Source organism: Pempheris klunzingeri, chromosome 2 (assembly GCF_042242105.1).
Source record: "Pempheris klunzingeri isolate RE-2024b chromosome 2, fPemKlu1.hap1, whole genome shotgun sequence".
NCBI lineage: Eukaryota > Metazoa > Chordata > Actinopteri > Acropomatiformes > Pempheridae > Pempheris > Pempheris klunzingeri.
The window spans coordinates 13,728,342-13,835,879 of record NC_092013.1 but is presented as its reverse complement, the minus strand read 5'-3'; the positions used below and the strand labels follow the sequence as shown (position 1 = coordinate 13,835,879).

The 107,538-nt window shown below is 40.8% G+C and overlaps 5 protein-coding genes across 6 annotated transcripts; 3 read left to right on the top strand and 2 right to left on the bottom strand.

The window, feature by feature from the left end:
* The first annotated feature begins 3,872 nt into the window (after positions 1-3,872).
* LOC139215674 (tumor necrosis factor receptor superfamily member 4) lies at positions 3,873-7,474 on the top strand. The gene is made up of 7 exons (XM_070846709.1): positions 3,873-4,253; positions 4,416-4,526; positions 4,777-4,911; positions 5,000-5,066; positions 5,176-5,441; positions 5,530-5,634; positions 6,094-7,474. Exons 1-7 carry the CDS (start codon positions 4,178-4,180, stop codon positions 6,198-6,200), a joined length of 867 nt encoding a protein of 288 aa, XP_070702810.1. The 5' UTR covers positions 3,873-4,177; the 3' UTR covers positions 6,201-7,474.
* Positions 7,475-14,420: 6,946 nt separating this feature from the next.
* arl8ba (ADP-ribosylation factor-like 8Ba) lies at positions 14,421-19,488 on the top strand. Its single transcript, XM_070843422.1, has 7 exons — positions 14,421-14,609; positions 16,584-16,664; positions 16,790-16,863; positions 17,004-17,097; positions 17,189-17,256; positions 17,640-17,710; positions 18,523-19,488. Exons 1-7 carry the CDS (start codon positions 14,487-14,489, stop codon positions 18,570-18,572), a joined length of 561 nt encoding a protein of 186 aa, XP_070699523.1. The 5' UTR covers positions 14,421-14,486; the 3' UTR covers positions 18,573-19,488.
* A 1,265-nt stretch (positions 19,489-20,753) lies between these two features.
* edem1 (ER degradation enhancer, mannosidase alpha-like 1) lies at positions 20,754-29,641 on the top strand. 2 transcript variants are annotated; one of them, XM_070849462.1, is made up of 12 exons: positions 20,754-21,346; positions 23,498-23,570; positions 24,191-24,294; positions 24,721-24,892; positions 25,100-25,283; positions 25,503-25,653; positions 26,020-26,140; positions 26,242-26,412; positions 26,498-26,571; positions 26,659-26,755; positions 27,221-27,406; positions 27,521-29,641. In XM_070849462.1, the coding sequence occupies exons 1-12, from the start codon at positions 20,877-20,879 to the stop codon at positions 27,608-27,610; spliced, it is 1,893 nt and encodes a 630-aa protein (XP_070705563.1). In that variant the 5' UTR covers positions 20,754-20,876; the 3' UTR covers positions 27,611-29,641. The 2 variants fall into 2 exon arrangements, with proteins under 2 accessions (XP_070705563.1, XP_070705555.1); XM_070849454.1 differs by having other exon boundaries at positions 25,479-25,653.
* Positions 29,642-31,291: 1,650 nt separating this feature from the next.
* On the bottom strand, positions 31,292-34,010 carry gnat1 (guanine nucleotide binding protein (G protein), alpha transducing activity polypeptide 1). The gene is made up of 8 exons (XM_070850236.1): positions 33,905-34,010; positions 32,801-32,843; positions 32,570-32,711; positions 32,298-32,455; positions 32,082-32,210; positions 31,843-31,972; positions 31,584-31,737; positions 31,292-31,482 (listed from the first exon to the last, which is right to left on the bottom strand). Exons 1-8 carry the CDS (start codon positions 34,008-34,010, stop codon positions 31,292-31,294), a joined length of 1,053 nt encoding a protein of 350 aa, XP_070706337.1.
* A 3,580-nt stretch (positions 34,011-37,590) lies between these two features.
* Positions 37,591-85,372, bottom strand: sema3fa (sema domain, immunoglobulin domain (Ig), short basic domain, secreted, (semaphorin) 3Fa). The gene is made up of 18 exons (XM_070837700.1): positions 85,261-85,372; positions 56,625-56,785; positions 56,476-56,538; positions 53,899-54,018; positions 52,329-52,418; positions 50,299-50,392; positions 48,786-48,905; positions 46,792-46,931; positions 45,292-45,406; positions 41,127-41,196; positions 40,177-40,321; positions 39,828-40,050; positions 39,505-39,593; positions 39,311-39,352; positions 38,661-38,818; positions 38,455-38,522; positions 38,184-38,317; positions 37,591-38,019 (listed from the first exon to the last, which is right to left on the bottom strand). Exons 1-18 carry the CDS (start codon positions 85,370-85,372, stop codon positions 37,591-37,593), a joined length of 2,373 nt encoding a protein of 790 aa, XP_070693801.1.
* Between the last annotated feature and the right edge of the window lie 22,166 nt (positions 85,373-107,538).

Here is a 107,538-nt window from a genome sequence, read left to right as displayed (position 1 = left end):
CACCCAGGCCTGATTACTGCCAGAGCTGTAGAATCAAGAAATCACTTAAATAGACAACATGAAGTAGGCTGAAAGATCTCAAAATGCAACACATCATGCCCCGATCTAAAGCAATTCAAGAACAGACAAGAAACAAAGTTATTGACATCTATCAGTCTGGAAAGGGTTACAAAGCCATTTCTAAGGCTTTGGGACTCCAGCGAACAACAGTGAGAGCCATTATCCCCGAACGGAGAAAACACGGAGCAGTGGTGAACCTTCCCAGGACTACCGGCCTACCAAAATGACTCCAAGAGTGCATCAACGTCTCATGCAGGAGGTCACAAAAGAACCCCAAACAACATCTAAAGCACTGCAGGCCTCACTTGCCTCAGTTAAGGTCAGTGTCCATGATTCAACAATAAGAAAGACACTGGGCAAAAATGGCCTCCATGGGAGAGTTCCAAGGTGAAAACCACTGCTGACCAAAAAGAACACAAAGGCACATCTCACACTTGCTAAAAAACATCTTGATGATCCCCCACACTTTTGGGAAAATATTCTGTGGACTGACGGGACAAAAGTGGAACTTTTTGGAGCATTTGGGAAAAAGAACATCATACCGACAGTCAAACATGGTGGTGGTAGTGTGATGGTCTGGGGCTGCTTTGCTGCTTCAGGACCTGGACAACTTGCCGTAATTGATGGAACCATGAATTCTGCTCTCTACCAGAAAATCCTGAAGGAGAATGTCCAGCCATCAGTTCGTGACCTTAAGCTCAAGCGCACTTGGGTTATGCAGCAGGACAATGATCCGAAGCACACCAGCAAGTCCACCTCTGAATAGCTAAAAAAAAACAAAATGAGGGTTTTGGAGTGACCTAGTCCAAGTCCAGACTTAAATCCGATTGAGATGCTGTAGCATGACCTTAAACAGGCTGTTCATGCTCGAAAACCCTCCAATGTGGCTGAATTAATTCTGCAAAGAAGAGTGGGCCAAAATTCCCCCACAGCGATATGAAAGACTCATCGCCAGTTATTGCAAACGCTTGACTGCAGTTGTTGCCGCCAAGGGTGGCACAACCAGTTATTAGGTTCAGGGGGCAATTACTTTTTCACATAGGGCCAGGTTGGTTTGGAAAGCTTTTGTCCCTTAATAAATGAAATCATCATTTAAAAACTGCTTTTTGTATTTACTCAGGTTATCTTTGTGTGATATTAAAATTTGTTTGATGATCTGAAACATGTAAATGTGACAAAAAAGCAGAAGAAATCTGTAAGGGGGCAAATACTTTTTCACACCACTGTATAGTGAAAATAATAATGGACCAAGGCAACTCCCCCATGCAACACAAAAATAGGTGGCATGCCCTTTTGATCCTTATTTTGAACCAGTTTAATGCACAGTCAGGAAGACCAACCAACTTTTCAGGATGACTGATCAGGATATCACGGGCCATCGTCACAAACACTGCATTTAATGTACGTCTAAGAGGACAAGAATTGAGATTTTACTGTTGTCAGAGTTTTGTCTGAGGTTGCTGATTATTTTAGTAAGAGCAGTTGTCACTGATGTGGTATGTTCTAAAGCATGAAATGAATTCCACCAGGATGTTAGTTTATTGCCTTTTCAAGTATCTTACTAATGAATGGACGGTTAGATACTAGCCCATAGCTGCCAGTACATTACATGTATAATGTATAAATAGTCTGCGTCTCCCTTTGTCCTGTGCCAGATCGTCTTGTCTTGTGTTCATGTGGTCCATCTAACCAAGGAAAGTATTGCTACACCTTTTGTCTTGTATTCAGAAAGTATTGTGAAATCTTGTGTCTCATTAAAACCTGTGAAACTGACTAAAAGCTTCCTGGTGTCCGGCTTTTGAGTCCTCCTTGTTCTTGAGCCTCTGGTTGTAATAAATCATTTCATGAGAAGAGGTAAAGAAACATTTTATTCCAACTTTATGGGCAACAGTGTAAATAACTATATAATATTAATAGCAGTTTAAAAATGTATTGCAAATGTTGCCATGTTGGTTGTAGTTTGATATTGCAATATGATTATATAGAACTTAAACTGAGATTGAAAAACCAGAAACATTGAGGACGTTTATATAAAGCTCACTGTATAAATTAGTGTGGCTATCACTGGTGTGCAGGTCAGATATGTAGTTTACATTCAGATATGCAGTATTTCCATCTATTTTTGGATATGAATTACATTACCAATCCTGATAGGTAACCATTTCAACACCAGTTGTCTATCAGAGGGGTTTTAGCTCTACATTTACATCTACATTTTACTCATAAAGCTGAAACAGAAAATGTTCAGTTTTCATGTCTGTGTTAATTGAGCCCGGGTGCAGTCCCATCACTTTCTGAGTTGGCAGGCAGGGACTCTCGTGTAGAATCTCAATCATCATCTTGTATGCCTGTGCCCACAGGGACAGCACTTGCTCCACATGTGCTTTGTCTTAGCACAAAATGAGAATGCAAAAGTGTGTGTCCTACAGCAGCATGAACTCTATGGTTAAACCCCACAACACACTGATAGCTCACTGACAGGTATTTGAGCAGATGTTGACTGATAAGCCCTCCTCTAAAGGTTGTGTGGGCGTGTACCCACCGTGACTGTTGTTTGACATCTCGAGTTCTACTGCCCTGACATCCTGTGAAACTCGTCTTAGAGTTTGAATGCTTTTGAAGCTTTGTCTTGGGAGCTCATACATGACAACAAAGCCTCCTGCAAACCAGAGGAACAGCAGCCTGACTAAAATCTTCTGTGATGTTGGAAGGAGACACACAGACTGCTTCTCCACAGATAAACATCTCAGCACATGTAGAAATTCACTTGAATTTCATTTCAGTGTAGTGATGATCGCTTGCCAGATTGATGTATGTTAATTTAGTCACTTAACTTTGTTCTTATGATATCCAGCTAAAAGCTGAGCGGAGGTGTGTTTGCAACATCCGTTTGTAAGATGTAGTAGCTGCTGTAGTGTTTGTGTCGTTGTAGTATCTTGCATATTTCCATGTGCTTTCTGAGTCCATATGCAAAGGTGCCATGACATGTCCTTACTTGCAAAACAATATAAGGTCACATTGTTTCCGAAAAAACATGTCAAAAATAGCTCTAAAGCTGAATGTTATTACAGATGATAAGATTCTAGGCCGCTCCTCGAAATTATATGGATTAAAGATCAAATTTATCAATTTCGATGTCTGTTGCTGTAATGAATAAGATGCAACTTAATGTATGTACATATGTCTAAAATATAGACGAGTTATTTTATTTAAGTCAAATGAACTAAAATGTCCAAGAGTGTGAAAGTTAAAGGCTTTTTGAAGAACTGAATTACCGAATGACTAATTATTACAGTATTTTACTGGTGCCTGTGAGAAAGTACAAATTGTACTTCTTCATCATGGCAGGAAAGTAGAATGATAATACACGTTTAGAAAACCTTAGATGTTTTTTCTTTTCCTTTTCTGTGAAAGGCTTGTTACTCAAATCTAATACATATGTCTGTCACATAAGTTTTTTTAGAATTTTAATTTCAAGATGATTTTTATAAAGACTAACCCAGCTTTGTGATTTATTTTTTTAACATATATGGTTAAAATCATTTTGAAACAGAAAACATTATTTTAAACATACTACAACATGACAAATAAGAATAATTAAAATGCTGAGTGTTAAAAGTGCATCTCTAGCCAACAAACAATATCTTAAAACAGGCATCAGTAGCTAGTTTTTTGGGGTGATTATATTCCATGAGCTGTAGAAAACTGATGTGAAATTTTCAGATGATTAAAAAAACCCAACCTAAATCCTAAAACACAGTCAGGATAATATGCAAATGGAAACTTATGATAATCTTTATTATCTTCCTTATATTTATACTTTTTAAATCCTCATTGCAAAGTGTTACAAACAAGATGTCATGACACATTATGAAAGTCTGAGCTTTTAACTTATTAGTGGAAAAACTCTTATCAATCACATCAAATGTCCCCAGAAAAATGGGTAGTGGTTTAATGAATGCGTGGTAAATGAATCATACCGTCTGACACGTGGGCTTTTCACGTCAGACCTTTTAACGGTGGCATATCCCACTCTGGTGTATTCATTTGTCTTTCTCTCTGTGGTGTATTACACAGGAAACACTCAGTGGCAGCTAACAGTGCTGAAGTATTGAATATGGTTCTGCTCAAACTGCTCATATTCACTTTGACTTTTTATGATCTCATTGTAAATTTGGATGCTTGCCCAAAAGGTAAAGTATGACTTTCTTGTGGGACAATATTTTCTCCTCATTCTGCATAATGCCATAGAATATACTACGAGTTTTTGCTTTACAACTTCCTCTTATTCCTCATGTGCTTTGGTACTATGATCAAAACGTGTTGTTTCTGTTGACATTGTGAAATAAATCAAGGTACAAAAGTATCTCTTCGCGGTACTGGTTGTGAAAGCTGCCCTGATGGATATTTTCAGCCTGAAGAGAATCATTCCCAAAAGTGCAAAGTATGTACAAGGTGTGATGAAAGTAAGTGTTGACGCTTTAGTATGATGCATGTTACAAAAATGGAAAAAAAAATATATATGTGAGCTATAGCTGATCAACCTTGGCTACATGTTATTTCACACACTTAAATCTGATAATACAGCTCAAACCATAAAAATGTAATTTACTTTGTCTGCGCTGAATGAAAAAGCTTCTCTTTTTCTGTCTAAATGTCAGTTTCAAAATCAGTTGTTTTGAAGTCTACCTGCCTTTAACTGTGTTTTTGTTGTAGGCTGGGGAAGTTTTGTCAAAGAGGAGTGCACGAAAGAGAAAGACACAAAATGTCAGTGCCGTAGAAACTTTCTTCCCATTGAGAAAGACTCTTGTACATGCAAATGTGCCACTGGATTTGGAATAAAAGATGGAGGTACAGAGAATGATCACACAAGACTGCATGCTATGTATTATAGGAATATTCTTCAATAATAATTATTCTTTTTTTTTTTCCTGGCCAGAATGTTCAAAATGTGAAAGTGGATATTTCAGCACACGTATCAACTCACCCTGTCAAAAATGGAAAGAGTAAGTACACTGGAGTTTTAAAATGCTGTGTATATGCATTGTATGCAATATGCAATGTCTATAGTGGTAACCTGTTGTTTACAGCTGTATCTTTTACCCTTAATTCTAGATGTAAATCAACGGGAGTGAATATTAGTGGAAACGCAACCTCAGATGCCATTTGTAATGAGAAGAAGCTCACCACTTATATCACTACAGTACCCACATCAAACAAAACTGTTTCCTTGATCACACATCTGAAAACCCACCCTAAACATGAGGGTACTGAAACTCAGAAGATACGTACCACCACCACATCTGCTCCAGGACATGTGCACACCCCAGTGGACAAAATGCAGCCTCTCCACCCTTCAACCACAGGCAATCACACACTTGGTAAAACATTTGCTGCCATCTTTTCATGACACAGCCCTTAGATTAGAAAGTAATGTTGACCAAATTGTTGCTTGCTTGTATTGCTCAGGTATGGCCCTCCTCATATTTGGGATTGTTGGACTTCTTGTACTGACCGCTGTCACCTGCAAGCTGTATACTACGGCCTGTGTGCTGAGAAAACCATCAATGAAAAGTATGTTGCAGGTTTTTAAAGTGAAGCGATTCTGAATAATACAACATTTTGGGAACTACTTCTTGAGAAGACTGAAACTGCTCTCATGTCTGTGTGCTAAATATGAAGCTACAGCTGGTTAGACCAGAAGTAACAAAATCCACCTATTGCATCAGCACACTTCTAAAGCTCACTAATTCTTACTGAACTTTAAAAACTCCATTGCTAAGAGGTTTAGATGCGGGACTGTTATGCATATGAATGTTTTTTGCTGTTGGATTTTCTATTTCTTTTTTTTCAGTGGTTCACATGAAATTGCCCACCAGAGCTCTTGTCCTCTTGGCTCTGTGCCTTTTACTAAATGTGCCCAATATCGTTTAAAACAGCCAAAAGTAAAGGAATGTGGATGTTAATTGTGGATATACAGGGAACTGTAAATAAGAACGTCTTTATTTATCACGTTTTATTGTTTGTTTGCAGCACATGATTCATTGTGTCGGAGGCCAGTTGAGGAAAGCGGCAACAGCAGTCTGTCCCCTCTCAAACTGAATTCGGGGGAGCCACAAGGTGAATGTTTAAATGTGTAAACTGAGACTGTGAATTTTAAGATCAGATAATCATTATAGAAATATTTTCAAGCTGATTACGTCATTAGTTTTACATTAGACAAATACATCAGAAAAACTACTGTATCTGTATTATAGCAGGTGTATTTGCAATCTGCAGCTTGGTCAATATTTGACTTTAGTTTGTTCTGATGTAACAGAATGTTGGTTGAATTAGAGGCAGATTTGATGCCTCACTTTTTGTCATTTAAGTTGAATAGTAAAATGTAGCTTTTACTACTTAAGCTTTTATACCTAATGTTAATTAAAAAAATCCCTTTCATTTTCATTATGAATATGGATATGCAGACTTTTGTACAGTGACCTCAGAGATCATGTCATTAAACACCATATAGTATTTCTGATACAACCCCTATTACTGCTGCTAAAATGCACATATATACATATTTTTGCTGCTTCTTTAAAGCCTCATGAAGTTATGTAATGTGATGTGTTTTAATGGGGCAGCTGACTTACTTCTGAGACATATGTAAATGATGTGATATGTGATATATATAACAATCAATGCTATTGGTCCAAACCATTATGAACTGCTGGAGAGCGGATTTCTGCAGTCTTTCTGTCTCTATTTTTGTCATGTTTTGTTTTGCAGCTCAGTGCCTCCAGTAGGAGGTCTGTGGAGAATAGAAATGGTAAAAAACATACTTTCGGTGTGGGGTTGGGGGAGCTCCCATTGCGGCATTAAATGTTCTCTTTCTCCCACTGATAGATACTTCCTCTCACGGTTTTGTTTCTGTTGGAAAGGATGATGTAAATGTGAGGACTTTGATGTTGCTTCTACATCACTGGAGACTTTCCCCAGATCAGTACAGTCAGAGCAGTTATGAAAACATGTCCTATTTACATATATTCATACTTTACTGAAATCAGATACACAAGCCTTTAAATTGCAGGTGGCTTTGTCTGCATCTGACTGGCTTTGGGCTGCGAGTAGGATCTACTTGAGCTGTAGTTTAGTTTCAAATCAATGAGCGCCCTCTGTTGGAAAACTTCAGGAAAAAGAAATGAAGGGACATATCTTACTCGAAGAGTAACAGTGGTGGGCAAAATATTAAGACCGTAAAAATACTCAATTACAAGATCTGCAATCAATCTGAAAAGTAATCAATATGTATTTCAGTATGTATTTATGTCTATCAAATACATACTCATACTTGACTTCATTGTATTACATTGTCAAATATATTGTCTGTTATATTTGTTCTCTGTTTTCAAATTGCACTGTGAGTGTGTGAACAAACATCTTTTTAAATAAACTTTTTGTACAACTAAACTAACTAAGTGAGTAGGAGCATTTGTTACAGAGAGCACATGCACATACACTGGAAACAGCTCCTGCGGATAGTTTCAGTAAATGTCACTGATCCAGGAAGTAGGCGTGTGGTTTCAAAGAAATATAGAACCAAAAACTTTCTGTATGGTTTTGTGGAAGTAACTGCCTTGCAAAATGCACAGCAACTTTTCTCATGGAATAACACAAATCAATGCTACCAACTAATGATTATACACATGCAATGCACTGTTTATACCTTCATAATTTCAAACAGTGTTTTCATTCTAGAGATATTGACATTAAATGTCTTTTTCTGTTAGTAATTCTCGAAAAAAGCCACATTCAATTACTTTCAGTCTCTGTCAGTTAATGAAAAAGGATAATGACTGATGCAATTGAGTTAATTTTTATTCCATGCATTCTTCTTCTTTAATGTATAAAATCAGTGGAGTTCCACTTTGAGACAGTAACACATGAGAGCTCCCAAAGGGGGCAAATAGTTTTTGCCAGCACTGTCTTTTCCATAAAGCTCTGTTGGTTGTCAAATTTCAAAGTAGAGAAAGAGCTTTAGTGTTGGGTGATGCCTTCTGTATTTCTGTATCCATTGCCCTTAAATGTCATACGGTAACCTTCAGGAAACTTTTATATTATCATAATGAAGGCGCAGCTACAACAGGTACGACAAGCACAGGTCTTTCCACCCACCCTCACCACAATGCCCACAAGTGGGTGGCACTGATTCACACGAACTACTGTCTAGAGCTGCAATTCATGTACGTCTATGGTTACGTCACATTCTGAAGTAGGTTCCAGACATGTCAGCATGTGGTTGTGATTGTGAGTGTGAGTGAGTGACACAGAGAGAAGTAAATGTATTTGATCATGTTGGTACGTGATGACGTTCTAAAAGGTGTGAAATCAGCTGAGGGATGTCGCTAAAACATTTACCAAAACACATGATTTGGCGTTACTACACATTGTGGTATAATTTCAAGGTGGTCACTCACATTCTGTGGCAGAATCAAATGCAATACACAGAATCCATGCAAATGTGGACCACAGCAAGTATCAGGCTGTACAGTCAAAATTTTATTGGATCACAAGTCCTGCATTAATATTGATCACTTACCAATGCACGCTTTCGGAATTAGTCACTGTAGACACATTATCACAGCAATAGATTCACTGACACCTAGATGAGGCTCAACAGATGACCATTTATAGTATGGATCACTCTGTTGATTTTTTTTTTTATTAGTTGAGCGTGGTATATAAAATGTCAGAGAATGCTAAATACTGTTGGATTACAGGCGTCCTGAGTAATGCCATGTCATGTGATTGCTTGTTTTGTAGCAAACCCAAAGATACTCAATTTACAACAATATCACCGTAAACAAAAAAAAACAAACCCTGAAATCTGACAAGTTAAAACCAGCAAATGTTTGCCATTTTTCCTTGATGACTGACTTACATTCAACTTATATTCAATTTATTTACCAATCATTACTGCACTACTCAAACACGTTACATTGGGTAGGAAATTCCCTCCCCCCAGCACCAAATGTCAACAAACCCAGTCACACTAACTCCATAGTAAGCTGAGTAATTCTTTACATATGTCATAATGCATTTCTATGTGCTCATGCATTGTGTAAGCTACATAATCACATACTTACCTATTGTTACAAACCAACCAAAAAACCCAGTCCAAGTGTATTATATTAGTTAGGGGTAGAATTTACAGGAGGAGTTTGTTTTAGAATAAATCATATATACATGCGTTTCTTTTATTGTGCCTTCCGCACCTTAAAAGCTGCGGGTTTTCCAGACCCCAAACTGAGTCATATTCAGAATAATGTAATTGCTTGTGTTTCAGTTTATTAGGCTTCTTATTGTCATGTTCGCTATGCCATTTACACTGTGTCATTTCAAAATCTTTTTGTCCTAATGCTAAACCTGAGGACAGCAATCAGTGAAAAGGCACTTTATTCCCAGTTTCCCTATGGGACTACTTCAAGGTCCAGTCATAGGCTTCCAAGATATAGTCTTCACCACCACAACCAGTTCCAACACAGGTGCAGAAATACAAATGCAGATGTAAATCACTTATTATACCACATGACACCTCACTACTACAGAGTCTCTCAATACCTCAGCAAATATGTCTATCTGAAAGACATGCTTCAAGTATAAAATGTGAGCTTTTTAAAAATGATTTATGTGAAGTAACAAGATCCACTACAATTGCAGCCTTGTCTAATTTAAACAATATATTTCTGCCTCTCTGTAAGAGTTTTGGTTGATTGATCACATTCAGTATTTGTTACTGAACCCAGAGAAAATGGATAAGATATTCAATAAACATTTGTTAGACTTAGCCCTCAAAAAATCTAGCCTTTTTATGAGCTTGGAGACTGATCATAAAATGAAATGAAATAGAAATCCAATGCAGTCACCTTCAACGTAAACTCCAGACAGCTTCTTCTTGCCAAGTGTCTCAATCAGAAAGCTACAGTAGTTTGCATCATTTACCCTGTTTAGTCCATTAAATTAATCTTCTGAGATATTTTCAGGAGTGAAGCTAGATAAAATCAAAACCTCCAGGTTCATGTAATGGATTTCTGGTCTTACAGTCATGTAGAACCAGTACTTTTGTTGGCTATCTAGAAAAGGAGCCTTCATGGATACAAAATAGCCAACACTGGGAATTATGGATGAGTGATTGAATATGTGAGCAATACTAAAAACTGTGGACTTATTCAATCTAAAAAACACAAAAAGGGACAAAGGGGATACCTGTATTCTAATCATGTGTATGATCATACAAACAGCCACTAATCATGGTTTTAAGAGTGTGGTGATGTTTCTATAGTAGTACACCTTCAGGGTGCAAACGGTGGTTAAACTTTATCTGCTCTATCCATCCCTCATCTGCTGAGGTGTTGGTTAGCATTTATGAGAATACCTGAAACAACACCTCCAACATGACACATGCTTTAAAGGAAATGCCCTAGATGCTGGTCTATCTGTGTGTCACATACAGACATTTTCTATACTGCATATGAACAAACACCAGGCTCCCCTCCTAAAACCAAGCTAAATAGCCCTGCTTTAGATATAAAGAATGAAATGTAACAATAAGGTAAATCACAAGGGACATCTAGTAAATTTGCGGGTAAAAACAAAACAAAAAAGAAAACCTAATAAATAGACTATTCACTTTTGTCGCTCATATCATGCATAATCATCAACTGTATTCAACAGTAACAAGTGGTCTGTCACTTCCTGAATGACCTGTGCGTCTCACACGATGTCTCTCTGCAAGCTAACCACGCTCACATCTCACATCTGACACTGACGTCAGCAAACTAAACTACATAAAACCCTGAAGACAGGAGCTGAGCCCTGGTCATAATGATTCCTCAAAGGCTTTGCCTGGCAGTAACAGTATGTGTACTGAATATTTGGACTATACAATATGCTGCAGGTTGTAGTGATAGACAGACTGAGGTAAATGAACTATGCTGTGACCTGTGTCCACCAGGTAAAACACATATTTCATCTCGAAACTAATTAGCTTAAATGTGTTTTATAGAAATCTGTTATTTTTTCATGTAATCATTACATCTTCTGTATTATATAAGATGAGATGCCATCCATGTACTTGAGACGTACTAATTTTTATTGTTTTTTATTGTGAAGGTGAATATATGAAGGAGTTCTGCTCAGAGAACCAGAAGACTGTCTGTAGCCCCTGTGAGAAGGGCACCTACTCAAAAGACTATAACTTCTTTGACAGATGTGAGGAATGCCCGTCATGCCAACAAGGTAAGATGAATGATGATATAAGAAATAATATAATGAAACACCTGCCTGTAGTGCTGATAAGGTGTTTAACAGAGTGGAGAAAAGACAAAAAAGAGTGAAGTGCTGGCAGTCCTGTGGTTTGCATTATTTTCTGTCTTCAGAATATGCAGAGAAATGTATGCTGACCACAAATGCAAAGTGTTCGTGACACTCAGGTTTCCTGTGTTCCAACAATGTCTGTTCAAACTTTGAGGAAAACAAATGCGTCATTGTGGTTGGATTAAGTCTAATTCAAGAACATATTAGTTATAATTATAATTAATACAAACAAAAAATATGTTTGAGGACACATGCTCATCAATTTGTAATGTCCTGATTTCTCAGTTCATACAGCCATACTTGGTGAGGTTTTCTCAAATTGTTGTCTGATATGTCACGCTAAGACGTGGTCAAGTGGTCCTTTATGACCATCAGTGTGCTGCTTTAAGTGGGTAAAAACAGCTGTTCATAACAAAATCACAAACGCTAAGTATCAAACTGTTTGGCTTGTCTGTGTAATCTGTGTAGTGTAGTCTTAGGAAATGCAAGGGACACTGACTGGCATGTGTTTCCGTTATATTTCTGATTTCTGATTCTGAGTGAATCTCATCAGTGTGGTTCAATAGAACTAACTTGACTATGATTTGATGTTTCACCAGAGACGCACAGAAGTGGCGTAGACATTCGTGTGATCCTTGGCATCGGCTTTGTTTTGCTTTCTCTCACCCTTGTTGTGTTCCTATATTGCGTCTGTATAAAGAACCTAAGGAAGCTCAAAGAACGTAAGTGGGCCTTTATTGAAATACATGTAATGATGGGCATATATATATGCATCATATATGTTGATTTATTTTATGCCATGATGTCATGTTTCAGTTGGTCATTAATCAGTAACAGAAACTATGCAATGTGGCTGAAACCGAATACTAAGGCTACTTATCATAACAATCCTTTATGCATCTTTTATTGATTCCCACACAACAATACAAGGATTTTTTGATAAGGATGAGATCTGTAAATAAAAATAAAATGTTCTTCTCTTGTACAGAGCCTTTAAAAAGTATTCCCCCTCTTGGAAGTTTTCACGTTTTATTGTTTTACAATATTAAAAATAAAAGAAGATTTAATGTGACATGGTTGCATGGGAGTTGTGAGTGAACAGCACTTTTCATGTCCAGCCACAAAATCCCACCTGAATTGAGATCTGGACCAACTCAGCCGCTTTGGCTGTTGTTCTCTTTCTCTGTTGATCGGTGCATTAATTAATAGTTGCACTAATTCTGCTTTGATTCAATGTTTTAAGACAAGAGAGCGGAAACGTCCAGGGGAAGAAGAATACACTTTCTAATGCAAGAAGTTGCTGCTCAGCACAGTGCCAGTAAATGACACCAGTTTGTCAGATCAGATAAATATGCTTCCTGCTGATACCAAGTGAGGAGAAACATGGTGCACAACAAGCTGGTTACTATGCCCCAGAGTCTCTGGAGGCAATTCTTAAAAATTCAAGAAATCCAGTTTCTGGGACCTTTCTTTGTAGAGTTTGCACGTTCTTTTGTGTAGGCTCTGCCTGCTTAAACTCACAGTCTAAAGACATGCAGGTTAGGTTGATTGGTGACTTTAAATTGCCCATAGGCATGAATGTGAGCGTGAATGGTTGTCTCTTTGTGAATCGACTCTTTAATTGACTGGTGTCCAGACCAGGGTGCACCCCGCCTCTCACCCACTGTCAGGTGAGATTGACCCTTAAGGATAAGTGGTATAGATAATGGATGGATGGATGGATACATAACAGTTAAAATGAACACATCATATATCCATTCACACATAACATTAACACATTTTTAGGTGTCCATCAACAGAGAACATTAACTTCACTGTCAAGATGAAATTGGGCATTTGTAGACCAAAACTGAGAGCGGAGTGCAAAAATCATGAGCATGACATAAGTGCAGTGAGTATTTGTTGATGCCACTGATTTCACACTATTTTGTTTGCATTCTCTCTGCTGCAGGTAATAATCCCATCGACATCGTAGCAGTCTCTACCAACACCAGTGCGTTTCCCCTGTCAAAGGAGGAGAGTGGGGTTCAGCTCATCATCCAGGATGAATCCAAGAACAGCGACAGTTTTGGCCAACAGCATCTAGAAAAAGTCACTGCTTTTTGATAACATGTCTAAGAAGTGATGATCAGTCAGCAGTATAAAAATACTGATGTAATCTCGATCAGTACCAGCACACATTTGGATATTGAGAAACATGTCAAAGTTAGGGATGCCGCCTTGTGAATAAAACAACCCTGGTTTGATCTCCAGCAGGACAGATGTAAGCAGTTTTCCAGCATGTGACCAAATCTGCTCCAGGGAATTTACTGGTCAACACATTTCATGTGTACCTGAGACTTTAAAAACCAATGTGAAAAGGCTCAACAATTTCAGTGTCCACTGTGCACGTCTTTAAAATCCTCAAAGGAGGGCTGGGGTGTGACTGCAACTTCCATTTTTTTTACATCCTCTAAAGTCCGTGAATAAATAAAACGTTTCACATCATAACTATCTTTTTTGTTGTCTGCTTGCTTAAGAAAAAGTATCCTTTTTCCCCCACTAGTGAATGTGGACAAAAACACAGACTAAATGAATGTAATGTAATCTGGAGGTAAATGAGTAGTCAATCCAGATTATAATACTTAACACAGTCCTGAGTGCAGTCTGAGTGACCCACGCATTACAGTCCTCATTATAAAGTTCCATAATGGTATTTCAGATGGAATCAATGCATTTTTTGAAGGGTACCAACGTTATAAAGAAATGAGGCAAATTTGGGTTGTTCATTTTGTATCCAAGAAAAATGGTAATTGGATTTCTTTGAGATTTTTTTTTTTTTTTGAAATATGCACATTATTGGTCAGAAATTGTTCATTTGAATTTTGAACTTTTCATTTCACTGTTTCTAGATGAAACTGGATGTGATTCCCTCTCGTGCCTGTGGGGGCGCTGTCGGACGCGTGTACACAGACCGATCATATGACAGCTGGCTGCGTCCCACTTCCCTTCGCCGCTGGAAAACGCCACATCTGACAGGGAGGGAGACACAGGCACAACCACAGGGGAGTTTGAACGCCGACCTCAAGATGCTGGCACTAATAAACCGGCTTTTGGACTGGTTCAGGTCCCTGTTTTGGAAGGAGGAGATGGAGCTGACGCTGGTCGGCCTCCAGTACTCGGGAAAAACAACATTTGTAAACGTGATCGCTGTAAGTCTTCAGCTGCTAGCCACCTTGCTAGGGCAGCGCTAATACCATTAGCGCTAATAATGGGATAACAGCTACCAGGGTAGTCAGGTTTGTGCCACACTGTCTGGTGTCCGGGTGCTAAGACCATGTCATGTTTCTGTGTTTGGGGCCGCAGCATCCGTGAAAACACACCTGAGACTGAGTCAGGTTGTTGGACCTGAGTCAACAAAGTCAGCTGAGCTAACTAGTTGCTGCTGGCGGGTCCTTATCGGCTAGTTTCTCACTGTTGTTATTGTCTAGCGTGCTAAATCCACACTGCTTTGTCATGACTCAGATTTTAACCTGTACAGAGCGTGGAGCTCTGCCAAGTGTTCATTAAATTAAAAACATGTTGACCACTACAACAACTGATTTGTAGCCAAAGGGTCACACTACAGTGCGGTGTGTCACTTTAGTACACGTCCCTATGAAGAGGTAAAACAGGAGCTACTTCACTGACAGTGATTTCTTTATTTCGTCTCTGTTTTTTTCCACATAAAGTAGAAAAATACCTGTTTCTCAGCTGTTGTTGGTGTTGACACCTGAATGCAGGTGGCTAGTGGCATAAAGGAAGTGACAGATTCTTTAAACACACCAATAAAAGTGAATAAACAGCATCTAAAGATTAAGTGTAGTACACACAGAACTTAATTCAGAGAAGTTAACACTGTCTGAGATGCCTCATAATTCAAACTCTGTTAAAGGTTATTGTATGCTTTGCTTGGATCTCCTGTGAGAGCATCTGCTTTTTTTTTTTTTTGCCAAGCCGTTTCTCTTGTATAATTTGCAGGGGTTTCTTAAAAATGGTGTTTGTGGTGGGGAAGTACAGCGTTGGCTAATTGCGTGACAGCATCTGAGCAGCAAATTGTGAAAAGTTATTTCCTTGAATCATTGTCACTTGGCAGGTCTGATGGCTCTCGCAATATTTTGCTCCACCAGTACTATTTCTCATTTAACTGAAAATAATTGCTAAAGAAAAAAGAATTCTAGTGTAAATTTCAGCAGCACAATCTACTGAGAAACTTTTACCAGGAGAGTTCAACCCAGCAGTCCATGCTGTTATGCCTTCAAGCTTAAAAGAAGACAATGGGTTTACAGTTCACAGCTTTTCACTGTGCTCTGGGCATCAGATAACAGGGTTTTCGGATGAGGAAGTAGGTTTGAGGTTGCAACGTAACCCTGATCCTTTGGAGATGGGGGGGGTCAGCCAGTGGCAACAGTGAGTGAGAGGTTGTAGTCGAGGAGGCTCCTCCTCCTCCAGTCATAAGACCACTGCACTCATTTCCACTTGGCTTCATCAGGTGACTCTGACAAGTCATGTGCTGGGAAATGTGTGTACAACAGACAGTGCGTGCACTCAGGTTTACAAAGGAGGGCAGGGAGAAGGAATCCAAACAGCTCGTGAGTTTTGATGTTAAAGGGGAATGCCACTGATTCTGTGTGCTGACGTGGATTTTTCTCTTCACCTCAGTTTGCAACAATGAGGAATCACAAGAGACAGAACATGTGGTGATACAGTAATGGGCTTGTTTGCCATTTTGGTCGAAAATAATTTATTCTGTGTTTATTTTGGATTTTTAAAAACACAAGTACCTGCCTTTTCACAGGTTTGGACATTGTCACACAGAAACTAGAGTTTTCCAGCAACATATTAAAACATGTTGTCTACACATTTTACATTTATCTTTTATAAACACATTTGTCACCAATCTGTACATTACAAGCTACTGCACAGCCACTTCATTTGTTCAAGGCCAAACTGTAAAAGCATGTCAGGTTTTTTAAGGTGTGTGTGTGTGTGTGTGTGTGAGTGAGGTTTGGCTATATGCTACTTGATTATACTGTGGTTGATATATACCAACCCTGCTTGATATATTGTGTATATTTGCATATTTACCTGTCCCACCACACACATGCTTTATAAGAAATGACTAATAATTATGTATTTTCTTTCAGTCTGGGCATTTCAGTGAAGACATGATCCCTACAGTCGGGTTCAACATGAGGAAGGTCACCAAAGGAAACGTCACCATCAAGGTATTTTAACATTTCTGATGTTATCACTGTCAGTTACTGTCATTAGTGAAGTGAAACCAGCACAGTTTGTACAAGAAAGCTAATTGCATGAAAAGGATCGTGATGACGTTGCCTTAATTCTTTAGATCTGGGATATAGGAGGGCAGCCAAGGTTCAGGAGCATGTGGGAGCGCTACTGTCGGGGAGTTAATGCAATTGTGTGAGTATCCCAGTTTCAATTTTCAAGTTTTCTGAAAGACGAGTTAGCGGAAATTTACCAAGCGCTTGTTAAACTGGATTTCCTGTGAAAGTAGGTAAAACACACACGATACTAACTGTTTCGACGTCTCTCTTTTTTAGGTACATGGTTGATGCAGCAGATCGAGAAAAGGTGGAGGCTTCCAGAAATGAGCTTCATAACTTATTAGACAAACCTCAGTTGCAAGGAATTCCTGTAAGTGCTCTGTTGAAACCAGACAGATGTGGTATATGGTATGGGTGGGTTCTGTCAACAATCACAGATTTCAAGAGTAATGTGTTTTTAGGTTTTGGTACTCGGCAACAAAAGGGATCTTCCCAGCGCTCTAGATGAAAAGCAGCTCATTGAGAAAATGTAAGTATGAAAATGGTGCAAATACCTTAATGTATTTTATCTGATTACAGCTGAATGCTCAGTTTTTTGTTTTTTTTTTAACGTAGAACAATACACTACATATTATTTCTGTCATGACAATAGAATGTTATTTTAAAATCTGTCTTTCTCTCATTGTTTTTTCTTATACTTCTTATATTTGGCTTTATTTTTTAAGCACAACTGATGTTGAAACACCCTTATGCTTATGACAGGTGAAAAAGGAGGGACTGTGTGTTTTCTGTAAGGATCTGGCTCCCTCTGCTGTCAAGTCACAAACATGCTGACAGTGACTAGACTGACAGTCTGAATGCATACGTCTCATATTTATTTATTCACAAATGCTTTTTTTTTCCCCTTCAAAGGAATCTGGCAGCTATTCAGGACAGAGAGATATGCTGCTACTCGATTTCCTGCAAAGAGAAAGACAACATTGGTGAGTTGCAGCAAATCACTGCGGCGTTATCTCGCGTTTACTCAAAGGACGAATTTCCACAGTTTTAGTTTCACTCACTGAAATCAGTATCCTCTTAACGTCCAGACCCAAACATTCAGATGAGAGCAGACAAGAGCTAATAAAATTTGATATGTCCATCTTGAATTGCCTTCAGTTAGCACTCACAACAATAAGCTGAAAGCACTGTTTTACACATGAAGTTCAGTTTACTCACCATGAAGAGTACCACTCACTCAGTTGTATAATGTCATCTGTGGATCAGGAGGAGCTTACCAAAGTCTGAAAAAATATCCCAGGGGATGTAATGGAAGCTGCTGTTGAATTGAATTATGGGAATTGTAGGATTCTGCCTTATTTGAGCATCATCCATACGAGAGACCAAAAGTCAGGATGCTTTGATTATGACCATTCTTTGTAAATCTGTCTTCTGTGAGTCACCCAATGTTATGGAAGAGCAATACCAAATCACTAAAGTGGCAAACACTAGGTATGATTTTAATAGTGTTTTAATGTGGTTCTGTGTAGCAAAATCGGTACTAAAATTGAGCTCCATCATATTGATTGAAAGATTAAGATGGCGCCGCGGATGGCCGCCTCAGTTTTTTCTTATTCTTATTGTTGTGGTTTTATTTCTTACTTTTTTACTGTACATAGAGAGACAAGTTTCACCGGAGTCAAATTCCTTGTTTGCTTGTACAAACTTGGCCAAATAAAGTTGATTCAGTTTATCGTGCATTGTTAGTGGGTTAAACCGACTCTCGCACTGACCCCACTTGTTTCTTTGATTCCAGATATCACACTTCAGTGGCTCATCCAGCACTCGAAGTCCAGGAGGAGCTGAAAACGGGAGGGAGTTGTAATCCAGCTGTGTTTGCCATGTTACTGTCATGCCACACCCCATCACTGCGATGATGTACAGTCTTCAACTCACACGCTGCACTGTACTGCTCGTGTCACACTATCCCCCCCCCCTTTTCACCTTGTGATCCTAAGAATGCACTACTGAACATGTGATCTTAATACCAAATTTAAATTCAATTGGCATTATACGGCCTGTAAAGCTGTACTATCGTTTTACTCCGTAAGAACCTAATTTTCAGATCTACTTTTTATCATTCAGGCATTACCTGGTTGATCATACCAAGTGGTCTATAACACTATAACAATAATTTCTGGTATGCAACCAGTCCCCTCTTGAACGAGGGTTGATTCTGTCGGTCAGGCCTCATAGAAAGAAAAGATGTTCTTCACGCAGTCCGTTACGATGCCAGGATATTGGCCAGTGTGGACATGCAGGTTTTCCCACTTCTGTCGAGCTCTACTCTGTGATTTATCTTTGACTGTCACCTCTCGCTTGATCAGGTTTTCTTCCTTCAAGGACATGCCTATTGTTTTAGAAAATGTGCATTTAAGCAAGTCAATTGAAGCAGGTCTGTACAAATATCAAGGTAGTATGATTTTTACTGATGTGAGATGTGCGTGTATGAATATATGATTCTATTTAAAGTCTGAATGTACTAAAAGGTAAAGCTGTACGGGACTGTGTGGTTCATATTGGCCTCTGTTTGTAAGTAGCCTCTGTGGGATGATGTCCTTTGTGCTGCCTCGAGGCTGAGAGAGTGGCAGAATTAAAAGTGCCTTGTGCAATTTCGCTCACCTCCGAAGCAAAGCGGCGTGCAAGGTGTGCCTGCCTGGGTAGAGTGTGGAAACAAAACACCACTTCAATATATTAAATAAAAGGCATGCTTTTTAATTTAGACATTGTCCTGTTGTATGTACACCATCTTTCAAACAATATCACCGCTAAAGGATTAGCACGGTACCGAGAAGGTATTTCTATCTTGTAGCAGGACTTCACATTGTAAGTATGTTTTTATGCTGAAATGAACTGGTCTCCCTGTGGTCAGTTTTACGCAGTAAGTGTTGGAATACCACTAGTGGCTCTAGTAGAAAATGAAAATAGGGACCTCTGCTCAGCTGACTCCCCTGACTTCATGTACTAATGACGTGCAACAAAATTTACAAGGGAGTCAATCCAGTATAGGACAGGAAATCCTTTGCAAGTGAACCATGGGTCTTTTAAATATCCCATTAAAAATACTTATGCAATACAAAAGTAAAGCCTTTTAATACCTAAGTACACTTGCTGCAAAAATTAAAGTAATTACTCTGTGGGAAGGCCCGGTTTAGAGTGTTGTGTGTGTGTGCATGAGGTAATCGCACAAGTAGTTTTTTAATGTAGGCGGTCCAGATCAAAATAGGCATTTTCAATTGGCCTGATTAGACCTCTTGTCAGGACCCTGTGGGTCTACTGACTGTACGTGATTGACTTCCTGCAAGTTACCTGAGGTTTTATGGCCTCGTGTGAAAGGCCTTTTCTTCTCAGCAGCATGTTTGCGCAATGTGTGCGCTCTCTGGGAAATCCTAATTTCTATTTCTGTTTCTGCAGTTTGTAATCCATTGTAAATGTCTCCCTCAATCAAAAATGTGCTTCTCTTGTTAATTCACTTAAATGTCACATTTGACCTTTGATATTAAGAAGCTGTTTTGACATTCCTCTGCTGAAGAGGGAAAAGTTTCACCTAAAGCTTTACTAAATTATTTATTAAATCCAACACTTAAACTCTTGAGATCTTATTAATAACATAAGTACTACCAATATGTCTTTCTATGCAGACTTAATATATATATATATATACTCAGTTTGCCTCCATTTTCTTTGCATTTGCGTTTAGCCGGCAGCCACTCCACCTTTGTGTCTTGGGACCTTACCCTAAATAAAGTAAGTATCAGTTTTACACCTTTGTGTCCCTGAACGTCTCACTCTTGTGGCTGTTTTCTATTGGCGCAGAAGTTCAGTTAAGACACGTCAAGAATGCCACGAAACGCTAACAGGAGATTGACAGCTCAGCGACCAATCACAGGCCGAGTCTGCGTCTTTTCCTTCAATGACGATACACAGGAAGAGCCAATCACATCTCAGCACCTGAGAGGGGCTGGTCTGTTGACAGGAAGTGTGTGAGGCGGACTCCTTACAGCCTCACTGTGCTCGTAGTTTAGCCTGATGAACAGGTTTTCAGATTCGTTCACCAATGGGAAGTGTGTGGACTTAAATTATGCGTTTTAAGATCGACCCGGATCAAAGATGCAATGGAGGTCAATAGTAGTTGGTCTGGTCGTGCTGAGACTCTCCCTCAGCTGTGTGCTGTGGCTAGCCTTCGGACTGGGACACAACGTCAGCTGGGGGTTCAACTTCCATCTCAGTTTCAGTTTGCACAAATTAGACTTGTTATTCAGGGAGGAAAAAGGGACAGACTCTCGGGGCACTTCGTGGTCTCAACGAATACAAGGCCAGAGATATGAAGAGACGGCGAGCACCTATGCAAAGGTTGAAGAGGAGTCGCCCAAGAGATCCTACCTGAGCCTCTTCGATGGCAACAGGGACGAGTACGTCCGGAGGTACAGCTCCTTCCCGGACACGCTGAAGGCGAAAATGAAGGACATGGCCAAAGAAATGTTTTATTTCGGATATGATAATTACATGAAATACGCCTTTCCCGAGGACGAGCTGAATCCCATTGACTGTGAAGGGAGGGGACCAGACGTGCTAAACCCGTGAGTCATTCAAAGCTGTCCTGAGTGTCCTGTGGCAGGTACCTGCTGACAGTCATTTACATCCTAACTGTCCTCTGCAGGTGGTGCTATTTGCATGTAGTTTGTAATCATTTAAGCCAGTAGTGTAATCCTGCTGCTCTCAGTGCTGCCCGCTGCTGCTCGGACACGATCAGGGTGTGTTTGAGACACAAGTACAGCAAGATCCAGTGAGGTGTCTCTTTAGGGGTCTTGATAGGGTTTCAGGGGGTTTCAGTGTGTTCAATCTCTTCATCACTTATGGGAATATGTGATCTAATGATGGTAAAGAAAAGAAACATTAAAGCAGCAGCCAGCGATTGTTTTGTTATCAATTAATCAGCTGATTATTTGATCTGTTCATTGTTTGGCAGTTAGATGCCAAAAAATGAAGACATTTTCCTAGAGCCCTAGTGACCTCTTCAGTTTGTATGTTTGGTGCCATGAAACCTAAAGTTGATCCGTTTATAAATTGATTAATTGACTGATTCTATGTTGATCAACTATTTGGATAGTCGATTAATCATTAATCAAATCATACTCAACCAGAGAATAAAAGGGAGAAGGAATGCGTTTACTGAAATCAATCAGGGCACTTTTGTAAAAAGTCTTTCAGTGTATATTTTCCCACACAGGGGAGAAACATGCAGACATGTGGCTCTGCCCCTTTTTCAGTGTGTGTAGCTGCAACACCTGTGCACTTTATTCCCCAGTGCTTAACAATGAAACCTAAAACTAGACCACCTCTACAGCTGCTAAGTAATCACATGTTTCACTCTCCACACCATTATGTTCCGGGGCCACCTGTTGTGCAGCTTGTATAGAAAGTGGTAGTAATTTAATGCACCCACAGTATGTGTATAATAGACAAGACAATTGAGTTTAAGATATGTTAAATAGGCCAAAGTTGTTAAAGAAACAAATGTGACATTCCGTATAAAAGCAGTCTGTATATTTTTAGAGGTCAGTTCAACCAAATTACAGAAAAAAACCTTTTCTGCTCAGATATGGTGCCATCTAGCCATGTAGGTAATTATTATTTTTTTTTTGTGCCAATGATCTCAGCCTGCCACCCAAATACAATAGAGCCGCCTGGATTTCCTTTGTGGTGCTGAAAGCGTTGAAACATGACACTGGAAGAATGCTCTGTTCAGGGAAGAGACACCACAAGATGATAAATGCCGTTCCTACTTCAGCCAGGTTATTTTAAAGACTTAGCAGCCTGGTGACAAGATGCCTGTGTCCAGTCATATCTGACAAGAAAACTCCTCTTTAGATGCAGCAGAGAAGGGAGTGTTTGGGTCTCAAATTATTCTCAGACTTGATCTTAACAAATAAGTCAACAATGTTTTGTTATACATCAATCTTCTTTCAGTCTCCCATTAGAACTTTTTAAACGAGTAACAGGTTTTGTCTTCAGTCAACATGAACTATTTTCATGATTCAATTACAGTTGAACAAAATTGCCAAACATGCCCTGGTCCCAGCCTCTTAATTGTAAGGATTTTCAGCTTTTCTATGTCATATTTAGTAACTGTTTGCGGTGTGGTATCAGTCTGACAGCTCGAGAAGGAAAACTGACTCGGCTTATTTCTTTCCTTATTAATCTGTACAGTCTAAGCATGTCGTTGACGCGTGCCTTAATAAAACTGATAAAATTTAACAGTTTACTGAAAATGTTCTCCTTTAAGCTCAAAATGAAATTGGTAATAAAACACTGAAAACATACTTCACAAGCATGAGCATGTGCAGCAAACGGTCTAAGTCTATTGTGCTGTCAAGGCTCCATAGCTTCAACTAAACTATCCAACAAGAACATGCAGCATTTACTTTTTTAACCAATCAGAAACTAGGGATGACTGAAGTCATTATTGGTCCTGACTAAGCACAGTACAATGAAACTAGGACATTACTTAACCTCAGCAAGTCTAAGACTATCATTAAGAGGAAGTTGTTTTTAATGTGGTGTTTCTTTTACGTCCATGCTAAGATAAGATTTTTCATTCACATTGATTGATTACTTGAATACTTGATTTTGTTGTTGGATGTAAAGTATGCTCTCTGTTTTGTAATCTGTTGATTCACCCTTCCTGTTTTGCGTGACACCACTGGGTCTCTTCTCTTCCTTTGTTTCAGGTTAAACATCAACATAAATGACGTTTTGGGGAACTACTCTCTTACCCTGATTGACACCTTGGACACCTTACTGGTAAAATTGACTTTATGTTACACAATGTTATTTTGCCTTCTGATTAATATTTATATTTGGCAGTAATTTTTTTTAAATCTGAAATTTGTAAGCAGCGGAATCATTTTTCTTGATACATGGTGTTAACATCGCGTGTTTTGCAAAAAGCAGGGTCTTGTCCTACATTCAGTTGCACCATGGTTTGCACTTCCTCTGTTGCACTTCCTCTGTTGTGTGTTTTCTGCCACACTCAAAACTTTCCCCATCATGGAGTCAGGTGGAGCAGAGTTTCTGAACTCTGACTGTTCCTATGACACTTCCCTGAAATGAACAGTCCAGTGTGCCTTGTGCTCAGCTCCACCATCCACAATCTTAAACAAAACTCTGAATCAGAAAAATGAAGACACCGAAACAATTTACGTACAAAAGCATGTGACAGTTATTTATGACATTAGACTCTTTAAAGAGTGTGTAACTGGATGTCTGAAATTCTTAATCAGAGTTTCTTTTCAATAGTTGCCATCTGTAACGATAAAAACAGAAGTTGAGGGAAATACTCAGAAGCCACTCAGTTGTTATGTGACCAAATAAGGTTGTTGGTACTGCATACAGTGGTTATATAATGTGGTCTTTCTCTGCAGGTGCTTGGCAATGTGACAGAGTTCCAGAGAGCCGTCAAGCTGGTTATAGATACTGTATCTTTTGACAAGGACTCGACTGTGCAAGTTTTTGAGGCAAACATCAGGTACAAATGTTGCTACTAACTCTTGCTAGAGAGAAAAGAGATCGTTAAAGAAACTGTCCAGGTGACTGTAGATGCAGCGACTGTTCAGGCTAAATCCTGAAGTTCAAAGTGTATCAACATGGTTTAGATGAATGATATTTCCTTTGTAGGGGTTTGATTTGCATTTCAGTAGACAGCAATCTCTCAATTCTTAGATGTATAATAGGGTTCAAGACATAAATATTGTAAAATACACACATTGGGTCCAGAGAACTGCTTCAGCAAGACGGTCATCTGTCTTTTATCCACCCCTCACTGATTTTGACCATACATGTCAAATGTCATGACACAATATGATACCAGAAAAAGCTTATTGTAATGATTTTTCTCCCCAAATTTTCCAAATCTATTTCTGTGTGGAATCCCATATTTCTCTTTTCTTCAAAGGATCTTGGGAAGCCTTATCTCATCTCACATCCTCCTGACTGACCCAAAACATCCATTTGGCGAGGTGGGCTTTGAAGGTTACGACAATGAGCTGCTTCACTTGGCTCATGACTTGGCCGTCCGCTTACTGCCGGCCTTTGAGAACACCAGCACAGGCATCCCTTACCCCAGGGTGAGTGAGACTGTTGCGGCCACAAATCACAGGTGCATCGTACAAGGTGCCTGCTAATATAATACGCGCACAAGGTATTCAAACAGGCAAAGCAATATCAAAGTAGCTATCTTTAGTGAAATTGCATGACTTTGTTCAAACTGTACTGTAAAGTGTCAAGACTGAAACGTCACTCGGCATGTTTATGAATTTGTATCTTAAATGCAGGTGAACCTGAAGACGGGAGTTCCTGCTGATAGCATCAATGAAACTTGTACTGCAGGAGCCGGGTCCCTGCTGGTGGAGTTTGGGATTTTGAGCCGCTTGATTGGAGATTCCACATTTGAGTGGGTCGCCAGACGAGCTGTCAGAGCTCTGTGGAGTCTGAGGAGCAATGAAACCGGTTTGTTAGGTAATTACAGCTTGTTAGTTACATCACAAGCCTTTTCCTAGATTGTTTTTCCTTTCTTTCTTGTCTCATTCAAATGTAATTTCATTTTATTTAATCTTACACTCAACATTTTAAGTCTACAACATGTAAATATGATGCCTGCAATCATCAAAAAATTGAAGCAACTTTCTGTGATTTCTGTGTGGAATTATTTAGGGAATGTAGTTAATATCCAAACAGGCCAGTGGGTTGGGAAGCAGAGTGGACTGGGAGCCGGTATGGACTCCTTCTATGAGTATTTGCTGAAATCTTACATCCTTTTTGGTGAAAAAGAGGACTACAAGATGTTCCAAGCTGCTTATGAGAGCATTCAGAATCACATGAGGAGAGGGTGAGTTCAACACTGAACACTGGGTGAATGTGACTGGGCATGTTGGCAACATTTGGGAGCTTCACACAAGGTGGCACCAGAAACCTGAAATGATCACATCTATTTAAATGAATCTCTGTCCAGGATGCTGTATTTCTAGTATTATTTGTTTCTTTCTGAAAGACGTGGAAAGCTAAATTCGGAGACTTGAGACTGTCGCAAGATGTCTGAAGGGAAATGTGCATTCATTCAGAGTCGCATAGATACATCCTCTTCCTCCTCGGCACTTCAGCAAGGGACATAACGTCCGCTGTCCTAGTTTAGCTGGTCAGAATGAACAGTTTGACAGATTGTGAGACCCCTCTTCGTCTGCTGTGTTTTTTCCAGGAGAGAATCATGTAATGAAGGAGAGGGTGACCCGCCTCTCTACGTTAATGTGAACATGTTCAGTGGTGAGATAATGAACACCTGGATCGACTCCCTTCAGGCCTTCTTTCCTGGGCTGCAGGTAGGATTATGCTCTTTCTGCGGTGACAGATCGTATATGTACGTGTAAAATAAGTGCTCTGGTGCTCAACTAAAGGCAGGTGTTACCACTCTGTGTTCTAGGTGCTGAATGGTGATGTAGATAATGCCATTTGCCTGCATGCCTTCTACTATGCCATCTGGAAGCGCTTTGGGGCTTTGCCAGAGAGATATAACTGGCAGCTGCAGGCTCCTGATGTGCTCTTTTACCCTTTAAGACCAGAGCTGGTGGAGTCAACTTATCTGCTGTACCAGGTAACAACTCTGACTTGTTGTAACACAACATTGTCGGTGGATTGGAATCTTTAACTCAAGAGTTTTTGTTCTTCACTTCTCACAGGCGACCAAAAATCCTTTCTATTTGCATGTTGGAAAGGATATTCTTCAGAGCCTTGAGAAAAATGCCAAAGTCAGGTGTGGATCATGTAATTAGCTTTTTTGGAAGCTTTACAGTGCTGTGATGTGTCTACTTTAAGCTGAGCTGAGCTGTGTCACTTGCAGATGTGGGTACGCCACTCTCCACCATGTGGTGGACAAATCCAAAGAAGATCGAATGGAGAGCTTCTTCCTGAGTGAGACATGCAAATACCTTTACCTGGTAAGTTACAGCCAGAGCATGTCCGACATAGAGCTATGTTATACACTATATTGAGGGTATGATATGAGAGCGTAGATATGTTGTAAGGTTTTAATAATTGTTACACAAGCTAATTATTTCTGCAGTGAATACATGTGTTGTTGAATTGATTAATTCATACATTTTCAGTCAGTATATTAACTGTAAAATGTCAGAAAACACTGAAAAATGCACATCACAATTTCCCAAAGCTCAAGTCAGCATCCTCAAATTGTTTGTTTTGTTCATATCAGTAGTTGATGAATTACTTACATAGTAAATTGATATCAATTAGAAACACCATCACATACCCTCTACATTTTGTCGCAACATTGATATCATCATATTTGATTTGCTGGTTTCATCCAGCCATTGTGACAATACCACTCAGACCCACTTTTGGCTCAAGTCTCTACAGACAATGAAAATGTCTCTCTTGTTTTGCAGCTGTTCGATGAGGACAACCCACTTCACAAATCCGACAACAGGTACATCTTCACCACAGAGGGCCATGTTGTGCCTATAGACAAGCGATTCAGGGAGAAACAGTGGAACGACATGTTTCCCTGGGAAGAGGGAGTGCTGGCAGAAAGAGTGTCAAACAACGGGCCGCCACCTGCCAACATCAGCAATGTAAGGCTGTCAGCCTATGACCATTTATAAAAAAAAAAAAAAAAAATACATGTTCTTAAAACACGTTATGATGTTACGACTCATTATTTCTTCCTTTCTTCTGTCATCCTGCAGTGCAACAGGGTCCCAGAGGAGCGACGGTACACTCTACCATTAAAGAGTGTCTACATGAGGCAGATCGATCACATGGTGGGACTTTTCTGAGTGAGAGGATGCGTCTGGTAACACTGGCATGAACTCGCCGTCAGCACACCCCCACAGGAGCAGATGCAGTGGGGTTAAAAAAAACTGTTGCTCAAACTCCTCATCCCATCTTTTTTGATGTTTGGGATCCGGACAGGAAACTGACACTAAAGGAAACCTGAGAAAGCAGCTCGATTACTTGCTGTATTCATTAAAAGTGTGTGTGGGTGTTTTTGCTCTGTGGAGGGTGAGCATGTGGTTGACAAAGGTGAACAATGTTTCTGATGGAAAGCGAGGAATCATGCTCCATTACTTGATGAATTGTGGAGCAGAAAATATCTGTCTAGGTGTTGGCTCGGGTATGAGTGTGTGTACATTGTGAGTGTGTGTGTATACATATTCGAAATTACAGCTGGGCTGTATCATAATGTTGTGTTCATGGGAACAGTGCCATCTAGCCACACATATGTAAAATGCATAGCCTATAAAAACACTCACCTCTTAAAAATCTCTCTAAAAGTAATGAACAGTGCCTCTTTGCCGTTGATTCACTTGACTACATCAGTGCTTTTACACAAGGGCTGCACATAAACCGATATCAGCAGTGAGAGAGAGGTTCAGGATGACTCTTACCATTTTAAAGTGCCTTCAGTTTGTCTTGGTCTTTCTGGATGCTGAACAGTGCAAACTGGTTGTGGATAACATTGTCAAGTATTTTTCGAGGCCATTGTTGATATTGCACAATAGGTCATTCCATGAGTATGTACAGTTTTACACTGATCATGACATTAAGCTCCTTTTTTAGACATGCAAAAAAGCCATAAATGTATTTTTTAATGTTAATGAGTGAAAACGTGTTCGATTTTCATAATTTTTCTGTTTAATCTTGTTTAGAGTGGATGGTTTGTCATTTACTCTTTCTGTTTCTTTCACATAATTGCACATCATCATACCTTAATTAAATGTCATGTGGTGAGAACTCAGGGTTTAACAAAAAAACAAAAATCAATGAATGCTTTCATAAAAAATAAAACTTTCTTGAAATGTTGTTGCCTACAATGTCTCAGGATAGTATTTGATATTTGTTTTGCTTCTTTCAACTGGGTTATCAGAGATCGAGGAGTAACTGCACTGAACTGAAGTACAGTTGTACTGTGAATATTCATTATTGTTCCACACAGACAGAAAGTGTATGATGTCTCCTTAACTGTGATCTTTGATTCATGTTCAGCTCTTCTGATGTATATTTTCTGGACTGGTTCATCTCTTACCAAACATCCTTAGTGTCTGTAAAGCTCAGCAGAGCTTCGGGCTGCATGGCTCGATTACATCACAGCATTGGCATCTTCTTTGGCTCTGGGAGACAGCTGTTCATATTGGCCATAGGAATGATATCTCTGAGTTTACAAATCCATCTAATAGTACATTCTTTCACTTTGTTGCTGAGAGTTGGACGAAAAGATCAGTAACACTTGATACCAGTCTAATGCTGGTCTCACAAAAGTGATTTGTGAGCATGGCTTACACGTAGATTGCTGTGAAATGTCATGTTCTACAGTGTTTGTTGCTCTGAAATTGTACATGAAGTTGCGTGTACAATTTCCTCTCTCTCTCTCTCTGTCCAACCTCCACCCACCCAACTCTCCACCTCTGAGCCTGGTCCTGTTCGATGTTTCTTTCCGTCAAAGGGGAGTTTTTCCTGCCATTGTTGCCTAATATGATATCTGATGCTTGCTCATGTGGGGATTCTTGAATCCTTAATTTTGAATTCCTGAACCGTTGGGTCTTTCTCTTAGAGTTTGGTCTAGACCTGCTCTTTAAGGAAAGCGTCTTGAGTTACTGCTGCTATATGAATTGGCGCTATATGAATAAAGATTGATTGATTGATTGATTGAAAAATTACGCCTATGTGAAAGTGTGAGAAACTGTAGTTCCTTGAATGGCCACTTGAGGCCAGCTCCAAAAGCTGATCTCCGTAGATTCCCATGTTAAAATTCCCAACTTTACATCAGAAATAAACCTGTTTTAACCAGTTAACCTCAGGCTTAATTGCTGGAGGCAGACAATGATGAATTTCTAACATCTGACAAAGTTAGTGACAGTCATGATTAAAAAATTTGATTGAAGTGATTTACATAAATATTTCAATAAAAATCTGTGGTATTTTTTAAATAGCTTCCCTGTAATGTGACCCTGTGATCAGTACAATGAATTAATATGCAGGTGCGTTGTATGTGTACAACAGAGGACACACCTACATCAATTTAGTTTGTTTTTTAATCATACTTTTCCACTAATATTTCCAAGTTAGTATGAAAGTATTGAAAAAACTAATTAGTAATGATGATATATATATATATATATATATATATATATATATATATATATATATATATATATAGAGAGAGAGAGAGAGAGAGAAATCTATTGGTGGTCTCTGACTTATTCTCCAGTGGTTAAGCCTGAGCTACTGGGTGAAACTGAGTAAGAAGATGCAGGTGGGTCCGGAGTGACTGTATGTAGAATATCCTACTTAGTCTTTATGGTAAAGTAAGATACAGCTGTAACCAGCTGCTGGCAATAGCTTAATATTTACTCTACAAACAATACTTTCATTGCAAACATTAAATGTAAAGGCTGATTAAAACATGACTGGTTTCATTGTATTAGAAAGGAACCTGAAATAGTCAGTGAAATTAATAAATGACAGATTATGAACAAAACATTGCTGAGTTGGTTTTTATTTGTGAAAAATGGAAAACTACTCATTTTTCTACAGAAGCTTTAATAGGTATGGTCAAGGTTTACAATTATCAGTTTCTGTACAGGATCGTTGGCTCAAAGGCCAGTATTCAGTTAACTTTTAGACATGGAGTTTTAATACATCTACCAGTCAACAGTGTTACAGATCCATATGGTATCACCACACTTCATGAACTGTTCAATAGACAACAATTTAATTATATACACTGGCCCTTTTCAACTATTGCAAAGACTTGCATTTTCCTACCCTTCTTGAAAATTAAATTTGTAACTTGTTTGAATTGTGCCTCAAACTGTTCTTTACTGTAGGATTTATGTACATAAAAGCCAAATCTAGTGATAAATTCCTTTTTAATCTCTACCAGAGGTTGAAGTGCGTCTGCAGGTTGGTGAGGTCCTCTCGTTTGGTTTTTTTTTTGGCTGTATACTGACCAGTTACTGGAGCATAGACACAACGCATTAGCCTGACATCTATTCACATTAGTGCATGTGAGAAGAAACCACTTAATGCTGACAGAAGCTTTTGATGTCTTAACTACAGATTGCATAGCCCTCCAAAGACGAGTTCAAGAGACTCAAGAGAAAAGTTAGCTTGACTAAAATTCAACTCATCTGAAATCTGTACAGGAGTTTGTGACTTAAGAGCTCTCTTCTGGTCTCAGTTGACCTGAAGTCTTTGGTCAAAGCTACAACTTACTTTTGAACAACACAAACTGATTTTTATTTTTTGCGTTCGCCGGTTTGAGGGGGAAGTTTTCATCTTCAGACCTCAGTTTGAACTGAGAAGGGATTCATGGGAATGTGACAGGGGTGCAACATCACCCTGTGAAAAAGAGAGAGAGACACAACGCTTGTTAGCTGCTCCAAGAGTTAGTCTGAATAATTTTAACTACACTGTGCAAACTTTACTCACCTCCATTGGGTCTCTGAGCTTGGCTCTTAGAAGAGACCACAATCTTTCAGGTTTTCTTTGATGATGATGTCGGTTACAGCGTCAAACACAAACTTGACGTTCTCTGTGTCTGTGGCGCAGGTCATGTGAGAGTAGATTTCTTTGATGTCTCGGCGCATGTTCAGGTCCAAGAACTGCATTTTGATGTAGTTACCAGCATCCTCATAAGTATTGGGGCCTTGACGAAGAGATAACAAAGACAAAAGAGCACATTTGATTAGTCTGTACGTTTTTAAAGTCCATGAATGTGCTGTAATTTGTGCATCGTGATGACCTCACCATCGTATTCAGGGAAGCACATGCTGAGATGAGCTTTCTTGATCTTCTCAACGAACACATCTTTCTTGTTGAGGAAGAGTACAATGGAGGTGGCGGCGAAGTAGCGGTGGTTGCAGATACTGTTGAACAAGTGCAGACTCTCGTGCATTCGATTCTGAAAGAAAAAGGTGTCCCAATGAAGAGCCTTTCAAGTAAACCAACTGTTGACTGTCCAAAAGAGATAAGACACAAATAGTAAAGAATATAACTGCTACTGTACCACTTCATCATCCTCCACCAGCACCATGTCGTAGGCGCTCAGAGCAGCAATGAAGATGATACAGGTAACACCTTCGAAACAGTGGATCCACTTCTTCCTCTCTGACCTCTGGCCACCCACATCAAACATTCTGCATGGAAACAAAAGCATGTTATCTTTATGGTTGCAAACCAGCACAGTGGGAGCGATGATGGTGAATTGTAGATGCTATTCTCATAAGAAATACTGCACTGATTCACCTGAAGTGGAGATCTTTGAAGGAAAACTGGGTCTCAATGATACCAGTGGTCTTCACTCTTGATCGCAGCACATCCTGCTCAGTGGGCACAAAGCCTGGTTGGACCAGTCGCTCCAAGTCGTTCAGGTAGCTGAGGGAGAGTAAGAGAAAATTTAATAATGTATGACTTTTTAACAATTTCAATAACAATTTGAGCTCAGCTTGGAGGATTTCTTACTATCCAGCGGAGTCGTTGAGCTGGTACTCCGAGGCCCTGTCAAAACACGCCTGAATGCCAGCGTCCTTCCACAGGCGCAAAATGATGTCTGACAGCTCTTTAGGCATGGTGCCTTCCTCAATGGTGTCTGCGAGATGCATGAGTTTCCTTGCATCATCCTGCAAGATGGATGCAAGAGGACAGGGACACATACAAGCAATGTTTAGGTGTCTGCATGAAACCTGAAATTAACTGATGCAAAAACCGCTGAAACCTCTCTCAGCTGTTGTTACCTGCTGATCAGAGTGACCGAAGTTAATATTGAGCGTGTTCATGGCCTTCACAATGGCCATGATGGACTGCAGGGTGTTGCTGTAGATGATGGAAATGAACTCCAAGCATTCTTCAAGTGAGTAACCATCTTTGTGGATAATTCTGGTGAGAGAGTACAATGTTAGTATGGGATTTACAGTCAGTTAGACAAGAAATGAGAACTTGCTCAGGTATAAAGTCCAATATCTTACTTCATCTGTTTGACGATAGTACTTTTGCCTGATTCTCCAGCACCTGTTTGAAAGATGAAAAACATTAATTCTGGATAAAAATGGTAAAACTATGTTTTTACTACAAACTTTATTTAAAATTTTCCAAACTTTTTACAATATTAGCAAATTACTACCTCTGCTTAACCATAGTTTTTCTGCTTATATGCATGTTTTGGGTTTCATTCAAAGGAGGCAGATATTAACTGCAGGTGACCTCGTCAGACAGAGGATTCCAACAGATCATAATACTTATTACTTCAGCCCTAATCTTGTTCAAAGCCGATATCAGGAGAAACTTTTCCGTCTGTGACCTACATTGTCACGAGGAGATGATTCAGCTGAGTGTGAAACAATATCTGTAACAACCTGACAGATATTCCAAACATTATATTCCCAACTGGATCGAAAAGTTTTTGCTTTTAAAACCAACACTGTTGTATTCATGTAACAGATGATATAGAATTTGTTGGTCCTCAAATTAATAAAACCTAACTGAAATAAAAAATCATACTAATTTTCCTTCTCGATCAGCTAATTACATAGTGCCTGTGATGCATTTGGGTTATTTTATTTGAATGCTACAGCGGCAGGCCCTGTTTGGTTTGGGTGGAATAGTATCTGTGTCCTTCAGCGTTAAGCCCTTTGTGTCAGAGGACCTGTTGTCTCAGGATTAACAAGGGATTGGGCTCAGTGATTATTTGTGTCTTAGCAATTCAATGACACAGGTTATAAGTACTTTACTTAACTCAAACATAATGCTTGCTAATACAAAAAAAAAAAACACTTTTAAAATTATGCAATATAGTAAGAATTTAAAGGTTATTCAGTCCATAAAAACTTGAATCTGTTCATGTTGATAATTTAAGAATAAGGTCAAGTGTATAAAAGATTAAACCAAACTTTTTACATGAGACTTACTAATGTACCAGCTACAATTATGTCCCATCAACAGGTAGATGAACTATTTCTCTTGTAGGACTTAAGGTAAAAATAAACTCGCCATGAGGCCTCACGGGGCCCTCAGATATGCGTAACCATGATAATGAGGTTTCCTGTAATTGCATCCAGCTTGACTGTCTTTACCTAGCAGCAGCAGCTTGACAGTTCTCGCATCAATGTCGGCATCCTCCTTCAGCTTCTTCTCCAGCTCTCTGGAGCGTTTCTCCTCAGCGCTCGCTCCAGCCCCCATCCTACTTTTCCTGGCTTGGGCCCCTCTGCTCAAAAACCAATGTCAGGAAAAATGGAAGTAGGTCCTAGCTGATCGCCTACTTTCTCACCGGTGCCGTCAACTGAGCAGCTGATGCGTCAACTGCCTGCAGCACACACTGGAGAATGTTTGAGCATTTTCCTGACTTAGGAGAGGATTTTGGGCATCCCCTGCCCACCTGACTGAGGATGGCCAATGGAAGACAAGGACAGGGGTGTTAAGGTGCAGAGCGAAAGGTGTGAGGAGATGCAGACATACATCAGTGGAGGAGTGATCTAACCTTTAGAGGGAACTTTGCTGTGCTCAGCGGAAGATGAACATCGGCTCAAGTGCTTATCTCTCTATGCTGTTCTAAGGGGCCTTTAAAAGAGAGGCATGCAAAGCTAAATAACTTGGTGCTGAGTGTTTGTGCCTATAACTGGGAACTACTACCCAAACCCAAACTAGACCCAAAACTAGATTCATGTTGCATCAGGGCCAAAATATATTAAACCATATGTGGGTGTGAATGTGGTTTTGGGTGTATTGTGTTTGCACGGAAGTTAAGGGTAGAGGGATTAAGACAAAAGAAAACTCCACACAGCACAACAATCACAACAAACGGGGTCACTGAAATAAATAAGCAGATCCCCTCAGCTCCCAGTCCAAACATGAAGACAGACAAACCGACATTTCTTATACTGATACTGCAGACTGAGGGGAGAGCTCTGACATGCTTAAAGAGCTTTGCAGTTTCACCTGACAGATCTTATTGACCTCAATCTGAAGCTGGTTAAGGATCCTAATCTACTCACTTTCAATTATGTATGCATGCACATACAGTACAATATGCGTGTGTGTGTGTGAACATTGCACTGCATTTCCCCACGCAAACAGGAACTTGCCTCTTTTTGTGTTTGCTGTAAAGCCCTTTTGTCTTGAAAAGTGCTCCGCAAATTAAATCTATCGTTATCACTTTAACCTTATTGTGCTCTTTTGTGGAGTCAACACTGGTTAAGCTCCCGAGTCACTACTGCGAATGAAAAAATTTAATCAAATGTAACCAAGTACAAAATTAAACAAGTGCTGTGCTGGAGTACAAATCTGAGCCACTTGTACTTTTCTTGAATACTTCACACTTTATACTCCACTAAGTTTCAATAGAAAATATTGCACTTTTTTACTAAACTGCATTTATTTGATAGCCATAGTTGCTTGATACTGTATAAATATAAAGCACACAGTGAGATGAGTTTATAAGATGTGACAAAATGTTATAGACTAAAAAACTGAACAGTGTAAAAAAAAAAATAGCTCCACCATGATCATCTTCTACAGTAAAATGTTACTTTCACATTAACACATACATAACAATCTAATGATATGTGTAAAAGTGTATCACTCACAGGGTCAATTTTTCCTGCATTTTGTACCTTTACTTTTGATAATTAACTACATTTTACTGATAGTACTTGCATGCTGTTACATACAGTGAGTGACATTTTACTACTTGTAAAGGAGGATGAATACTTCCTCCACCACTGCAGATCAGTAACACGAGGAGCGCTGAAACTGTTCATATCGCACACAAATCCTGCAGAGTTTGTGCTCACAAACGGCAAACAGAACAGTACCTCTGTTATTATAAAATATAGAGCTTTAATTTATTAGTCAGCAACATTGATGAGGAGGAAAAAAGATAGTAATTTTTACAAGTCATTACAATAACATCAACTGTGCATTATATCATACATTACTTTACCTCAATGACCCAGAGAAAAGTCAGCCAAACGGAGAAAATAAAATAGATGCACATGTTTGAAATATATGCAAATTGCTTTTGCAAATTTCTGAGAACAAGAGAAAGAATAGACTAAGAGACAAACAGAGAGACAGAGAGAGAGAGAGAGACAGAGAGAGAGAGACAGAGAGAGAGAGAGACAGAGAGAGTGGATTTAAAATCACAATCTGACCTTTCTGTACTTTCAGCATTTTCCACCATAAAAGGTTTGAGCACATCTTTCTTGCACTGGTAGTATTTCCATATTCCCACAAAGAGAAAGACATTCACTGACATCCACAGCAACATAGCATTTTAGACAAATACCATATACATACACTGTACATGCCATGCACAATGAAAAGCCACCTTCTGAAGATTTTGGTACATGTTTCTCTTCAGGTTCGGTGGTGATCAGCTTGTTAGTGGTTGTACTTGTGACATTTTTTTATATGAAGTCTGTGGCATGTATGATAGCATGGTGGCACTGCACTGAACTAACGAAAAAGTAGCTGTGAAAGCTCTTTTGTTATCAGCACCAATCTAATACAAGTATAGACTTACATGATTAACATTCACTGTTAATTGAAACCAATATTTAGCATGAAACTGGCAGGAATGCAAACTTTGGATTCATTGAGAGCCAACAAAAACCTTTGAGTATACAAACTGCATACTATGCCTTATATGGATATACTGCAAATGCCACAGATACATGTATTTCGTTTATCAAGATTACCAATTTGGCAACAGAAGGTGCTTTGTCTCCAATTATTTCTTATCACAAAATGTCACAAACTCACATATAGCTGCCTGCTGGAATTTCTTATCTCGAAAGAGAAAAGAGAAGGCAATGTTATATTTTCAGCTTTTGTGTCATTAAAAAGACCCTTTTCCCCCCAAAAAACAGCTTATCACAAAGATCACGTTTGTTAAGGATACAACACTGAGATGTGATATTCACATATAAACAAAACAAACACTTGGCAGCAACAGGATCTGGATGAATTTGGGTGTGTGATGTAACATCATTACTTGAGGCCAGGCTGGATCACGACATGAAAGGAGAGACGTCTTACCTGCTCATTAACACGTGACTGCGCGACTGTGACATGTTGTCACGGTTGTGGGCATTTCTTTTATTCTCGCATGTCCCAAGAAACGCCATCATCATTCTGTCAACAGCTTGTATGTTGCAGTAAAAAAAACAAAAACTGTCTGCTATACAGTAGAGAGTTCTGGCGAAGAAGTTTAGGGAAGTTTGAGAATTTCACTGAATCGGCGACTCGACATCCAGCTTAGACACTGAATACTGCCAGCAGTCAAGAGATCCAACATGGTCGCCTGTAACAGTTTCTGAAGTCGTTACTGATTTCATCGGTCCTCGTCCATGTGTGGATACTCCCAATGTCGTGGGTTATTGTTGCCGTTTCTCAAAAACACTAAACATAAAGATATTCTCAACATAATAACACATAGTAATAAACAATAACACTAACAATAATATTATAATAACAACAATATTTGCACAGATTTACCTATTCACAAAAAAACATGTTTTCTAGATAGGTACAAAGAATTACTTTTTACAACCTACAATAAATATTGTGTATTTTTTCCAACAGTTACATAGAAACTGTTTGATGCTGTTGCTTTTGGTTGGAGTATCTGTCTTGTCCGTTACGATAATTTGACTTTTCTAACTGGTGTCATTCCCCTAAATGGAGGGTTGCAGTGTTTAGGAGGTGGTGTGAAAAGGTAGACTGGGGGTGTTTTAGTATGATAAAGTGTATATCCTCCTCCTCATGTCTCAGCTGGAGTTGTTTGCTCATCATGATGCCGACGGTTGCGAGGCTTCTTCTGCTCTTTTAGCTCCTTCAGGCTTTTGGCTTTGTTGTCCCCGAGGCTGCCTTCTCCAAGCTGCCAATAATCCTGGCAGTACTGGTTGATCAGGCCCATCTCAGGCTGGCTTAGGATGGTCAGCAGGTCCTTGTACTGCCCGACACTTGGAGTCCAGGCACTGGACTGCAGCGGAGGGAGGGCCGGGCTGCCCGTTTCCACCAACACGTTGTTTACTGTGCGACTAGAAAGGACCACAAGCTGCAGTTTGACGAGCGTGTGTTTGAAGTTTTTCTCTGTGGATGTGCACTGGTAGATGCCGCTGTCAGACGACTGCAGAGAGCGGATCAGAAGACCCTGTTCTGTTTTTAGGATGCGGCCCTCAGAGCGAATCTGGAAGGGAGGACAACAAAGATGACAATTCAAAAATGAAAATTAAGTGAGTTTCCTGACTCATATAGATTCACACACCAGATCTGTACCACGGCAATGATTATGAAGACCGATCCAAGCGGCTTTGCAAATATAACTGTAACTACTTTGCAGTAGTTTCTCACCTCTTTTCTCCTGTCACTGTTTTCTTTCTGCAGGTGCCACTTGAGAGACACGTGAGGAGATCTGGCCTGACACTCCAGGAACGTAGTGCTGCCCTCCACCCCATATTGAACTGCCTCCAGAGTATTCTTATTGGCTAAAAAACAATATGTAGAATGTATGTGACGTATTATTCCTGAGAAAATATATAACATATATGGGCTTGCTTGATAGTCAATAATATTCCTATTTCATTTTAGTGACACTGTTTTTGGTATTTAGCCTGATACTCACTGTTAGAGTTATAACCTCTGCACTGGCGGATTGGGTTGCCGTACTTTACATCCTGACGGCGGCTCCGTCTGGAGGGGTCAGATCAACATTTGAAAATAAAAAGCTTAACTCCAACATATTCTGAAATATTTTGTGCTATGCTCTAGAGACACACACAAACAAGTACTGTACCCATGCATGACTGTCTATACCATCTTAATCCTCACCTCTTTTGTGAGGATGAGTATCTGGAGCAGGATTTGCCATCCCAGGCGCAGTATGGGTCTCTGGCCAGACAGCAGTCAGCACAGGCCTCCCCATACACATCACAGCGATGGAGAGCCAAATGGGTCACCCCCAAGACTGACCCCACATAAAGTTGTTGCTATTTAAAAAAAAAAAAAACAGAGATAAACATCATCAAATAAAATAATCAAATATAAACATTTTGTGTACCACTTTGTGTTTTACTAGTCTTCATTTCCTTATGACTTCCTTGAAGGATTGCAGGAAGTAGTTTGGTACCATTTCAAAGAAAATATTATTATTAGTTAGTTGTGCTGAGTTTATAAGCCACTGTGGTTTTCCTGAGCAATTGTACTTGAAAGAAGTGCTCCATTTAGAGCCAAAAATATTCATTACAAAATATCTATTTTTGCATATACAGCTGTCCTGCTGTGGACTGATGTATAAACTCTCAAGGTGGCGCTGGAAAATAAGTGTAATGATCGACTGTATGTCTACCATTTGAACACTGTCAATTCTCTATACAACCTTCTATACCAACCTCAACCTTTCTCTATATAACCTTCCTACGAATTCATTGCTGCAATACAGTTTACTTATTTAACGACTAAACCACTCAAAAGCAACTCACCCGTTTTGATGAAATCTTCATGGTGGTAATTGAGGTGGGAACCTGCAGCGATACAGTAAACAACAACGCTCGGTGAGCAGACAATGAATATTCAGTTTTTTATTTTTTTGTCACAGATAACAAACACAATAAACATCAATGTAGGAGAGGAACTGAAAGAAAAAGAGTAAATAAAGTGAAACCAGAGGACCGACCTTGAAGACCTCCACTTCCTCTAAGACCAGCTCCTCTGTCTGCAAGTCGTCTCTAGGCAGGACAATCACTTTCTGGACTGTCCCTCGATCTGTAAAACAAAAAGGGACCTTACTGTCATACCCAGGCTGCATTCATTTCATCTATCCACTTAAATATATGTTTTTTTTTTAAACTAAAAACTGCTTTGAGAATTCCTACATTTAGGGGCAACGCAGATCCTCTAGGCTAGAGGTCTGTTATTTGACAATAAATTTCAAACTGTACAATGATGTGGCTTATAGGTTACTGGATGTGATGTCAGTTAAGGCCTTGGAGTACCGACCTGTTCCCAGAAAGAGCACCTCGTAGTTCCCATCAGCAGCTGCCACTTGGTCCACTGCAATAGTGGTGAACTCATAGTCCACGTTGGTTCTGACCACCAGGGGGCGCTTGTGCACTGGGTATACAGCGTTGTACATGGTGGGGTGGTTTCTCATGAAGTTAATAACCTCATCTGGGTAATCCTTTGTGGATTTCATGTTGGGGGTGAAAGTGCCTCCAGGACACTGTTGACAAAAAAGAGATCCAACAGTCAAACATGTAATTTACCAAATAAGAATAACATGTTCTTATAAAAAGGATGTCAGATTTTATGTATGAGTATTCGTGAGTTTTCATCGTCTATGACTCACAGTGCCAGGTCGTGGGTAGGGGATCTTCCCAGTGTACGCCACCCATTGGTAGTTGGGCCCCTCCTTGTGGGCAAAAGGCCCATTGAAGACCATTCGGATGTCAGCCATGGAGTAGACACACACTGCTGAGCCTTTAAACACAGATCTGGAGGAGGGCAGGAGGAAAAGGGTGAACATACAGAAACAGCAGCTAGAGGATGCAGATCAACTCCCTGAGATAATTACTACGGGTGTTCTCTGCGGCTGGTAGAATCTACTTCCTTCCCACGTATTCAGCCGGCCTCTTACAGCACCGCTCTGAAACATTATGACACACAAACACACTCTCAAACCGATTCAACTAGAGTCAAGCTGTCTGACACACTGACATACAAACACCCACATACTGCAGAGAATCGCCAGAGCTCAGGCCTTGCTGCTGTGTGGTGGGTGTATGATGTTTGTAACTCCTGTCATGGGCCTCTATCATTAGCACCACATGTGTTTTTATCAGCTGGGTTTAAACGTGCCTGATGCCTAAGGAGAGGATGGAAAAAATAACAGTATTTGTTTCTCAAATACATTAATCAAGACATGTTTATTATGGCTCTATTATACCTCTCCCTGCCTGTCTGCAGTCAGAATCTCAATTTACAGGTCTGGTTGGTTCCCTTGAATTTTAATGCTATGTGTTGAATAGGAGTTTGCTATCAAACCTGACCTATGAGCAACTATAGGCTCCCTCTGTCTCTCAGAGGAGCGCGACTCCGTCTGGGCTCCAGATTCACAGTCTGCTTTGTCTTTGTAGCTTGAATCTGACAGGCCATACGCAACACAGCATTTCAATATCAGAGAGAGCTGACAACTTGAGTGAAAACGAATACAAAAAAACTGGAGGAGGAAACCAAAATACACCTTCCCTCCAAACTGCATGAAACTTAGAGAGTTTGAGAAAGCTGTCAGTGATTTACCCTGAAACGGAGAAGACGCCGTAGATGACAGGATTCTTTGTGTCTTGAGTTGGCTGGATATACACATCTCCTAATAGATAAAAGACAGAATTTACAGTAATTAGTCACACTTATAAAGTACTCAGATCATTAAGTAAAAGCACTTTGACAACAATTAACAAAAACACAAAGTTCTGCAACGCAAATGTGTTCATATGTTGGACTTTTTTCTAATATCTGCAGTATTTTTTCCAAATAGTTATCTGTTGAAGTTTAGAGGGGAGCTCCCTCTCTCAGACGCCTAAAACATGTTACAAGGAGCTCCAACCAAAGGGGCCCCGAGCCAAACAGGTGGCGAACCACTGGTTTAATCTTAGACACTGTATTCAACAAGTTTTCATGTAATTTTCATGTGTTTTTGTATATAAAATCTTAATCTAAATCTAAGTATCTACAGCTGCCAAATAAATGTAGTGGAGTAATGCATGCATATACCTCAAAAGTATTGATTAAGTATTCTTAGTTACAATCCAGCATTGATGTGCTTTCTGCAGAAGCACAATAATTGTCACGACGAACAGTCACACAACGAAAATACAGCGTTTTATCAAATCATCCGAATTATCATCAGCTCCTTGTGTCCACCTGGTTCCAACCTAAAGTAATTGTAATTATGACATATGGAGACTTCTTGCTTCCTAGGAGGGAGAGTTAAGGGAGAGCTCCGCATGAATTATGGGCACTAGAGCCTCAACGAGATCCTGAATCCAAACTCTTCCAAAGCTGAAACTACAGTTCGTGAGTCTCAGCAGGGAATATAAGTGAAATGGAGATCTCTGGTGAAACACGACTTTAATAGGAGCCATATGCATCCAATGACTGTCAGGCAGTTGTGAACCCTGCGTCTCCTCTGATGGCTTCATGAAAGAAAAGAGCAAGGAAAAACAATGAAGAACGGGAAATTATATGTAGTAAAAATTGCTCAGATTGCTTGTTTTAAAGGGACAATAATTACATATAGTCAAAAGTCTTTAGAAAACACAAACTACAATAAAGATCCTCTCTTTTATAACTTAATCATTATTATTATTAGCATTTTTTTCATAGTTATCTGAAAAGTTAAAACAGCAGCCACCTGCTCAGAAGTCTCTCAATGAACGCGAGTAGCCGCATGTAAAAGAACAAGATGTTAAGCTACAATTATGCATGTAGAATTGATGGTGAAATGTAATAACACATGGCCTGATCCTGATGCACTTGGCCTTGTCGAGTATGCACAATATAAACACGGGTTAGCTTAAATTCGCATGACTTGTACGAAAACGTCATTTCTGACTCTTTAAAGTTGCAAATCAACAAATTGTCCTTTGATCAAGACTTCAAAATCATTTCAGAAAAAGATTGCCTTGCGTGCCAAGGTATAAAAATGACAGGTAATGGCTGCTCAGTAATGTAAAAATTAACTTTTGGCAAACAAAGTAGAAATTCATAACCCATCTGACGCCAGTGTGACAGGCCTCCTGGCTACACAACGAACGCAACGTGAAAGAGAAAAGAAATAAATCAGCAGAGAACTGGAACAAGTTGCATCATTGCAACTTTTGTGTCTGATGTGTCTTTGAGATGCTCTCAGCGTCACATTAGCAGAGAAGTGTCTCTGATTACTCTAAGTGTAGAAAGAACACGGAGCAGAAATAAATAAGGTTTGTTTGATGAGCAAACAAAAGTGCATGATGAACTCATAGTGAATAATTACCGGATAATGTATCATTAGCTCTTTGATACCTACTTTAAGGACATGCACCTAAAACATGTTGTTAAAATGTCTACTTAGAATATTTATAGAGAAATTTGAAAAAAATAATACAAAAAGCGACATCAAAAAGGACCTATGTCCTCATATACTGTAAAGAGGTTTGGGGATTTGTGGACTAAAGTGACAAAAAACAACCCAGTGAAAAAATGTTTCAATGTTTCACTCCATAATTACATTTCAGAAAAGGCAATAAAACTTTATCGCCCACACATTCATTCTCATTTTTGTCTGGTAGACATTTTCACCTCCCTTATGTCTGTGTGTCTCTTTCCCTCTGTCTTTATATTCTTCCTCTCCCTCGGTGAAACACTAAATGCTTTCTCTTCTGTTAGCCCTGACTGCCTCACCATCTGAATCTACTCCACTCTCTCCCCTGAGTCCTCATACAACCACTCTAATGCCTCTGCTGGGCTCCATCAGGACCAGCAGGACTGGAGACAGAATACATTTCTACCAGACAGTCTGTGGTTGTGGGAAGGACGGCCACAGAGCTGTGGGATGTTGCACTGCACCTCAGGACTCACAATGACCTCACCATGAGAGCTCATCTGCACCGAAGCTACAACTGACCTGCTGCGCTGTGGATAGACTAAAAAAGTACAGCGACGCTGACAGAGTCACTGACACTGAGTGCTCTTAATGCATAACATACATTTGCAAACTGCAAAGCCTCATCACAGCAGGACTAAGAGATGTTAGTATACTTTTAGCTCACAGCTGATTGAAGCACAGTTACTGGGTGAATTATTCAACACCGTCACAATAAATGGGCAAAATCTGAATGATATGTGCATGCAGGTGGCTCTCAGCTGTAGTCTATGCAGTGTGTTCAAGCATAAAAAAAAAAACCACACTATAAGTCACATGCTGCATTTTATATTGCTAATATATGAGATTATTTATTTTTAATAATTATAGTATAATAACTACATTCATTTCTAAGACTTTGAATGAAAAGCGTGACAGCACTTTGTGCAACAAAATTGCTTTTTGTGCATCAAACATGTCTAATGACATAAAATTCTGAGAGGAGTGTATCAAGTTGTAGTTATTCCAAATAATTTTTTTTCCCATTGTGTGGCATGAAATCTATCCTGTGGCACCAAAACTGACTGCTGTCCTCAAAGATGTCACACATGGTACTCCGCAGAAGGTAAAATTCATGTAGTAAATTAATTTTATACCATTTTATTTTACAAGCTGCCACTGAAAGACATGAAACTTGAACATTTTTAATTTGAGTTTAACTTGAAAGAGAGGGCTCAAGGCAATCACAATTAATTGTTAAATCTTTCCATCATCAAATGTTTGGGTGAAATTAAGAGTTGTATTCCCAGAAAGCACATTATTTTAATAAAATGCAGTGAAAAAAAACACAGTGGAAAGTAGTGAAAGATTTGCTGCTCATACCACCAGTCAGTATAATTTCAAGGATACTACAAATCCCTCCCTAATCCTGTCAGTCATGTGAATGATGGACAGGCCGGGATGATCCACAGGGGGTCGGACTGATCCCAGCTGCTCATTACTTTGATTACTCTGTATGCGTGTGTGTATTTGCTTTTCTAGCTCTTGTTTTTTTTTTTTTTTTTTCGTGCAAATTCTCTGCAAAAAAAACCCCCTCAAAAAACATGTTGATGGTGCTTGAAAGCAGACCACAGTCTTACAGTAAGCATGTCACCTTAAAGGATGTTAGGAGCCGTGATGATGTTCAAAGGAATAGTCATGTCAGGCTTTACATGTATGAGTCAGTGATACCTTAATCTAAAGCTGCAGCTTCCCTCAGATTCTTCCCAGTACATAAGCAGACACATCCTGCTGTAAATGCTGCTTTGCTGAGTGTGTGTGTCCCTACAATACAGTGAGTGAGTGTTGGCCCACAAACTGCAGCAGAATCTGAGTAGATGTTAATGCTGGAGGCCTTAACAACTATAACATCATGGTGAAAGTATGCAAAGCAAATGGAGGGCAAAATGTGAAGAGAACTCTCCAAATGAGAAAGTTGTTGATACTGAATCTGTCAACAACAAGTCCATCTGGAGATCCTTGTTTTGAATTGTAGTTACATGGTCATGTAAGAATTCCCATTTTCCATTTGCCAGTTTTACTGTCAGCTCACAGACATATTCATTATGTGCTTCAGACCAACTCTAGGCACATGAAAATATGTTCCCTGAATTGTGGAATATGATCTGTAAAATTGCCACATTAAGTGTTTTAGATGTTTGATGGTTTTGAACGCTGACTGGAGTGTAAATGATCAACAGGTGGTGGACACAGAACACCTGGTGCATAATGTCCAGAGATGAAAGAAAGCCGCTATACAGTGAAGGGAGAATCTTAAACATGGAAACAATAATTCAAACTCACTTAGTTCATCAAAGTGTGTCTCAATGCCGTCAACTCCAGGCACTGAGCAGATGAGTCGAGCTTTCAGAAATGTGCTCCACTTGTTGACCAGACAGCAGTGTCCACCGTCGTCATTCTGCGGGGAGAAGATACACAGTAGTCACCCACTGAGCTCTACGGGAAGTCTGACCAACGTCTGACCAACAGCTGTTTAAAACAACTGTCCAAACTAACTGCACTGGCTGTGTTGTTATTGGGCCCGTATGAATAAAGATCCGCTCTGTGTTTCAGCTTGGCCCATCTGCGGAGGAGGTCAGCCAACTTCTACTGCTGAGGTAAAGATTCAAGCCTTGGAAAAATGATTCATGGGCTGGAACCCGACACATTTTACGGTGTCCAAATGATTTGCAGAGCTGGAAGACATACATTTGGTATCTATCTTTATCTTCTGTAACATCAAGTGTGGAAGAAGTCTGTTTCTTGTGCTTTTTGGTAAAAAGGAAACATGTCCTAATATCTTCCAGAGAATTTTCTACAGTGTTTTTATTAATCACGCTAGCAGCATGGCTCTAAGGATGGCAGTGTTGGCAGTGTTGGCCCACCATTTTGTACAGTATTCCATGCCAACCTACCATGTGTGTTGAGATGTTTCAGTGTGGACCAAGCATTCATGGTGCCCAGAGGATGAAGCTTACTCACTTTAATGATCCCTTGACTTTGTTTCTAGCACCACCAGCAGGTCGACATTTGTGGTTTAGAGTTAAAGATCTGGACAGCTATCGAATGGACTGCCATAATGTCATGACTTGTGAAAGATAATCAAGTTCCACAACAATCAAGTTGTAGAATCAATGCTACTGACTTTGGTGATCCTCTTGGACCAAAATAAGGTCAACTTTTCACTTAGTGACATATCTCAGTGTCAACTTGATAGATTGGCACCAAACTGCAGGTTGTAATGAATTTGGTGATCTCCTGACGTTTGAGCACCAAACGTAAACGTACTTTGGTTTATGACCACATATCTGCAAAAACCTGCAAAAACCAAGTTATTGAGAATATGTCTGCGCTGCATCTTGCAAACACAGGAGCACCCTGAGAAACATTTTTTCTGAAGTCCATTTACAGATGATTTGAAAGTTTTGCACTCTGTCAGTATTTGTCTGTCTACATAGCACTACATCGCTGGATAAACACAGCTCTGGCTTTGTATAGATGTCTATGCATGTATACAGATGTGGACTAAAGTAAACTGTGTCACTCAAACATTTCATCAAAAGGAACAAAAATAACAGAATGCTTTCCAAACTTAGCTTTCCAAAGATTTTGCTTTCTGACTGGCATTTGGTGTGTGTTACTGTTTCAGGCTCAGCAATTACTGATGATCATGGGGAACTTCCTTTCTGGGCCACTAAGAGACTACGAAACACACAACAGACTATAACTAACCATTATGGAGACATATAAACCTTTCAGTAGTGAGGATCAACATGAGATTTGCTGACTGCTGTGATAACTCACCAGGCAGATCCGCCCTATCCTGGACTGGGTCATGGGACTTTGGCCCATCTCAGAGGCTTTCTCGCGGAAGAAGAAGTAGAGCTTGTCATCATTCTTCTCAGCACTGTCTGGGATGAGGTGTGCATGGACAAATGTGGGATCTGTGGAAAAGTAAGGAGAGATGGAGAGAGCATTAGCAGCGTTACAGTTCATGTTGCTCTACACGCAGGCTGCAAATTTCACTTCACTTAAAGGCACAAAGAGTGCCGAAGAGTGCTGCTTGTGCTGCAGATTTCATAGGACGTCACTCAACATATTACTCAGAATTTATGGGAATATGGCTCTGACAATGCTAAAGAAAGGAATGCTAATATGGAATCATCTAAGCAAAGAACAAAAAACAGACAAGCTATGGTGTGATGATCCCCAGCCAAGCCTTTAATGTGAATATAATATCAGAACTGTCAAACAATTAAAGTCGTCAAAGTTGTGCATATCAGCCTCAACCTTTGTGCTACTTCATTTATCCTAGGTTTATAGGATCACATTATACAACAACAATCATATGCCCATATGTACAGTGAAAACATTTTTGGCAGCTGTAATAATTCCCAGTGTTCATGCTGGTTGTTAAGACGTCCCTTCCTTACATGCTTGTATGCATGTAAATTATGGGGGACAAAAGCCACCGCCCTTGTTCAGTGCAAATATCCCTCTAAAGTTCAGATGAAACTAATGTGTAGATGATTTTGCTGCACAGTGTTTCTTTGCCTCATATTAGTTTTAGCTAAACTGTATTTTTGGATTTTGTCCCCCACTTACATTAATGGTATGAAAAGGGGAAATGATAATAGCAAGCAAAAACTGTTACATGTTCATGTGCTCAGCTTCAGCTGGCCATTGTTTGAAGACAGACATGAGAACATGTGAACCCATTCTTTAACTGTCCTTGAAAGCAGTAGTCCCTGAAGAAAAATACATAATTGGGAACTTAAGGTCATATCCATGGAAAAAAGTACTGCCTTAAGTCCTGTATTTTAGTCACTCAGAGCCACACCTTCATAAACTTGGCGTGATGACAGTGAACATGTCATAGTATGTTTGAGTGAAGTCTGCAAAGGGTGAAGACCTGGATACAGCCACAAACATCAGTTAAGCTTTGACAGAGAAACTCGATGAGGCAGAGGTCTAGTGAGAATGATTACTGTTGTAACATAAATAATAGTAGCCTGGGGCCCTGAACAGCACTTTAACTCACCCACCCCTTTATTTCTTCCTAGTGACAATGCTCAATATGGCATCACAGTGTGCTCCCACTGGCTGACTTACTGGGTCACTGCTGGACACGCCCCACACAGGGTGCCCCTCCCCACTGTGGCCGACCAGGGTCCCAAATGAGGACAAACCAAAACCGGGGGGTAACCAGGGAAAGAGGGGGAGGGGATACATCCGAGGGATTCCACATGGCTGATTAGCAGGACTCAGGTGTCCTGATTCAGTGTACCACTACCGGGGGATTGTTGTCAGGGCAACAGGGTCAGAGGAAAATCTGCGAGCCAGCTTCACTAAGGGAGGCCATGATTGGTTTGGCAACATCAACTGAGAGCATCCAACCAGCATTTATAACGTTGTGGCAATCACGGTTCATTAGAGAGCAGAGGCTACTGCGAGTCACTATTGACATTCAATAATTTCCCTCCACTACTACACTACTGACCTTGCGGTCAGGCTCTGCAGACACGCAGTCAACAATTACAGTTGTGCATTTTATGCTACGATTAAAACGATCATGTGGTCATGTGGAGCTGGCTGGAAAGATCAACAATCTCATTCCTAGACTTCACGGCTCTATGGATGGACAATGCGGGGTGGTGTCGGAGCAGCATATGAGAAGTTGCGTGAAACACTACAGCAGTGTACATCAGGAGCTGATGAATAAATTAAAAATGGTCTGGAAAGAGATGAGTGACAGAAATAATGCTGGCTGCAGAACAAGCTGCAAGTTGAGACATTACCGTTCAACCATCTGGAGTTGTACTGATCAGTCCTCATGGCTGTCTGCTTCCCCAGAGTACGGAAGATAGCAGAGTCTGTTCCCATGAAATCAATGTAGACTCCTGCATACAGCTCTCCATCTGTCAGTCACAGAGAAAGAAGGAAGCGTGTTGCAGAGGTGAAGTCATGACGGATTAAAATGTGTCAGATTAAAGTAGAGAACACATTGTCTAACATGTCTAATTGAAACTTTAAAAGGTTGCATCATCTTTCCAGGTTTGTGTTTTCTTTTTTTCCATTGCCAAAATACACCATGGTTTAAAAAATCTCATCGAATCTTGTCCAGTGGTGTCAGAAATGTCACGTCTGAGTTAGAAATGTTGACCTCACAATCATATTGCTATCATACTTATATCACAATCATTAGCCCAATCAGTGTAAGGACAGCTGGCTTTACACAGTTTCATGTCAGCTGGATTAGTGGCGTCGAGTTCAGGGTTCAATCAGAGTTTGATTATGAAGCCTTCTCATCAGGCCTGTTAGTGTGACGACATCAGACAGATGTATCAAGGACATTTTTACTACATGACTTTAGGTTTTACTACAACCTAAAGTCTCTGCTGGCTGTCTACTGTAGTGACGAGGTAAGTGAGAGATGGCAAAAAAGTATTAAGTATAAAAAATAACTAAACGCCAAAACCAGGGGAATTCCAGCTTCCTTTGTTGTCTTCAGTAAGGTATGTCTCTCCTTTGCCAGCTATGTAAGACAACCTGTAGCCGATTTTCGTGGTGTTGCAGTTTTTTCTCGGGTCAGCTGGAATTGAGCTGACATAGTGAAGGAAAAGAGAGGGTCTGTGTCTGTCTTTCTCATTCACAGCACACACAGACACACACACACTCATGCAGGGCAGGAGGTCACTGATCAGCAGCCATGTTTGACCACCTGTAAGCTGCTGACAACAAAAGACCACCCACTGATATGAGAGCGGACGCATCAGTTGTCAAGTGAACATATTAAAAAAAAAATAGAACTGTACTGGAGTCAAATGATTAGCACAACATGACAAAAAAACTCTGCTTGCAGCTTTCCAAATGTGAAGATTTGCTGATTTTCTCATATGGTTGTAAGGTGACTGTGTTGGGAGTTTTGGACTGACAAAAGACAAAACAAAAGAAGCAAATGAAAAAAAATGGCATGTTTTCACAATTCATTTTCAATTATATACAAAATGATAAGTGATTATTTGGGAAAAATAATAGGCAGAATCAACGATAATGAAAATAATCATTGATGGCAGCCCCAGATTGCACATAATCAGAGGGATTTTCTTTAAGTAAACACTGACAAAACCTGAAAATAATAGAGAGCTTCAAAGAATTAATATGGCTACAAACAATCCTTTTGTGGCTTGCACAGAAACTGAAGTGACTAAAACCGAAAACATCCTGCAGAACTTCTTTGTTTTCCAGAGACAGCTATTTAAAGCTGCCTGTACACGTTGTAAGAAAGAAAAAAAAAAAGCAGGGACTTACTGATCAAAGCAGAGACGCTGTTCAGTTTGGGGTCATACGGACATTTTCCTTTCCCAGAATCCACTTTACCAGGTTCAAGTCGGAAAATGTATTCCTAAAACGGTAAAGGAAAACCATTAATAATTCTGTGTTCATTTCTCATTTGGTAACAGATTTATTATGTTTAAGGAAACATTTTTGTGTGAGACGGATGGTTGTTCTTTGAATACAGTATGTACGAGGCACTTTGATCACATTATTAGTCTGATGCTATTAAAGTATCTTCAATTTAGAGACACAGTAAAAATGATGAGGTGTGAGCTGCGGCCCTACAGGCGCTGAAAAGCAAACTCTCTCACGGCGCTATTGGATCTGCTGAGGGGAACAAAAAGCATACAAAGCCAGTTATCTGTGAGATGGAGAGGTGGAGGAAAATGCTGAGAGCAATCCAAAACTCATCCACCATGCCTCTGATGTTAGTGGCTCAAACAAGAATTCATTATTCCACAGTGCAAGAGGACATCTTCAACATCTGTGTCAACACTGGGTACGTGTCTACATGGAGTTTTTTTTCGGGTGCTTCAAAGCTGGCTGATGATGTCTGACAGGTAGGAAATATGTAAGTGAAAGCAGAATAAAGTCAAAGCTGAGTTTATAACCCTCTCTTGGATATCTTGATATTTTTCAGTAACAAGATACAGTACAGAATGTGTGTGTGGATGAAAACCATTTGGAATAACTAATAAATCAGCCTCAAAGGTGAGAGTAACTGCGGCATAGCATATTTTGATTAAAAGCTTAAATAGTTTTCAAATGGTTATATAGCTACTATCCCCAAAACTGTGTTTGTATTTTTCCGATAACATTAATGTTCATGGCTAAATATGCATCATCAATAGTTAAAGATTGGGAAAAAAATCCTATATCATAATTTGACAAGAGCTTGATATTCGAAAATACTGCTTTCATCAGACGAATGTGACATCATTTGGTAACTAAGCCCACTAAACTCAAGCCCGTGAGAAATATACAGACAGAAAACAAATACAGAAGTATTTCATGGAACCCCCCCACAAATTGTCCTGACTTAAAGGCAGATTTTGTGTTCATGTTGGAGCCCACTGCTCATAGATTCTGGTGATTCAGGGCCTTTGAAGGCTCCTCTGGCATGAGAATAGTACTTTTACAAAGCAGTGAGTGTTATTGGAAGGAAGCAAGTTTCTAAATTTGAAAACATATTCACAGTTAATATTTTAATTGTATAATTTTTTCAAGATCTGGCAGATCAGTTCAAGCTATTTAGTTGCTATACGATCTGTGAAAAGCAGTTGGTTTTTGGATAGATGAGTTAGGAGTTTTTAGCTGCTTATGAAACAGTTTAATATTGGTGCCTCTACAGCACCTTCATAAGAAAACAAGATGCTCACAGAGAAGAGTGGCTATGTGTATTTTGTTATTCTACATGCTCGTTCCCAGTTCTGATTCACTGTGAAATCAGACGAAGTGAGTTACAACACACAAAATGGAAGAGCAGTGAGTATTACGTTAGCCAATTAAAAGAAAGCAGGAGCATTTTTCTAAAAATCATTTTATTTTTGAGGTTATGTTTTGTGGTTATGGATGATACTGGGGCAGGATCAGCACTGACTAAAAGAACTGAGGGAATAACAAAAATTAAAGATAAAAGAAAACGTGATCAGGTGAAAACACAAGTCAACATTTTACTTTTGTTTCCCTTGCTTCACCATCGCCATATTGCCAATACATCCTGCAAACAGCTGTTTAAAAAAGAAAAATGTCAATAAATATAAAAATAATATATATATATATATATATATATATATATATATATATATATATATATATATATATATATATAAAAATAAGTGGCGTCTTTCTTTCACTCGCTTCCCAATTAAATGCACATGCTAGCTCCATCAAGATCTTCGTGACACAAGGCAGTTCATTCTGGGAAACACCAAAATGTACACAATATGAAACTTCCTTGTAGTTGCTTTAAAGAGCCTTTAAAAAAACTCCCTCCAGCCCACCTTCGCCTCCAAAGGCTCTGACGGAGAGCTGTAATCTGCTGCCCGACTCGTTCTCCCTCCAGATTGGGCTGACTGTAGGTAGTGGAACCCCTAAAACAGAGACATGGCACAGTGGGCCATCTCATTACGACATTCGAGAGCCCAGCACAAAATGAATTTAACCTGACGATGACCACGACATTACAGAGGACGAAAATAGGAAAGTGTAAAAATGAAGGTCTGGAAAAAACAAGTAGACTCGACAAAGACGAACAATTCTAAAAAACTGAAAGAAAAATGTCAAAGTCTAGGTCAAAGTAGAGTGAAGAGAGCCCAGTGGATGGCATCCATTATTTAGTAACGATGTTAGATTAGACTCAGTGTCATGCAAACACAGCTGCGAACTCCATGCATAAACCATGCAGTGCTGGGAAAGAAAATAGAAAAGGAAATGAAACAAAATGAGACAAGTGATAACTGAAAAAAATGCACGACATCCAGCTGCATCAAATAAAGTGAAGGATAGAATAAATTAAAACAAATATCAGAATATAGATAGTTCAATATTTATTATTTCAACTTGTTATTAGTCATCTTCAGCATACATGAATAAATCTACACTAAAAAAGTTTGGATTTTTGAAAGCTTTTTCTAAAAGTGTAGGCGTCTGACGTTGAGCGCAACAGGTTGAGACACAGAGTTCTGAAGCAGCATCAAAAAAAAGCAGGAGGAATGATGCAGTTAAAGGACAAAGTTTGCAGCTAAGGGAAAAAGTTGAGAAACTGAGGACTAAAAATGTGTGAAGCCCTCTGTGTGTGAAGCGGAACAATTTCGGAACAGTTGGTTTATGTTTACACGTATCCACGCTGAAGAAAATCTTTACAGTGTGAAGTAACATAGCATTTGGGCCTTAGGGGAGAAGCTGAATGACAAGAGGCAGACTGACCTTTACATTGAAATATGAACCCTTCATTTGAACAGTGAGACTAAACAGGCAGTGTGGTGAATGTAAGTGTGTGGACTGTAGCTCGGCCGGCAGCTGCTGCAGCTCTGCGCGGCCGTCGTGCTAGAGCGAGGGAGGGATAGGGAATAGGCTACAAGGCTGATGACGGATGAGAGGCTCCATCAGTAATGACGGCCTTTCAGAGGCTCTCAGCCAGAGAGAGAGAGAGACAGGCCACAGGCTCTGTAGTGTATAAACAGGTGGGGGGGGGGATACGAGGAAGGGTATTTGCTATAGATATACTGTCAATGTGCTATTCCCAGCGGTAAGAGAAGATTGGTGCCTCAACGATCTCTGAGTGGTGGCAGTTAGGTACCTCACCAACAGCAATTTTGCAATAATAATAGAGATCTGGGGAGGAATGGCCGTGAGCTTTATTCTTTCAGATCCTCAGACTGTGAAACAGCACAAATCGATGAAAACTAAGAGGCAGAAAATGATGGAAGACAAGCAGAGCCCATGAAACTGAGGAGCAAGAGCAGAAGGAAATTCTGTGACCCGAGATTGATTGACAGATGCGGTTCTCAAAAGAAGCGGACAGTTAAGGTCAAAATGTCTCCATGGCAGCTCGACTGTGTCTCTGGTTACCTGTGACCTGCGTCCTCGGTCCACGTAGGTGCAGATGGGGTTGTACGCGCCCGTTCCACACACATACAGGTGGGTCCGGTTCCACGGCTCAATCAGACGGATGAAGTTTCCACATTCCCCCTGAGGCCGAGCACAACAAAACCAAACAGGATTAGTGACATGGGTAAAAAGAAACAATTCGGATCACGAAAATTCAATGGAAAAAAGGGTTACATAATACATAATGCCCCACTGATGGTTAATAACCCCTCTGCCTGGCTTAAAACCATCACATCTATCATTTCCGCTGTTGGCTGGCTTGTGTTTGGCAGCTCTGTACTCTGGCTCAGTGTGTCGGCCTGGCCCAGGCTTCAGATCGGACCACACTGTCACAGGAAAAATGTTTCCAAACACCATATAAGAGTGTGGCAGAAACCAAGAAAAGCAGTGTATTTGAGCTGTGGAGCATGTATGAGGGTAAACCCAATTCAATGTTCTGTCAGGCTTGACAACTGAAAAACATTTTGGTTAGACCAAACAAGACTGTTGAGTGAACATTTTGGTTTTAAGTAGAGATTTTAAAATCCAATTAGAGTTGGTTAGAAGAAGACATAAAGACGTGCTTGTTGTTGTGAGCGATTTAAAAAATCTCAACTGTAACTATTTCACTGGTAAGAATTTAGACGAGAACAACACTTTTCTCTTTGGAGTGCAGACAAAGACGTGCTGCTGGTGAAAACAGCTCTGTGCTTTCGAGGTTTGCGGCTCTCTAATCTCTATTTTTTTCTGACCAGCTGTCGGCCTTCCTCGTCTCAATCCTCCCAAATCAAACTTCCAACTACAGAGACGTGCAGGCCAGTGATATCTGCTCAGAATTGTCCGTCATGTCGGTTGCTAGTGACAGCTGGCGAAAAAGAAAGGATGTACCAAGCATAAAAAAAGATTATATGCAGGATGGGGGATGAGCCATTTTGGCAGATCTTAGCAACACGACAGATGCATAAGTCACAGGTTTGAGAGGATGTGTGTGTGTGTGTGTTTACGCATGCAGGCCTGCGTGTATTATTCAGCGCACAGTTGTGTTCTCCCACAGAGAGCACAGTGGGGATGATTGCCTTTGACCTCCTGCCTGAACCGACATCCCCTCTGAATTGCTTTTGAATTGTCATCATCTGTCATTCCCTAAAGAGCGGCCTGGACTGCCAAGATTCTTCCCAGTAGCCAATTTTATTTCTTATTTTAGTGATGAAATCTCAAACCTACCTCTGACACACATATACACACGCACACGGAGAGGCTCATACATGCACACACGAACATACAGCGGCCAATACGATGTAGCCAGAGGCGGTGTGAGGCTTGGGTCACCAAACACGCATAAATGAACATTCCAGTTGGATAAACAGCAGCCTGTGCTCTCTACCAGCAGGGGAGAGCAGGGTTATTAGCCAGAGCCTCATCACCCTGTCGGTGCTCACCGCTCCTGCCAGCGTTCACCCCTAACATGAGTGAGATGAGTGTGTGTGTGTGTGTGTATGTGTGTGTGTGTGTGTGTGTGTGTGTGTGTGTGTGTTTCGGGGAGGTGAAGGGGGGTCAGAATGTGTGAACAAAATCAAAAGAGAAGGATCTGGTTTTTATATGAATTTCAATGATGAGTTTCCGTGTGGGGGCTGCACAGGCGGTGGCTGTGTTTGAATATCTGAAGCGCATTAACACTTCAGACAGGCCTGTAGCTTCCAGTGGCTAATTCATTTTGTCTGCCTGTCTGGACAACACAGGGTAAAATAATTATTGTGCAAAAAGAAAATTAGATTATGTTAAAAAAAAGACACAAAAAAAACCCCAGATGAAATAGAAATATCTATATGTATGAGATATGTAAGCTAGTGGATGGAGACTGTTTTCAGCGCTCAATGAAGACAATTGAACGTCACACGTTCCAAGTTCCTGCTGGAGCTTAATTGGCAGCAGCTGTATGCAATCAGCAATCAGTAAATAAGAGCTTCATAGCGAGTCACACGCTGGAAGGAGCTTTAAGATGTCCTCCCCTGACCCCAGAGCCATATCCAAATCCTACGTGTCGCCAAAGAGACGCACTATAAACACACGATACGAGAGTATCACCAGATAAAATGGTAAAATGTGCAGCAGGTCAAAAAGGAGGTTTGTAGTGGTGGTTTTATCAGCTGGTACATCAGGGGTCTGGGACGTGGGACTTTTTGTACTGCAACTCTTGGTAGCTTTTACTATCGATTACTTTGTCCATTATTTTTTTCAACTAGCTAAATAATTGTTTAGTCCTTAAAATGTTTAAAATCTGACCAACAATTATGTAAACGCCCAAATATAATCAATTTACAATAATATAAAACTGACAGACACTGTAAATCTTTACTGTATATTTAAGAAGCAGGAACTGGAAAATGTTTGGCAGTTTTACCTGTAAAATATTTTCAAAGTAAATGTTTAATTTTAATTTATAATTGGTTAAATTATTGTCAAAATTGTTGGTAATTTTCTGTCAATTGACAGATTAATTATTGAACTAATTGTGCCAGTGCTCCTATTCATTTAACATCATGTTACCTGAGTACTTACATTGGTGTCTTTCCCTGACAGGACACATTCAGTCTTCCTCTGAGGGGCAACAGGCCAGTGGATCTGACAAGAGGAGATTAACAAACTGGTTAGATGTAAACTTGTGTGGAGTTCATATGGGATTATTGTTTATGTGGGATGTTTCTTACTATGAGCGGCTCTTTGTTGATGTCGTGCAGATCCAGAGAGAGGATATAATCTTTGCTGCCCACATACATGCGGTCGTGGTCCTCATCCATGCGAAGGATCCGATAGTCGGTTGAGTTCAGCAAAAAGGAGAAGTGGTGAGCGGTGCCAGTCGACTTTAACTCTATGAAGAGGCGAAAAGAGTGGGAAAATAAATGTTTTTCCTTCAAACTGCACCTGCAATACTGTAGTAAAAAAAAACAAAACAATAAAATTGTGAAACTCAAACCACAGGCATGGTCCCAGGAGATCTGTAGGCTGCTCAATTTTGCCACAGAGATGCCCTATGGTTTGTTAAAGTTATTTAATTATTTCTGTACTAGGGGTAATCCTATCTCTGCTTACAGATCTAAACCACAAAAAACAAATGTTGACGTCATGATAGTATACTAATGATGCAGCAAATCTTCCCTCAGACTAAATTAATATACAGAAGCCGTTTCTTCAGCACTACTGTTACATCCTGTCATTATCGGCTAAATCTGGTTTTGAGAGCTCTGACAAAAGCAAGGAGGCATACAATAAATCTCACATGCGTCAGAACTGAATTGCAACAGACAAGTAATAGATCAGTCACTGCTGTATGGTGACGGAAGTGTGTCAAAAGAAATCTAAATGACCATTCATTTTGGCCTGTGCTGGTTTTTTCCCCACACTGCGTCGCTATTGGTATCCTGACCTCGTAAATTCTCAGTTTCAGCTGCAACAGAGAAGATACCAACCGCTCCCAGGCTTAGTCTTGCATCATATCATACATAACTTTGCTACATTCTTTCTTCAATATCACTGAAAAACTATTTTGAAATTCTCTCAAACCGCTCTGCTAAAGGCAAGATCGCTGGTGTGTGAGAGTGAGTTTAAGTTACACTTGGGTGTGAGGGGAGATAAGTGGAGATCTGGTGTACTGAAAGCAGCTTTTTCTCCAGGTCCTTCTATTACCTCCTAAGCTGTTAGAGAATCTGATAGGAGGTCTCTTTCTCTTTTTCTCTTGCTCTCCTTCAAGCTCCGCTTGGGAAAGTGGAGCTTGAGAAAGTTGAGCCTGCACTTGTGGCGTTCTATTTGCAGAGAAAACTAGAGGACCAGATAGAGGATCTGTTCATGTTCCACTTCAATGGGAACAGACAACCATCCCTACTGTTCTCATCAGCCAAGTCTCAGACTCAATGATGATTACAAAGACTCCTTAAGACAGCTTTTCCTGACCAGGAGGACGCAGAACGTCTTGTTAGTTTACTGGGAATAAAAGACAGCATGATGTTTTCCACCTGCACAAGACATTTTGAAATACTGACATGAATCCTCTGCCAGAAAAGCCGCTCAGCTGTGCTGAGCTCCTTCAGGAACTGTGAAATGCTGCCATCAGGGTGCAGCATCACAGCAAGCAGTGGGGTGGATAAGGTAGAAAATAGGAATAGACATGGCTGTCACCCATGTAATTCTCATAAGTTGCCTGCAAACACATGGGTTTAATACTCATTCCTACTCTCATGGACACAGAATCACAGTAGACTGGGGTTTATGGACTTTTAGAGGAAATCTATTGTTGTGCTATGACTATATCAGGGTATTGTTTTAAAGAATCCTGTATAGATGATTCAAAGCCAATTTCTAATTAAATACTAAGAAAATTAGTTAATTAAGTTTTTTGTGTCTGTACTGTAATCCTTCAGATTTTTAAGAAATCAAAACATTTTTATTCTAGCCAGCAAATTTTGCAACAATACCCGTTCAATATATTTAAATGTAAATTTAGCCCATTAATATGAGCCTCACTGTTTGCTCGATCCACAAAGTTACTGCTAATGTAAACCCAACATTTTCTACTGCTGCTACTTCACATTAAATATTAAACTGGCTTTTATTGGGAAGCATTCAAAGGAAATGCAGTGTTTTGTTCATGGTGGTTAACACAGACACTGATCGTTCATCAAAAAACACATCTACAAAACAAGACGTGGTCATTTACAGCATTTTTTTGTCAGTGGATCAGTTATATTGCCACAGTGAGCTGTTAAACCGTGGGCTGCACATCTCCAACTTCTCACCGAGATGACCACTAAACTCCTTTTATTGAGCCCTTCTGTTGTATTAAAAAATGTTTTCTACAAGTGGAACAAATCAGACTGTGGTTGTTAATGACATGATGGCAAATTTCTTTTTTTTCCCCCCACTGTTAACAGATGCCTCAGCTGCCCTTCTGTTGTGTTTCTGACAATGTAGCTGCTCAAGACGTGTTTCCTGTAGTATTAAACCACCTTGTTCTTACCTGCAGTAACAGGATGCCATCAAAAAAACAGAACTGACAATAACTAATTGATATTGATTTCAAACATATCAACCAGCCCCGGATCAGAGCACATGCATAAATACAGTAAAGTAGGACATGGGTGCAGGTGTTGACAGCAACATGATTGTGATTAACAGCCTGACTGGATATCCTATGTTAAGCATCTATGCTCATGGAAAAACAGCACATACATGAATCTGCACATAGAGGCAAACAAACAGGACATCTCCAATTTTCCTCTATATACATCTCATCTTATTTTCCATCCTTGTCTGCTTGTCAGTCACACACTCAGCCATCTAGCTGCTCCGGCAGGCCCAGCGGTCGAACGACACCAGAGCTTCAGGGACACCAGACGTCATCAGCTGACATCCCACATTTATCACCTCTGCACTCAGATTCACACTCAGGGGCATCTGAATGGGAGCCTGCTGGTGGTGACTGGCTGTCACAAGTCAGACAGCGGTTAGGTCACCGAAAAGTTCAATGAGAGCGGAGAGACAGACAGACGAGACAGACTAGACAGGCAGACAGACAGATAACCTACTGTGTTACAAATAAACATTCATCAAAACACATTATCAGTCAACAGCAACTGACTTTGAGTGTCTGACAGCCTGTCATCATTCTCCCTCCCCTCTGGTCTTTAATTCAGGATCACTGGATCAATATCTATCACTTTTGGAGCTGACCTAATTTCATCCTGACAAAAAACGACCTGAATAACCCACATAGCATGAAAAAAAAACAAAGAACAGCTCTAAGTGAGGCCCAAAGCCAACTCTATCAAAACTAAAGGCTAGCAAATACATAGTAGAAGCAATTTTTTCATTATTTTGCATGAATTACATTACTGATAAATGTTCTTGGCATTTAACAAAATACACAAATCAGGTTCTAAATGATATCAAAATAAACAGCAAGAGACACTTTCAAAATAGAATAATTATCTTGTTTCTGAAAATTTGCCTGCTGCAAATTATATCCAATTGTGGTTTGGACAGCTTTTAATCATTCAACAACCACATTAAAATCACTCTGCTCTTGTTCTTGTATTTTTCCAAAGAGAACTGCTATTGAGAGACCACTGGCAAGTGTGTTAATGGAAAAGATGTTTGGCTGAAAAATGATGAAAAATTGTTCGAAAAGGAAGAAATCTTTATGGGAGGTCTACATATTTTGAGTGACTAATTGTACTATACTGGTAATCTTTGAATCAAGGAGTGGTAAAGGCACAGAATCAGTCAGTAGCTGATGTGCACATGCACATGCTCAGACACATCCCAGCATCCTTTTTGCATGCAGCCTCATACTTAAACTAAATAAAACTGCGTTGTAGGAGATCACATCGTTTGGGACACAATGAGGAGAATCATGAGTTAACCAGAGCTGCTTGTCACTTAAAAGAATTTCACTCATCCTCACCAATTAGGATTCATTCCAAAGCACATTTAAAGCTTTAGACAAGCTAAAATGCTCTATCAAAGTTATACTGCACATTAGCTCTATTCATCTTGCCATTTTAATCTCTGAAAATGAAGTGGCAATCTTTGCACTCAGTAGAAATATTACATCTTTGCAAGATGAGACATGTAAAAACACATTTTCTTTGAAATAATGCCTGTGGTGCGGTGAGATAAGGAGTAAGGTATGATAACGTCCACCTCAAGGCGCTCATACGCTCTATTGTCAGCACAAATTCATCTCAGAAGCATTCCTGTGTGCTGCAGCTCAGCCCAAATTGGCCATGTCTCTAGAAGCCAGGAAAAATGTTACTGAACAAAACAAAGCCGTGACATTGTGTTAAACGGTTACATTTATAACCAGCTGGTAAATTCAGCAATGATTAGGGCACAAGTGTCTGTCTATAAAGACCATGAAATCTGGTAAATATCACCAAGATTCCCAGCAAGGTCTTTGTAATCACTACCAGACACACAGGAAGACAGAGCTAAACTGTATTTTCCTCGTTCGCGCATGTTAGTGGATGTGGAGACTTCAGTTTCTTGAAAATCTTTTTTGTTGTCTGCCCCAGGACACAAATGAACCTGTATTGTATCCATGTGTGATCCCTCTCTGTGTGACAAAGTGGGTGAGCGCTCATTTCTCCTCACCACTTGTCCCTGGACATGTTCATGCTACATTCCCCATGTGTGTTTTTCTTTAATTTGACCAGGCCAGTGTAGCATTAAGGCACAAACTATCCCGGGTTTGTTTGTGTTATTAGGTTACAGTTTACTTCTAGTGCATGAGGGATTAAAGTAAAACATTTAATTAATTTAGTTCAGTTGTCCTTTATTAAGTTGCAGGTAAAATGTGATTCAATTGTTCATTCCTTTGTTCATACTTACCTTTCTTTGTTTGTTCTGGCTCACCATGAGGGAGTAGTGTTTGGAGAGGAGGCCGGCCCAGAAGTTCCCCAATTTATGGTGTTGGTGATGTCAGAGTTACATCATTGGGTCGGACCAAGTGGAGGGTTTTTTTTTACTTTTGACAAATGTTTTGTTGTTATTAAAATGCATAAACTGTTGTTTTCACTTGTTTAGCTTGTGGGGAAATGGTTGGAGGTGTCTAGAGGTCTGTAGTGTGTGCTGTGATTTCTATTTGCAGATTTGTTGCATTCACGGTACAGACTATGTCACCATGTTACTGAATGGTAGAGCTGAAGTGAGCCAAGGTGGGAATTGAATGCACTATATAAAGAGTAGGTACTTGGATGCCTGGGAGAGGATGGATTGACAGAGATGTGAGGGCTGTGCTGCCACAGTATAATAGTTTTTTTTTTTTTTTTAAGTAGTTACAGTTTAGTTTTGAAATTATGTTTCTTTGTAAATACTTTTTGTATTGTTTTGTAATTTAAATTTAACTTCATGGAGCACTGTAAAATAAAATCACCTCTTTTGCACTCAAAAAGTCTGCTGAGTCTGCCTGCCTACCACCTTCCTTGACCTTTTTGGTCGGCCTACTCTACACTCTGCTCTATGGTCACTCTAATCCAAATCAAGGTATGTAATCTTTCAGCAAAGCTTTGCACCTTTTGTGCGTTTTTCCTGGGTCACCCTCAGAATGACATAAGGGACCCCTGTTTTATATCTGTGAGGAGCTGATGAAAGATGCAGCTCCCAGACATCGCTGCCACTTCTTTTCATGCCACTATCAGCCTTGCAGATCTCCCCCTCTTTCCCGTCAGTGTATGTGTGTGTGTTACGGGTGTAAGAGAGGGGGGGGGGGTCTGGTGAAGCAGGCAGCAGAAAATCCCAAATACCTGCCCAGGCATCCCCGGCATGTTGTCTGAATTCCCCGATCTACTCATGTTCACATTCTCACAAAGTAGAGGTGTGGCCCCACCTTGCTGCAGCTTGTCTGCAGCCATGCGTGCACAGATATGTCCCTATGTGGATTTTCTTTATCAAGTGACTGACACACACTGCTTACACATCATATATAAGTCCTTGTGCAGAATAAAGACAGCATTGTTTTTTTTGTTGACCTGGTGTCTTTTAACCACAATAGAGATGTTTTACAAACCTCATAGTTCAACATTTTTGGCATTTGGTGTGCGTATTCACTTTAGTTAGATTTGAAGATTAACACCACACTCATTTCTGTACATGAAGTATAGAGCTAAATCCAGGAGGTGACTATCTTAGCTGAGCATAATGACTGCAGGCAGGGGGTAACAAATAACCTGGACCTCTCTAAAGTAAAAAAAATACACCTACTACACTTTTGGATTCATCTGTGTATTGTAAACCAAGAATTGAAAATATGTGTGTTCAGTGCAAATCGCAAGTGCGTGCTGAATGTCTGAAGCAAGTGTATTTTTGTAAGTGTAACGAGTGCACAGGACAGAGGTCATCGCAGATATCAGAGGGTCTGAGGAGCAGTGGGACGCCTTATCAGCCCAACATGTAGGAGCTTTGTGTTTGCCTCCGATCAACACCTCATAATCAGCATCTCACCACCTACTGGGGCTGCGACTATTGACTCAGAACACATGTCACCGGAGCTGATTGCTGCTTACCTGTGCCTGTCAAGGACAAATAATTGGCACCAGATTACGTCTTATCTCTGAGCTTCCGGATGCTGTCACTCAGATGCTCTTCACGGTTGTCTGCCACTTATACACTGTGTGTGTGTATGTGTGTGTGTGCATAGAAATAGAAGTAGAGCTCTCTGATCTTCACATCAAATCAGGGACACCTGTCTCCCACTGCACAAATCAAAAGCAGAGAAAGATTGATTTAGGAAGTGAGTTCACTTCCTTAGTGGAAATGAGAGATTATAACAAATCTATTTCTGCTGTTTCGGATGACAGGAAAGGTTAATTAAAGCACAAGGGAGCAGAGGAGTATCTCTGGTTCAACTGACAGGAAAGGTCATTTTGTTTCTTTATCCCACTATCTCTAGTCTGCAAACCCAACCCTCATTAAGTTCATGTTATACTGTATGTGTAGTCATCAGGGGAGGATACAGTGGGATTACATTGGGAAGTACAAGACATGTGCAAGACTTTTGAATTGGTTTTGTAATGCAATTCCAACTTTTCCACTTATTGCACTAAAGGATGGATGATAATATATGGTTACTCTTCTTTTCCAGAAAATTAGTCATAAAACAAAGACAATTTAAAGTGAAACAATGTGGAAAAACTACACTGATATTTTATGCATGGTTTTTTGCATATACATTCAGTAATTCCCAGCAAAAAACAAAGCAATGTGCCTGCTAAATGCCTAAGGTGTCTACCAATGCTTTTCCCTCAACACAGATTGCCACAGAGAGCTGCCCTCCATAGCCGTGCAGGGCCTCAGGTGAAAGGTTAAAGGACACAAAGGGTCTGAGGTGAAAGCTCATCCTTGGCCTCTTTACACACTTCAGCATAATCAGGATTATCTTTGAGGGGGTGGTGGAGGGGGAGTCTGTGTGTGTGTGTGTGTGGGGGGGGGGGGGGGGGGGGGGGGGGGTCAGGCAGGGTGGTCATAATGATACTGGTGTGGGCTGATTTGAAGAGAAAAGAAGAGCAGGAAAGACTGGACATTGAGGAGGAATTCAGGAGCAAGTACAATCAATTAAGACAAAACTTCATGATACACTTACTGTTGCCTCCTCACAAAGTGACAAAACCTTTTATGTGGAGTTTGGGATAATTTTTTTCCACTTTGACATATTATCAAGTGCAGTGGGATACATTCATGTAGCATAAAATCTATACTTATTTCATACCTTCACATATCACAGAAAAGAAAATACAGCTTGGGTTGCAAAGAAAAATGAGAAATCCACATTAACACTGAGCTGAAAACACTATAAAGCCATGTCTGTGTGGAAATCAGTGAGCAGGTCTATCTGACTCTCTTCCTCTACAACACTAATCTCTGGATTTTTGAGAACATGGTTCCTTACATTGTTTACAAAATGCTCTACTCCAAGGTGCTGTCTGGGCCCGTGGCTGCCTCTTGTATGCACAAGTGTTTGTTTGGGATTGGGGTCGTGCAGATTCCACAAACTGCTGTAATGATGATGAAGCTGTGTTTGTTGTTGTAGCTGTGCTGTCGCTTGCAGCGAGCTGGTCGGGGTGGCGACGGTGGTCAGTGGTGATAACACAGGTTAGAGGGATTATGGAAAGGGCTGAATAATGAGACAGAGCCGGGCGAGTGAGTGAAAAATCCTCCTCTCCCTGGCTGCCCTTTGACCTGCCACTCAGAACAAATACTCTCCCTCTCTGTCAGCTGCACTAACACACAGCCAGATGCACAAAGCTTTCTCAGAGGAGCCTGTTCTTATATATATAGACTTCTCCTAATCCTGTATTTGATTGGGAGTGTTAAAATTTACATATCTCCTGAGCCAAGATCTCAATTAATCAGTTCTCCCTTCTGCTGATTTTAACCAGAATTGAACAAAGCATAATTTTAAGCATGCCCTCTTGCCGTATCAAGGTCATGGGCAGTGTATTGCTAGCTAGAGGCAATAAAAGGGGGGTAATTAGGAGGTAAATTTAGAGAGACCATTAGCAGCAAGTGTTGACTCACGGTCCACTGGGGACAACAGCCCCCTCTACCCTCTCTGGGTGTTCCAATCTCCAGTCCAGCATTGAAAATCCACTATATTCCCTGTGGTCATTTTTCACCCACAACACCAAATGGTGTGGTAGAGGACTGAGAATGGAGGGAGGGGTCCCAAGGGGAGAGGAGCGTGACACCAAGCCTAAGAACTTCCATTTATCAAAGCAGGCAGGAGAGAGAGCCATGGAAACTCTGAGTCAAACTCAGAGAGCTCCTATGTACAGCCAACACAGAGAGACTGAGATCCCCTCTCCTGCTGCTACAGGGGCAAGAAACACAGCTCACAAAGGCACACAGACTCTCCAATGTGTATTCTAATCAGGAGTTGGATGGAGGACAAAACACCCTGATTGTGTGCCCAAATACACAAAAACACTGATCTCAGCTGCCATCTTAGGTAAAGAGCAGAAGTGGAAAGAGAGGAGGGAGAAGTTCTCAAAAGTCATGTTTACCCCTGAGAAGAAAAGGGAGGAAGAAGTAATGAGAAAACAACATTTAGCAGTCAAGCATTAATGTATACAGACCACCAATTCACATGTCAAACAGACATACCGGCATTTAAGAAGCTGTGTATAACATATTCGCTACATGTAAAGGTCAAATTAGCAAATAGGCACTTTTCTATAAGATATACAAGATGTTCTCCATGTGAGTTTCCCTTGCTGTTTGCGATGTATCAATCAGATTTCGAAAGATTTTTGGACCAAATAGTAAATGCAATAGATGTAAAAAGTGGCATGTGCTAGTAAGTGGGAGGAAATGGTTCAGATCGGGCCTGTTCAAGTTCAAACTGTAACGGAGGAAAGTGTTGACGACTAATGGCCTTTGGGCCTCGTGGGACTGGTTCGGATGCTCCGGAAATCTTCTCCCTGGTGGGATTTGGGTAAACAGTCCATTGACTTGGTGGACGGGGTGTAGCTATGCCAGTGCAATGATGATGTAGCATTCATGGTAGACTCCCTGGACAGAATGTCCTCATAGCAAACTTCCAAAATCCAGCCATGGGAATTACGACTCAGGGATGGGTGGATCAGTAAGTCACTGGACTTAAACACAGGAGAACTTTGTTCTTTTCCTGTTTCCTACTGACAGTCAATATTGATTCTATGACCAAGTTTCCTAACAAAGTCTTTTTGTGCCTGACCCATCAAACATTAACAATAAACGATTTATTCTTCTAACAATTAAAAACCTTAAATATTTCTTTTTGCAGGCCATTCAAAGACATCCATCCATCCATTGTCTGTACCGCTTATCCTTAAGGGTCGCTGGGGGCTGGAGCTAATCAATCAGAGCCAAGGCCCCAAGTTCAAACCACAAACCTGCCGGCCAGCAGATTCAAACCTGGCAACAGTGCTAAATGTTTCAATTTGGAGGGCTTGTTGATAAATTGCAGTCTGAGGTAGTGCACTTCATCTTCCAGACAGTTGATCAGGATAATTTGTTCCTTCTCTGAAGGACGTAGAGACACCGCTGGACCTTTATGTGTGAGGGCTCAATCAAGCAGTACTTGTCCACATTAGGTTGACCACCATCTGATACTGAGAACTGACAAGATGAAAGAGCTCTTATATTAAACAGGCCAAAACCTTTTCTTACTTTCAGTCAAATAAATCAAACATTCATTTGGATGGTTTTCAATTTTACATCACGCGATGGCCAAAGTCAGATAACCAAAATACTGCTTCCTTTATTTTATAAAATAAAACTGAATTATCTCTCAGTGAGGAGTGATGAGGAAACAAACATCTCAATATCATTTATCACTTTCCTGTCCTGCATCAACCTCCTCAGATTGTTTGAGTATTTCTGCCAGCCATGCACACCATCCAGAACATTGTACGGATTCTTTAAAGATGTTGTCATGCATGCAGCTGTACCAAGAAAATCATAGCAGCTCCATCTATCTTAAATCTTCCTTTCTATGCCTGGTTAATGCTATTTTGATTTATCACCTAGCTTCCTCTCACACCTTTCCTTTTCCTTAGCTTGTCTGATCCTGCCTGCATCCACTAGCCCCTGTCTGCATACCATCCCATTGAGATAACATGCTCTCCTTTCTTTAACACCTAACATGCTGCAGGTGGAAAAAGCAGGGTGATGGGAGGGGGAAATGCGTGCAGGATAAGTGCAGTGATGATGTATTTTGCTAAGATGGTCAGGCTTGTGCTTCACCCATTAAAAGTATTTAACTCTAGCATGAAGAAAGAGACATGTCTTTTAACAAGTGTTGTTCAGAGTCATGTCTAAAGAGATGCAGTTATGCTTTCATCCAAACAAGTTTTAAGAAAATTACGTAAAAGTTGACAAAATAAAATGCTTGTGGTTATGTGGTTCCCACAGCTAGAGTTGAGGATGTGACATGGTGACATATGCAAAAAAGGACTAATAACTCTGAGACATCATGACTTTTCATTGCTGCTTCCCAGAGATAGCATTTATGTTATTTTAATGAATTACTTTGTCCACACGCACCATGTGGCGTTTTTGTCCTAGAGGCGGAGACAAAGGACAACAAGCAACAAGGTCACTGGCTGGAGCTGAACTGGGGATGTTTTGTAGTCTGTGTATTCAACCATCAGGCCACCTAGAGAGACGGGGCAGAATTTGACCCTGAGCCAAAAAAAAAAAAACGTTTTAGGGCTGAAATTCAATATCCGCATTAAAACAGTTGGGTGGTAATGCATTTATTAATCTCAGCTGGAGTTTATGGATTAAATGTGCTAATGGAAAATGTATGTTTTTTTTTAATGCACTGCATTGTTGAGGACATGTCTTATATGTGCCTTAACCTATATTGGGCATGAAACAAGATTGTCAATTAGAGGTTTGTGATGTAAATATAAATGTGCCCTCAGACCCAACTGGCCAGCCAGTTGAGCTCTGGGGTCACCAGCATCTGTGGAGTTATCATACTACAAGCCACTAATGGGTGAGTGCCAAAAGCCCATCTGCCTCTGCACGATTGACATAATACTGCAGGCTCTCCTGCTGCATACATACACTTGACCCTGCGTCGCTGCCAGACAAAGGCTGGGTCACCCCCAACCAGGTACGTGTCAGCACAGATCCCGGGTCGAGCCTCGTGCACTAATGCCATATGACAGGCAGGGGACAACCAGATAATGCTCAACAATTAGGCGGCTGCTTGTTGAGCAGTGTGACATGGTCCTCAGATGGGGTGTTGGAGTCCGGGCCTGCAGTGGGGACCTGCTCACTGTGTGACAAGCTTTGTGCTCAGTAAACAGCGAGTAGGAGTTTTGGCACAAAGACTGAAACAGGCATCAATGCCCTTCTTCAACCATCTGCAATGACCTCAATGATGGAATATCCTCCTAATTTCTATTTCCAACAGTGTACATTCGCGTTATTGATTGTTTAGGTGGTAGGCGTTTGATACAATTTTAAGCCATGGTAGCGCCATGACCCGAGGGAGGGCACTGCTGGACCGCTTTAATTAAGACCGAAATATCTCAGTGCTTATTGGATGGATTGCCAGGAAATTCAGTGCAGACATTCATGGCCCCTTGAGGATGAACCCCAGTGACCGTGGTACTTTTCCTGATACCACCACCAGCAGGTCAAAGTTTTCACTAACCCCGTGATATACAGTGCCACGACATCCACTAAATGGATTGACACACAATTTTGTATAGACGATCATGTTTTGCAGAGGATGTATCCTAGTGACTTTGGTGATCCCCTGATTTTTCTCCTAGCACCACAATGAGGTTCACATTTGTGTATTTTAGTGAAATGTCGTGACAGCTATTGATCAGACGACCATGAAATTTCATTGAGACATTCATATTTCCTTCAGGATGATTTAAATTACTTAATGGATCCCTCGATATTCCTTCTTTATTCTTCTAGCACCATCAGGTAAATGACCCAAAACCTGCAAAACTCATCAGCCTGTTCTCCCTGTTCAGTGTTAATGGGAAATTGCATTTGACAGGTCCTTCAGAGATATCCAATAAAACATCTGGTTTGGTGTGACTACTAGACTTGATTGAGTGACACTTCCTGAATGTAGAAGGTCAAAGTTTTTCAAAATACACTCCCTAAAGAGAACTTCTTTGTAAGCAGGTCAAACTTAACACTACTGTAGTAATCCATTCCATTAGTGGCCTACTGTGCACTGGTGAACCAGCGGATCAATATGGCATTGACCTCAGCAGATGATTCCGAAGGTAATTATGCTCAGTGCACAAACTCTGCTTTTCCAGTCTTGTAAGCTCTGCAGCCACAAGCTTGGCTGAGAAAAATAAACTAACAACATACTCAGACAATTCTTGAGCATAGTCTCAAACAAAAAAAGCATACAGATATTCCCTGACAAGTTATTACAGGTAACTCCAGAGCTGCTATTACTCGGGAACAGCCCAGGAACAATATTATGTTTTCTTCTTGTGGCCTGGGTGAGAGCAGCTCCACAAATGCGAGATGTTATTAGTGTTTTTCTTCTTCGGTTTGAGCCCAGTCCTTCCAGAATAAGTAGCAGTGTTATCTGTATGCCTTTGAGTCTATCATTTTTTTGTGTATGAACTCTTTAGTGATTCTTTGGTAGCATGCTGAGTGCAAGAACGGACACTGCAAACTGATATTCAGACCAGACTGCAGACAACAGCATCCCACTGCCTCTTTTTATCACCATCTTTTGTATGTGTCTCTGACTGTTGTGACTGTTTTTAATTTGGTACATTTACAAGCATGACAGGGGACATTTATTGTAGCCTCACACCAAAAAAAACAACAAAAAATCCCCCAAAAAACATGCACACAGAGAAATTTCATCCAAATATCAATGAAACACAGCAGGGAAGTTTGGTGAAAGCTGTGGAAAGAAAAGAAAGTAGGGAGACCAACTGGTGAGAATAAGCTGACTGGATGCTGTCAGTGACAGAACATCCATGTTAACTTGTCCATTTGCTGCCTGCCTGTCTGTTTGGCATAAATGGGAGCAGAGAAGTGGAGAAAACAAAGTGGGGGATGATGACCGTCAGTCAAGGGCATTCATCTTTTCCAAGTGGAAGAGTGGCTGTATGATGGAGATGATGGTATTGAGAATGGACGGAATCAGAGCAAAGGGAGAAGGGGCTGAAGTGGGGGAAGAGGTGGCAGAAAGGAATGCAGACAGTGGGAATGCTAAAGAACATTGTTATGGAAATAGTTGGGTACGAGAACATATTCAAACTGTAATGGCTGCAGTAAAAAGAGACAATGAAGTCACATCTTTGTTTTGAAAGCTTTCGCGAGATATTTCATATGTTGTTCTTACACTTTTGCAGTTCTATCAACATATGCCAGCTATATCGTTTCAATGTCAAAGCGACTCCGTGATGATGGTAATTTGACAACGTGATGGCTAGGCTTATCAGAGGTGTGAAAGGAGACGTAAATCACACAGCTGAAGAAGAAAACGGCTAACAGGTGCTATATTTGAAGTGTAATTTCCAGTCAGCTTAGGCCACCTTGGTGCCATCAGCTTTGGGGTTATGTTTGTTCAAGTATCTCCCAAAAAGGAAACACTAACTTAAGTAGGAATGCTGCATGTGATGATCTCTCCCAGCATGAATGGCTTGCATTACTTGAAGGGGCTTCACAGAAAATAATTACAGGCTAAAACGACCATTTACATTCCAATAGGTTAAATATGTGCTTTGAAAGCAAAAAAATGCCATTCAAGATGAAACATGTTGGCAGCCATTACATCTTTAATGGATAATGTGAATTGTCTGCAAAAGACGGGCCCCCACTCTCTTATCCCAGCCTGCAATTAAAGCAAAGCTACCCAAGGTCAGGCTGACTGACAGGCTGACAGACCTATAGATTACTGTCTGTCTGTGTAATCCACAGCCTTTTTACTCCCCTTGCTGACTGACGCACTCACCCCTCCCATTTAAAACACCAGCGCCTGTTGATTTGGCTGCTTTCATGTTTGATGGACAGATGGGACATCCTACCCCACGACCCTGTGACCTTCTTCTCACCCGTGACCATAAGGGTCAGTGTGCAGAGTGCGGCTGCTTAAGGGCACAGAGGGGAGGATATTTGAGTGGCTCTAGTTAATGATGAATTCATATCAATAAGGATACGTTTCCCAAATGAAACTGTGAGGTTGAATAGTGACTTTGCAGACAAAGGGACAAGAATACCAAGAATCTTGTTTAGAGCCATGAAGAGAGTAAAAGATGGATCATAAAAACAAAATAGGTGACACAAACCATATCCTGGCCTCTAGTTCACATAAACCCTTCATGTCTATACTACACAACAGCAATTACTGCACGCCAGGCATGAAATGGACAAATTGCCCACCGTTCAGATTACAGGCTATGCACCTAGATACAAACAGCAAATCAGAAGCTGGCTGTGTTCTCCGGCATGTTATTGTTGGCAGTTCTGCTCAGTGACAGTTAGTATGCACACACATGGAGATAGATAAGAAATGTTGGAATGACCTTTCCAACTGTTAAAATGATGCAACACATTCAAAACCATAGCTGTAGTGTATCATACTAAGTCTGTTACTTTTTAAAGAGGATCCTGCAACTCGTAGCTATTTGGCTTTGGGCTCATACTTTTATTGAAAGCAGCATGTCTTTGCTTAAACATCCAGGTGGAGGATAGTCAGACAATTTTAACAAAAGGATATATTAGCTGGAAGTGCCTGTTCTGATTTGAGAGGGACAGAAAGATAGCAAGATGTAAAGAGAAAGAGAAGAAAAAAAACGAGAGGAAGGCAAGAGTCTTATCAGCTGGGAAGGAACATGCGTGACAGAGGGAAATCTTAGTCACAGTCCCTCCATCCGTCCACACATGGGGTGTTGAAGGAGGCCAGTGATTGCACACACACATGGAGGCTAAAAACCCTCTTATCTTACACTGTCATACCTTCTCATAAATCAGTGCTTAGCCATCCGCTCTGCACTGATAAGGCAGCCAAACAGAGACTGATCCACACCAGGAATGGAAAGAGAGCGAGAGACTTTTTCCTCTTATAAGTGGCCTTTCTCACTCTCTCTCACACTCCCTTCGTCTATCTTCGTTATCTGTTTTTCATTCATCAGATCTGAACAGTAGACAAATTTTTTTCTGCTTAGGGCTTGTTTGTTTGCAGCTTGCGATATTTTCTCTTGTAGCTTTTCCAGCAGTCTGGTTATGATCATCTGAAGCACCAGTGAATCATTTGCAATACTCACACAAGAAAGAGTTGGGAGTGCTGAGGAATAATCTCTTGATCGTCACTGCAATGAAAAAAAAATTTAGCACCAAGGCTTTAATTCAAACTGACTCTGCTGGGTGGATGTCACTGCCATAAGACCCCTGTGATACCAAACGTTAAGGGCCGTCCATCTCATGAAAGAAAACAGTGGTCCAACGATGACATTTCTATGGTAGCCAGACCCAGTAATCTCCACAACTGCTTCCTTATCTTAATAGTTTATGTCATTCTGTGGATTAATGATTAAACCAGTCTGTGTTTATTACAAATGTAGCATTAAGATGACCTTTACTAACCATCACCGCTTTTAATAAATGCAATTTTTGGAATAACATATTGTCCAGAGGTGGGCTTCAAAACATTGATGTTCAGCAGCAATTTGGAAAAAAACTGTATGTAGCATAAATGATAAAGGATGTATAGCAATTTCAATGTCACAACAAAACATTTTGATTTGATTTTTGATTAAGTATTTCAGTATTAAACTCTTATCACTATCATCAACAAAAGACAATTAACTCCACACCTGATCCATATGGAAATGCTGCACAGTGATGCTGAACACATGAACAGTGTTGTAGTTTGCCAAGAAGTAACTACAATAGCCTGAGTGTAATTTGTAAAAAGTTAATGCTAGGCTAATCTGTGGAGTTTGAGCGTGCATCACTGTACACACTTCACATATAACAATATGCTTGCAGCTACAAAAACACTACTGTGGTGACGCAGAACAGTCCTGCTGAACAGCACAGAACACAGTGTGCTGTGGTCTCTGTTGTTTTTATGGTCTAATTTGCTCATAATGCATTGCAATGGTTTGTGACTAATTAATCATACATAGATGGTTTAGTAGGACAGTGTAATCCGGCCACGGTGGTGAAAAGGTAAATTTCACGCTGTGCACCAATCCTTTACGTGAGTGACATTAGTATAATCAAAAGCTAAAGACTAATGAATTCCAAGCTTTTTACACTTTCTTAATGCGATTAATCTTGAACAAAGCATCATTTAGGTTGGAGATCTTCCCGGTGTCAAAAGACATTTTTTGTTTCCTCTATGTGACGCTCAGCTGAGTCGACCACATTAAAACTAGATCTGTCAGCCGTGGAAAAAAGTTCGTGTCTGTGTTTGTGCCAGGGGGTGCTGCTTCCTATAAGCTCTCTGAGGGGCCGTCTATGGTCTTCCATCATTGTAGTGTGGCGAAGCACATGGTCCAGAGGAGCACATCAATTCATCCAACATGAAATCCTACAGAACATGAAAGTCCAGGATCATAGCCAAGCTTTGAGTGATGACTGTTTCAGCATGCGTGCCAAGAGGAGGAAAAGTGAGAGACGAGAATGATGAGAGACAGAGAGACGGCGAGCCGAGGGAGGAAAAGGACAGACAGAGATGCTTTGAGTGTTAATGCCGTGCCAGTGTTGTATGCCACTCCCCCTCCGCTTCCCCGGGGACATGAATGAAGTAAATGAATGATGGACCCAACCCACACAAACGCCCCTCTTCTATTGAGACCAAGCAGTCCATTCACGGGGATGAGTGAGGCGTCAACACCAACAACAACAATAACAACAGCAACATAGGAGGCCCTTACTCCTATTTCTCATTCATACATATGTATGCAGTCACACAGACACACACATATGGCACAGATACTATGGACAACACTGCCAACATACCATTAGGGACACCTAGAGAGGGTTCCTGAGAACAGGGTTGACTAACAAAGCGCGGAGGCAAAGGGGCGTGAAGGGGGCAGGCATGGAAAAAATCTTGGCATCAGGTCAATGCAACCGCCACAATGATCAGGGATGAGAGGCCATCTCCTCCCCTCCACAATCAGCACATTATCAGGAAGCCCATCAGTGCATGAACCCAGAAAACAAGGCCTGGAAACCTCATGTCCAACCACATTCTGCCTTTCCTCCTCCACTCGGCTCTCCTCTGTTGCTCTTCCAGGACTAGATGGGTTCACGGGGTTCTCGCCCACACAGGGGAGATCTCACTCAGAGGTCTGACCTTCAAACTCGGGCATTACTTGCCTGAAGCCACAGCAGCTAATGGAACATGGGGAATACAAATCCGATTGAAGAAGGATCAATCTGACAAGAAAGGCTTTGCTATTTACCAAGCATTTACATCTCAAACCTTGAAGGTGGGCTTTGTAATGATGTTAGCATCTGACTGAGGCTCAGTTTTCACCAATTATGCATCCTGCAGAGGGAATATATGTATGTGCGTATGAAAGTAGGATAGGGCTGAAGCTAAAAGATGAAATACAGCTCTGACAGGAGCTGGAGGAGAAGGAGGAATGTTCCGGCTTTTTTAATCCAATAGCGAGACACCACTAAAGCAACCTCCCACAAGATCATGGTCGGGCTCAACCACAGGACTAATTTCTCCCATAATCACATAGACAGATACTTGGTCTTCATCCAACATATACTGTACACACAGAGAGGCTGGATAGACTATTAGTCTGAATCTCCCACACCTGAAAGATTGCTTGAGGTTATGGGTGTTTGAGGCTGCCCAGCTTCTGCCTAAAAACAACTTTGACCTTTCATTTATGAAAGGTAGCACTTCTCATAAAAAACTGGCACAGTGCAAGCTACTTTGACTGTATAAACACTCAGCAAGAAGAAATATTTGTACAATTTTGTACTTTGGCTTCACATCATTTTTTATTGTCCTTGAATAGATGTATGGTTCAAAACACACTTTGGGCTTAATTCCAACTATTCCGCACTGCCAAAATACTTACAACACTTCTTCTAAGACAATCTGTATGACAATATGCAAGTGTGAATAAAGTCAGCACTTTTCATTGACTCTAACATCAAACCAGTGCGAGGTTATTGCCGGGGCATTGGCACGGAGCTGAACAGTCCGAGCAGTCACCAGCTGAGGTAAACCATCTCAACCGACACTCATACACCGCTAATGGGAAGCAGACACACAATTTGTCCAGAGTATGCTCTTGTGCACCCACACTCCTCCTCTCCTCCTTCTCATTCTAAAATCCCTCCATCTATCCGAGCTCTGGCTGAGATAGCAAACCTGACACTGATGCCCTGCAGTCCATTAGCACTCTCAGAGCCCCGTCTGAGTCTGCTCTATTGCTCCCTTCACATTTTCCTCCACTCACCCTATCTCCCTGACAGTCCTCACTTCGACTTCTTGCTCTCCTTATCTAACTCTCTCTGTCTTTCTGTCTCTCTGTCTCATTCCCTTCCTCCTATTCTCCTAGATAATGTCTGAGCTGGAACAAGACAAGCTCCTCAAGTTCAACATGTCAGTCTCTGTCCATAGGGAGGAGAACGAGTGTGTAGTCGCTCATGTCAAATTCAGATAACATTACTGTGATGGTGCTGTAGAAAAATCCCCTTAGACACGTGATACCAACAGCAGCTCCTCAGATAACTCTCCTCCAGCTTGTCTCTTCTAAGGTAACGTCCCTCTCCTGCTTCAGACACACCTGTTATCACTGATAGGACTAAACAGCTCTCTACCACAACAGTTAATCCCTGTCCAGCAGGGCTGCAACTAATTATTTTCTCTATCCCCAATTAATCTGTTGGTTTTTCTTCTTAAATTAATCAATTAACCAGAATTATTGTGTAAATATCAGAAAATTGTGAAAAATGCTTACACTTTTCTAATGTTATAAAGCTGAGAACACAACAGATCCTCGTATTGGAGCTACAAACAGCAAATAATTGTTTTCTACGAAGGTTCATCTCAATCATGCAAGTAACACAAAGCCTGGAGAAAGTTTAACATATATCACTGGACCGAAGTTTTGATGTTTTTCGTTCATCCAAAAAGCTTTGGCAGGCAGATTCAAACAGTTGCCAGTTATTTTTCTTTTATTTGACGAATCAGTTCCAGGATTTATGGTTCAAACATTATATTGTTTCTCCATTTCCAGACGTATTGCAGATATTACAGATATTAGTTGAACTTTGCTGCCCTTGTACCTGTTTTCTGTTATTTCTTGAATATGTTCTTGTTACGTACACCGTAATATTGAAGGGATATCATGACAATATAAAGAGAATAGAATAAATTCTAGCTTGTACCTTGAACAAGACAAATTCAACTAAGACAAAACAAAAGTACCTTTGTAAGTTGATCTGAGAGCCTAATATGTGTTAAAGTGACACTGGATATAAATTTAATATGTGGCTATACATGACAATATATCCCAAGTAGCTTCCCAAACCAGTTGTTCACAATAGCAACCATATGAATGAGGTCAAACGGCACTAAAGTAACAGGATCTCAACACTGACAGACAAATGATAATGAATGATAGCTGTCTGAGTAAACAAATGGAGCTGTGCCCTTGACCCGCTGTCTCCTTAATTTCAGTCTGGGCTGCAAGCCCCCCGAGGACTCCCACACTTCAGCCACATCTGGAGAGCACGTCCAATCAGGTGGAGCCTCCACACAGAGAAACCAATTCTTCACTTATTTGCTCACTAAACTCTCCAGCCCTTCCCAACAATTTCAACAAGACCGCACCACAGCCTTATTAAAGTCTATTGTTTTAGTAAATTTATTTTCTCATTTGTCTCAACTAAGCCTCGACACTGCTTTACTTCAGGATTTCCTGAGAGCAGGCGAGACAGCAGACATCAGGGGAAATAAGCACAACGCTGTGATTACATCCCACTTCTCCTCTGTGGAGAGAATCATTTGAACCCGATTTGGTTTTTGAGGAGTGACAGGTAGACGCTGCTATGGCAACCAAACCAAAGCAGTGTCATATATAGCTCCTTACAGAAGCTCTGCAAGCATGTGAGCGCGCACACACTAACACACACACAAACAAACAAACAACACAGACATAACCACATGGACTTGACACGACTATTAAAAGACTCTGCCCCATTCCTCTCTGTCACTTTGAATCTTCAGAAAGCCACCTCTTGTAAAAGCCACAACAGTCTCGCTGTCTCACTCCGTCTCTCACCACAACAACTGTCGTCCTCTTCAGCCCCCCCCCCTCCTGCTCTTCTGCAGGTGGTGAGGTTGATCACAGCCTGCATAATAATCTGCCTCTAATAATGATTAATATCGCAGCTCAAGAATTATGGGCTCTGTAAAGTGCTCAGAGGCCCAACATAAAACAATTAAAAAGAGCACTCTAACCACTTTAACCACACAAGCCAATCCAATCAAGTTCCTCAAACATGAAAAAAAGACATCAGTCTGATGTACCACTGTGGCCTATTTTTATCCCGTCTGCCACATTTTGATCTAAAACATTGGCTGCAGCGGGGACCAAGAGACTCAAACACACACAAGGATGTACTCAAGCACGCACTGTCTATCAAACACTCACCTACACACACCCACATTTGTCACAGTGTGGCTGTCTTTCACCCCCTGCTGAGTGTTGCCCCCCTTTACACAGCAGAAGGAAAACTAAAAGGACTATTTATCATACATACAGAAGATCTCTGACAAAAAAAACAAACTAAGCATCCAGATTCACTAAGGATTTGTCCAGGATTTTAGTTTAAAGCATTCAAAAATGTACTATAAATATCACAAGAATATGAAAAATGGTTATGTCAAAAACGTCAAAGTGCTGTGTTTCAGAGATATCTATTGAAGTTAGCATGCTAACCAGCTAACCTCAGGCTGCACTGCCTGTTGAGCCTGACAATAGTGAATCACTGTAGTGTCCAGGCTGCCCTCAGTCATCAGTCATGTTGAAGGTACTGACCCCGGTTAGTCAATGAATTGCACAATTAATGAAAACGATGGCTGAAGCTCTTGGGAAATGATTATTATTATCACCATCTAAACCACCTGCTCCTGGCAAAAACACAAAGTTGACGCCGAAGAGAAGAAATTATATAATATGAAGTAAAACAAGAGTTAACATTTCAGTGGCTTTCCACCGCGGGAGACAGCTTGCGGCGAGTAAAGAGTTGAGGTTTGATGCTGAACTTGCAATGTTTCTTTTAGACTAGAACAACTAATGTTGTCTGGTTAGTGAAACTGATCTTTAGTGCAACTTGTGCACAAACTGTGCTGAAAACCATTCCAAATGGCAATGACGTATCATATTGCTGTGGCTGTTTTGTTGCTTGTATGACCTTTCTTAAAACTGAGCTAGGCAAGCTATAATGTAAACTTCAGGCTGATGCCACATGTAAAGATTAGAAGATAGCAGTGTTGTCTAGAAGGGCTCTCAGAGTATTCTTGCCCTGTTGTTTTTTTGTTTTTTGGCTTCTTCTATAACTGATGACCGTAAAGTAATATTGTATGGGCACAGTAACATTTGTGGATCGACTAAGAAAATGCTGATTGGTTTACTACATTGTAAGAACTTGGCATTACTTTTATAAGATGAGGCAAGTCTGGAAGGTTGGAAAGTCCGCTGTACAATTTTGAGGACATTGCATGATTTATTGAGTGTGTTTGTTCGCAGTAAATCATGTAATTCTTGCAGAACAGGCTGGGAGAAGGATGCCTATTAGGCCTATTTGTTTGGAGTAAGTGACCAAATCGTTCATACTGCACCTTTAAAGTGAACGTCCTGATCTTTTTCTTTTGCTAAAATAATGTTTGGTGACTAAATTAGGCAAGTCTTGGATGTGCATTAAACCCTCCATTTTCACCAAAAAAAGGCAGAGATTTCTACAATTTAGTGGGTGTTTGTGTCCTCAGTTGTGACTTTCCTGGAAGCACACACACATGAAAATACAAAGTAATCAAAACCCAGATGACAGGAGTTATAACAGACTGACTAAATATATTAAAAATGTGACAGTCTTGTAGATAGGGAGATACTTGCATCAACACTAAACCTTGTGTAATCTGTTGGCAGCTCCCTAATATTAAAATTATAGCATGTCATTTTCTTCACTACACTCTTGTGACTGAAAAAGTTTCAGCTATAGCTCTGAACCAAACTTGCTGCCAGTGTTTGTTTGGAGCTTTGCATCTCACAGAGGAAGGCGTGCTTTTTTTCTGAGGAGGCTGGATGAGCAGCTCTGCTCATCCCCTGTACAAATAATTAAATCTATGATTAAAATTCCTAATAGCTAAAGAGCGGAATAATAAATAGCAAAGTGATTACGGTTTCATTTGGATGTTGTGCATTTTTATCACCACAGGGGGCGATTCCAGCAATAATAAGCACTTACGCATGGGCTCTGCTTGCCAGCTAAAAAAATTATTCAAATCACAGCAATTTGTTTTCAGTCTGAAGCTTTTCAGTGGGGGGAAGGATGTGTACATGTGTGTATCTCTGTGACATCATTTCTTGACTGAAAAAGGCCTACACAAAGGAGACATGTTTTCAAGCATACGATCTAAGTTAGCGCTGCACCTTCTGCACATTAGCTGAAGTGGTACACAAAATCTGTCTGTGCCCTCATCTGCATGTCCACCCACTCTTCCCTTATGCATTTCTCTGTTCCCTCACCGCTGTGCCTTCCTTTCAAGGAAAGTCTGGGCACTTCAGAGACCCTGCCTCTCCCCTGTCACCTTTGGAGTATGCTAAAACAGTGCGCTCCTGCTGTGGGCGGCACACTGGGCGCTCTCCTCCCTCACCTCACACTGCCAGCCCTTTATCAACAAGCAAATAGAGAGGTAGAGTGTAGAGTAAAGGCAAAGGAGGAGGAGGACGAGGCAGAGGAGGAGAGGGAGATAAAAAGAGGAAGAAACAGACAGGAAGGACACTATATTTAGCACTGGAGCTGTCACCTTCTGTTTTTCTCTCCTGAATAATCATAGTTTGACAGCATGCATCCTGCAGAGCAGAGGTTGCTGAGATGCACTACCTCCTCCCCTTCTCCACTAGTAGCATCTCTGGGGAGAAAGTAAAGTATTGTAATAATTGCTACAGGCTTGCGTGCCAAAGCCACCACACATTGCTGTGTGGAAATATTTTTCAGTGCTCTGACATTTTCTAATGAGATAATAGGGAGGGAGGGAGTTTTGGACAACACACTGTTGCCAACAGGTATAATGTGCATGCATGTGCATAGCAATTGAGGAAACTGCATCCAAGTATGAATGAACAGCAATGTGACCAAAAGACATTTTCAAAGAATTCTGCCATCTATAATTTCTCAGCACTGGAATGCAGGACAGAGACAGTGAAAGGCTGTGACAAACTTGCTACCCTCGTGTACCAATGATGATTATCTGCTGGGAAAGAAGTAAACAAGCTCAACTGGTAGGTAGAAGAGCACAGAGGATGTGAATTAGATGATACTGCATGTGAGTGGTTCAGATGGTGCACAGTGGACTTTTGGTGGTTCAAAAAAGCTAATTTGGCTTTGGTGAAAACTAGCAAAAACAGTGTTGCTGTTTTTTTTTTCTCAGAAATAAACACATCACTCATTATTTAGTTTAGAGGGAAGGTCATTTATATCCTCGAGCTTTAACCTGTTTCAGTTGTTTTTCAGTTGTTGATCCTCTCTTGCCTTAAAAAAATCCTTCCTCTCTAAGATCAATCAATTCCATTCTCAATACTATTTGATCTCCATGGCGCAAAGAAATCAAAAAAGTATGAACATATCCATCCTCCATCAATTCTCACCTCTGCTTGTTTGAGGTGGCTTTGACTTTCATTGATGTTGCGGGTTTTTAAGGGTGCTTAAACTTAAAAACAGATACACAAAGCAACTGAAAACCCTGTACACTTAGTCTGTGACGTATGCATAAAATATTATTTAATGCACGGTTGTTTCAGGCCAAGGCCACTGTGTATGTCCTAATTTTAAAGACATCAGACCACACACAGGTGGCAGTAATGCACGTTAATCACTGTAGCAGCACAAGGAGATAAACAACCAACCCAATTGTTTCTTAGGGAGTGTCATAATGTGTCCTCTGTGGAAAAATCATGTTGGTGACAAATCCTGATTTAAACCATTAGGTGTTCAATCAATCTAAAAGCTTCACAGCCTCACACTATATATGGCAATTATCATCATGTACTATAACCTATTGCAAATGATCACATTATGGCAATCTGCTACATGCCCTTTACTGTGCAATGCATGTCTCATTATCTTTAACATCTTTGACGATGCATGTAATATAATGTAGTCTGATCGTACAGCTAATTAATGACATTACTTAATTAAAGAGCAGGAGGGTTTCTGGGTTATGAGAACAACACACTCGCACACTGAATGCATTTTCCATCTCCCTGGTGATAAGCCAATCACAGTAGCTGGTTAAATCCAGCTTGTTCATTTCCACAAAAAGACAAGCGAGGCAGCTACATGATGTGTGGCTAAATTAGTTATGGCTACCTTGTTTGCTTTGTTACATCTGTGGGATAGTTGAAAGGAAGCACCTTGTCTGTCAGGTTTGTCCAGACTTCACTGGCCACACTGATCCCTCCAGGGGAGCCAGGGGTCATGTGCTGGCAGACAGGTTAACTGTGGATACGCTTTCAGCACCTCATTGATTGCTGAGACTTGATTGCAGCAAGGCTTGGCTGAGGCACTTTGCTCTCTGTCTGTAGTGTTACAGTCAGAGTAGAATTAATGTAAGTAGCGAGCAGGCTGGGCAAGGTGCAAAGAGGTACACTTTGCTTTGGTATCCATCTAACAATCTGGAAAAAGGTGTAATATCTCATGACAAGACAAGAATGATTATGACTATAATATATTCTCTTCACTGGAGAAGTCAAAAGCATAGGCGCAGGACCACCTACATGGAGGAATGTCACACTGATATGACTTGAGCAAGACAAAGGGCTCTTCTCATGTACTATATATACACAGAAATCTGCCTATAGAACATAATCTGTGGAGGATGAGGTCCATTGTTGTAGAGTTAGAAATAGAACAAGCAGTAAAGTTCAAACTCAGTACCAGCACCTAATTATTCAAAGAATAAAGAGGTGGAGGACATCTTGCCAATTCTGATCTTAATCCTGAAAACTGTCATGAGAGATGAGCCGATAGTGAAGTCTTTGTTCAGGCGTGATAATCATCGACCCATTACGTGGGACAAAAAGAGTGTCGGGGAAAGTGCAAAGGCTGGAGTAACTTTAAGATTGTCCCTGAGAATTAGTCCAATTACAGGGCTGCCTGCCTTTGTCTGGCTTTCCTCCCAGAGCTAACCTTGCACCCAGGTGTTCCACTGAAGACTCTAGAGGCCAAAGAAAAACAAAGTTAAACACTTTCAAATGTGCCTGAGGATTAGCATAACAAGCTATTATTTGTTAATATGGTGCCATTCTCCCACAGTTTGAGGGCAGTTAACCTCGGGTGTGACTGGCTTCTGTTTGAAGGGTCACAACCTCGCAGAGCCCCACACACTAAAATAGCACGTGATTATAGACCTTGTTTAAAAGTAAATATAGGAGTTCTCAGCAGCTGATCTGAGCCAGTCTCATCCAGTCACTTATCAGAGAGAATACAACACATAACTGCATAAATGGGACCTTTTGTTTAAGCAACATCATTTAAAAAGGCTATTTCTATAAGCTTGACTACACACTTTTGAATGAATGTAGGCTACTGCTGGAAAAAAGTCTAGGATACGTCATGCTGTGGGTGTGTTCATTTCTGCTTTTTTTGGTAAACTACACAATGCTTCGGTGACACAGTACATCGCAGCCTTGTGTTTTGTGAGCATGTGTGTGTATGTGTGCTACTTTTCAACTCTTTTGAAGTCTGGGTTGATGATCTACCGCTCCGAGCTTTGAATGGACATTCCTTTGGTCTTAGCCTCTGTTTGCTCTCTTGGTCCTTATCACAGTTAATAAGTCAGCCTGCACCAACACACTCAGTAGCTACTTCAGGGACCTCAACAGACAAAATTATCAGCTTAAGTTGTTTACATTGCAAACCTTAGTTTAGGATGAAAATACATGCACGTGCACAATGTCACTTGCGTACTTCAGTTCACTCACTGAAGATGAGAAAATGATTAGACAATTCACATTAATAAAAATATGCACAAAAATTGAAAAGATTGACAGGTTAGTGTAAGAAAGTGCGAGCCAGATACCAACATGTAGGATTTTCTTAAACTCTGTGCCAGAAATTAAATCCTTATGTCACTGTGACTTCACATGTGATCTGATTTGTTCAGGCTTTTACGCATGAAAATCCTTTAGCTTTTAGTTACGGAGTTTCAGGAAAACTGGCATACAGTATCAATATCTCATAGTACAAAATGTACATGTAAAAAGTAGAGATTAATAAGTGGCAGAGGAAAGGAATTTCAAGTGTTTATAGCAGTTTGTTGCACTGAGATGCTGCACTGATGCTGTATATATGTTATACAAGATGTCATTTGACTTTAGAGAAATATATATGTGTGTATGTGTATTATGTAAATAACTTACATATGTTTATAACTTTGCTTTGGTAGAGGGCAAATATTTGAAAAGCAAAGACAAAATGTTGGTTCTCTTGTCTCGAAGTCTTGGAATTCAGCCAAAAGCAGCAAAATCGTCTCTACCCTCTTTACAGAATGCAAATAATCAGTGGGGACGTGACACTGCGTAACCTTTATGGATAAACATGTGAGGCTCAAGCACAGACAAGCAAATTCAACAATGCAATAAAATAACACTGATTCTATTAGCTGCTACAGTAGGCAGCCTACAGTTGTAGCTTAACTCCTTGTTTTGTTTTATCGCCACAGTTGAAATGCTTATTAAAAATTGATCTAGATTATGTTATCAGAAGGCACTTATTACAACAAATGTGTATGCCAGCACTAAACAGATATGAAACCTAAGCCAATTATTTGGTTAAGTACACTGGCACATAAAAAAAATAATAAAAGCATATTACAGAGCTATTCCCGGCAGTACGCTGCTAAACCAATACAATTAGGGAATGCGCAGCTTAGGTGCATTTGTAGTCTCCAGCTATCTGAAGTTGCTCTGTGAGGCATAAAGTAACCTCCAAAACTAATTAAAAACAAAAAGGAACTCAATTAAAAGAAGCAGAAAATAAATGAACTCTTGTCTACCAAGTAAATGTGTGGCCGTTGGAGTGTGAAATCCAACTCGATTAGAGAGAAAAAGATGGGTTTTAAAGGATGCGAAGAGAGAAAACAAACAGGTAAGCAAAATATCTGAGCCAGAGGGAGAAACTGAGGAAGGGCAAATCTTCTTGGACAGAGCTCTTCAGTTTAAAGTTGTAATCAGATAAGCAAAAGACCACGACATGAAGAAAAAGCAAACAAATTAAAGCAAATAAGTTATTTCAAGGACTGACTTGATATGGAGTTATTCTAACAAATGCAGACACTTGACAGATCATACATGTCATAAAATTAATTTATCATTTGCGATTTTCAATCCTGTGATTTGCAAAGAAACCTCCAGTTCCCATTCAGTGTTCCTAACTCGACACGGAGCTGATGTGGTCACCTCGTGACAAGACGGCGATCTGAACTCATCATCAGATGCTTATTAAAGTCTTCTTCAGAGGCAGGTACCATAAACCTCAAGAGCTTTACATGGACATGACTGCTACGCCGGCAATGGAATGACAAAGCACCGGAGACTGCACCGCTGAGACCTATTTTAACAGGACAGTTCAACACACACAGGGTCTCATGTGGCACTAGCAAACATTCATAACATGCTGGATCTGCGCCCTGAGTGTGTGCCCAGCCAAGTGTTAAATCTGACTTGATTTCAGAAGGGAACCGAGGTCACACAAAGGCCTGTTTGGGGAACTAATAGCAGCCATTAAATGAAGACATATTCTCTGGTCCTGAATAGTCAGGACAATCAGCAGCACATCTCCTCGTCCCCCTCACCACGCCCCTCTCACGCCGACACACAATCAAACTCTCTACTAAGCAGTGAAGGAATAAATGCCAGGCCTGCCAAGCCTTGAATTCAGCTAGTGCCAATAGTTTCACTCATTCCAGTTATTGAACAAACCCAACATATAAAAGGCTGATGACTATTACACCGGCGGTCACATCCACATGTCGGTAGAGAAGCACAGAACTGCACAAACTGGGTCACAGAGACAGCAGTAACTTGAGTGCCTTACCTTTGAAGGACAGAAAGATCCTGGGAGCAGAGAGGGGCTCGTTGGAGGGGTGCAGCGCCCCGGATGATAGGGCCAGCAGGGCCAGTAGCCAGCAGAGTTTGTCCCACAACATTGTCCTACTGTTTGTTAACAGAGGAGAGGGAGAGTCCAGGAGCTGAGGGACAGAGAGGGATGAACGTCAGACAATAAACCTGCACCTCCACCTCACAAACCAACAGCAGCAATCATCAGTTTGCTTTCTAACCATTAGTGATACACTGGTAGTGAAGTCAAGAGAGAAAAGCAGGGATGGAGACACAAAGCTAGAAAGTGGATCTGTTTTTATGTAGCCTTCTAGATCTACTATGCACAGCATATTGGTTAGATATCTTATGGGGGGGAATAAAATACTTGTAATCCTAAAAAGGTAATTTAACCAGAGGCACAAAGCCTGAAGGTTGTGGGAGTCTGGAAAGAAAATGTGCTGGTTCAGAACTGAGCTGTCATCACTGCCACTGGATTTTCTGATGGATCTCTCAGTGTGATTGCGCATTTCCCAACCACCCACACTTCTTTTCAATTCTTGCCTGTATCTGCTTCTGCTGCAATAAGGGCAACAGTCTGAATGAGACGGAGACTCCTTCCAGCTGGGAGAGCCAGAAGGAGCCACCCCTGCTGCCGATCCTCACTTTTCTTGCATACTGACACATGTTTTGCGAATACCTGATGAAAACCTATTATTAGACTACTATAGAGCAAGAGCTGGATTTCTCCAGAAGTCCACACTCGGTAAGCCTTACGCGCTCTGGCACCGATGCTCACAGATTATAAACACAAAGCGCATCAACGCGCAGTTATCCGCCACAAAGGGAGCTGAAGTTAATAATATCCCCATAAAAGGATCTGAAGACTCGCCAAGTTATCAGCGAGCGGACGAGGTGGCCCAACTGTGCGAAATGCTGCACGAAGAGAAGAAAAAAAAAAACTTGTAGAAAGACAATTTTAGCGAGGCTGTTTTAATTATCCACGCACGGCTCTGATCTACCCGTAAACGTGGATCAGAGTCTGAGGTCAAACTGTCAGTCAGGGTTTAAGATCAAGTTCCACATTGAGCCCCGAAGGCAGGACTCCAAAGCAGGACGTTAACCAAAATAAAGCGTGACTGGGCTTTGAGTTATGGGGACATGAACATGACCCACGTGTCGTTTATAAGAGCATCTGTGATTTTTAAATTGTGAAAAGCAGCACTGAGGGCTGGTTACATACATGCAGTCGCTGTGAACAGTAGATTTAGAAGATACAGCATCACATGCAAAAATAACTTTCACTGCCTCAAAACTCACGCTGTTCACCAACACACACACACACACACACACACACACACACACACACACACACACACACACACACACACACACTGCTGTTGGCTCTGGCAGTATTTGAAATTTTGTATTTGAGACTATTGCTCATTTAAAGCTACCTCCCACGCGCCAGAGAAGATTCACCAACATGTATAATTATTTGCTTAAATTAAACTATTACATACTCAGGACAAAACTGTCAGGACATTGAAAAATACATTTCACATATTAGAGCCTTCCTGTGTTGCACATGCATCAGTCTTTTTTGCTCGGCTCCACCAAAACGTGGCTCCCTACTGTTTTATGAGCTCACCAGTCTCAGTTCAAATAATTAATCTGACCTTTCAGCGTGACAAAACTGCACTTGCATTGTGACCTACCTTCTAGGCAGTGAATATTGTGACAGAGCAGGTCAACATTTAAAACCATCCACCCAGATCCTTTGAGCGCCTCTGTCCGCACGCAGGAGTATCAGTGTATCCGCCGCAGATCCTGCACGATTATCCCAGAGCCAAACAAAGCTTGGATCTAAATTAACTTGACGCGGCCGCCTCAACTTGAAGTGATCTCTAAATCGCATTAACAGATTCTGTATTTTCCACTGAAGGAGGTTAGAAACAAAGAGTTGTTTCCTGGAGATGAGCGGCGGAGCGGGGCTTCAGCCATGCGCGGCGGCGCTCAAGTGTTTAGTGCGGGGAAGCAGCTTCTGCAGGTGGATAGACGGAGGTCTCCCGGCAGTGGACACACCCCTGGGGGAGGGAACCTACCTTAGCATCCCTGCGTTCTGTCCCGCCCCAAAATTTAGCACAAAACAAGTGTGCTCTGCATCTTCTTATACTCCAGAGGTGCTAGAAAGGGGAACTCACTTGAAATGATGAAGAACAAACTCGGATAAAGAGACATTTGGAAAGGTTGTCCCAAAAAAAAAAAAAAAAAATCCTGCTACAATAAGAACATAAATATGTACTCACCTGGACAAATGAAACATTTACATCTGATTGTAATGACTTTAAAAGCATTTGGCAACATTTGTGCATGCACCTTCAGGGTTTGATCTCGTCCACGTTTAACACATCTCCCATATATTCAGACTTGGAATCAAGTTTGTGTTTTTTTTCCTATAAAGTATGGGAACACAGTTGCATTAAGGTTTCTTTTGCGGATATAATATGTAATCTGTTTTCCTGAAGCAATTTGCTTCCATTGCTGTTAACATTTATCCTTGTCACCAAAAAGTAGTCGTATTAAGATAAAGATTAAGATAAAGATGGATTAAGATAAAACACGCAAAGGCATTTAAGACATTTTTCATGTTTTCGTTGAGCTCTAAAACAGTGAAATGTTTCCAGTTCAAATATCCCCCAAAATGATGTTATTGCAGAGTAAACAAAAGAAAATACACACACTGGGACACATGGGGACTTGTGTTAATGTGATACAGGCTTTATTTTCTGCGAGAGAGAGGCACTAGTTTTTCCTAAATTCACAACCATGGACTGTGTGCCCAAACTGCATGCAACATTAACGTCTCAAACACTGAAGCTATTCTTTTGAATGTCCAGAAGAAGTTTTTTTTTTTTTTTAACATGGCTTGCTAGAGTATCAAAATAGGACTGAGGTCATTTCGCAACTTGATTAGCCTGTGACTGCCAGCTACTGATTTTTCTTTTCTGACTGGAGCCAACATCAAGTTGTGCTGAGAAGCTTTCAGATGGCAGGTCTGAGCCAAACAATTGTTCAGTATCTGCTGGTACTGGCAGTCTCACAGTATGGAGCAGCATTTGCCTTTTGAATGAAGTCTGAATCACTTACTATATTTTGACTCAAGCGAAGGTGACAGAGAACCAAGCCGACGAGAAGAACAATTTTTATTTGATGCTAACAGCTGCTGCTCTCTCGTAACAAGAATGTGGCCACACATTCACATAAGAAACAGTTGAAAAGTGGCCAAATGCAGACAAGGTAGATTTCCTCCGACACCTCAACGACCTGACGGAGGATCACTGGCTCTCGCCTCCGATAGGCATCAGATATTCATGGGCAAATGGAGCCTTAAATCTTTTAATCTCACTCGATCCCTCCCCTGATCACAGTGGCTTATTTTGCTTCTTATCCAGTCAACGCACAATGCAGCTGACGCCCAGTGTGCATGCTTATTACTCCATAAATGATAAATACAGTAGCTTCGGTTTCGTGCAGTCTTGGGGATGTTACTACTGCAGAAATGTATAAAACCAGAGAGGAATTTGCAGGATGGTTTATTGCTTCCTTTGTGTTGTACACTTTACAGGAAGATAATGTTACAGTGACAAACCATAAAATCTCCACCACAGCAAAATGTACTGGATTATCAATATCACTGAAACTTCCCTGATTTTGGTGATGCATGCCTTTCAGTATTTGTATGTTTTTACGTGTCATTTATTTTGTCAGTTATGTACATATTTTCCATCTTATTCTAACCTTTGTGTTGATGGGAATAAATTGGATTCATAACGGAAAAATGCTAAACACCTTTATGCTAGATGTCAACAAAAAGATATTGAATCTCTGGTCGTGACTTTGAGTTTTCTGCCCTTTGAAAGATGTCTTGGAAAGTCAATTTTTACATTAGTCTATGCAAAAGAGGCTTCACAGTGTGACTCCAGGCTTTGATTCACAGAGCAGAGAAAGAAAGAGAGCTCAGCATCAGCATTTGCCATTAAAAGTGTTAAATTTCCCCTGATGCCAGCAAAGAGCTCTGGGAAACAATTACTCCCCACACTTATGAGCTCATGCACACAAGGCAGAAAATATTGATATGTTTCAGTCCGTCTGAATCTTGGGCGATCTTGAAAAATCATCAGACTCTTTTTCTCACACACAAACACAAAGAGGCTCAACATATGCAGGTGGGTGTTCATGTTTGAAGGGTGGTCAGAGCACCAGACTGCACAGAGCCAAATAAAAAACAACTTTCATAAATATCTGGAACTCAACTCCCAGTCCCTCAGGACTCACTGATAATAAAGTGAAAACAGTCACGCAGACAATAAAATCTCTCTCCTCAAACTTCAGATATCAGCAGTTCAAACACCCTCCAATCAAATTGTGTGTGGACCTGCCAAGTTTAATTGTGTCATTACAGATATTCTTTTTGTTTCCCAGTTCTCTATATTCCAATTTTCTCTCTCTCCTCTTTCTTTTTGTCTTCTCTTCTCTTTCCTCTGTCTTGTAGCCAACAGCTGCATGTTGTTTCCTATATTTCTTTTTAATCAACAATATTATTCCCATCTTCAGGCCTCTGGTGGCCTCACCATCTGTCACTTGCGTGAGACAAGAGGAAAGCAATTATTGAATCCTGGCTTTGAGGAGCGCCCGCCTTCATAAAAGTCCCTCATGCTCTCCAGTTTTTTTCTCCTAGAGTTGCTTTCTCTAGCAGCTATCTAAGGGGTAAAATCTGAGATAATGTTGAAACCAAAGATCACCATCGAGTGCCAGACCACATAGACAACACATTTAAAGGAATTCAGCGAAAAAGTGACATTCAGGGCTCTTGTTCTGCAGATGAGATGCCAGGTTTATAAATCTGGGTTTGAATACTGTTGGTGGAAGACATTTTTCTTCTTTCTTTGGAGAAGTTTTATGTCTCTTAGAGATATTACATCACGCCACTTCAATTGCTTCACTTTTGTCAGCCAGACTAAACCTGCCAGACTTAACAATGTGTATTTAAAAATGTTGTCATTTTCCTGGAGGACATGGAGGCAACACTGCATAGATTATTGTTCTTACAGAGCTCTCTCTGAGGGTTGTTCATAAGAACCATTTTACATTTATTCATCCAACTCTATAACAAGGGGAAGAAAATCACATTTATATTAACGTTTACTCAGAAGATACTGGTGGTCTTCATGGAAACAGGTGCCAGTGGGGAATACAAATCCAGGCAGTAAAAGAGCAGAGGTCCTTCTCTCATATGAGTTTCATTATATTCAATGAATTTTCCTCTAACCTTTTGCCATCAATGACTCCACCAGCCACGGAAAGTAATTATTAACAGGCTGTGACAACCTCAACCCCTGTCTGTGGCTCCACCACATTATGTGGAGACAATTAACAGCTGTTTATTACTGATGAGGTGAAGAAACAAGTGCACCCGCACATCCGCATGCTCTGTGCACATCCGCACACATCTGATTACAGACAAGAGTGCACACACATCCTCATGCAATTGACCATGAGCAGTAAAGATGCAACACACACACACACACACACATGGCTAAGGATGCCATGGTACACAGAATGGCCCTCAGCGCTCTCCGAAGGACACATCATTTGCGTAGAATTTAATGAGGGAACATGTACTCATCCCTCCACCTCACTGGGAGAACTGTTACCTTTTGGTGTGATAAGATATTAAAAATTCACACTGTTTCTGCAGCGCTTTGACTAGTATGGCAGCACGCTCATTAGCATTTAAATGGGAAAAAGATAACGCTGCACTTCGCAGAGTCATACCTCCATCACAAAGCTGGCAGACAGGGAAGAAAACTTGAATCAGGCCCTGAAAACTTTGGCTGTTGTTAGACACCTGAGAGTGGGAAGAGTTACATCTTATTCCTAAGGTTGTTTCATAGTCTGTTTTATTTTGCTTCTATACCTCAGTGTATCTAACTTTAGACAAAAAGGGAAGGGAAGCCCAAATCATCACTGCTGTTGAAGTTTTAAAATCCCGCATCACTCTTCATGTGACACTTCCAACAGTAATTTGTTAGAAATTAGAGAACATATTAATTTAAGCACTCATAAACTCGACATCAAAACGTTACTTGAATGTAAAATCTCAAATAGAAATGCTGACTCTGAGGTCAGCCTCTTGTTGTTGGAGCAGATCCACATATTCTGCCTTGTTACTGTAATATTAGAGCCACAATTCTGTTTTTTCTCTTACAGTATAAATAAATCAATATTTGTCTATTATTCTTGAAGTAGAACCATTCCTGCAGGAGAAACATTCACACACTGTGCTGTGAGACTCCCATTCAGACCACATACTGTACATACTGAACCCAAACTATAAAAATACTTAAGATTTTTGCTATTTTGGTTGGCTTGGTGTGACGCTAGCAATGTTGACTTTAACAGTTAAATAGCCGGGACATTGTGAAGCTAGAACAATAGTCTCCCTGTAATGCTAATGATTGTAGAACAACGTTATTATTTGCTATTGAATCTATGCTGTGATGTAAAATCTGTTTAGCGTGTACTTTTCTCCCTTTTATTACTCACACATGACATGCCTTTTGAGCTACACTCTAAAGATTAATGGTGCTCTTTTCTTCATGCATATTTTTCTCATCCAGAGCCCACTGTGTTTGGCTGATTGTCATTTTTCTACTCAGATTTGTTCCTCAGTCTTTTGTCACAGAAGCTGACTATGACTCAGCTGGAGCTTTGTGAGGCTAAAAATGGGACAGCTGCCTTTTTTAAATGACACAAGTTTGTCTCATTGTATCTGGCTCACATATCTCCTGCCTGGGAACAGAGGGAGGAGGGCAGCTGTGGTGGGATGATTTGGTATGAATTAAAGCTGTTTCCTAACAGGCTCCACAGGGTCTGATCCTGTCCCCTGCTTGTCTGGTGGATTCTCTCCCCCAGTATCAACTTAAGGAGAGTGTGTATTACATTACATCGGCTCTTTTTCCCCTTTCTCTTTTTGTTCTTCACAGTGAAATGTACTGCAAACAATAGTTTAACAACAGTTTTATATTTAGCGTGACTTTGTGGTTGAAGGTGCCCCAGCTATACTACCTGTGGTTGGGTGAGGGGGTTTGTGTAATAGTTTTCCCATGCAGTGTTGTTGGCGTGGGCCTCCTGAGGGCCCGGTCTGTCAGTGTCATTCTTCATCGGCATCCAGCCGCAGGTCTCTGGCCAGAGGGAGAGACCGAGGACAGCAAGAGGAAATGACTATGCTTTTTGTTCTACCCTGCACTCAAAAGTGGTCAGCTTTTGTAATTGAACACAGTCTAATGTAGTCTGTGGTCTGATAGGGGAATACATGGGACTTTTGTGTTTTCGCCATTGTAAGAGAGTTGAAACCTTTTGTTTTTTATTGAGTTCCTCGCTGATTTTCTTGCATTCATGTTTGGTTTCAGCTACTGACAGACTGAGAAAAGAAGTGCCCGCTGACAAGACAGCACTTTGTTGTTATAACAAAATACACAGTATAACAGAACTCCTTTTCCTTTTATATCCTCTCATTTTTCTTTCCCCTTCCTTTGTTTCCTATGATTTGTATGGAGAGCAAGTTGTATTACATTTATAAAGGACAAGAATAATTAAGAAGAGAATGTCGGTCTGTTGACCCACTACTTTGATCTAGACTTAAATATCTCAACAACTGTTGAGTGGATTGACATGTAATGTTGTACAGACATTCACGGTTCCCAGAGGATGAATCATAATCACTTTGGTGATCCCCTGACTTTTCCTTTAGTGTCACCATGATGTTCACTTTAGACTGACTCACAGGATGTAAGCTGCTGGTATAACACATGCCACTGGCCGACTATTTTGATGTTTCCGCTTTTGCGATTCAAGTTACTGTTTCCAAAAAACAACAGATTTTTCTGATGAAAAGACAAAAGCAAATTGATAACATTATTAAACCAACATCATAGAAGCTTGTTTGAAGTGGAACAGATTCGGTCCACTGTCAGTTAAAAGATGTACCAAATCAGCTCCAACTGACAATGGCTGTGTCAGGAAATGGATCAACAACGGGCATGAAAGTCTTGGAGATGGAGTTTGGGGCTTTTCCAAGGTGCATTCACAAGTTGTTGTTGTCTAATCCGCTCTCACAAGCTTCTCTGTTTTGCAAGAGCTACACAGAGCTATTAAATTGTCTGTGGTGTTAACGAGTCTAGTGACCTCCTCCAGAACTTGAGTATAGGCAGGTTTCACCTTTAGTAGTGAACAATAATAAAGTTATGTTTTCTGACTTAAATCTTTTACTGTTCTCTGTAATGTTTTCTCAGGTTTATCAATGCTGCATCTTGGACTTAACACCATACAAGACAACTGTGATTGGTCTAAAGAAATACAAACAAGCCACAGCGTTTTATTTGCCTATTTCACATTGATAATTGGTTGAGCCAAACCTTTCTCCAGAAACCAAGTGTGGAGAGAGGTCTGGCTGTGCAAGACCAGGTTCACATTTGTTGAGTAAAATGTCTCAACAACCATCAGAAAGATTGTTACACACGTTGATGTCCCATTTAAGATGATGTGATCTCTAGTGTCGTCATCAGGTCAAACACTTGCATCCTAAAACACTAAACTAAGGTCAACATGGTAAATATTATATCAAGCATGGCTGTGGAATCGTGTTAATGTTGTTTTCAATCTACAACCTACAAGGACATGTGTGTGCACGTGGGGTTGAAAGTGTACAGTGTTTAAAATATATATTTACGATGCCTGTTTAATTTGCCCTCCTTTTGCAACGACACTAGCTGGACTATGCCGAGTCCCTTGTCCTTCACCCTTCCCCTTCCTCCTCCCCCGTCTCCCCCCCCTTCTCCCCATCTCATCCTCCTGTCATCACTCGCTCTGATGAGGCCGTGAAACAGGTGGCTCGAGAATTCAAAATGACATAGGAGAGATGGAAACCAAGCAGTTGTGTGTGTGTGAGAGAGAAACAGAGAGAGATTTTGTGTGTGTTTGTGTTCATGAAAAAGGGAGAAAGAAAGGAAGGACCCACTCAAAAACAACAATAACAAACAAAATACTATATTTGGTAGCTTGTTGTCTTTGCTGATAATTTCTGCAGAACCCACTGCCACATTTCTTTCAGTTCTGTCTCAGAGTTGTTTCAGATTACCCTCTCTGCCTAGACTATCAGCCAGAACACACCTAAATTAAATTAAAGTAAATTAAATCCATCTTGAATCAAACCCGGAACTCTAAAGTATCACAGATGAAGATCTTGAGGCAGTAACATATTGAATGGTTTATACAAGACAAAATTCATGACTGTGGAATCGTATAGTTCAGCTGAAACAGATATGGTGACTTGCAGTGATAAGATGAAATGCTTTTTATGCAACACAAAAAATCTGTTTAAGCACATCTAACAATGATCTAAAAGAAAGATTTTCTTAGCTCTGCAGAAAGTCTGGCCAGACATCTGTTACCAGAATTTTCAGCAGCAGTTGTGTTGTAAAAGATCCTGTAGTAAGTTGTGTGGAGACAGCATGGCACATCAAGCACATATTCTAAACTATGTCTTTCTCTGTGGCTTAGTTTGCAATTTAATTAACTGTGAAAATGTTGTTGGAGGGATGTCACAACTGTCGCTGGATCCCCAGTCAATCCCAGAAGAAAGTCCCTCAGTCTTATCACCGTCTGCTTTCCCATCAGCACTCCCTCCACCCAATACTCGAGTTACCAATCAATCTCACACATTTCACAAAAGTTCTGTTCGCAGGATTGTTGTATTGTTAGTCAGTCATGTTTGAATTATGGCTTTGTTGTCATGTCAGCTGTGTTCATTTAGATTCTGCACCAAAACAGACAGGAAATATTGTCAAAGCACTCAGCAGCTTAAAAGTTGCCCCCGATTGTTGATACAATGGTCAACTGTGTCAGTTTGTTCAATTTTACAGTGAAACTAAAGTGAAAAGTGTTAAATAATATTTTTAAAATGTTATACCAGTTGCTTTACTGATATTACAGCCTGATATTTGTTATGGTTAGAAAAGTCAAGCTGTCCAACTGTTAAAGTAGCAACATAGGTGACTTTTACTTTCATGTTACAGCAGCGACCTTGTACTTGTGAACTTTAAGGGGTCACATTTTATGGTTGACAACTAATTAAAATGTATCATAAAACAGTTGTTTTTCAACAATGCAACCTTACATTAAGTGACTGTGCGAATGCCAGTCCATGAATTTAACGTTTACCAAACGTTTCACAAAACTCAAGTCACAAAGTCATTCAAGTGTCTGGGCCTATAGCCTGAGTACACACTTGATGGGACCTGGGGGACTGCTGGTGGTGATTCCCTGTTCGCTACAGGGGAAGCCTTGGGAACTTATGTTGCTGCAGTCTCCGCCCATGCAGCTTGCAGTATCTTAGGCCCCAAGGTATCTATGTCTTTGGGGGGGCGGAGTCACTCTGTGGAGGCAACCGGCATGTCAGCATGAGCCATTTGAGAGGTTGAATGAAGCTGGGCCCAGCTGATGAGCAACCTATATCAGAGGACCAGAGAGACAATGTTACAGTTGTTACAATGTCTTATTCTTACCCAGTCCTTAGCGACAATGATTGCTGACTTGGCAGGACGAAACTCATGAAAGCGGACTGTTATTTTCTCTTACTGAATTGCTACTGTAGCAGATGCCACCTACTACAGGCTGCAGCTGGAGCTCCCAGCAGGTGTTGTGAAGTGATGCAGGTGTTGTGAAGCTTGGTAGTGCAGGAATGTTTGGAGCAAGCTGTTTGTGAACGTTCAGCCTTGTGCCATTTGCACCTTATTGCCATTTCTGAGTGTCTGGTTGAGACGCTCTACCCCCCCTGTTGCCATGTATCCTTCCATCAAAAGTGATGGGACGTTCCCTTACATCCTGAATTTTGGGATCTGAGGATGGGGTCACAGACCACTATTTTTTCCAGCTAAATGGTGAGCCCTGGGATCCCTGTGAGGATGGACATCATTATTATCAAACATCTGGTGGCACATCTCAACCCAAACACCAAACGTGTGTGGCAGAGGTGATGAAGGCAGTGAGTTTGCGACAGCTGGGGTTTAGAGAAACTTGCAAGAAGCTCTGGCATAGCTCTTACTTGCTGAACATTGTGTAACTACATAACAGGGAGCTCCTTATTAGTGGTAAGGGGCTATTTGTCTGGCATGATGGCCTTGCTAACTGCTTGTTGGTCTGTGTAAAGCCATAGGTGTCTCGACTTTCCTTTGGTTGGGACTGTGTTGGAGATTCATGCTGATGCATTGTATGGCTTATTGATACCTTCCTCCTGGAGGCCCTGCAGCTCTGCTGAAACATCGTCATGCATTGAGAGGGGTATGTAGCCGTTATTTGACTGGTTTGACTGTGGTATCAATCAGTGGTTGGCAGAGATAAGTCACCCAAGATGATGGAATAATGCTGGCCATAGCTGCTATATTGGGTTGGCTATGGTTGTGGTACCTCTATGCCGCACCCCATCAGGTCAGCTCCATGGAGTGACATGTAAGGTCATGCCCCCATACTTGACTGGCAGGAGAACAGAACCCTTGATGGGAATTGCTGCGTTTCTGAAACCCAGTAGAGGAATGGATCGGTCACTGAGACACTGATGGACAAAGAACTTGTTGTATGATTCCAGGCTGTGCTGATGCTGTTGCCCTTGTATCTACAAGTAGGGGCAGAGTCACATCCTCAACAATCACCATGAATGTTTTGAGAATGACTCATTTGGAGGTGACATTGTGGCTAATTATAGTCAGTGACTGTTCGTGTTCACTGGGCTGTTCAGCTGGGGCTGACTGGCAGACTTTGAAAAAGGGATTTAGCTGGACACCATTTCTGCAGGTCTGGCCTCTTGCAGGGCAGTTTTGGGCTCTAGTTTCCTGTGGCGATGAGCCACAGTTTCCACAAGGCTGGTGTGTGTAGGGCTGTGTGACTGTATGGTCTCTGTGTTTACATCGGACTTTTGTATGTGTAGCCAACCTCTTGAAGGCAGAAGGTTGAGCTGAGCAGCACTATCTGCAGCAAATTTTGTGAGTGTGAGATCATCAGATGTGGGCAACAGCTTTTCTCTTTCTTTGTCCGTGTTGGTGAGCTGTAAGAGGAAAACACAAGGAAAACGGCTGTGTCTTTTGGAATGATCCTATGCATCTATTTTGTGGCTCTCCCAGAAGAGTGAGGAAGGGAGAGGAAGGTGGAGGGGATAATTCAGCCATCTTCATCGCCGACTTTTATGCTTAGAAAGGATGAGCAGTAGAACTCCTAATGTAATTATAATGCAATTTCCTGAAAGAACATATTATGGCTGTCAACTATCGTTGTGTCGCATTTCAACAGCACAATCTTACATCATGTGACTGTGCGACCCCCCCCAGGCCATAGATATAGCAATATTACCACACGTTGACAGCTATATGGTCAATCACTGGGGACGGCGTCCAGCCTCAAACTAGCAGAATGGGACATCTGGCTCCAAATTCTGCAGTAAGAATGAGAGCCCTCAGTCAAACCAGTTGTGCCGACAGTTGCCAGACAAAGTAAGCTAACTTCATCTTGTACTCTGTATGAAGTTAACAGAGAGATAATTTACCTGCATTTTCATATCTGCTGCTGTTGTGCACTGTAATGAAGTGGGCTGAGACTGTGTTTGAGTCAGTTTGTCATTTGTGGAATGGAGGTTCCTTCACTTAGAGCAGATGGATTTTATTTTCTTATACCACATGGATGCCAGCTTTCAAGTTTAGTAATAATCACTTGGGCAATACTTGAAGAGCCAGAATCCCAGATCTCATGTGTCTCTGCTCTGTTAGCTTATAGATATTTAGTATTTCATTGCCTCTGTCCCAGTCTCTGAAGCTGGGGATTTTGTAAAGATGTGTGGCAGAGGTTGCACAACCTCCCAGCAAGATGTGTTTCTGATACAAACCAACAGGCCAAGTCAGTTCAGCCAAATCTGATGCTCCAGCAGTTTTCTTCAGTGCATATGATATATGTTGGCCAGTACTTTTAAATTCCACATTAGCACATGCACTAGAAAGTGAGGTTGACAGATTCAACTGTTGAATAAATACTCTCGCCTCCACAAACATAGGGCACGTTTCTTGCTGTTACACAATGTAAACTGTTCAGCATCTTTTCTTTGTGTGTGAATTTTGTTCTGACTGGAAAGACATGAACATATGCTGTTACACAAAGCTGACAAGCTAATTTGCAGTAAAATGAGCTGCTACTGAAAACAATAATGTACTCAAAGCCTGGTGGCTGACAGAAGCAGTTGACAGGCCGGTGTTGAGTTTTTGTTGGTTTCAACATCATTTCCTTTTCTGAGCCATTTTAATGGACATACTGAGCAGCTTATCCTCCGCACACATACATTATACCTATATACACACACGCACACACACAGACATGCCGTCCCACTCACCCTCTACGTAAAGCAACAACACATGTAGTCAGCAATCTGATTGGAACAGTAGAGGCGATTAGACAGACAGCCCAGGGAGAGGTGGCGCCTGTCATGTGGAATGGATCTCATTAAAAGTATGCCCCAGGTCACACTTTGATGGACAGGGAGACGTCAGTCATCTGCCAACTAGATTAGCAGAGACTGAAGCCCCCGTCCTTCCTCTCTGCCCCTTGAGAGCCCGCAGCATACCAAGTGGGTCCAGACAGACTCTTATGTGTGCCCCGCAGCCTCCGTCAAACCTCTCACCTCTGGCTTGCCAATCACAGATACAAACCAGCACATCCACCTCAAATCCCAAGGAAAAACCCACCTGCTGTGTCAAAAGGCAGGTGGTCGCAGACCTTTTCTTTTCCACCTTTTCCCTGGTGTATGAGGTTGTTTTGCAGTCTCTGCCAAGTGCTGCTAAATCTATATGAAAAAGAACTTGTACAATCCAACCACTTAGCTGAAAATTGAAAATGTTTTTGTTAAAACCTGTTATAATAATTCACATACTGCACAGCTGAAATTTAAAGCTTTCCTTCCCACAGGCTCACCAAATGAAGGTAACGAGTAACTTTTTTTCTGCGTACACACAATCTGTGCATGTTTTTATTGCTGGTAACTGAAATACAGTATAACTTACACACAATTTGGTGAGGCCTCCATGAATCATCATTGGCACACAGGAAGTGATGCATTTTACATTTCTGGCACAAGAACTCGTCTATGTGATAGAAAATGAAAATAATAGATAAAAACACAGGATCTACACTTAAAGGAACAGTTAGACATTTTGAGGAAAACGCTGATTTGCTTTCTTTGTGGACAGTTAAATGAGAGGACTAATACTACTATATGCAGATTCATAACAATATAACTGCAAATATTCAAATAACTGCTGGAAAAATGTTCCTTTCCTTTGCTCTTTTTTGGACAGTTAATGGATTTCAGGCAAGCGCTGATTGATTGCAATATAATATAAGATACAAATACACTTGATTTAAATGTTACTAAGATGCATTATACTTAAACACCCCTTCTCCTTGTTCAGTCTCTTCCTCTTCCTGTTGTTGTCTCACAGGAAAAAGAACATGTGCTGTAATCATACAGTGACCTACTGTTTATCCCAACATTCCCAAGAGTTCATGTCTCCAGCAATAGACCTGTGGCATGATGCCCAGGACAGGAGCCACGGATGGCTCACTTTGACAAGCATGCTAGTCAAGGCTGTGCTATCTTCACTCAAAGCAGATCAGAATTCCCAACAATCTTCGACATGCTGGCTGACGTAATACAAAGTCCATTTGATTTACGTCTAAATTTGGGGCTGGTAAAATTGAGAAATAGTTTTGGCAAAAGATGAAAATAATTTGTGCTATTTACGGAGCCGAGGATGGGTGCTAGGAAATGTGTCCGTGTTTAATAACCCTCATCAGCATTTCAATTTGTGACAACCCATGCAGATATATGAAGTATCCCACATTTAATCCATGCTGGAGTATGACCAGCATGCAATGTGTCATGCTCCATGCATCCGTGGTGATAAAGGCCAAAGGTAGGATGTCGTCTCAATCCTCTGTACCCTGATGCATCTGTAGCTCCTGAGCATGAACTAGTGCTGAGAAAAATGGGCAAATAAATAAGCATGTACCAGGTCCAGGAAATAGCCACAGCCTCAAACTCTGAGTCTAGCATGACAAAAGCTCTCATCTTCTCCTGTCGACTCATCTGCTATATATTACCAATCCAAATACCAGCGATCAATAGGAACTGGGAACTCACTTGACTACTGCTAAGCTTGCTTGAGCTCGTGGCTGAGCTCATTCAGCACTACAAGCTCACTGTAGCTCACCACTCGTGAAACTATTGCTCTCATACTTGGTCGTTGCCCTCTTCCTCTATATGCCAAACCGCTGCCCGAATGCCAAAGAATAGCAAGGACACCGATTGGGGGCTTGCCAGATTTCATTAATATACTAGAGTTGTAAAGTAAACTCAGTACTTGTTAGCATGCAGATACTATTCCAAACTGCAAGTGGAGTTTGGTTCATAATTTCTTTTAGTGCCCGTTGGCGTTAATAGTTGTTCCAGGTTGTATTTTTGCGAGTTATGATACAACATAAATACGAGTTGAAGGATTTTTTGAAAAATAAGAGGATACTCTACGCATCAATACAACTAGCCCAGCAAATAAAGTAAAACACTTAATGATTTCTCAAGTTATCAGCTTTATGTAGCCTACATATTTTGGAAATGGAGCATACATTTTTGTCAGTGTGCTCTGTACTCTTGTGACTTACAAAGGTTGAGGCTTGAAAGTCCAAAATCCAAAAGTTTCATGTATATTTAGAGATTCAGAACTGGGAATACAGAGGAAACCTAACACTTGAACTTCCCAGGACTAACATTAACTCTGTCCAAATTAACTGGTTGGTTGTGGTCACTGGGGGGAAATAAAGGCCTTGAAGTCTTTGTCACACTGACAGAGGGGTCAGAGGGGCTCAGCAGTAGATGTGATATTAGCCTTCTTTTTCTGCAGGATTGTGACTTTTAGACATCTTTGCAATATGAGCTACCCCAAAATGCCACACTGGGACTTCCCTCCTGAGATACCCAGGGCCTGGGTCACTGGGCTCTGACACGACCCCTCACCTCCCCTGTACTTACTTGCCTAACCAATGTTATGTAAACTGATATGTATGGGAAATGTTGAGTGGCATGGTTTGTTGTTTTTCTTCAAAATGCCTTGAAGACTGGCTGGAGCATGTTGATTTATCTAAAACATGGTAATTATTTAGTTGTGTTTATTAGTATAATGTCGATTAAATTCAAATGAGAGCCATCAAGAGATGCCTGAGGAGCCGTTGGTGCTTTCTGTACAATGTGAGATGATGAGGAGAGGTTGAATGCAATGCAGCAGTATAATCACAATGCATTTACTAATCCCTTCCTGAAAACAGTAGGGGAAAACCTCACATGCAGCTCTCCCTGAGGCCGTCAGGAGCCACATTTCTTTGGTCTCCTTTGGGCTGGTGGAAACCCCTTATTATCCAAACAATGACCATCAGACTAGTAATTGTCAGGAAACGACCATTTGACTGACTCAAAGATGCTTTTAACAAACCAAGAAGTCAGCCCACCTCATCATATATTCAGTTTAGGAGTGATTGTTAAGTTAATTTTGTGTGTAGGTTTGCATAGAAGCCGTAAGGAGGTGTAGAAGTTGTGGTCATGTCCGCATAGGAATAAGAATCAGCAGCTTAGACAATGATGATACAGTACACAATCACATTCTGCAGTTTGAGTTACTGCAGTTTATTGTTCATATAACAATGAAAAGATATGCTGTGGCTAAATGTCAGATACAAATAGTGAGATGCCAACAGCAGAAAAGCTACACGTCTATAAATGGCACAGTTTTCTGATTCCTCTGAGGTGTTAAGTGTTGTTGTCTTCACTGCATAATAACACGTTTTAGGTATCGGTGAATTAAACAGCATGATACTGCCAAATTCATTCAATGTGCAATTCTTTCTCCACTGCTAATAGATACTCAGCTGGACTATCTACATCTGCATCTTTTTCTCATTAAAAATTGCTGGGGAGCCTGCATGTATTCACAGCAGCCAGAGAGCGATCAAGTAATCAAGCTCCTGCCTCTCGCAGGTTCTTGCCTTACTCACATTTTCCTCATTTGACTGTCACTCAGCGAGATACCACTTTCTGCCTCCCCTTTTAATCATCTGTCATCACTGTTAATGCAAAGCGACTGCCAGGGCTATGTAGGAAATCAGCCACATCTTTGGTGTCACTTCTCATTAACATAGACACTCAGGTAAGAGAGGACACTCATTTACAGTATATCCACAGGGACCTGGCTAAACCTCTGACAGTGAATTTCTCTATTGCCAATAAAGCTGTTGTTTAAAGTTATAGATATTTCCTGTGGTATGGTACTTTTTGTTTGAATTAGCTTAAAGTCACGTCCTTGATGTGACAGTTTGTGCCTTTGGCTATTCTCTAATTGGATCATCGCCTTGACACCTCATATCCCCACACAAAGATTTTTCCTCCACCTTCATCAGTTCTCTGCCATCCTTAGCAATCTTTAGCAGATCTATCTCTCCATTCACACAGCTGGAGGAGCTCTTCGCCTCTCCCGCGCCGAGTTCTCAGACACAGCTGTGCTCACTACCTGCTGCTGGGTTAAATTTTTAATATTGATAAAGCCTTAGCGGATTCGAGCCTGACACTCACTTTCAGTGCAGCATATTGTACGAGCCAGAAGAAGGGAGGGAGACCTCCCTCATGTCTGACAGCCCACCATGGAGAGAGAGAGCTGCTGACACACTGATTTTTTAAGTCTCTATCCTCCCTACATGCATGTCATCCCTTAGCGCAGTAGCTGAAAGCCCTGTATGTCAGAACATCAGAGCCCACGTGGGGTGACGCGTGTTCACATGCAGAGACATTTAAATCTACTGTACATGTCTGACCATTTTTCCTTCCCTCCAGTACCAACTGAGTTCTGTTACCATGGCAACGTAAACTGTACAACACCCTCTGGGATGCCTCTCCTGTAACGAGTCTATAGGCGCAGCAGGTTTGCATAGACGCATTGGTTTTAGGGGCATACTGAGAGAGCCTGCCTCTAAAGGGGATTCATATTAACTAGTTCTTGTCCTTATGCTGTAAACTGTTTCCTATAGGGGTTTTTGTCTTTGCACTGAAGACATTTTGACATGTCACAATAAGAATAACACACGTGTAAGTTATAAAATAAATGATGGCTGAATTCCATTTAGTTGCCTCAGCTGGTATTGTCCATGCTGGTTCACTGTCATACTGTCATAGCTTATTGGAATACATTGCTAGAACAAAGCCATTGCTGATGTTATTAATAAAACATATGCCTTTCCTATTATGATGTGTCAAAATGTCTGTTAAGTTGTAATATAAGTTACCCAAGAAGTCTTTTAAACTACAAAATAATTCATTTGTAACTGCCCTTTAGAACTCATTGAAGTATTATCCCCTTATCTGCTTCATTTGTCTTTTCCTTTCCAAACTGTTACAAAACACTAACCAAAAATTTATCTTTTTTCATGATGTGACAAAGCTCTGGTTATGGTTTAGTTTAGTTAAGGCACAAAAATTACTTGGTTAGCATTAGAGAAATGATTGTGGTTTAGACTGGGAAGAAAATGCAGTTTGAGTTACATTACATTAGATACATCTTACATATACAAATGTAACATATCAATACGTATATTAGCTAACTACACTGAATATGCGCAGTATCATTATTTACCCAGGGAAGATTTGTTTAGCACAAATGATCGATGTTAAAGAAATGCAAGGGAAATTGCTAATTGAACTTAGCATATCATTTTGAGGCAATTGCCAAAACAACTGACTCTGTCATTCCTCTTGGCTCGACAATCTCAAGTTAGCCCAGTTCCTCAGTCGCCACGAAGTGAAGGTCTTTCCAAACCTAACTAGCATGATGAACTCTGACCCAGCACCCCCACATGAAATCTGTCGGCACGCCATGCCTTTTTACCTCCAACCCATGGGCATGCCATTAAAGCTGCCCTACATATTAAACTGGTCATGCTCTGAATTGGGGTTATCCCTGCACCCACTCCACCAGACCACCCTCTGGTTGTTTCTCCTTATGTGCACAAACAACCCTATCTGTTGTGGTAACAAGGCTATTTACAAACGGGTCGGCTATTCTGCTGTGGATTCATCCCTGCTGTTAAGGCATAAAGATCAGACATGCCCTCACATGGAAGCATCTCTTTATATCTGAGTATCTTTTTGGCTGATTAAACTAACTGCCAGCCACCACTTTCTTGACTTTCACTCACTGGCATTAGCTGGTGTCACCAGTCCACCTCATGGGTGCTTATCATGTTATTCTGATAATGCTATTGTAATTTGAGCCATGGAGGCTACTGCTTTAACTCTGCAGAAATCATGATCCATTTATTGCATTAGAGCCTGTATAATTTTTTTTGCCACATAAAATGAAAGTAAGGCTATATCTATATAACAATAGCAATATATATTTTCTTTTCATAGGCATCATGAAGACATTAATATTCACAGTTTTTATTGTTTATACATCTGTTGTGTTTTATAATTGTGGGCACTATTCTTGAATGCTATGGTTTAAATTAATTCATTTATTGATTTTCATAATTCTGTTTGTGTTTTTATCTGATTATGTCATCTCTCTAGAAGGCACTTATGATTAACATTTGTTATTTTGTCTATAAACACGAGCTCCGCAAGTATAGTGAAAAAAATCGACCATCTCTTTCTCCTCTGGCATCTCTGGAGATATAATTTGCTTGGGAAAGGCTGTATAAGACGATATATAATGTTCTTGTGTGTCTTCATGTGTGTTGAATTATTCAGAGGTGGGTCTTGATGTTGCTCTATGAAGGACTGAGCTACCTACAGCATGAATCTGAAGCATGAGGACGTCATCGGCCAGAGGCAGCTGACATGTCCTGTCACTGTGACCTGGCACTGTCCTGCCTTTCCACACACAGCTAAGCCTGAGCGCGGTCACAGCCAAAGTCCTATGCTTCACAGCCAACGCAGGAAGTGGAGCTAACCAGCACGCACACAAACAAACCGGTTCCAAGATACACATGCGTGATGGTAGCCTGTCAGCTCCCCAAACCTTCCCGTTTTGGAATACTGTCACCTGTTTAGTGTTTCCATGGAGACCAAGCGCACTAACGAGGTAGACTGTGTGTTTCTGTGTGTGTGTGTGTGTGTTTGCACATGAGGAGGTGGGGGCAGGTGTCATCAGGTAGGGGCAAGTGATGGGAAGCAGCGTGGGCTATTACGGCTAAGTTTGGCTTCATCTGTAGCAGAGAGGGTGCAAGTCTAAACTCCTGTTCTGGAAAGAAAATACTACACCAAGATGTTCATATACTGATTACTTTGTTTGCTAAAAGCTAAACTTTTAAGATATCTGTTCAGCAACACTGAAGTGAATAATCTTTATTGTCTCCATTTGTGACGTCAGACCTAATGAATCATGAAGCTGCATGCCCACAGAGGCGGGATAAGAGAAGAAAACTGTGCAAACATGCGAACATGCAGCCAATTAACAGTGGAGATGAGGCAGATGGCTCGTTTGGCTGCTAAAATAGGATTTTCACTCACTCCAATGACCTTGATGATTTTGTCATCAAGCAAACACCTCAAACTTCTGATTGGTCACAAGAGACCTCTATAAATAAGAATGCAACTTGTGTCAAATGTCCTAAAAAATGAATGAACAAAAATAGGAGGTGTTAGAATTAGCAGCATTTTATTACCCAGTGAAGCTGCATATTAACAATGATAATGATTATTACAGAGTTTCTGTTGTGCCAGATCCCACAGTGTCATGTGTGTACTCATGTTCTGACAAGGGCAAGAGTTTGTCACCTAGAGGTGTTGACAATGACACGTGAGAGTGGATTAGTAGAGTGGATCAATGGAATAAGGCAACACATGTTAATCTGGCCTCTGGAGTATATGAAGAGAACAGTTGAAGCTTGATCAACGACAAAGTTACTCATCGGGTCTGAGCGTCTCGCTGTCGTTAGGTCATGTGATTTGAAACATTGGTGCTCTGCCTGTGTGCTGCTTCAGGAAGTGCTGAGGCATCTCTGACATAAAGAATCATTTACTTTAGACGACGATGAAGAGGTCAATATATACTGACACTCAGACAGATAATGCTGCTGTCAACCAATGATTACGTGAGTCAGTTTCATCTTCAGGCGACTTCCTCCAAATGATTTTAAATGATAACACCCATTGTTTGATGCTTGTGCTTCATGTTACCACAGTCACACTTTGTAATTTGGAGACAAAAATTGATTTATTGTTTTTTAAACCAGCTGCACATTGTCAGACAGACTGTTTTCCACATTCCACAGTTTTCTCAAGCACTGAAACCAGGTCATGTAATCAGAAACCCTGCCTGGAGAGCCCACGGCCCACATCAGCTCTGCCATCTGTGACATCCTCCAGACCAGGATGACAGACCCCAGGTGCAGTGGCCACAACACTAAGAACCGTATCTCTCCTATTTGGAAAAAAAAGCTCTTTTTGGTTCAATACAGCATGTGTTTGTGTGGCCCATGTGTGCGTGTGTGTGTGTACAAAGAACTTCCCCCTTTTCAGCCAGTCAGACACCCATAGGATTTGTGCTTAATAAACTCTCTGCCCTTTGCACCTTAAAGGAAGTCCATCTGCTCTGGAGAGCGTTGAGCAGCCTCCAGGCAGCTTATGAGATGCGTGCATATTCTGTATGGTTCACCACTGATGACTGTGCTGAGATTTCCACTTCCTAAGCGGCACGTTCTTCCTTTCCAGATACACTCAAGTGCTGTGACATGTTTAGCATTGCCTGTAATTAATGTCTGAGGCACTGTTACAAGAAGCTTCAGGTACAGGTCATAAGACCTCACGGGGAATAAGTAACAGCTGAAGAAAATTATTGACCTCATCCACATCTGTTAGACTACTTTACAGTCTATTTTAGTTTAAATTAATATAAAAAAAAACCATAATTCTTATATTGTTTGAAATGTTCATACATTCTAAATGTTTTCTTCACCACAGTTCACAATTTCTATCACATTTAACAGCTGCAGTAGTAGTGTAGCTACTGAACAGGTTTCTTATTGCCTGTCTTACCATCTTATGTTTATAGATAGATTTGCTGTTTACTGCACAGTAGTG

Excerpts from the sequence above, each read along its gene's own strand:
- LOC139215674 (XM_070846709.1), top strand. The coding sequence starts at position 4,178 with ATGGTTCTGCTCAAACTGCTCATATTCACTTTGACTTTTTATGATCTC. Across the intron at positions 4,912-4,999 it reads ATTTGGAATAAAAGATGGAG|AATGTTCAAAATGTGAAAGT; the intron begins GTACAGAGAATG and ends TTTCCTGGCCAG. Across the intron at positions 5,067-5,175 it reads CCCTGTCAAAAATGGAAAGA|ATGTAAATCAACGGGAGTGA; the intron begins GTAAGTACACTG and ends CCTTAATTCTAG.
- arl8ba (XM_070843422.1), top strand. The coding sequence starts at position 14,487 with ATGCTGGCACTAATAAACCGGCTTTTGGACTGGTTCAGGTCCCTGTTT. Across the intron at positions 14,610-16,583 it reads CATTTGTAAACGTGATCGCT|TCTGGGCATTTCAGTGAAGA; the intron begins GTAAGTCTTCAG and ends ATTTTCTTTCAG. Across the intron at positions 17,098-17,188 it reads CTCAGTTGCAAGGAATTCCT|GTTTTGGTACTCGGCAACAA; the intron begins GTAAGTGCTCTG and ends ATGTGTTTTTAG.
- edem1 (XM_070849454.1), top strand. The coding sequence starts at position 20,877 with ATGCAATGGAGGTCAATAGTAGTTGGTCTGGTCGTGCTGAGACTCTCC. Across the intron at positions 21,347-23,497 it reads GGACCAGACGTGCTAAACCC|GTTAAACATCAACATAAATG; the intron begins GTGAGTCATTCA and ends CCTTTGTTTCAG. Across the intron at positions 26,756-27,220 it reads CATGCAAATACCTTTACCTG|CTGTTCGATGAGGACAACCC; the intron begins GTAAGTTACAGC and ends CTTGTTTTGCAG.
- gnat1 (XM_070850236.1), bottom strand. The coding sequence starts at position 34,010 with ATGGGGGCTGGAGCGAGCGCTGAGGAGAAACGCTCCAGAGAGCTGGAG. Across the intron at positions 32,844-33,904 it reads TGTCAAGCTGCTGCTGCTAG|GTGCTGGAGAATCAGGCAAA; the intron begins GTAAAGACAGTC and ends TCTTTCAAACAG. Across the intron at positions 32,211-32,297 it reads CTCAACGACTCCGCTGGATA|CTACCTGAACGACTTGGAGC; the intron begins GTAAGAAATCCT and ends ACTCTCCCTCAG.
- sema3fa (XM_070837700.1), bottom strand. The coding sequence starts at position 85,372 with ATGTTGTGGGACAAACTCTGCTGGCTACTGGCCCTGCTGGCCCTATCA. Across the intron at positions 40,322-41,126 it reads GGCGTCTTCTCCGTTTCAGG|ATCTGTGTTTAAAGGCTCAG; the intron begins GTAAATCACTGA and ends GCCCTCCTCCAG. Across the intron at positions 39,594-39,827 it reads GGTGCTCTTTCTGGGAACAG|ATCGAGGGACAGTCCAGAAA; the intron begins GTCGGTACTCCA and ends TTTGTTTTACAG.